We start from the raw sequence: 141,609 nt of genomic DNA on the forward strand, positions 1-141,609 counted from the left end.
TGACACTTAGCTCTGTGGAATGTTTAATGCAACAGGACTTTGTATTTATTATTGTATTTTATATTTATCTATTATTGTAATGACCCCCTGTTTGTTCTATGAATTTATTGTTCTGCTGTACAGGCACTGCATAAATAAGTAGAGCTATATAAATAAAAATATACATACATATGGTACATTTTGCAACATTCCAGTATAAAGTAAATATTCAATGGTCTTATTGTTGTTAATGTAATTGCTATTGTAGAGGAACTATAGCAAAAACTAGTTAATTAACCTGCGAAGATGCATGAATGGCATTGTAGGAACTGGAATCTTGGCTGTGGGTGGGATTTCTGCTACAATGCTTTAGGGCAGTTTAAAGATTTAAAGATTGTCAATTTTGTGAATCAGGTGGTTTTCTTGGAGTTTGTCTTTCTAGCACACCACTATAATGAATTTAATAAACTCTTGCAGCTGCTCCAAAATGAACAGGGGTGGGGTGGTCTGGGGTCTCCAGGGTCCACCAGGTTTTTTCCTGGTGCCCCGCCTGCTCAGTCTCTTTGCTGGTGTCAATAACATCAAATTCAAAACGACAGAGAAAAATTTGTTTAACCTAACTTTTTGACAAAAAAATATTTTGGCATAGTGCAGCATACAAAAATGTCACTCAGATAATTGTTAATTTGTAATTTGATGATTTTCTGGTATGAAAACATTTTGCTTTCATTTATTGCCATAATGGCCTTAACAGAACTTTTGTGAATTCCCTCCTGGGACTATAGTTTAAACACCCTTCAATATCCTGAATGAGCTATTGTGTTGTCCAAGAATGCAGGGAGTTGGTGTTCATCAACAGAGGCAGAGGTGGATTACAATAGTACCTGAACAAAGTTTAATAAATCCTTGGATAGTGCATATCGGAGGGTTTTTTTTTTGCTCACAATGTGGGTTAGTGAACATTTTCCCATGATGTACTGATGAAATCATGTTGTCGCTCCCCTGACACAATGGCACTCTGTGCTGCCAGCTGTGGGAATCTGGGAAAGAAGTGTTCATGCTGCAGAGGCTATGAGAAACTTTTTTTCACCCTGAATCTAATTACCTGTAAGGAAAGCAGTCATTCCATTCCCCATAGGAGACTTCATAAAAGGAGTAGAAAACCAAGCAAACGTGTTTTCCCAGTGCTACAGATATTGTATACTGAGAGGCCTGAGAAGACCTTTTTCTGAAAGAAAGTGAGTAACAAAGCACAGAAATCCTATAGAAAAGAGCAGCATTTAAAGGTGTGATGGACAGAAACAGCTTGGATTACAACTAGAACTCAAACCAAAACTGGATCCCACAAATGCCTATCATCAAGAAAACCTAACATGGCTGAGTACTAGGATCTTCCCATTATACCACAACTCAGCAAAATCTAAATGAAAGCTAGCTAAGCTACTCCTATTACTTCAGCATGCATAATACAGGTGTCAATAATCTGTCGTGACCTGCCCATAACACTGACCTGTATGAAAGGGTGGCACAAATGAAACAATAACTAGGTATATGGAGTTTGCCAATAAAGCAATAAACCAACAAATTTGTCCTTTGGTATAAATTGTGTGACCAAATGAGACCAAAGTAGAGCATTTTGGTTTATGTTTAAAGTGTTATGCTTTTAAAAAACACCATACTTATAGTGAAGTATGGTGACTGTAGCACCTTGATATTGAAACTGTCATTTCCCAATAACATTGATGAAAAGGCTCATGGTACACTGGGTGTTTTCTCCACTACCAAATTTCTTTCAGCTGAGAAATGCCAAAAATTGCCTATGCTTTTTACCAAGGACATAAATGGCAACCGGCTGTCACTGTTCATACAGGCCAATTTGTGCCCTATAACTATCATATTTGCACGTTGAGGGCAATAATCCACCTGCAGGCATGGGAGATAGATGGTTACCAGTAATTATAACGACAAGAAGCACAGGTAGTTTTGGGTGTTTCTCTAAAGATGCTGTGCTATTAACCCAGGGTCAAGTGCACTTTCGTAAATCAGAAAAATCTCCAATCATATATGTGGTTGAAATATATGTGCCATAGCTCTTTATCTTTGTCATATTTTTCACTATGTGAAAACACAGCTATCAATTGCTATGAATCATTTAGAACAGTGCTGTCCAACTTCTGTGGTACCGAGGGCCGGAATTTTTCCAACCTACGTGGTGGAGGGCCGATAATGGAAGCCAGTTTTGACCACTCCCCTTTTTAAAACCGCACCCACTTGAAACCACACCCATGTTATCACATGACCATACCCATTTTAATGGTTGTAGTACAGCAAAAACCTGCCATACTCTGCCTGCCCTACCCTGCCTGTGTGTGTGCCATACTCTGCCTGCCCTACTCTGCCTTTGTGTGTGCCATACTCTGCCTTCCCTACCCTGCCTGTGTGTGCCATACTCTGCCTGCCCTACCCTGCCTGCGTGCCATACTTTCACTGTGTGTGCCATTCTTGGCTGGTTTGTGCCATGCTTGGCCTGTGTGTGCCATACTCTGCCTGCCCTACTCTGCCTGTGTGTGCCATACTCTGCCTTCCCTACCCAGCCTGTGTGTGCCATACTTTCACTGTGTGTGCCATTCTTGGCTGGTTTGTGCCAAACTTGGCCTGTGTGTGCCATACTCTGCCTGCCCTACTCTGCCTGTGTGTGCCATACTCTGCCTTCCCTACCCTGCCTGTGTGTGCCATACTCTGCTTGCCCTATGCTGCCTGTGTGTATGGCACACACAGGCAGCCTACAGTGACACAATGCTGGCACTGCTCCTACAGTCTGCACAATAACTATATATTAAAAAACTTTTTAATTGCAGTACCACCTCAGTATATGTTCTTTTTGTAGTATGCAGGGATTATTTGTGGGTTTCTACTGCTCCTGAGGTGTGAACAGGGGAACAATGGGGGTGATTACAACTTGAGCCTGAGGTGTGAACACTGCAGGGGATGAACAATGCAGAGATTAATAGGTGTGAACAACACAGGGGATTACATATTTTAACAATACAGCCTGATTACAGCCTGAATCTGAGGTGAGAACCATGCAGGGGGGGCAGTTAATCACAGTACTGATACCATTTAAAGCTTACACAAGAGTAAGCCATCAAAGCAGCCAGACAGGTGGGGGGCCACACAGAGGGGGGTCGCGGGCCGCATGCGGCCCGCGGGCCGCCAGTTGGACAGCACTGATTTAGAACATTTGACGGTATAGTGAATGGGAATCCCAGACAAAAGCTGAGATGGCTCGGAACACTTGTCATTCCTGTCAGAAAATGCAGATATGTGTGTGTTTTCCCCACCAGAATTGAGTGTAACTGTGTTTGTGTCAGTGTTTTCCCATAAGTCTCATTTTGTATAATTAGGAACAAATTACCAGTCAGTTTGAGTTGCTTTTACTGTATAATAATTTCTAATTACAATTTCCCTAGCTTCTATGAAGTTGTTATAAACTGAAGTTTCAATTTTAATTCATGGCTGGCCCACCAGGATACCAAGAAAACTCCCAGTGGGCCAAGGTGTGGGGCCCATTCCCTATTTCTGAATGGGAAGAAAGAGGAAAAATAGATGGAAGAATAGATTTTAGCATGTAAATAAAAGAGAGTAGGAGAATAAAGGGGTTGGGTGAGGAACGAAAGAAAATTAGTTTGGAAAGAGGGCCTAGGATCTCTGGAGGGCCCCTGGGTTGCCAGTCCAACACTGATTGATGTTTTTTTTCAGTGGAAGGGAAGACTTTGTGGGAGTAGGGTACATTTTTCAAACTTTTGTATATTATGTAATGATAATATCCTTTTTAAAGGAATATAGTCATGAAAAACATGTTTTTTTCAAAATGCATCAGTTAATAGAGCTTCTCCAGCAGAATCCTGCATTGAAATCCATTTTTCTAAAAACACAGACAGATTTTTTTAGATTTAATTTCACATGGGGCTAGCATTATTCTTCATTTACCAGGGTGCCACAGCCATGTGACCTGTGTTCTGATAAACTTCAGTCAGACTGGCCCACTAGTATACCAGTAAAACTCCTGGTGGGCCCAGGTGTCAGCCTACAATTTGCTCTGTATGCCTATACCATGGCCAGTACTCAATTATATATGGAGGAAAGGATAGATAATAGCATGATAAAGAAGTAATTAAGGCATACCTCCCAACATTTGAAAAGTAGAAGGAGGGACAAAAACATCTGGCGCGCGTAGTGCGGCAACAATTTTCAGGCCACGCCCACTTTATGGCCACGCCCCCCCCCCCAAACAAGCCCATTTTATAAAACCACACCTGAAAAGCATAATACACACAAAGTGCATCAGAAGACAGACACTGTGGGCCCCAATCATTTTATGACATATTGTTGCTCTAAGGATTTCATTAGGCACTGTGGCACCTGTATATCATGACTCATGACAGACATTGGAAGGCAGGTGTTATGTTTTGAATTGGTGCCAGAGCAGGGACCCCCTAAAACATTGCTGGTTCTCCCCCAGTGTCCCCATACTTTGGGCCGCTCCAAACTGCAGCATCCACCAGCTCCCCCCAGCATCCACCCAACATCCTCCAGCTCCCCCCAGCATCCACCCAACATCCTCCAGCTCCCCCCAGCATCCACCCAACATCCTCCAGCATCCACCCAACATCCTCCAGCTCCCCCAGCATCCACCAGCTCCCCCTGCATCCACCCAACATCTTCCAGCTTCCTCCCAGCATCCTCCAGTTCCATCCCAGCATCCTCCAGCTCCCTCCCAGTGTCCTCCCCAACATCCTTCAGCTCCCCCCTAGTATCCTCCAGCTTCCCCCAGCTGCCCCTTAACTTCCTCCAGCCCTCTTCCAGCGTCCTCCCCAACATCCTTCAGCTCCCCTGCAATGTCCTCCTCAGCATCCCCCAGCTGCCCCTTACCTTCCTCCAGCCCCCTTCCAGTGTCCCCCAGCTGCCCCTTACCTTCCTCCAGCCCCCTTCCAGCGTCCTCCCCAACATCCTTCAGCTCCCCTGCAATGTCCTCCTCAGCGTCCCCCAGCTGCCCCTTACCTTCGTCCAGCCCCCTTCCAGCATCCCCCAGCTGGGAAAATCGGGACTGTCCCGACACTGGTCACTGGGCACACTGGTCACCCCCTTTGGGGGTGGCAAATAGAAGTGGCTGCCCGTGACCTTGCTCTTGAAAGGTGCAGTGGGGCGCCCAGGACTGATTACAGAATCAATTTATTCGGCCCTGGTCACACAGTGGTGGTGGCTCTGCTCCTCTCAGCCTGCATTTTAGTAGGCAGGTGGAGCCAACACTGTGTGTGACCAGGGCCTTAGGACTATCCTTTTGTCATGGATCAAGGATTCTGCAAAAGTACTGTTAAAAATGTATTTCATGCAGTCATACAAAACCCTCAGTATAATAACCCTTTATCTCACCTAAGCAGCCGGATGCCAAAACACATTCTCATGTGTTTCCACACATAGCAACACAAGTCAGTTGACTGTAGTCTGCTCCATAGGTGTTTATGCAATAAAAAGAATAGGCCAAGTGTGGAGATTTGCATGTTCTTAGGGCAAATAACATAAATTCACCCCCAAAACAAAAGCTGGAAGGTAAATACTATAGATTTGGGTGGAAATTCACTACTCTGTACTCTGCAGTACTAACCCATAATAGTCAGAAATTTGATTTCTTAAGTCTTTCTGCAGTTGACTTACCAGAGCTAACAGCTAGGGTTCCTTCCTATAGTTTTTTTTTCTCCCCTATTAATAACATCAAGGGTCATTTTTACCAGCCAAGTTAAAACTCTGGGGTAAAATTTCCAATTTTGTTTCCTCCTGCTATTAAGTGTTTGAATGGAGTTGCGGAGCATAAAGCTTTTCTACAGGGGCTCAATTAAGCAAGCTGCTACAGAATACAAATGTAGGGGACTGCAGGTGCCTGCAGGTGTGGGGGGGTTGCTGTTATTGTATGGGACAGACGCAGCCTGCAGGCGCTGGGGGAGCGGGGGAAGCCTGGCTGGGGATGCATGTGCAGTAGAGAGTAGTGAGGTAAAGGAAGTGGGCATCCCTATTAAAGATGCCGGCGCTGTTTACTGAAAAGAGTCTGTAGTAAGTGTATCTCAGTAAATCTTTCACTAGGCAAGCCAGAAATATAGCGTTTTTACATAGCGATAGTAGTACTATTGAATAGTGTGCTTAATTGATTTTGACTTTCCTTGTCCTTTAAGGACTTGCAATATAAATACAGTTATAAAGTGCATTTTGACTCTTTCTAGAGGGTGCCAGGTTAACTTTTAGTATTCCATAGAATGACCTATTCTTAGCAACTTTTCAATTGGTCTTAATTTGTTGTTTTGTATAGTCTTGTTTTAATTATTTGCCTTCTTCTTCTGACTCTTTCAAATGGGGGTCACTGACGGCGGAAGCCAAAAAACTATGGCCCTGCCAGGCTACAATTTTATTGTTATTTTTCCTTTTTATTACTTAGTTTTTATTTAGGCCCTCCTGTAGTCATATTCCTGTCTCTCTTTCAAATCACTGCCTGGTTGCTAGGTTAAATTGGACCCTAGCAAATTCGAAACTGGAGAACTGCTGAATAAAAAGCTAAATAATTAAAAAAAATACAAATAATAATAAATTAAGACCAATTGCAAATTGTATTAGAATAGCATTCTCTATCATACTACGTGGCTGGCATTTTACCAGTCTCATAGGTAAAAATGTATTTGAAGGGCAAAAAAGTTTGGTAACCTCTATACTACACTGTCAGCTTTGGCTATGGAGAAAAAAAAATGTTGGTGTCTGACACACCCATCATAGGTATCTCCCTGTGTTGTGGCTAGATTCCTCTAAGAATAATCAAAACTATTGAACAACTGTCGCTTCCTTTCATCCGCCTCGGTAAAATAACATAAATAACACTGATGTGGCAGTCATACCTATAAAAAGACAAACATCGCTTTGTTGCTGCCTTCCAAGCAGCCAACAATACTAGCAGGACTGATTATATTTTAATAATAATCTATTCTGTTGCAAGAGTAATTTAGTGTTCCAAGAGCATCAGTATATTTACTGAGTACCAATAAAATTGACTTAAATGTTTTTTTTTTTAATTATTAAAAAAAATCCCTTATCCGGAAAGCCCCAGCTACAGAGCATTCTTGATAACAGGTTCCATACCTGTACTGGAAACAGCATGAGTTGTTGACCTTCATATAAGGGATGTGCCCAATTCAGGATTTAGTGCCCAAATTCCAGCACTGTTTGCAGCATTTGCCTGGTACTGCCAAACTTAATCTAAACTTTTGAGGGCTCACTTACAAGTGGTACATTGCATGTGTTGGAATGATAATGAGTACAAAGTTCCACCCGTACCATGGGCAAATCAAGCTATGTACTGCACTTTGCTGTCCTGTAATGGTGCAAAAAATCTATGTCCTTAATGTGTACCACAAGCATCCATTAAATACGAGGTTCCCTAGATCCTTGCCCTTCTTGGAGTTCCCCAGCTTGGGCATTCTAAATGGGGAGTTCATAAAGATGCTAATGTCCATTTTAAAAGGACAATTTATGGGCTTTTGTAACCATTTTACACTTTGTGCCTGGCCCTTATATATTCTGTTTCTGTTCACTGACATTAGAACACATGAGTTAACATAGGCCATTCTTTTCTATTGTGTCTGTATCCACTACACCAGGGGTGCCCAGACCTTTTCGCGCAGCGTACGCGACGCAGCGTACGTACGCATACCCTATAAAAGCGCTGCACTTCCGCATTCGTGCCACACTTCAGCATTTGCAGGCTTAGACGCGGTCCACTAGAAGTCCACGGGGGATCGACTGGTGGACCGCGATCGGCACTTTGGCCACCCCTGCACTACACCTTTCTGAACTGCCGAACATAGATGAGATGTAACACGCCATAGGGTTGATTCACTAAAGTGCGATAACGATTATCACATGCTTTTTTGTGTTAAAATTGACCCGCAAAAAACACACAATTCACCAAAGTATGCGTTAAGTCGAATATTGCATGCGTTAAATAGCGCACAATGGAATGCGTTAATTTTACCGCATTGCGTTAATTAGTGCACAGAAATAATACTAACGCATGATTCACAAACACTTAGACGCACTAAATATAGCATTAGTCTGCGAAAATCAACACCTACTTGGGGCAGGCGGTAATTATAGAAAAGTACAGTTCATGAGCAACACAATATGGACTTTGCAGTGTGATTTATTCAAGTCTGTGTTGGCCCTAGAGTGATGCATCCTCCAGTTTGCAGGGAAATGGTAATTTTCAAAAAAAGTAGTTTTACGAACGTAATGGTGTGTATGGCAAATATGGCGTGCACGCGATAAGTAGCGCACGTGTGTTAATTAGCGCGTGCGACAAGTAGCACGCTGCGTTAATTAGCGCACATCGCGTCTAAATTAACGCAAGTAACCTTTTAGTGAGTCGTGCGTTGACGCAAAAAATTAGATGCAATAACATTTTTTACACATGCTATAAATAGCGCTCGTTTTAACTCACTTTAGTGAATCAGCCCTCATGTCTTATCGCGTGGTTTATCACAGTTGTCGTGGGTACATACACAATACAAAACAATGGACTCATCATTCTCTTGTGGGGGAATGCATAAAAAGCCACCACATTTGCATGTAAGAATAATGCTAGCTGAAAGTTAGAAACTTTATGTGGAAATCACAATCTTCAAATTTAGCTCAAAGTTAATTATGCAGGGTTTCGCCTTAAGGTTAGTATCTGTCGTCTGGATCTTATGTGGAGGATTTGGCATTCAATCAAAAATTATGGATTCATTGCATCCCTACATCATGTCAGTCATACTGAAGCAGCACATCCTGAAAAGAACGAAGGCCATGCTGCATGTAGGGAGAGACCCACAATCTTTCTTTCTACGGGCTAGTGGAAGGCCATGCTGCATGTAGGGAGAGACCCACAACCTTTCTTTCTACAGTACAGTTGAAAGAAAAGAGGTAGTGTTACTGAGAAAAGATTTATATTTAATGTAGATGTTTACAAAACTATTTGTTTACCAGTGAAGGAGGTTATATACATTCTCATCTCCTAAAGCTAGGATGCAGCATACATTGCTTTTTATACTAGCTAATCCAGTTAAACAAGCTACTGTTGTTTGATGCCAATTATACTTGGCTAGACAGGAGCTATTATAAAATCAGCGCATAACAGCAAGTACATTGCTTAGTAATTAACATTAGCACCAAATGTTTTTTGAAGTGCAATATTTATAGAGAAAGAAACATAGAGGTCTAGCAGCCGTAAATGAAACATGTGTATTTGCTGTCAATGAATTAAAACATATAGCAAAACAAAATGCCAGCAAGCATGCAATAAGCAAATTCCAAGTTTTATTATAACAGCTTTTTAAAACATTTTTCTTGGCATTTATATAAGTATTATAGCTAGATAGTCTATCATAATATGAATACGGAATTCCTGCTGCTATCTTAGTTTTTCTGCAGCTAAAAAAGTATCTGGGGAATTCAACCATTGTAGGTAAGTTGTGGGTCTGTGTCTAGCTGCAGAATGTCAACAGGTGACTATGTGAAAGTAAAGATGTCTTTCAGATAATCAGTTAATTTGACTATACAAGTATGGGACCTGTTATCCAGATAAGGGTTATTTCTGTAATTTAGATCACCATACCCTAAAAAACAAATGAAACATTAAATAAACACAATAGTATTGTGCCTTCAATAAAAAAATTAATTAAAGCTTTGCTGTAATCCACTGGAAGGTTTTAATTGTTTAATTTTTACAGAGAAAAGGAAATCATTTTTAAAAATAGAATTATTTGCTTAAAATTAAGTCTATGAGAGATGGTCTTCCTGTAATTCTGAGTTTTCTGGATAACGGGTTTCCGGATAACAGATTCCATACCTGTACTACATTACTGTGTGAATTGCAGGTATAAAATTACAGTACTTGTATGATGTAAGGTGCAGGCCAGTATGTGTACTCAGCATTTCATCTATTCATCTGAATACAAAAGAACAGCTGTAAGTCCACCTGTTCCTTGTCTCATCTTTTTATACACATTTGTTTTCACTATATCTGTGCAACTGTTAAACACATTCCTGCAGCTGTCTGCTGTTTTCTTTAGCACTGCCACAGAATGAACTCTTTTGCAAGAGACAGTTTTTGTATCTGTTGTTAAAATATGTAAAATAATGCCGACAATCACATGTATCAAAGGCATGTGCAGTCAATACGATAAATTTTACACTAACTTACACTTTACTATCTTAGTCAAAAAGATTCACTGATGTAAAGGTGACTATATACAGGCCAATGGTCTGACCAATATATTACTGTTCTCTGTAAAAATCGGGCAGATCGGGCAAGGAGTGCATTGTTCGGATCAAGGTGTGCATATCGGTGAAAGATTTGCTTGTTGGCCAACATCATATCTTTGACCACTGCCATTACCACTATCAATTTGCTGCTCAAGTTTCTAAATCATACTAAGACATCTAATTTTCCTTCTAAACCTATGAGGCATATTTTTCTATCTCTGCCAAGCTTTAAAACTTGACAATATAGACATTATAAACAACTCACAATTGTGATTTTCCCTTTAAAGGGGTAACATAACCTGCCAACGCCAAGTTTGTATTTGCTGCGCCCCTAGGCCAACCCATGCCTAGGCCAACCCATGCCTCCCATGGAAGTGGCAGCCTTGTAATGTGGTGGCACTCTGGGTTGCTTGTTCTCTGGCTCAGGCTGCATATACTGTGCTGTCTTATCCTGCCTGGGAATGCTCCTGTTTTGTCCTGTGAGGTTGACATGAGCACCTCAGGGTATGTAGATAGGATGTTATTCTTAAAGCAACAAATGTATTTTTTTTAGTTGTAATATTGGTGTGTAGGCAGCCATATCAGTGAATTGTGCCTGATCCTGAACTTTCAGAAGAAGCCAGCACTACACAATAGAACTGATTTCAGATAAACTGTTGTTTATCCTACTCAGCTTACTGTCAATACTACCCAAGTCGCATAATAGCTAAACAGGGTTTCTTCTGCTCAGGTTCTATTCTGATGTCTACCACTAGGTAAGGCTAGTGCAATGCAAACCATTTCTGAATTAATTTGATTCAGCCTGCAATCTTCTCCAACCTTCAAGAAACCTGCTTTTTGAAAGGGTAAGGGGATCTGGGGTGTCAGAAATCATTGTCTTTTATTGTATTTTATGTATTTGGGGCTAAAGTTTTTACTGTTTCTCATTGTATTTAATGTATTAGGGGCTAAAGTTCTTACTCCTTCTCTCTGTATTTAATGTATTTTGGGTGCCGCTGCCACTGTCTCTCACTGGAATTAATGTTCTTTTGCCCCTGACTGGAGGATCTGGAGTCATTGTATCATTATTTACAGGTGCATATTGTGTTTATATATCCTTTTCTGTAAAAGCTAATTTAGGGTAATGGCACATAGAACAGTTTTTCCACAGTGTATGTAAGCTGTCAGAGTAATGCCTGAAATCACCCTAAATCAGTGCTGCTGCTGCTGCTTCTGCGGTGCCGAGGGACGCAATTTTTCTAGCATACATGGTGGAGGGCCGCTAATGGAAGCCAGTTTTGGCCACTCCCCCTTTTTAAACCACACCCACTTCAACCCACACCCATTTTATCACAATGGTGGTAGTGCAGCAAAAACCCAAATGCTTGGTCCTCACTACGGGGATATCAACCGTTATTCATATATGAAATAATTATATTATGTCATATTAAGACACACACTTAAATCCATATGCCGCCGCCGCCGCCTCCTCCTCCCCTGTGGGTAGCACAGCAACCCCCAGCACATAATTACACACCTTAGGGACCATTTGATGGCTATTTCCAACTGCTAACAAACTCCCAGAACAAACCCCTGCCAGGTTCACCTCCCACAGGCAGCAAAAGGCAGGCAAAGTATGGCACACACAGGCAGCACTCTGCCTGTCCTATGCTGCCTGTGTGTGCCATACTCTGCCTGTCCTATGCTGCCTGTGTGCGCCATACTCTGCCTGCCCTACCCTGCCTGTGTGTGCCATACTCTGCCTGTCCTACCCTGCCTGGGTGTGCCATGCTCTGCCTGCCCTACCCTACCTGTGTATGCCATACTCTGCCTGTGTGTGCCATACTCTACCTGTGTGTGCCATATTCTACCTGCCCTATGCTGCCTGTGTGTACCATACTCTGCCTGCCCTTAGCTGTCTGTGTGTGCCATGCTCTGCCTGCCCTACCTGTGTGTGCCATACCCTCGCTGCCCTATGCTGCCTATATACCATAATCTGCCTACCCTATGCTCCCTGTGTGTGCCATACACACAGGCAGCATAGTCCAGGCAGTACCTACAATGTCTGAAGTGTGAACAGGGGAGCAATGGGGGTGATTACAGCCCGAGTCTGAGGTGTGAACACTGCAAGGGATGAACAATGCAGGGATTAAAAGGTGTGAACATAACAGGGGGATTACATCCTGAATCTGAGGTGAGAACTATGCAGGGGGCCAGTTAATCTCAGTACTGATACCATTTATCAGGGAGCTACTATCTTGATACCTACCCATTGTTCTGCTGATCGACTGCTGGGGGGGTGGGGAAGAGGGGGTTATATCACTCCAACTTGCAGTGCTTTTGTAAAGAGTGACTGATGTTTATCAGAGCACAGGTCACATTGCTGAGGACATCTGGGAAAGTAAAATAAAGGCTTGCTCCATGTCAAATTTCAAAATGTAATGTAAAAAAAAATCTGTTTGCTTTTTTCAAAAAAATGGATTTTGGTGCAGAATTCTGCTGGAGCAGCAATATTTAACAGATGCGTTTTGAGAAAATCATGTTTTCACAAGACAGTACTCCTTTAACTTCCCATTTTTTTTGTATAATGAAAGAGAATTTATTTCAGTGGTTTTAAAGTTATTTGTAAATGTATTTGCAGTTGAATGCAGTGTATGCCTGTTCATTTCTTAGGGATAAAATACTTCAGATTCTATAAATCCATAGTTGTTGCTTCAGAAGCAACCTGTGAAAGCTGAATTTGTTCTTTTAGCATATAGCATATATATATACATAGTAACAACAAACAAACCGTACTCACAGGACTTGTATGAAGCAACAAAATGGTGTTTGATTAAATCATTTACGTTACTTTTGGAAGAATGTACATTGCTTTCATAGAAACCTATGTAACTTTCATATTAAGCAGTTAGAAGGCAGAGCAGTTTGAAAGAGGCAGGTAGGTGGGCAGGGTTTAAACTTATGGCAAATTTGACTTCCCCCCAAGGAACTGACTGACATCACATTAATGAAACTATTTATATATACTGCTTAATACAGAGTAACATCAGTTGTTTATATTTGGATCTATTTGCTTTATTATGTGAGTGGCTACTACATGGACTTTTCAGCAGTGAAATTACCCAAAATGGTTATTGGGCCCACAGCAACATAATTGGGCCCCTAAACATTTGTAACAAGACATTTTCCATAAACATATATTGCAGCTGCTTATTTGTCAGTGTCCCACTGGACCCCCTATAGTTCCTGAGCCCCCCCAGAAGCAGCAGGTTCTACTCTATAGTTACACCCTACATTTCAGTTAATTGATTTGTAGGTTTGTATCATAGTAGCTGTGGTTGAAAAAACCCACACCCATCAAATTCAACCTGTTTTGCAAGAAAAATCTATCTCACTGTTAGGTGATCATCTGTGTAGTGCGTACAAGGGGTGTGAACAAACATTGTGGTACTATGTGCTTTTGTTCTTAGGCAGCCCCAGAAAAATAACTTGTTTGAGGCCCCAAAGTAGGGACCACTGGCACTTATTCCATGGGGGAATAATCAGAAACAACCAGACTTCTGGTGCTGTTTAGGCAGTCAGTTCTGTATGGGCTGCTTGAGCCCTGAAAACATCTATATGAACAATTAATATGTGCTTCATCTCATGAATACAAGGAACTTTCAAACTATAATCAATTAAAAATTCTGTAATTTTTGTAAAATCAAATTACTTTTTGGTATCTACCTCTTGTAAATCTGTCTCTCTTCATGGAGGAGTTGGAGTTGGTATGTGAAATACATTGGTTTGTGTACTTCCTTTGCCTAAGTAATGTATTATAATGAACTGTCTTTCAAAATAATCAAGACAAAGCTGCATAAAAAGAGACATATTGCTGAAAGGTTGATCAACTGATCTTATAAATGAAAGGAACCTACAAGGAATCTTAGTCTTTTTAAGGCTTAATTTGGCAGTTTACATTAAAATTAACACAATTTAGCACAACTTCATCTGGTAGAATGGGCTGCTTTTCATTCTGCCCGCCCCCTTAACTCTTGAATCTCCCCTGCTACCTCAAGCTCACAGATTTACCTTGATGTTTAATTGTCCTGGGAAGAGCATTTGTGACAGGCAAGGGTCAACTATCGACATTGGCTCACATTCCCCTCCTTGCTCCTGCTCACCGGGTCAGGGGCTGAGGGTGCACTCTGTCTTTTATCAGGCAGAAGAGGCTGCTGTCTTTATTTGTGTGCTGGGCAGTTTCACCTTTCCACCCCTAACATATATCTCTCACTCCTGGGAATCTCTTGCAAAGCACAGCATGCAGGAGAAGAGAAGACAGAGGTATCGCTGATCCGTTCATAAAATATGGCAGACATTTAAAAGGGGCCCTTATAAGTTTGGGGACCTTAGGCTGGCCTTGTTAATATGGCTATAACTTCTAGTGGTCCATTAATATTTTTTTGCTTTCAACTGATTAAGAATGGAAGGAAATAACATAGATTTATGTACCACTGGAATTGGCCCTGTTTATAACATTGGAAAATGCACAGAACTGTTGGCATGTCTGAAGTTGATATGCCCTTTATCAGTTTCATTTAGTAATTTTACTGGCATGTCTGGGGTTAATATGCCCTTTATCAATTTAATATAGTCATACTGACACCTTTGAAGTTAATGTGTCCTTTATTATTTTTATTTAGTGATTATACTGGCACATCTGGGGCATGTAAAGTGGGTGTGGCATGTGGGGGCGTGGTCACAAAGCAGACGTTGCCAAAAATTTTTTGCCACACTACCCGCGTCACATATTTTTGTCCCTCTTTCCCTTAATGAAATGTTGGGAGGTATGCCCTCCTATGCCACACACATGCACATAATGAACGAGTTGTGGCACTTTCTCATTATGCACATGTGAGTGTCACAACATGGCTGCCCACACTGGGACCTCCCTCATTGTGCAGGCAGCCTAGGGCTGGCGGGGGCTATTTTTCAAAAAAAGCTATTGTTTCCCACAACCCACATCTATTAGCCCGCACCTCTGGTGGGAAAGAAAAATGAGGGTGATAGGTGCCCTGTTAAAATCATCTGACTTTAAAACTCTAGGTAATCGAAAGATACAATTCTTTAAAAGATGATGCACCTTTTTAAATTTTGCCATTTTCAAATGTGAAATAGGGTTTGGATTTGGGTCTGTATTTGCCCAAATCTTTTTAAAAGTGTTCAATATCTGGTGCACCCATTTTAAAAATTAAATACCAACTGAAAAGTTGTGCAAGCCATTTATAACAAAATAATATAGGGAACTGCAGACATTTTATTGCAGTATTCCAAACTCAAAGGAACTTTCATAATTACTATTGTTAGAGGTACATAAATAATTAAACCATAAAGCACATATTTTCTTCCGTGCTTACATAAGAAAACCACAAAAAATGCTCACAACAAACGACGACGACGACACCCCATCCCCACAAAAAAAAGAAGAAAACTATAAATCAGACTTTATTCTCGTAAAACAGAGAACTTTAGTTTAAATTCAATTTGCCTCAACCAACATGGTTTTTCTTCGCGTAACACTTGCTTCTATTTTTTGGCCCAATCAAAATAACATTCGAAGGAATCCGCCAATGATCACAGAGCGCGGGTTGGTCTGTCTGTGTGTGGCGGAAGTGCAGTGAATTGGAGAAGCGGTGTGTAGGCACCGGGGAAATCTGCCGGCTGTGATGTCCGCTGTGCCAGGGTTTACACCTAGCGGGCAGAAGAGGAGTCTGGCAGAACTACTGGGTATTTGTTCTTAGTTTAAATACTAAGTACGGTAACCAGACTTTACCTATTGTACGGGAAAAATGTTCAGAGACGATCTGGTTCCCACTTAATGTTGTAGAATAAAGAGTCCCTCCGGATTAGCATGGAAAACCTAGTTATATTTTCAAAGTAATACGTTGGGAGTTGTATTCTTGCAATTGGACAAATGCCATGTTGCTAAAGGAACATCAAATTGTGGTTAAAAAGGATAGTTTTTTCTGCCCATTTGGTTTGTCAAATGTACACTCAAAAACAGCTTTGTTGCAGCATTCTCAATGGTTTTAGATTATTTGCAAATATAATTACTGTTGTATAATATCTGGATCCCTGGTTCTGATTCCTAAAACAATGTAACAGAAATCAACTGATTAACAGACCTGGAGGAGAGCTGACTTATACATTGTTTCAAGAGTGAAACCAGCAGAGAACAGAAAGGGATTAACAAACATTGCTTTTAATTCCAAGAATATTTACAAAGAAAGTTGGCAAAATTGCATGGTAATGGATTTTCATAGGCATAGTATTAGCAGGAGCAACTCCTTAAAGCTGAGCATACATGATCCAGTTGTAGTTGCTAACTCAGACCTTCCAGACCAAGAAGTGCCTTTTTGGACCATATTTGGTGCTAATCCAATAAACTGCCCCACTGTATGGTCAGATATCTGTCGAGCAAGTGTAATAATCTGCATAGGCCCTGATTATGAAATGATTATTAGCCTAGGGGCCAAACTGTTTGTTTGGTCCAGTTTTGACAACAAGGTGGGCAACTATCAGTATATTAAGTTTTATGAGTTTTTGTAGAGAGCCACAATGTATGTCAGCATAGATATTGCCCTGCAATAAGCACAAGTCAGTAGGAATTAGGGGTTAGGAGGATACATTTCTGCAACGCAGCTTGCTGAGGTTAGGGTTTTTGTTATCATTGCTTTGAGACCTAAATGTAAACATCTCAGATGGGGACCCTAAAGGTGGCTATTTACAGTGCAGTTTATCCATAGGGTGATGTCTCACAAGGAGATTAGTTGCCTGGGGTAATTTTGGAATCTATGAGTGACTTAAGGTGGCCATACACGAGCAGATCCGCTCGCTTGGCGATGTCGCCAAGCGAGCGGATCTTCCCCCGATATTCCCACCTACGGGTGGGCGATATCGGGGAGCATTTAGGTAAAAAAAATAATAATCCGATCGTTTGGCCCTGGGGCCAAACGATCGGATTATGTGGGCGGCAATGGGGCAGTCGGATCTGGGACCGCATCAACGAGCCGATGCGGTCCCCGATCCGACCAGATTTTCTAACCTGGCCGATCGAGATCTGGCCAATTTCAGGCCAGATATCGTTCGGCCAGGCCGCTCTGCTCTCCCCATACACGGGCCGATTAGCTGCCGAATCGGTCCAAGGGACCGATATCGGCAGCTATAGTCGGCCCGTGTATGGCCACCTTAATTCCCCCGAAATGTGTTTGCATCGGTGATAATATAAATGGCAAACAAGCACTTGTGCAAAGTTGTCTGCCAAAGGAATTGCACAACTTCAGGAAACAAAGTGACGTGTATGCCTTTCCACTGGTGATCTACTTCACCCACTGTAGCCAAGATAATAAAGTGGTAGCTCTTTTGTTTATTTCACAGATGGCAGAACAAAAAGCCTGAACAAAAAAAGCAACAATTCAGTGCTCCAGGAGGCTGCTCTGTATTTGCTAAGTTGCAATCAAGATGTCAGTCAGTTCCTCTTGGAGGTAAGAATATGCTCAGTTTCAGATTTGAATCAAAAGTCAGAAGCCTTTTGCATTAGTTCTTGCTTTGAGGCATTAGGTGTGTAGCCAGAGCTAAGTGAGTCCTCCCATTTGCTTTCTTGTTATGCTACCATTTGTATGTATGTATTTATGTATGTATTTATATCTTTATTTATAAAGCTCTACTTATATATGCAGCGCTGAACAGTAGAACAGATTAATACAACAGGGTTATTAAAATAATAATAAATAAATACAAAGTATGATAATAAATACAAGGTACAGTTGCAATAAGTTAACAATCAAAGAGCCAAGAGGATAGAGGTCCCTGCCAGTAGACCTTACAATCCTAATGGGAGGGTAACTTACAGATACAAATAGGAGAATATAAGTGCTGTAGGTTACGAATGGTAACACTGCAATATAAGTGCTAGTTCCCAGATCAGGTGCTGTGCCAGTGCTCCAAAAGGTAGTCTTTAAGTTTAGTTTTAAAAAGACTGAGGGAGAATTCTCTCTGGAGGAAATCAGGGAGAACATTCCAAATGTCAGGGGCAGCATTTAAAAGTTTATTCTTGAACCAGCAAATGTATTTTTTATAGTTGTAATATTGGTGTATCTCAGTGCATTGTGCCTGATTCTGCGCTTTCAGTAGGAGCCAGCGCTACACATTAGAACTGCTTTTAGGTAACCTATTGTTTCTCCTACTCCCATGTAACTAGACGAGTCACAAGCGGACTTGGGTTTCTTACTACTGAGTGCTATTCTGATATCTACTGGGAGCTGCTATCTTCCTGCCTTCCTATTGTTCTGCTGGGAGTGGGAGCAGTAAAGTGTGAATGAAATTTATTAGAGCACTGTTCACATGGCTGTGGCACCCTGGGAAATGAAGAATATGGCTAGCTCCATGTTAAATAAAAGTTTAAATTAGTTTTTAATAGACTTAGGGGCATATTTATCAAAATGTGAGTTTAGTGCTTAATACATAAAAACTCACCCTCATTCTATTTATTCCTATGGGATTTTTAGAAGTGTATTTATCAAAGGGTGAAAGTTAGAACTCACCATTTAATAAATACGCTTCTAAAAATTCCATAGGAATGAATAGAATGTGGGTAAGTTTTTATGTATTAAGCTTTAAACTAACATTTTGATAAATCTGCCCCTTAATGTAAAGAGATCCAATTTATGGAAAGACCCCCTATTTGGAAAAGCCGAGGATTCTGGATAACAGGTCCCATACCTATATTAATTTAGATTTATCAGAAAATCCCAGAACACTACTGGCACCTGCCTTTCAGTCACACTTGGAAATAAAATTAAAAAAAAAAGAGGATTGCAGTCTCTTTTTTTTCTAGGGATGCATCGAACCCACTTTTTTGAGTTTGGCCAAACCCACCCTGATGGATTCTGCCGAATCCCGAACCGAATTAGCATATGCATATGGTAAGAATATTGAAAACTCCCCCCTACCATGTAACCCTTCCAAATGCTAATTAGCATATGCTAATTCTGATTTGGTTTGGCCGGGACTGTGGATTCGGCCTAAACAGAAAAAGGCTGGATTCGGCCCAAATTCGGGATTCAGTGCATCCCTCCTTTTTTCAGGCTTATATTCTATTTTCAGAGTAGCTTTTGATCTCAAATTTATAGGTAGAAACACCTCCATATAAGAAGAAATGTAACCGAGAAAACCCTGATACCATCAAGTCTGAAATGCCAGCTGTAGCCTTTGTAGGTAAGTTGTTTAAGTTTGTAAGCCTGCACAATTTTTTTTGCAACATGATATTGTTTCCATTGAGTTACCTTTACCTTTTTGGTTATGTTCAATGTTCTTGATTAACATTCTCTCTTACTACAGGCTCTACATTAAGAGATCAGGCATCACGTTTGAAAATACCGCCTGGTATCCTGACCTCTAAAGCTGCATTGGCTAACATTCAGCAGATCTGTCAGGCATGTAGAGATAGCAAGTGGAGTGCTGTGTTAAATCCAGAACAGAGAGTGAGTATGCTTGGAGATTAAAATAAAGCATGCATTAAATGCAGGATTCAGACTAGTCCCGCTTTCTTTTTGCTTGATGCAAATTTCAGATTTATACAGGTAAATTAAATACAAATCCTCTGTGTCATGTGACTTGAAAATTCTTGACCACTGAAGATGACATATTTCTTTTTAAAGATGAAGCAGTTTTGTTCTATGTGCTCAAATTTGAATATAAAAATAAGATTTCTGGGTCTGGTTCAGTATGTGAATGAATTGAAAACCATTTAGATTTTGTGAATCTGTAATACAGTGTTCTACATTTTTAGGAGAAGTTGTGCAATTTGCTGAAGACTTTGAAGGGCTTGTTGGCTGAGAATTGCTTCTGCCGTTCACTTTTTTGCAAGGAAATCTGGAATTACAGGGTGAGACATGAAGAATTATAAAATGTGCCTTTAGTCAGATCTATTAAATAATTTTTTTCTGTCTCCTTTGCAGCACCCCTTAGTGTTGGAAGCTGTGTGGCACTTACACAATGATGGTATTGTGTGTCTAGAGGAAATTTTGGAGAGGTAAACCTTTAACTGATTTATATGTTAAATAGTATCAATGAAACAAGATATCTAAATATGTTTATCTTTCCAGCTATAGGGACTCAACTTCTGCTGTTGACTGGTTGTTTAGTGAAATATGTTCATTGTGTCTGTATATAGACAGTTCATCCTTCGCTGAAAACCTTCCTAAACAGATGCTATCTGGTAGGTTTTAGTGTAATGAGAATTCACTGTAATGGCATGATAGCAGATAAACAGCATTTTTAGCATGAGCATAACAATGTAAGTGGAATTTTAAAATAATAAGAACCTGACTTGTTACCACAGACTTCCAGGCTTTGTTAGTTGGAAATGGTTTCCATCGTTCTTCAGGGACTGAGAAAAATTTGGAACCGAATAAAAATAAAGAGGTATCAAAGTGTCTCTTGGATGTCTTTTTCTTTGATCACAGGAGGGTTGGTGTCATAACCATGTTTCTTACTCTTGTTTCAGATCTGCCTTTCCATTTTGGATAAATTACTTTCATGTAAGTGTACTGTTTGGTATATTCTACAGTAGAGCCTATGGGCTGCATCTGGCCTGCGGCCTTCCCCCGTGTGACCCCCCACCTGTTTGGTTGCTGTAACTGCTTGCCTTTGTGTAAACTTGTACTGAGATTTGCTGCCCACTTCATTGTTTACACCACAGATACAGGCTGTAAAGCTCTGTATTGTTTACACCTGTTATCCCCTGTACTATTCACACCTTTTAGTCCCTGCATTGTTCACAGCTCAGGCTCAAACTGTAAGCGCCCACATTGTTCACACACTGCCTGTGTGTGCCATATTATGCCTGCCCAACCCTGCCTGTGTGAGCGATACTATGCCTGCCCTACCCTGCCTGTGTGTGCGCCTTACACTGCCTGCTCTATGCTGCCTGCGGGAGGTGATCATGGCAGTGGTTTGTTCTCGGAGTTTGTTAGCATTTGGAAATAGTCATTATATTGTCCCTAAGGTGTGTAATTATGTGCTGGGGGTTGCTGTACTATCTTCAAGGAAGCCATATGGATTAAAAGGAACAGTAACACCAAAAAATGAAAGTGTATAAAAGTAATAACAATATAATGTACTATTGCCCTGCATTGCTACAACTGGTGTGTTTGCTTCAGAAAGACTACTATAGTTTATATAAGTAAGCTGCTGTGTAGCCATGGGGGCAGCCATTCAAAGGAGAAAAGGCACAGGTTACTTAGCAGATAACAGATAAACCCCCCCATTATATGGGGCTTATCTACTAGTTATCTGCTATGTAACCTGTGCCTTTTCTCCTTTTTTCCATCTTGAATGGCTGCCCCCATGGCTACACAGCAGCTTATTTATATAGTAGCTTTTCTGTAGCAAAAACACCAGTTTTTTGCAGAGCAACCGCACATTATATTTTAGTTATTTAAAACACTTTAATTTTTTGATGTTATTGTTCCTTTAAGGGTATGTCTTAATGTGACATAATTAACTTCTTTCACATATGAATGAAGGATGATACCCCTGCAGTGAACGCCAACCATTTGGGTTTTTGCTGCGCTACTAACATTAATGTGGGTAGGTCTCTTTTGATAACATGGGTGTGGTTTGAGGGGGTGCGGTTTAAAAAGGGGAGTTGTCAAAACTGGCTTCCATTATCGGCTCTTCACCGCATAGGCCAGAAAAATTCCGTCCCTCTGTACCACAGAAGTTGGACAGCACTGTTATAGTACTGTATACTTTAAACCCACCTCCAGTGGCATAATATCCCATTTGAGTTCTTATGTTTTGTTCCAGCTACAATACTCATAGTTTATAGTTGCAAATGGAAGTTCCTATTATTAATGTATATTTGTGGTGTGGAACCTCTCCATGGGGTACACATGAAACATTAAAGGACATGTAAACCCCACACACAAATTTTAATCGGTGAACAGCCTCTTTGAAATCTTTCAATACCTGCCACACTGGTTGTCCAGAGGTTCAACAGCATCCCCTTAATCACTTATATTTCCTTCTCCTCCTGTAACCCACTTGGGCCCCCCCCTCGGGAATTGGGCTTGATTCCTGGCTTGCCAGACATGGTCTAAGCTCAGATTACTAAACACGCCCCCCAGTCTAGCAGCCAGTGAAGAGATGGCATTTCTGGTTCCCATAGAAACTCAGCTCTAGCTGTCACTTCAGTTTTTTTCTCCTGAGCTCAGCTTTACTATTACAGTGCTCAAACAAAGCAGAACATTTATAAAAAAAAGTTGTGCCTGTGTGAGCCTGTTTTCTTGATGAAATGTATGCTGAATAAGGGTCTGTGTGTGTGTATGCTGTTTGCAGACTTAAAGGTAACTGATTATGTATCAGAGGAAAAATGGCCACCGGGTGAAAGCTGCTATTTGCTCTAGGAAAATGTGATAGTGCTATGCAAGAGGAGGGGATATATGCAGTACAAATGATGCCATTTGGGTGGGGGAGATGTGCACAACTGATATACATTGTAGGCAAATGTAGGCCTTTACATGTCTTTTAACCTTACATATGTTATACAATACAATAAATATTTCAGATAATTAAACTGAATAATAAACAGTTAATTTGGGTGAACCCCAGTGCACATGTATTACATACATAAACAGACCTTTCTATACACTCACATATATAAACTGTGCATACCGATACTAATACTGAACTAGATCTTGAGATCACTGTAGCCTTGGATATTATGCTTTTTTAAGAATGCATCCTAGCTTAAAGGTTTTTCTTACTGCGAATAACCACTTAGGGCTCTGGCACACGGGGAGATTAGTCGCCCGAGACAAGGGAGTTGCCTCGCAAGGCATTTTCGACGATTTGCCGAAATCGCCTGCGCAGCGTGTGCCATCCCACCGGCGACTTACATTTTCGCCGGTGGGATGGCAATCCGGGGAGATTAGTCGCCTGCAAACAGGGAGATTTGTCACGGGCGACTAATCTCCCCGTGTGCCAGAGCCCTTAAGCTGTTTCGAATAAAAGTTCATTTCCTCAGGTCTAAAAATGCATAAATACTAGTTTCGCTGCTTTTATGTATGTATATTTTGGTAATGTGAGTTATTCCTAAGTAGGGATAGGTTATATTTGGCAAGAGACATTTTAGTTTTTTAAAATGATACAAAGTAAAGAGAAAAGGCTTTCCTAGGCTGAATACTATTGGGCAGAAATTTTCCATCTATGTAGTCAATCTTAGGAGATCATGCACAGTGCTTAATGTTCTGTTCTGGTAAGAAAAACATTGGGGGCCCTAGTTAGCAAATCTTATATGCATATTAACTAAATCCAGCTGCTACTTACACAATTTAAATTCTTATTTGAAAAAGAGTTCTGCTAGTTCGTTAAATATATGGTGCTTATCTAGTGCTTGGTCAGGTTTAAATGCATTTGCTACAGGGACTTTGCTCTTGTAAAAATCTAGATCCAAAGAATTTTCATATTCAAACTCTGCATTTAATTGTATTAAAGCATTTTTGGTGCTAATCACAGTGATTATTTCTTCCTAATGTAGGGTTGCTTGATGCTGTTAGTATAGAAAAATCTGACAAGTTATCCAAGTCATCTGCAGAGCAACACTGGTAAGAAAAAAACATGGCTTTTTTAACATGCTTATGTCTGTTATTAATGTTTGACATGCCATTGCCATTCTTATAATTAAACATGTATGTCTTGAAAGTTGCAGTGATGTAAAGTGCAGTATATTTGTGGGTGCATTGGGTTCCGTGGATATACTTTAAGATTTTGACTGGCATATCAAGCTCCAGTTATTCTAAGCCCTAGACTCTAGGGTCACATTATAAGGACTTTTGAACTATCCAGTTCTGCTACATGATGACCAGTTTATCAGTGATGGGTTGGCAAGAATGCTGTATTATTGACCAGCTGCTGTTTTTTTTACAGCTCTTGGACTAGATTCTGGAGTTGACCATCTGCTACAAAAGCTAAACAGCCATTATTTGCACACACAAAAGATAAAAAAAAAAATTGCCAGCACTCAAATTTAGCCTGCGTGAATCCCTTTAAATAAAGTTTACAAAAGCTGAGGTGTTAGTATCACAATACACATATGAAAATAGCCCTTGGACAGCCTGTAGGCCTAAAATTTCACCAGAACCTTAATTTGGACAGTATTGATAATATTTAAGCTGATATGGTTAAAATGTACTAATGATTATATATATTAATCACTTTATTACTAATTATTTTGATTCAGTATGTATGGAAATTTTAATCTAAACCGCATTCCAGGTGCCAAAAGACAGTAGGCAAGCAAACACTGGACCATTACAATATTAAAAATTCTAGTTGGTGGACCATAAGACATTTTTGACTATGCAGAGCAGAGAGAGGTAGCGGGCAACAGGTGACTGTAAAGGTTAAAGGAATACTGTCATGGGACAACATTTTTTCAAAATATATCAGTTAGTAGAGCTTCTCCAGAGGAATTCTGCATTAGAATCCAAAACTTTTTAATATTTAATTTTGAAATTTCACATGGGGCTAGCCATATTTATTTTCCAAGGTGCCACAGCCATGTGACTTGTGCTCTGATAATCTTCAGTCACTCTTTTCTGTTGCGCTGCAAGTTGGAGTTGTATCTCCACTCTCTCTTTCCCCCCAGCAGCCGATCAGCAGAACAAAAGGAAGGTAACAAGATAGCAGCTTCCTGACACATGTGATAGATATCAGAATAGCACATAATAGTAAAAATTCAAATCCTGCTTGGGACTGCTCCAGTTACATGGATTAGGAGAAACAATAGGTTCTTCTGAAAACTCAGAATCAGGCACAATGCACTGAGATGGCTGCCTACACACCAATATTACTACTAAAAAAAGACATTTGCTGGTTCAAGAATAACATTTAAAATATTAGAGTTAATTATTTGCTATACAAACAGTAATTTAGAAAGTACACCATAAAAATCATGACCAAATCCCTTGACAACAAAAAATGGAAATACTTTTCCAGTAGTATGGAAAATATTGTAATCATAGCAGACATTTAACATGTCTTCTACGATGTGGAAAAATACAAACAACTTACAAATCCAAGTTTTCCACCCCCACTACTAATATTTTACATTACACAGCCCACCTTTCCAAAAATAATTCTTCTGCAGAATATTTTACCATGTGTAGTTACAGTTTGCTTTTGTTTCATATTAGCTATGCTGTTATCTCTGTGACTGTTACAATACACAGCCACCCACCTCCTCCATTCCCCACACAGGTGCATAGATCAGTTTTTACAATGCTTATCATTGCTTTTGGTAAACTAGACCTCAGGATCTTTGCTTGTGATGCAAGCAAAAAAACTCCAAACAGCAAGCTCAAGTCTGTCATGGAATGCTGTGAGTTACTTAGCATTACAACAGCACAATGTAAGATGGGCAATATAGTAGGTATGGTGGCTGTGCGTTGTAACAGTCATAGAGATAACAGCATGGCCATATGAAACAAACTGTAAATACACAGTAAAATGTTTTGAGCAGAACACTTCTTAGAAAGGTGGGCTGTTCAGTGAGTACAGGTTTGACATATATGACCTTTATCATCTGCAGGTTAAGTACCTTTGAGGTTCACAGGTATAGAGCATGTGTGGTTCCAGAATCTATTGAAGAGTTTTTTATCCATTCACTGACTCAGGTTTTCACATTCAAGCCAAAGCTGAAAGGTATGGTATTTGGTAAACGTTTCTTTATGCATGATGATTGATATTTATTTGAATGTATTAGGATCTGTGTAATTTCACGGAACTTAAGTTAACAACACAAAGCTGATATTTTCATACAATTTGGGCATTTCAAGCCAAACAGTATGGTCTTTAGTAATTGTGTGGTCTTTGTGATGCTTACACTTTGGTTTGATTTTTCTTTTCATTAGTTTCTATTTACATTTTTAGAAGCACAAGATGGATATCACAGTACAAAATTATCTTTTATCTTTGATATGATTTTTAGTTGATTAGCCAGAACTGAAAACTTTGTTGGATTATGGCAGTTTTAAGCACATCAATTGAACAGGTTGAATCAATTAGCCCATGTCCATTTGGTCATGTCAGTGTAGTGTGGCAGTCTGTGTATGTGGCCAGATTGTTTCCTGAACTATAAGTGCTTGGGAATTCATTTTCTAAACAGTGTCAGGATAAACGGATGGTGTGTTTCTCTCTGAAAAGTTGTTAATGTACAGGTGATTAAAATGAGTTACCTTTTTTTGCAGTATATAAGTCAGTATTAAAACGGTAAGGCTGAAAATACGCACCATACGCTCCTACCTGTGCCTGCACTGGAATGAATCAAATACATTTGGGTGCAGGCACATGTGGCCGACATAAAAACGCAAGACTTTGCATTCTCTCGCGTTTTTATGCGGATATTGGCTACATGTGCCTGCACCCGAGCGTATTCCATTCATTTGGGTGCAGGCACAGGTAGGAGCATATGGCGCATATTTTCGGCAAGTGTTTTCAGCTTGCCAAAAATATACGCCATACGCCTGGTGTGGCATCAGCCTAAGATCTTGGTGAAAATGTGTGCCAGACTTTAGCAAAGTTTGTTAAGAGCAGTTTTTGACTAAGAATGCAGGTACACTGAATGATATTTCAGTTAGTCAGGTTATTGACAAGGGCCCTTATAACCTGTGTCCATTAAAACACACAGGGCGTACTTTTTTTTTCCAGTTACTCTATGAAGCCCGCCTGTTTTATAAATAGGCCCACACCACCTTGTTCCCTGACAAAGTGGGGCACATTTTATAATGTCAAAAAAGGGAAAGTGCACTAAATTTTATAAATAAGTACGTGACCACAAATTCAGAGACAAGAGGTCCTCTGCACCCACCTATAATCAATATGCTAAGGACATTAAGACATTTTGTGCGTTAAGCTACCAAAAATGCCCTCCCCTTATAGCAGGGATCATTTGTCCTTATATTTCTATGTATTCAAGCTGCACATACGTTAGTCATCCCTGGTCTGGCCAGTCCTACACTTTCATCTGATTCATTAAGAATTGTATTAGTGCATTATATACTGGAATTACCTGACTGTGGTTGGGGTTGATGGGGACTACAACATTGAGCTGGACACTGCTCCTGTATAAGCTATATCAAAATAGGAAAGACTTCTTACTTGTTTATCCAGATGGCATGCAAGATAGGCACTGGAATGCATTTGTGCCTGCCAAACTCTCTTGAAACCAGTGCTGCTGAATGAAGGCAGCAGTTTATTCATGGGGCAGTGCAGGTCATTAAACTCCATTTTGGAACAGAAAGGTGTGTTGTAACTATTATTACTGTGCAGAGCAGGGTTCCAATTTTCTAAAACACAGTAGATTTGTGCTCATTTTCTGCACTTTCACTTTGGAAATAAGGCCATATGTCTCCTCAAACCTCTATGGGCCAGTACCAGATTTTCCAGTGTTCAAAATTTAATAAATCTGCCATTTAATTAATAACCAGGAATCCTAAGGATTTCCAGTAGTTCAAAATTTAGCACATTTATTAACACTTCCCTAAGAGAATCGTGTTCTAACAAACTGTCAGATTTATCAAATATGATCAATATGCCAGTTGTTCAGAATGTGTACTAAAGGCTTAAAACCTTTGTTTATTTATCTTGTAAGCCCTGATATGAATGTAGCTTAACAATATTCATGCCTAAAGACTATCTGAAATGATTTTCTGCAATAGAGAAGAGTTATGAAGTGCTTTAGGAGGAGAAAATAAAGAGCTGAAGAGATATGGAGTAGTCTGCTGTTACATTTTAACAGCAGAAGAGAGTACCTTGAAAAATTATTGGTTTGTCTTTTCATCCATTGAGAGAAACGTTACTAGCCAATACTGACAGTTATGTTACTTCTATAGTCCTCATACTCGGGGCATCAGGATGTACTTTCATGTCCCTTTTTCAGTTTTGCACCTCCTTGATCTGCCTAACACGTGGTATAGTAACTTGGAATGTCTTTTTAAAGCACACAATAAGGCCAAGTGGCTCAACTGAGCCCTCCACAGTAACCCTTCTCCTTTTAATAGATTATTTGACCCCTTTTTGTCTGCATAAACAGAAAAAGTAGAATGTTTTCACCACAGGAAACCACCGCATACATTTTTTGTTGTTTTTTTTAGTGTCGGATGCCATACAGTGCCAGGCAAACTGGAGTTTTGTGAAAGCTAACCCATTGCTGACGGATTTGTACCGTAAGGTGAATGAGAAACCCATGGACATCGGTTATGTCATGTTTGTGTAGAAATAGTTATTAAAACAATGCAGAAATTCTGTTTGATGTTAACTTTCTTAATATTTACCACTTTTTTTTCACTGATTAATGCAGTGAAAATGGTGACTGGAAAAGCTGTTTAGTACCCCAGGAATCCAGTTATTTAGAACCTGTCCATGAAATGTAATTTAGAAACAGTTTTTGAGGCTATGTGTCAGATTTATGAAAATGTGAGAATTGAGCTCACCACAGAAAAATTCACCCTCTTTCTATTCATTCCTATGGCATTTTTAGAAGCGTTTTTATCAATGAGTGAATGTTAGAGTTCAGCATTTGATAAACGGACTTCTAAAAATTCCATAGGAATGAGTTGAAAGCTTGTGGGTTTTTCTGTGGTGAGCTGTAAGTATGTATGGATTTTTCCTTGCAGTTTTCCACTTTAACACTGTCTGATATCACTTGCCATGCAGCTTTTTGTTGCTCTTAGCGCAGAGAAACTGATTGCTCACATACAGCTGGTCTTGGACACCCAGGAGGTAAATTGGCATCATGTATTGACTTGTGTTTCCTGCTTGGTTATATGCCTACCTGAAGCTCAACGACTTATTAAAGGTGAGATGCTAAAGTTCTCTGGTAAATTTACTGAAAGGAACATTGCACCCCTCCTCCCTATCTGCAGCTATGCTACAACAAAATCTAGCTGATAACTTCAATTTTAAGACATTACCTCTTTTCCAACTCAACATCATTTAAAAAAGTACATTAGAAAATGTACAGTTTTTGGACTTAAAGGAGAAGGAAAGTTAATCATTTACCTTTTACCCTGCACCAACCAAGGGTAGCTGTGATCCAGCAATCCTTTTCCTTCTTCTTACTTTGCACCGCTTGCAAATGCACAGTAGAGTGAAAGGACAAACTATAACAAGAAAGCTGGCTTTTTCACTCTACTGCACATGCGCGGGCCCTGGGATCCTGAAGAGAGAAGGAAGAGCATCACTGGCTCACAGCTACCCCGGGCTGGTGTAGTTTTCTTCTTACCAATCATTGAGGAGGCACCCCCAGAGATTTTTACCTTTCCTTCTCCATTAAAATCTACTGATGTTAAGCAATTTGGCCCTATCTAAATATGAATAGAATTTAAGGGCTATGTATTACAAGTGTATTCAAATTCTGATCTTCTCTTGAATGTTGTTTTATAGTAAACTTATATGAGAATTCCTAGTGGGCTCTCTATTTTGTATTGTATTTTTAAATTCTTTTCTAGTAAACTGTCTGTTGTTTTTAATTTTTATATTTGCCTCCCCATGACCTCTTTTTGGGCAACATGTAACTAGTAGCAGGTACTGGATCATGTTGCCTAGATAAGCATTAAATGTGTTAAGAACAGGTATTATCAAACAGTTTGCAATTCATAAACCAGATGAATGAAAACTTTTGGCTTATACATTTGCAGTGACCCAACTGGAACAGTTACTCACCCTCCCATGCCCACTATAGTAGAATGATACCCCTAAAAGTTAATAGATAAACATTGACCCCAAACAGCTACTCAGTATGACTTATTTCAGTATCCATTGTCTGTTGACATTGTAACCTAATTGTTTTTCCAGTTACATATGCCTTTGCTATATGCTGCATATGCTTATGTTGCTCTGTGAGTTAAATTGCTGTACTGTGTTTGCTAATGAAGTAAAAGTCCAACTGACCAACTGGCCTTAGTCCTTTCATGCTGTGTGGTAGTTCTTAAATTGTTTCTCCACATTCCAGCAATTGGTACTCTAAACCCAAGCAGCTCTCTGATCTTTAGGACCACACTACATAACGCAGCAAAGGAATTGGTTGACTTGACAGGCCCCATGAACCATGAATGAATAATGTCTCCTGGTAGCTTGCATGCTAAAGAACGTATATATTGATTATAGCATTGTTGAAAGTGTAGGAGTATATCTGTATACCCCTATACCATGTTTCCAGTTTACAGTTTTACCTCAGTAAGTCATGCATTAGGTTTTACAGATTGGAAACTTGGATGGAAATAAAGTTAATATAGTTCCTCATATCAAATGTAATTTTCCATGATACATTAAGTATGGACAATCTATGCCTTTTGCAAAGCTGGTGGCTTGACTTATGTATTATTCTTGTTCCTGCTAGGAACATTGAAAGCCTTGTTAATGGTGAGAAGAATGTTGAGTTAAAACTACCTCAGCATAGAAACCAATTTTTGTGTGTGTACATCTCTTTTTCATGGCAATATCCTTCTATTTCAGATCTCCTTTGTAGGATTTTGACACATGCTTTTGAGAATTATGAGTTGGAAGGTTTGATCACTGCATTCTTAATTGTAAGACAGGCTGCCTTGGAAGGTCCTGCTGCCTTTATGTCCTATACAGAGTGGTTCAAGGTAAGTGTGACCAAAAGTAACTTAAAGAGATACTGACACCAGAAAATAAACCTTTTTTACATCTATTATAACACTGTCTTTGCATGAGCTTTATAATTTTGCCATAAAAGTATTTGCCAAATGCTTTTACATTCCCTATCTGATCCCCCATGTCCCACTATGAGGGGGCAGCCATATTTGTGCAGCAGTAGCCCATTTGCATTAGGAGCTGTAACTGACAGGCTGAGATGGGACAGTCAGGTTGGCAAAACAGTCATGTTTAAGAACTTCAAGTAGCCATTGTTAATAAAAGCAAACCTATCAACAAAAAATGATCAACATGACCTATTGGTAACTTTTTATGTAGATTCATAATTTAAAAAGTAGTTTTTTTGTGTCAGTATCACTTTAAGGTGGCCATACATAGCAATTCCAATCTTTTGTGCGAGGTAGAAACTATAGAAATTCTACCTCCACCTGATGATTCAGCCCTAAACATAGATTTTGCTTGGGAGCCTTCAACGGCGCCGTTCAAAATCTTTTAACCTGGCCGACCAGACAACCAATATCCACAGCCTTTTGTAATATCGGTCGCCTCTTCGAGCCACCATACACGCATCGAATATCGTACGAAACAAGGTTGCCAGAAAATTGATGTAGTTGAACCTTGTTTTTTTTATAGTGTACCTTTGGAGCTGCTAATTCTTATCACAGCAACAGCAAGAAGTCTCTGGTTTTCTTGTTGAAGTTTCTCTCTGATCTTGTTCCCTTTGAAGCTCCTCAGTACTTAAAGGTGAGAATTCAGAGTTTTAGAAATAAATATGTCATCTGCTGAAAAAACAAAGGTTAACTCCCTCATCGTAATATAATTTTGTGTTATCGATGTGGGGTAAAATCTGCTAAAATCTTTAAAATCTGATTTGTTTTTCACCTTAAAATCAGATTTACGAATTCCTTTTTAGGTACATGTTCTGCACCCACCATTTGTACCCCCTAAGTATCGCCCCCTCTTGATGGAATATATCTCCTTGGCAAAAACCCGCCTAACAGATATGAAAGTGAGTTTACAATATAGTACAGCTATAGAACTTTTGAGATGCATGTGATAGCTTTTAGTTTCTTGACTGAATTTTATTTTACTAACAAAGTGTTTCTGTCTTCAGGTTTCTATTGAGGACATGGGTTTGTATGAGGACTTGTCTGCAAGACCAAATATAGTTCAGGTATTGTTTTTTCTATGTTTAGCCTTAAATGCTTGCCATTTATTTGTTGCCATGCTTATTAGTCATTTGGTTGCATAAGATAAGAGGCCATTCTCAGTGTTTTAAATCTGTACTTCTATTTTATCCGCAATCCAAAAAAGTGATACACTTTGGACTGCCTATACTTTCAAGTTAGAGGATAGAAATTCATGGAATATTGTTCTATTTACATTTTTACAGCTAAAGTCTCAAGCACACCAAGATGTAGAAAAAGCGGTGAATATATTTGAGAACACTGGCAAGATTCCAGCTAGTGTAATGGAAGCCAGGTAATATTAATATACATGCACCTACAAGTGGCACACAAAATATACTTCTGTGGTTCCCTTTGAATTTCAAGTCAATGGAAGTCACAGAACAGAATTGTGTGCTCTTTTTGAATGTATTGTATCATGTGAACCATCAGCCTATAGGGATTAAAGGGCTTCACAAAGGATTTGACAAACTATGAATGTTGTTTTTGTATCTCTTGTATTCGTACTTTGTATTTTCTCTACTAAATTTGACTATGATTAATTCTGTTTACAGCATATTTCGCAGACCATATTTTACATCTCGCTTCCTACCTTCCCTCCTCACCCCTCGTGTGGTTAGTGTGCTTTATTTTTTTTAACTAATTGCTTTATTAGAGTATTTACGTTTACATATAACATTGGTTACATTAAGCTTTGAAAAATACTATGCAAATATACTTCCTGTAGTCGTGATTTAACTGTTGTCGAAATAATCAAGCCTTATATTGTCATTGCTATAAAAGTGGGAGGTGGTGGGAGGGATAATGCAGTTTAGTGCTTAAATCGTTTATCTGTTGTTTGGGAATGTATTTTTCATATAGTTATGCCATGGTTGCCATATTGCTCTGCGAGTCTCTGTGGTGGCTTCCTTTCTTCCATTTTCTCATTGTTGAAGATTAATGTATATAGTTCTTGTCGTCATTTTTTTGTTATTATTATATATGAAGCTTTTAGGATCTTGAACAGGAGTTTTGTGCTGTCTCTGGTTTTAACTGAATGTCCTTTTGAGTCCATTACGAAGGAGTAAAGACACATTTTCCATTTTTTTTTTTGGTCCTTTAGACAACCCCACCACATATGTTGCAAAATTCCTTGTTTCTCACATCCTCTACAGCATTTTTCATTAGATTCTGGGTTAATTGCTTTCATTTTGGTGGGTATAAGATAGCAACAAATGAATAGTTTTCCCTGGATCTCTATGTGATTATTGAAAGGTTAGTATGCACCAAACAATCATATATCTAGCAATTGTTCATCAGCTAGAAAATTGATCAGGCAGGTTTAAAAATTTTCATCGTTAACAATTAAAATTTGGCCCTTGTCCAATCGTTTTCAGGGCCAAGCAGGCAGCTACCCACAGTTGTAACTAGACAGCCACCCACAGTTCAACTTGACTGCATTGCTTGAAACGGTCATTTTCGTTGATGGAAAAACCATGCTTTTAAATGATCGCTTCACGATAAGCTTGGTTTCTGTGTTGTCAAAAAGATGAAGGGTTTCTAAGACAACCTATTTTCTATAGCCTGATTTACTATGAGTTTAGATTACATTTTTATTAATGGGTGCCTTGTGTGAAGTGATTTTTAGTACTCTTAAGAGCTCATTTAAGTTATATCTCTTTCCAAATACATTTTTGTGTTACATCAGCAAAAAAGTAGAATGCTGTTTTGAGATGTGATGCCTTCGCCTATTGACGGGGCCACACCACCAAAATTAAAGAGGTAGTTAAAATTTATGTTGACTTTTAGTATGTTATAGAATGTCTCATTCTTAGCAACTTTATAATTGTCTCCGATTTGTTAAAATATAAAATTTGCAAGTTCTGATAAAAAATGTGTATCTTACTGTATATGCATGGAAGATAAACGTTACTTTAAAATACAGTAGAATTTTGGTTGGCTGGGAGAATCAATATTTTCTTTTACTGGTAAAATTCTCTAATCTGTATTACGGAAGGGAAAAAATAAGGAAGACCAACACAGCTTTGTTTATAAAAGCCTATACTTAACTCAGCATTTTATATTTAGGTTATATTCATACATAATGTATGTAGAGGAACAAGAGAACTGAATAGCCACCACCACTTTAAATTACACACTGTAATAACCACCATTATAGCATTTATAGATGGGGAAAAGACATGCACTTTGCTAGAATATAACCCACATTTCTGTTTTAGCTCCCTGCTGTTCCAGATGCGCTCATGCTGCTTATTGATTCAATGAAAAGGTGAGGAAAATACTACATAGTGCTGGTAAAATTTTTGTTGCTGATTTGAAATGCAAGCCCATCCCTTGCTTGTCTGTGGCTACACACAATCACTAGGCTAAATAGCTGTCCACATTAAACCAAGACATAGAGCTAAGCATTATGCCTTCAGAGGCCTTTTTCTTGTAATGAATCTGACTGTTCTCTCAGGTCTTATTTTTTTCACACTGGTGTTTCCTGCAGAGCAGATAAGATCCCTACAAACATGTTTGACACATATCTAGAAGCTTGTGATCAAGAAAAGCAGAGGAAGCAAGAAGGTAAGGCTCATTTGCTCCAAGCTAAAGTTAAAAGCCAAATACAAAAACAATCACTTCTACCTGAATTTGTAATTGATGAGTAAAACAGAGCAGTGTTATGAGAAAAAAAGAATTACATTTTAAAAAATAAATGGAAACCTAACAAGAAGTCACTCCTGTCATGCTTTATAACTTCAGTAAAATACTCCAAAGTGCCCTCTTCTGCATTAGACTTAGCGATGAGGTCTTATGAGGAAAAGAAAAAGAAAAAAAAATATATAGTGTAATACTGTTATTGCTTCTTAATGTGCACTCTCATGTGCTTTTTAACACCAGTGATGACTTTTACTTATATCACCCTTTTGTGCCCAGTTGTGATATCCCTTTCCGATTGCCAATCTACTTACAAGACCCCCTTGGGTTTATATGGCATCCAATTGGTTCGCTTGTAGCTCACAACTCTTTGCTTTCCCAACTCTTAATTTCAGGCAGTATTAGGAACCACTTCAAATAGGTAAATTTCCAACTTTAGCAACTTTAGGTTAATTCCACGACTTTTCAGTTTCCCTTCCCCTTCTGTGCACTTACTGTGGAATAAATAATAAATGCATACGCCATATGTGTAAAAATACTTTAATACAAATAAAACTTCCCAATACACTCACAAACAGATTATAGGATGCGTGTGTCAGGAGTCACTGGTATGGATCACGAGCGCGAGGAAGCCGGAAGTGGCGAAATGCGTCAGCGGCCGGAACTAGGGGTAGGCAGAAAAGGCAGCTGCCTAGGGCGCAACCATTGAGGGGCGCCAGGTAGGAACCTCTCCTGCCTACTCCTAGTGCTACTTTGTCATTGCCTAATTACAAGCGGCGGAGGCAATGACCGACTAACCGCCCCGCCCCCCTGCACCTCCTCCTGTGCATTGGCGCGCATGCGCCGTTCGGGGGGAGGAGGTGGGCGGAGTTGGCCGACCGGGTTGCCTAGGGCGCCCGGTCGGCTTGGCCCGCCCCTGGTCAGCGGTGAGAGAGGCCGCGGAGAGGAGCACTTTATAGGGCAGGACTGCTGAACCCAGGAACAACACTGTCGTGAACAGGGAAAGAAAAAGGAGCAGCCACCTGATCCATACCAGTGACTCCTGACACACGCATCCTGTACTCTATTTGTGAGTGTATTGGGAAGTTTTATTTGTATTAAAGGACATGTCAACCCCCCAACCAAAAATTTTAGCACTGAAAAGCCTCACAGCACTCTTTAAATACCTGCCACTCCGGTCCCTCAAAAGCAAGCAGTAAAGCTGCAACGATCCCTTGATAGTTACATAGTTACATAGGGTTGAAAAAAGACCAGTGTCCATCAAGTTCAACCCATCCAAGCAAACCCAGCACACCCAACCCACACCTACCAATCTATACACTCACATACATAAACTATATATACAACCACTAGTACTAACTGTAGATATTAGTATCACAATAGCCTTGGATATTCTAATTGATCAAGAACTCATCCAGGCCCCTCTTAAAGGCATTAACAGAATCTGCCATTACCACATCACTAGGAAGGGCATTCCATAACCTCACTGCCCTCACCGTGAAAAACCACCTACGCTGCTTCAAATGGAAGCTCCTTTCCTCTAATCTAAAGGGGTGACCTCTGGTGCGCTGATTGTTTTTATGGGAAAAAAGAACATCCCCCAACTGCCTATAATCCCCTCTAATGTACTTGTACAGAGTAATCATGTCCCCTCGCAAGCGCCTCTTTTCCAGAGAAAACAACCCCAACCTCGACAGTCTCACCTCATAGTTTAAATCTTCCATCCCCTTAACCAGTTTAGTTGCACGTCTCTGCACTCTCTCCAGCTCATTAATATCCTTCTTAAGGACTGGAGCCCAAAACTGCACTGCATACTCAAGGTGAGGCCTTACCAGGGACCTATAAAGGGGCAAAATTATGTTCTCATCCCTTGAGTCAATGCCCTTTTTTATACAAGACAGCACTTTATTTGCTTTAGTAGCCACAGAATGACACTGCCTGGCATTAGACAACTTGTTATCAACAAAAACCCCTAGATCCTTCTCCATTAAGGAAACCCCCAACACACTACCATTCAGTAGATAGTTTGCGTTTATATTATTTCTACCAAAGTGCATAACTTTGCACTTATCAACATTGAACCTCATTTTCCAGTTTGCTGCCCAGTTTTCCAATTTTGTCAAATCGCTCTGCAAAGCAGAGTTTCTCCCTCTGCACAGCTCTGTAACTCCCTATCCCTATCCATTAGTACTAAAACTAAAATTAGTGTTGACATCACCTTTAAAGTATTTAAGTTTTTACATCTATTGCATCTATTTTACCCAGTTTCATTTTTACACTAAACTATTCCTTTAAAGCTATGAAGATGGGGTCTGCTTCTGGGAATAAACCAAAGAACTACTGGCTAGGAAGCTGGCACACTTCCCTAGTGGCCATCCAAACCTGTCACTGCCAACGTAAATGATGATACAGTTCAAGTTTTCGTCTAAATCTCTAACTAAGCATATGCCATTGTAGCTTTTTATTTGATTTATTGTGGAAACCACAACCATTCCTTGAAGGAAAACTATACCCCCAAACAATTTAGGCCTCTAAACCATTTTCATAAAAATATACTTTTTAAGTATTATGTGCTATTGGGTACTCCTAAATAGCTGTGTTAAGAATTATGGGCTGCCTCTTGGGATCATAGGATTCACAGAGCACACAAACAAGCCAAGGCACACACGCATGCTAGGTCACATCAGCCAGTTAATGGAAAGAGTTCTGTCTTTTGCTTCCACACTTCTTCCTGTTACAGTTAGAGCTGCATTGTTTATGTGATCTCTGAAGGAGCACACACTAAGGGGTATATTTATCATGCTGTGTAAAAAGTGGAGTGAAGCATTACCAGTGATATTGCCCAGCAATTGGATCTTAACAGTTAGAAAACTATTGTCCCGCCGGTTTTTTTAGCGCATCCCGCTGTCCCAGATAGTTCAATCAATCTATGGGGGCTATTGGGGGAACTTACTACGGGGGCATTGTCTATGGGGGCAATTGGGGACACTGTGTGTGGGGCCCCTATAGTAGGTGTTTTTTTTAATTATTTTATTTTTACTTCCGTAATATTTGGGGGAGGGGGCACAAAAGTAAATTTCTGCTTAGTGCACCCATTGGCCAGCAGCGGCCCTGCTTGCAAAAGTATTCGGCCTCCTTGAACTTTTCCACATTTTGTCACATTACAGCCACAAACATGAATCAATTTTATTGGAATTCCACGTGAAAGACCAATACAAAGTGGTGTACACGTGAGAAGTGGAACGAAAATCATACATGATTCCATTTTTTACAAATAACTGCAAAGTGGGGTGTGCGTAATTATTCAGCCCCCTGAGTCAATACTTTGTAGAACCACCTTTTGCTGCAATTACAGCTGCCAGTCTTTTAGGGTATGTCTCTACCAGCTTTGCACATCTAGAGACTGAAATCCTTGCCCATTCTTCTTTGCAAAACAGCTCCAGCTCAGTCAGATTAGATGGATAGCGTTTGTGAACAGCAGTTTTCAGATCTTGCCACAGATTCTCGATTGGATTTAGATCTGGACTTTGACTGGGCCATTCTAACACATGGATATGTTTTGTTTTAAACCGTTCCATTGTTGCTGGAAGGTGAACCTCCTCCCCAGTCTCAAGTCTTTTGCAGACTCCAAGAGGTTTTCTTCCAAGATTGCCCTGTATTTGGCTCCATCCATCTTCCCATCAACTCTGACCAGCTTCCCTGTCTCTGCTGAAGAGAAGCACCCCCAGAGCATGATGCTGCCACCACCATATTTGACACTGGGGATGGTGTGTTCAGAGTGATGTGCAGTGTTAGTTTTCCGCCACACATAGCGTTTTGCATTTTGGCCAAAAAGTTCCATTTTGGTCTCATCTGACCAGAGCACCTTCTTCCACATGTTTGCTGTTTCCCCCACATGGCTTGTGGCAAACTCCAAACGGGACTTCTTATGGTTTTCTGTTAACAATGGCTTTCTTCTTGCCACTCTTCCATAAAGGCCAACTTTGTGCAGTGCACGACTAATAGTTGTCCTATGGACAGATTCCCCCACCTGAGCTGTAGATCTCTGCAGCTCCCCCAGAGTCACCATGGGCCTCTTGGCTGCATTTCTGATCAGCGCTCTCCTTGTTCGGCCTGTGAGTTTAGGTGGACGGCCTTGTCTTGGTAGGTTTACAGTTGTGCCATACTCCTTCCATTTCTGAATGATCGCTTGAACAGTGCTCCGTGGGATGTTCAAGGCTTTGGAAATCTTTTTGTAGCCTAAGCCTGCTTTAAATTTCTCAATAACTTTATCCCTGACTGGTGTGTTCTTTGGACTTCATGGTGTTGTTGCTCCCAATATTCTCTTAGACAACCTCTGAGGCCGTCACAGAGCAGCTGTATTTGTACTGACATTAGATTACACACAGGTGCACTCTATTTAGTCATTAGCACTCATCAGGCAATGTCTATGGGCAACTGACTGCACTCAGACCAAAGGGGGCTGAATAATTACGCACACCCCACTTTGCAGTTATTTTATTGTAAAAAATGTTTGGAATCATGTATGATTTTCGTTCCACTTCTCACGTGTACACCACTTTGTATTGGTCTTTCACGTGGAATTCCAATAAAACTGATTCATGTTTGTGGCTGTAATGTGACAAAATGTGGAAAAGTTCAAGGGGGCCGAATACTTTTGCAAGCCACTGTATATAAATACAAAATAATCCAGTTTGGCAAGGTTCTTTCACTGTTCTGTCACTTAACATAATATAATCTGTTGGTTAAGTATTCATTCTGGGGGTATAGATTTCCCTTAAACCTCAACCTAAACAAAAGACAAAAAATTTTATCATTAAGGTTATAATAGCTCAACTGGACTTAAAACTAGAGAAACAACTACTCACTGGACTTTAGCAGAGAAGTACTTTATTATGAACATTATCTGTGAGATAGGACATTATAACATATTGTATTTTTCTCTTACATCCTTGGGGGGAGACCAGAACACAACAAAAAACTTCTCCTCCCTTCTCCTCCTATATATATCCTATGCTGAACCCTTCCCACTCTGACACCAGGGGTTATGCTCAAGTCGGGAGCACACCTAGACAGTTAATCCCCCCCCCCCCCCCCCCCCCCAATGTGGGATTCCTTTGCAGGGGTCAATATCTTGCAAGCTGGACATCAGGACTGAGAGTCAATTTTTCCAAGGGCCAGGAAGAGCCCATTTGTGTTGCTTGCCCAGGGGCTGGCAAGTAATCTACCCCCTCCACACAGGTTCCACCCCCTCAAGAGAATCACTGGAGGATGAAATCCCTTCCAATTAAGGGGGGTGGTGGAGTATATGTCTTCTGGTGCAGATGAAACCTGTTAGGGAGGTTCACCATCACATTGATGGCCTAATTAGAGCAATTAAAAAATCACTAGAATTGGAGGATCCATCGGTTGCGGGAAAGGCTAACAAGGGCCCCTTCAAACACCAGCTAAAGCATTGCAGTTTAAATTTATTAGGAGACAGTACATTTTTGCTGAATTAGCGAGATATATAGGAACAGTTTTTAGTACTGAATGTGTTCTGCTTGCAAGTTTTGGTTTGTTATCACTGATCTAATTATTGTAACTTTGTAAGGGAGGGAGCAGAGAGATCAATCTCTTCCCGAAGAGCCCCTAGGAAGACTGCAGTTAGCTCTCTCTGACCTTCGGCCTCTCGTCACAGATACAAACAGATATAAAGGTAGATAAAATTAGCTCCATCTACTGTCCTGTCTATTGCTATCATTATAGGGATCTTGTTTCTTTGATTTTTTTCAGTATTGCCCAAATACATATGTACAAATGTTGCTTTGAAATGCGCTGAAGTGGTAATATTCCTTACAGCATCTGGTTCTTTTTTTTTCAAGTTCTTTTATTCTTGAACTCCCATTAGATGTATCAGCGCAAGTGGCTGTAATTTCAGACAGACTTCTTGCGGTCATGGGGAAGCAGAAGGTGAATGATGACCAGGTAGCTGCAGAGCTTTTTAAAGCTGAAACTGAAGCACAGTTAGATATCCAGGAGCAGACAGTGAGTTTTCTTGTAAATTTTACTCGTAAATTCTGTTGAGCAGGGTCCTCTGTCATTGTTGAGTATTTGTATGTAATCTGTATATTTGATGTACAGGTATAGGATCCCTTATCCAGAAACCCATTATCCAGAAAGTTCAGAAATACGGAAAGACTATCTCCCATACACTCCATTATAAGCAAATATTTTTTAAAAATGATTTCCTTTTTCTCTAATAAAACAGTACCTTGTACTTGATCTCAACTAAGATATAATTACAAAACAATCCTATTGGGTTTATTCAATATTTAAATAATTTTTAGCAGACTTATGGTATGGAGATCCAAATTACCGAAAGATCCCTTATCCGGAAAACCCCAGGTCCCGAGCATTCTGGATAACAGGTCCCATACCTGTATATACCCTTCTTTTTTGCAACGTTGTTGAATATGTTGCCACTTTATTGCAGCAATCCAGGAAAAAATTGGTTCCGGCCTTGGGAAAAGGAATAAATATGTACTAGCCCCACATACCCTGCAGGAATCTTACCAGCATAAGAATGAATTAGGTCTAAGGCAGATGGGTTGTTTTATCTGCTGGTGTATATATTCCACCATGAAAAAGCTGATCCACTTCCCTCTGCACCTCCTACATGTCTTTTCTGACAGGCAATGGGATTGTCCTGTTTGTGAACAAAGAGTGGATATTGTTGCGACCTGTATTTACATGCTTTAGAATTTCTAAAATAATATCTGCTATCTGTGTTGGTTAGTGATTACACGTAGGGGTTTGGAAGGCAGCGGCTTTTCTTCACTGGTGAAAATATGGAGGAATCCGCCTATCTGCCATTAGTCTTATAGAAAGTGAAGTTGGGGGTAAGCTGGATGGACAGAAAAAAAATGACAGGCAGTGTGCCCTGCCAAAACCATTGTGTGTTAAAAATAATAATAATGCTTGACCAGATGTTCAGTAAGGATCCAAACATACTTGCTGATTAATTTGATTTATTAAGTTGCTGTATTTTTATCTTGTTTCGGCAGGTGGCTGATCTACTCTTAACCTGCTTCTGCCAGTGTCTTATGGCTGCATCTGGTACCAATCCACCAGACAGGTATTGTATTAATCAATTAGGGTGAGTACTAATCACTGGTGCTGAGGAAACCCTGGAGCTACTGCCTGGTCCAGAAGTGGCAGTAGCTCCAGGGTCCCTCTGCTCCACTAGGTGCTTGATTTAGAACAGGAGGCAGGAAGGACTGAATTTTGAAGAGCGCAATTATACTGAAGTGCAAGTAACATAGTAAGTTGGGTTGAAAAAAGACATACGTCCATCACATTCAACCATAATGCCTATATATAACCTGCCTAACTACTAGTTGATCCAGAGGAAGGCAAAAAACCCCATCTGAAGCCTCTCTAATTTGCCGCAGAGGGGAAAAAATTCCTTCCTGACTCCAAGATGGCAATCGGACCAGTCCCTGGGGCAACTTGTACTAAGAGCTATCTCCCATAACCCTGTATTCCCTCACTTGCTAAGAATCCATCCAGCCCCTTCTTAAAGCTATATAATGTATCAGCCAGTACGACTGATTCGGGGAGGGAATTCCACAACCTCACAGCTCTCACAGTAAAAAATCCTTTCCGAATATTTAAACGGAACCTCCCTTCTTCTAAATGGAGTGGGTGCCCTCTTGTCCGTTGGAAGGACCTACTGGTAAATAAAACATTAGAAATGTTATTATATGATCCCCTTATATATTTATACATAGTTATCATGTCACCTCTTGAGCGCCTCTTCTCCAGTGTAAACAGACCCAACTTGGCCAGTCTTTCTTCATAACTGAGACTTTCCATACACTTTACCAACTTAGTTGCCCTTCTCTGGACCCTCTCTAACTCAATCATGTCCTGTTTGAGCAGTGGAGACCAGAACTGGACAGCATATTCTAGATGGTGCCTTACCAGTGCATTTTACCAGTTTTACATGCAAATGACTGTGGGGAAATTTGCACGGCTGCAACTGTGCTTGCAGTTGTAAATGACCCCTTTTGTGTGTTTGTGCAGTGCATTTTAGCTGTTATTCTCCCAAAGACAGGGACAGTGGCCAACCGTATATGTGAAGATGCTGTGTGGACATCAGTGGGCTTTCTCTGCGGTACTAAGCAGAATGTTACAGCTTTTGTGTTTCCAGGTGAATTGCTTAAAGTTGGTTTATATGGAAATATAATTATCATTGAACTTTTGTAAAGCATAGTTAAAACTTTATTAGGAAATCAGTGTAGATTAGAATCATATAATGCTTACTTAATTTTACTAGATTAAATGTAGTTTTAGATTAAATGTAGTTTTCACTTACATAGGTTGTTTGAAATTGTTTGCCTTCCAAAGTAAGAGAATTAATAATTTCTGAAATAGGCAGAATCTTAGTCACAAAGCCTGACAGGAAGTCTGGAGCTTTATAATCATTTATACTATTTATTCTGCAGTACGGGTGTATAAATTGAACAGTTAAACATAAAGATTACTTTATTGACTAGTAGGTAAAGCCAAATGAATAATGTTTTAGTGATTTACATTTTCTTCAGTACAAAGCTAATTTTGAAGTGTTGTCACCTACCCTGGAAATGATTCAGCACAGGCAATAAAATGTGTCATGTGCCATTACGCTACCAAGAAAACAAGATGGAATTTACAAAATAAAAAAGATGAAATTCAGACTCATCTATAATAACATATAATTGTTGTCTATATCAGTGAGAAGCTTGATAGTTCTGTGGAATGAGAACACCACCCAGCTATTACAGTACACACGGCAGTCTCATAATTTAGATTGTAAATTTATAGCATGAAAATGTCAGCTGAGTTAGTGAAATGGGTTTTCCTTAAATACCAATGGCCTTAAGCATTAGTATCTTATAGCTGCTGAAAGCTATGGCCCACTGAGTGAAGCTCAACAAGTCAGACATCCGTTAACCAGGGCCACCTTTACCTTTTTGTCTGCTTGCCCAATATAATAATACCTAAGCTAATAACAAGTGTCCTGAAATGTTTTTACTATCTTGGAATAAAATCATCAAAAAGGGCAATTTGGGTAAACATTTGTTTTAATTACTAGTTTTGGGTACAGGCCAAAGTGCATAAAATGGTAGCAAAACTCCAGACTTCAATTTGGATCATTCAGGTTATTTCAACTATTACAGTACATCTCTATACTATAAATTGTTAAAATGCATCTCATTGCATCCCTCTTTTTTTGTACCCTGTGCTTACTAGGCTTCTTTCTTGAAAGACTCGCACATTGTTGGTCTTGCTGCGTTCTCCATCCATTTAAATGAGTGCCAAACTGCACTCCAGTTCCCTAGAACAGGGGTTCAAACTCTGGAACATTACTGGGAAAATCTGCTTAATCACCTCTGCTCAGACTCAGTTGGAGAGTGCCTAAAGTGAGACTGCTTTCTTGTTTTTTTTAAATGTAACGGGATAGTATACCCCTTTTCTGCATTCGATTTTTAAATAGAGCTAATAAGTTTTAGTTAGGAAATATGATTTGTTGTTGTTAATTCTTGCATTAAACAGCACAAAATTTTAAATTAAAAGTAATGTCACATTCTTCTCTAGGTTCATGCAAGCACAATCAAACCAATGAACTCCTCTTTAATTAGCCTAAAAGTTGCAGCTGGGGGAAGGGAGGGGATTCTCATTGGACAGCTCATATGTTTTGACTGTACTTGTAAGAACCTTAAATAGAAATGCGACTTTACTTTCAATTGCAGATTCTGACCAGCTTAGTGCAACAAATAGAAAACAATCAATTTTCCTAATTAAAACAACAGGCAAAAAGATAAGTTCAGCACAAGCCACGGCTTTTTTAATGTCAGGTAACAGCTTATATCTTTTAACCCGTCTTGTGACCAAATTGCTTCTCTTTTTACTCAAGGTTCTGCACTGCAGCCATTTCCTATGCATTCTGCAGGTTTTCTCTGCTTCGTGAAGATAATTTTTCTGGCTGTGTTCCTCCGTTATTTCTTCGCAAGGTAACTACTAGATATCCAAGAGGTTTTCTTTGGCTTTTTACAGAGCTGGCTCAAGCAAAATGTACTTCTGGCTCAAAGCATGTTCATGCTCTAAATTATTAATGCTTTCTGGTTAGCACAATATATTAATGGATCACGGATATGCTATTTTTACTTACTGCTTTAGGGTACCTTTAGGCTTTTGTTACAGTTTTATGCTGGAACAAAAGGTCTCCTGACAATCAAAAAAACTCTTTTTGTCTTTGTCTATTCACTGAGGTTTGCTTTGATGGTTTGCCCAAATTTACAAATAGCTGAGAAAGCCCAGTGCAGTGCAAAAGCTATAAACTATGCATGTTCAGTAAGCAGATTTATGGATTTGGCTCTCTCATAATGAACAGAATTTAATTAAAGAAGGAAGTACAGTAACTACTTCATGTCTTTCTTATCTTTGGGCATATTTTTTCTTTTTATTCCTGTTCCTTGTGTGCATTTTTTTGTTTGCAGCTTCAATACCTGGTCCCAAGGTTGGTTTGGGAAACTCGCGGAGAGGTTTTTAGAGATGAGGAGGTGGATTCACTTGTTACTTGGAGCTTCTATTTCTCTGCTGACTGGAAGAAAGCAGCTCTTTTGCTGTGGAACCAGAGTTGTCTACAGGATCTGCTAAGGGAGAAGTCCAACCAGGTCAGGCCTGCGATGAGATACACAGCCAAAAAGTGCTGAAATAGAAGTTTTTAGGAAAGCACCTAATCATGGGATTGTGTACCTGAAGCTACTTATGCCCTGTCACACCCAGTCCAGACCAAGGGAGAGAGATTCTGTAAAATTTACCTGTGGTGTGATATTCTAATAACCATAGATGCTGTAGTGTTTATATGAAGTAAAGACCTCGAAGAAAGATATTAAGTACAGACTAGGAAATTATTCACTGACTAATTAAATTTTCATAGACATGGCAAGGTGCGCAACAAATGTTTTGATCTGCACATTTTACATTTTAGTTTTCTAAATGTTGCTAGCTTTCCCTTGACTTAATCCACCCTCCTTCCTCATTCTCACTGTGCTGGTACATCTAAACACTTCATTGTTTCTATTCTCCTGTCAAACTTTTGCTGCTTGTTGTTGTTTCAAATTACACCTGCTCACATGCTTACTGCTTTACTCTGCTCATTCCTTTTCTCCTAATGAGCACTTTGCAGTCTAAAAGGTATTAGTACCAGTGCTGTCATGTTTCCTACCTTTTAGTTTCTGCATTGTTCTCCCCCTGCAGTGTTCACACCTCAGGCTGTAATCACCCACATTGTTCACCTGTTCACACCTCAGACATTGTATGTACTGCCTGGCCTATGCTACCTGTGTGCTGCCAGGCAGCATAGGGTAGGCAGAGTGTTGCACATAGGCAGCAGAGGGCAGGGAGTGTATGGCACACACAGGCATGGTAGGGAAGGTAGAGTATGGCACACATAGGCAGTATAGGGCAGGAAGGGTATGGCACACACAGGCAGCTAAGGGCAGGCAGAGTATGGCACACACAGGCAGCATAGGGCAGGTAGAAAATGGCGCACACAGGCAGCATAGGGCAGGTAGAGCATGGCACACACAGGCAGCATAGGGCAGGCAGAGTGCTGCCTGCGTGTGCCATACTCTGCCTGCCCTTTGGTGAACCTGGCATGGGTTTGTTCTGGGAGTTTGTTAGCAGTTGGAAATGGCCATTAAATAGCCCCTAAGGTGTGTAATTATGTGCTGGGGGTTGCTGTGCTACCCAGAGGGGAGGAGGAGGCGGCGGCATATGGATTTAAGTGTGTGTCTTAATATGACATAATATAATTATTTCATATATGAATAACGGTTGATATCCCCGTAGTGAGGACCAAGCATTTGGGTTTTTGCTGCACTACCACCATTGTGATAAAATGGGTGTGGTTTAATTTGGGGAAGTGGTCAAAACTGGCTTCCATTGGCATACCATTTTGGTTCACCTGAGCATAAGTTTAAAGGGATTGTTCACCTTTGAATTAACATTTTTATGTTAATTCAAAGGTGAACAATCCCCCCCCCCCCCCAGACTGAATTGCTTTCCACAGAGCAGCATTAATCAATGGCAGCTCTCCCCCTCTTTTTCCATTCATTGCAGTGGTGACACTGACATGCACAATAAACCCTTGTAACAAACAGGCACATGTGCAGAGGCTGTCAGAAAGCACAGGCAAATGTTGGGTAAAAGATGGACAGGAAGGTCAGGCAACTAGAATGGCGTTCTTGAAAAGCTGCAGTCTGTGAGACAAACAAAGCTGTGTAATTTGCTATCTGTTTATGTATATATAAAACTAATTCAGTGATTTACTTAGGGCCTAGGCAGGCGTGGTATTTGTTATTGTATTGTATCCATGCCAGATTACTGAAAAGTACAAGAGAGATTTAAAAAACTGTGCTAGATTTAAAAGAATCTGTTTGTTCTCTCCTGCATACTAGTACAGCTGTGCAATGCATCTTCCCACCACCCTCCAACAATATCCCTGTACCAAAAGCCCTGTTTTGCAGCATGTAACTGTGTTAGTTTCCAATATTTTCTTTAATTTAGATTCAGTCTTGCAGAATAAACATAGCTAAAACTATTTTATATAGTTTTTATATTTAGTTGTGAATAAATTATCATAATAATATATTATTATATTAACTTTTAATAGATTTTCAGTAGTTGAACATAGAAAAGTACATTGCAAAACATTTGGAAGAAAATATTTCTTGAGTTAATGTATCCCTTTGTCTGTAATAGTAATGAACTAATGCCTGCAATATAAAAATATGAAATATAAACGTAGTAGTAATGTAAAAAAAACTCGTAAAAAGGTGTATTGATGTATAAATAATGGGGTAGCTACAAGATGATAGTATGGTGCTTTACAGGTTGCAGAAACTAGAATTTAAAGCCCACTCTACTGTTACACAGGTAACATTCATGGAATGGCTTCTTTGGGAAATGGAACTGAAACCCAGTAATGATGTACTGTGTGACACAGATAGGTAAGTGAATCTTTTCTTAGTGCTGTGCCACAGTGGTATTTTCAGGGAGAACTGTAGGTCAAATTGCAATCAATTGCATATTTTGTTGCAGTCCACCAGTATATGGATGTTATGACCTCCATGGTGCGCACAAGAGAATCAATATATCACAAGAGCGATCATACTTAGGGGCAGATTTATCAAAATGTGAGATTAGAGTTTACCACAGAAAAACTCACCCATGTCCTATTCATTCCTGTGAGATTTTTAGAAGCATATTTATGAAAAAGTGAACTCACCCATTGATAAATACACTTTTAAATGTCAGGGGTGCATCTACATGGATCTGGGGCCCCCAGTAAAAATGCACTGGGTCCATTTTCCCAGTGCATATGCTCACATCACACTTACTACCTCCTTTGCCTCTGTCTACTGTGGTACAGATTCAGTTCTCATGATAGTTTTCCACGGCTTGTTCAAGATTGTTTTCTGCATAAAAGTCTGCTGTATGCTTTATGTATTTCTTTTCTAGGCATGAGTACCAGCGCTGGGCTGTGAATCACTACTTGTCTGAATCCTCTGTTGTTGGTGGCTGTAATGGAGATTTAGAGAGAGCCTGCGTAATGATAGCTGATTCAGTCCTGGAATTCAGCAGCAGGTGTGAACTGTTTGAAACAAAATAGTCCAACCAGTATTGTTCATATTAGGCTATTCACTTTTTAAGTAAGGAGACATTCGCCACTGTCTTACTTTGTTTTGCTCTTTGCATAAATATACCCTTAAAAAAAATCAGTGACTCACAGAATTAAGATATATCTAATCTAAGGACCAGTTAGCTCCTTCTTATGCCATTATCTCACTTAAAATTCAGTCCAAGTTGGTTAGGTTTGACTACAAATCCTCACATACACAAGTGCAGAAAAGACAGCAAGAACAAAAAATAACAGATAATATCAATATTGCTCTAAGTGCTTAGCTGATAGTGTGGTCTTTTCTCATGGGTGTGTGTAGAAAGGCCAAAAACTAAATATTCTATGTCAGACATTCTTTAACAAAAAGGCAGCAATAGAATTTGGAAAAGTTGACTTTGAAGAATAAATCTAAACTGTGATTTTGTATTATAACTATAATATTGTGCAGCAGTACTAATGGAAAGCTTAAGAAGTCATACATTATGTTGACATAATCCATTTTTTTGCAGGCACACAAAGCATTCAGAAAGGGAACTCAGGAATATTTCCATGTTAAAAGGTTATACAGGCATGGGCGACATCTTGTGCAGATTACAGGTGAATCCCATCAAAGCCTAACAGCAAATCTATATTTATTTGTGTGACTTTCTTAGTGACCTTAATATTTAACTTTACTATACGAGCTGTGGGTTTATAGTGGTTTCAATTGACCACTTACTGTGCAAACTAATTACACACTGTAAATGTGAAGACAAGTTAATGGAAAGAGAAAACATGGTATATTTATTAACTATTAATCTACTGCCATTAGAATAATGTCCAATCTTTCTTGGAATATGGAATTAAAACAAATCAACTGAAATTCTATGCTCAGTGATGTTTACAGTATGACTGAGGAGGCAAAGGCTGGTGGTTAACTGGTATTTAGGGAAAAAATCTTTAGTTTCAGCACAGATCTGATAAAAGCCTTGGTTCCTGCAGCATGCTAACATTAATAAACATACAGGCACTAACTCTAAAAATTAATATGACAAGAAATGCCATATTTTCAACATCTCTATCGTAGTAATGATCTAGGCCTTCAAAGTTGTGCATAGGAGCTCCCTGAATTTGTTAGTTAAGTGTCAGTTGATCCCAATTAAGATTTAACTTTACCCCAACTGAGATATAACTACAATAACCCTATTGGGTTTAGTTAATGTTTAAATGATCTTTTAGTAGACTTAATTTGTGGAGATTCAAATAACGGAAAGAACCCTTATCTGGAAAACCCCAGATCCCAAGCATTCTCGATAACAGGTCTTATTTGTATTGATTTTCTAATGTTCTGAAAAGAGACCTGTTTTCTATTAGCAGGTCTAGAGTGCATGTCTATGTCTCTACAACTTTGCAAAGAGGATACTTGCCAGATTACAGCAAGGCTGAATTTGTGTGGTTTGAAATATGTTGTAAGAATAGATGTGCAATAGATGATGGTATTGCTTTTTTTTTGGAGTTGGGTTTTTTGGTTATATAGTTGCCAAGTGCACACAAACTGAAAAAGTTTTAAAGAACAAGACAGGATTTAAGGGTTTAGATGTAGACTCAAAAATATTCTAATTTGAAGTAGGACTGCAGTGAGTATAGCAACGACAGGTGTGCGGCTTTAACAAGTGGGACTGCAGTATAGGACATGAAGGTAGAAGGTAGCCAGTATTTATTTCAGATACGGTTTGGCTTTAGATTTCTATGCTGACAGGAGTCTTATTACTTTTGCCTAGGAGCTGATTTGTGATATAGTGACATCAAATCATTGGAAAGGACGCAGGCATTTCTTTTTTGACGTATTTTATCAGCGGCTGGAATTACACCAGGGCAAAAAGGAATTAAGTGTCCACCTAACAAGGCAAGGAGTACTGGAGATGTGCTGCAGGTATGGTCTAATGGCTTGAAAAAAAAAAAGTGCACCAATCATAATTGATATGTTCTTTTTGAAAGACATTAGGTTACTTTATGGACACTCAGACAGTGGCAACTTGCGCTTCCAAATGCACTCTGCACAATTATGTTTAGTAGCACTCACTGCCGATCAGTCCTTCCTTCTTTCCATTACGAATTGAGCACTGCTGTGCACTGTGTTAACCCTGGAACTACTGTCACCTCCTGACCAGGCAGTAGCTCCAGGTTCCCCTCAGTGCCCTGTGTCAGCAGATGCAGCGTACCTGCAGTTGAATAATTTAGTGTAGATGTCATTAGCACACCGTGTACTGGAACTGATGCCAGGCAGACAGCAAAAGTATTCATCACAATTGCTTCTGATTTACCAACAAGCACTTGCACTTTTGTAGCCATTTTAAAGAATCGGACGCAGCATGCATCACAATCACAATTGCACCACTGATTTAACACCCACATGATTGCTACAAAAACCCGATACATTGTGTAAAAAAAAAAAAAACATGGCAATTGTGTCCGAAATTGCCTCTGTGTCAATGCACGCTATTATCTTTAGTGTATATCTTAAGGTCTTTTGCTTTATACAGTAAGACATATTCTGAGACCCTTGTTTTTGATAGTATGTTGCAATAAAAGTAAGAACACCTTGCTTTAACAACTTGCCTAAAAGATAGGTTGGTCTCTGTTTGGGGGCAAACATAAGCAAAATGTTTCATGATTTGGAATGCTCACTTTCACTCTATGATGGATGTCAAAAAACTTATAGAACTTCAAGTCACATGGTGTTTTTTCAGTCCTTTTTTCCAGTCAGCAGAGTTAGAATAGCTTTGTGACAGGTGCCAAAACATGATCATTGGTAATAGTCAATCCAGTACCTTATTTTGAGGAGATAAGTAAATTGTATTAATCATCCCACTGTTACACTTGATGGCACTGAACTTTTTTATTTGGAAGCCAAGTTCAAAGTTGTTAAACTGTATTTATCTATACTTTCCTATTCACTACTAAAGTTTAAAGTGAAATGTTAATCTGATAAAGAGAATGCAGTAACTAGAGAGGTACTTGGTGATGCCCAGAGGATCCTTGGATAGGAATGAGGGGTGTTGTAAATGTAATGCACCCTTATGATGGAGAGATCATTTGATCTTACCAGGTGGATCATAGTCTTTGGTGGTCAGTGGTCTTTTCAAAGGTTGAAGGAACCAGTGTTGAAATCCTGCTTAGTTAAAAAATGTTGGCGGTCTCAGCCTAGCCATGCACCCCAGTGATATCATGCCATGTGCCCTGGCTGTTTAAGAGTATAGTAGCAGGGTTGTGGATGTAAAAAGGAAGGCTTAACCAGCTGGAGACAATGGTTATGTAAGTGAAACTAAAACCTAGGTAGGGTGGGTGCGGATCCTGCAAAGGCAACATTGTGCGGCTTAGGGTCAGGTGTGGGTTTTATTTTTCCTGACCCGCACATCATTAATGGACAGTTTATATTCTAATTGACTGTTCACAATGATATTATTGAAGAGTGATCCTAAATGGCCAGTCAAAAAGTTCATGGGGTGCAGCCCCCAGATTAAAGGGCAAATCAAACTTCATTAACAAAAAAGTATCCCAAATTCAATGCAAATTTTCACTATAAAAATTGCATCTTTGTTCAAATATCCATATTAAAAACATACAGACCCCACAGAATGCCACCTAATTCTAATTGACTGCGTCAAGCTTGTAAGATTGCTTAGATATTGCAGTGCCATCTTGCTTGAAAAACCAGGCTGTCTGGATCCAAACCAGACAGGTGGCAACCCTAGTGTGTTTCATACCCCTGAAACTGACCGGCTTACTGACCTGTGCATGGCAAGCACAGCTGTGAGTATAATGTGAGGTGGGACATTGGATACATTCCACAACTGATTTGATATAAATGCCACAGTTTGGGCTTTCACATATCTTAGGACTCTGGCTGTCATGAGGCCCTTCACTATACATAGATCATTGTACATGATATACATTATTGTGGCCGTGCTTATGTCTGCTTTGTGTTTTGGGATCAGAAGACCACGACATGTGGATAGGGAACCATAGCAGGCCATGGAAGTTTCTATACCAAATGTAAAACCAAACTCTTCTACACTCTTACTTTATTATCCCACAGGAGAAATGGAGAACTGTTATCCAATGCCTGGATAAAATGGCTGAGGGTTCAGCTTGCACCTGGGGCTACAACTAGCCGGTTTGTCCATTGTGTAGCACACCTTAATCAATTTGTTATCCAATGCCTGTCATGCTTAATAACTGCCCATAATTCAAGAAATACTGATGGCTTCTGACTTACTTCTACAATGCAGTTTAGAACAAAGTGAAAGCAGTTAGGCCTCTCAGGGTTTTCACGTGAATGTGGGTAACCCTAATTATGATTGTATGGCCACTGAAAATATGTGCGGAAATGTGTTGTCTTTTTAGTGTTGCTCTTATTGTGCACATTAAATTACTTTCTTAAAGCATATTTTGAGACATAATACACACAGTAAGCCATGCTCCAATTTATATGGTTTTAAAATATTACCAGTTAAATACCAAAGAAAATGTATAGTATAATTCTACTTGTAATTAGTGATGAACGGGACAGATTCGCTCATCACTACTTGTAATAGCATACTGAAATCAGTTATTCTCATCTTCATAATGTCTACTTTGGTATTCATCTATCATTGGGTTTAAAAGGTCTAATTCAGTAATGTGAGTCTCCATAATTTTCCCCAATCTTGTTCAGGAAGGAGTCACATAGGGTTCCATGTTGTGTTTTCCTTATAATTGCTTAGAGAAGAACCTGAAACTCCATGAAGGTACAGTTAAAGGGGTGCACTCTAAATCATAAGTTAAGCTATCTATATCAGCTTTTGATGCACTGTGGTCACATGTTACCATCCTTCTGAGTACTTAAAAACATCTTTAACGTTCTTAAAAAGTGGAAAAAGAAAATGGTAGAAGGTAAGAAGCTTTCATGGCTTTACACCATATACACCTATATTGAGGAATGGTCTGTTCACCTAATAAGTTAAACTGTCTTCTATTCCTGTTTAAAGCAAAATGAATACAAGATACATTCTGACAAATCCCTAGCCTCCTGCAAACAAGGTCAATTGCAGGTTTCCTGGTCCCAGACATAATGGCTCTGGGTCATTTTTACAGGATTCTTCTTGGACTTCCACCTATCTTTCTGATCAACACGACATCTGAAAATGGCCTGCATACTCTTGACTCAGAGGATTTCTGCCAATTCGTAAATAAGGAATTGGTAAGTGAGAAACATCAGCTTGTGGTTGTTCACAACTGATAATAATGTGCTTGATAACCTGGCGTTTTCATTTGTGTTTCAGAAAAACATTGGGCCTCGAGGATATGCCTTACCATACAATATCACAGCCCACTTTTTTAGGGTAAGGAAGTTGAATAGTTTTTGTGCAAACCTACCTTAAAAATACAGATATGGCATGTGTTATCCAAAAACCTGTTATGCAGTGAATTACGGAAAGGCCATCTTCCATAGACGCCATTTTCATCAAATTTAAAATTTTTTTAAATTATTTCCTTTTCCCCTGCAATGAGACTGTAGCTTGTATTTAGTGGTAACAAAGCTGCATACATCCATATTGGTGGCAAAACTATTCTGTTTGGTTTATTGTTTAAAGTTTTTTTAGAAGCTTTAATGTATGGAGATCCAAATTACTGAAAGATCCTTTATCTGGAAAACCCCAGGTCCATAGCATTTTGGATAACAGGTCCCATAGTAATTAAATGGATTTATAGCAGCAGTCTGTTGTATATGTAGAATTTGTACAAACATTTTGCAGTCATTGCATAATATCAGTTGTAATTTGTTTTACTGTCATTGATCACTGTCCTATAGGGACACACCAATGCTGATTTAACAGAAAAATCTTATTAAAAACCTATCATCTGCTTCTTTGCCATATAGCTTTGGTCATAATTTTAAGTTTCTCATCACTGAGAAAATAAGTACTGAGGAGCTTTTAACTTCTAGGAGAGAATTGAGACTGGAAGACACGGTGGGAATGGTTCAATTTACCCTATCAGTTATAGACAGAATTCAACATTTTCATTTAGTATTCTACCTACAAAGAGAATTGGAAAAATCACATTTTATTTTTATCTGCTATTAACATCAGAGGGAAGGCTTTTCATTTTAACAGTACTTTTTCACTTATGCAGGGTGTTATAAGTGCCAGTGTACAGTGTGAAGATTCTTCCGAAGCAGTGAATTCCATCTTTTCTGCAACCTATTCCATGTGCCCAGTCCTCCTCATCTCAGCTGCAGTATGTTACTCTGTACATAGATCAAATAGGCCATCTGTTTTATAGAAGACAACATCATTAATTAGATGATATGTTTATCTCCTCCAACACAGTTGTGGTGGCCTCAGCTGGAACCAGTTTTGAAAAGCCAGTGGCGCTCTCTTTTTAAGGTAGATTTACCTAAGGAGCTTAGAACACTCATGGAACAACAGTCAGCTGTAGATAGGTAAGATATTACTGCATAGAAGGTTTTATTATCAAAGCACAAACCTAAACTATTGTTAAGTGACAAAGAATTCGACAGAATAGTGTGTGTATATATAAAAGAGAGAGAGAAATGCCAAAACCTGCTATCCAGAAAGCTCAAAATTATGTCCCATAGACTCCATTTGTAAATTATTAACTTTTTTTTTTAATACTGATTTCCTTTTTCGCTGCAATAATAAAACAGTAGCATGGGTTGCAAAACAATCCTATTGAGTTTATTTAATATTTAAATTACGGAAAGGTTCTAAGCATTCTGGATAACAGGTGTATTGTATTTTTTCTTAACAATAGACATTTTTATTAGATACATTGCAAATGTTGGCCCAAAAACACACAACTGCACACCATGTGTAACATTAGCTTTAATTGTGGGAGAAATAAATTGGATTCGTAAAGGCGGCACCCAGAGGCCCCCTCCCACCCCAAGGATCGCACATGTGCAATCATTTACCGCACATACAACGCACTGGGGACAGGACGCACTAAAGTTTCCTGCACGTCCTGTGCTCCGTATGTAAGCAAAGTTTACTGGAGTCTGCAAAACACATTAGTTACAATAGTATGAGTCAAGGGGAGTTTTATAAAGATATAATGACACCAGAAATTAATCCTTTGTCTTTGTATGTGCTTTATAATTTTGCCGTAAAAGTTTTTGCTCAATGCTTTTGCATTACTTATCCGATCCCCCGTGTTTCTGTATTATGGGGTTTGCCATATTTGTTCTGTTAGAAACTAACAGGTTGAGAAGGTTGGCAAAATAGTCAGGTTTAGAAACTTAGTGGTGAATTTATTTTTTACAAATATCACCAGTGATGTTGCCCATATCAGCCAATAAGCAATTAGAACCTATAAATTAGAAAACAAGAGCAAAGATCTTATTGGTTGCTATGGGCAACATCATTGGTAATGTTTGTCTCCAATGCTAATAAATACACCCCTTAATGTAACAATTACTTACAGAAGCAGACCTATTGGCAAAAATCAACCGACATAACCTATAGGTAACTTGTAACATAGATTCATAATTTGAAGTCTAGTTTTTTAGTGGCATTATCACTGTATGTCCTATTCCATACTGTACATTGCCATAGTTAAATCTATAGGACTGAAATTGTAATAATTCCATGCATACACAACACATTAGTGCTTAATGCTTGAGAAAAGGCCAGGTTTGGATTGTAACGTCGCTATATCCAAAAGCCAAGTTTATCTAATAAAGGCTTTTTAATGGAGATATCAAGGTGCTGTGTGCCGTTTCTTTATACGGTAATTGGAGTGGATTGTGGCCATGGAACATAGGTGGCACCTTCTTTTATTGAAAGAGAGACATAGGAGCTGAATATATGAACAGTGTTTTTTTTGTCAAGGCACGCTGTGCATTTTGTGTTCTTATGACCAACTTCGATCTTAAATAGCTAAAGCAGAAACAGAATTTCGTTCTCACAGCCTATAAAACATGGCAGGGCAAAGGCATTCAGTCATTGAGTTGGAGGCAACTAAAAAAGGTAGCTAAAATACTTCATTTGGGCATAGTTCTGAGTGGTTTATGTTTTTGCTTGGCAATTTGCTGTTATGGTCTCCTAAAAAAATGTTTCATTGCTGCTAGTGTCACTATTGGTTATTTCACATGACATGGTTTCTTTAGAACTCTCAAATCAATTTATTCCACAAATCAACAGAGATAAAACTATACTTTGTATCAACAGCTGCCTTTCCCAGGGAGCCACCAGTCAGCAACCATTGACCCTCTCTGGTACCCCCTGGCTCTCTGCTGCATTTTTATATTCTACAGTCCAGAGGAAAAATCTGCCATGTAGTCGAATGCTTGAAATTCTCGATGGTTTGGGCTCAAACATTAGTACGGTGAGCTTTATTCTTTAATTATTTTTATGCATTTTATTTCAGTGACTTCAGCAAAATGCAGTTCTAGTAGTTTTACCAGGTCTGTGCTGCTGAACAAAGATCAGTAATATTTCGGTCAATTGGATGTAGGAAATGGAATGAAAACAGTTTCACTAGAATGAAACATTTCTGTAAAAAATGGCATAGTAGTCCAAAGTTGAAAACGGTATAAATGCAAACATTTTTACTAATGCATTGTAAATAGGGTCCCTAATATGCTGCTGTTCATTTCAAATTCTTCCTGTATTTCCTTCATTAAGCTTAGCAGCCTCTATCTAAAAACATTTTTTAGACAGTGCTCAGAGGAGTTCTCTAAATTATTTTACATTACATTAATTCGATTTGGGTTTATATCCCCTGCAAAATACCAGATCAGCATTTTTGCACATTTTCCTATTGTCCTACCTAAGATTGCAGCAACATACATTTTCTTTGGTATTATATTTTCAGTAGAGGCAGAGTACGAATACAAATGTACAGAATTAGAAGTTAATCTTGATAGGAGGCAGAATCCATCTGAATCTTGTATTAAATGAGGCACTTTTTTTTTTAATCTTACAGGTGCTGATATCCCTTCTTTTCTTTTCAGTAATGGATATAATATATATGTTGCTTAAGGTATATATCTAGTTATGTTTAGGCTCAGTTTATTAATTATGATTTAAATCCCCTTATGAAAATATTCCATATGGCTTTATGCTCTTTTATTTACAGGATGGAAAGAAACACAAGGATTTGCTGGACATCTGTGTGCGCATTATTCATTGTTTAGAGGAGAAGGGAGAAACATGGGTGTGGCTCTTCCAGATGGGAGAAGAGAGGAGTATGTAGGGGAGCCAGGGAGTTGGATTTACACTGAGGATTGATTCCCAAACTCTGGGCTTGGATTTTTAGGGGAACGCACAATAAAAGATAGAAGCAGCGGAGTTTGCAAGCACCATCTTCTGCTTGTTCATATCCTCTTCTGTATGTTGGCAGAGCCCACACAGTTCAAGCTGGGATCAGCTGCAACTGTTCATGCTCCTGCGGGCTTGTCGCTAGCGTAAAAGAACATCTGAAGATGGCGCCTGAGAATCTTATAGCAGGGACACTTTTTAGTGTAATAGACTCTGTGAAGAGTGAAAAGGGGGATGATGGAGACCAGTTGATGGGGGGGGGGAGATGGGGTTTGGAGGGAGTTGAGTTTAAATCTATGACCAAAATTTTAGATGTTACTATTTTTTTTCACTACAGAGCCAGAATTCAGTCTTCATCTTCACAGAACAGCCTCAGATGTATTTCTTAATCTTCTGCCATTTGCTTTCTTTTGGTGAGCTTAAGCCTTTACTGGTTATTAAGGCCAGTTTAACAAATAATTGCGTAACAGCCTTTCTATAGCACATGTTGTAGTAATGGGTTACCCAGCTCATAACTAAAGGCTAAATGGTCTAATGATGGGATTTCATTGGACGTGTACTGTTTTGTTTGTGTTTTACTACAAATCCTCTTTTGCAGGATTGTCCCTTTACTTCAACTGGAACAGGTAGTCCAGCAGCAAGATTTCCTTTTTGTTGCGCTGAACATGTACTATAAGCTCCTTCAGCTCTTTGTAGATGGAAGTCCTCTTTCCAGCTTGCCACCAGAATCCCAGCACGTAAGACATTATTATTTATTTTAATTGTGCTCTATTAAGGTTCTCAAGGCCTGGAGATTTGCAGCCTAAACAGGCTTAGGGAATTGTTCTGTATATACTTACCTGCAGGGTAGATATCTGTCTTTTGGATGAACTAAGGTTTCAGGATATGCCAACTGCTGAGAGACAGACTAAATGCAATTCAAATAATCTTTGATTTTCAGGCTGTCATAGAAGTGCCATTTTACAACTGAATTCTAGTAATTTTAAATAAAGACAAAGGTTAAGTCTGCTGCAGGTCTAGTAACCCATAGCAACCAACTTGCAAGTGGTATTTATTGATCCTGTAGTTGCTGAATAGTAAAGACCAAGTACCATTTTTTCACCTTTTATTATATTACCTCAAACAAATTCAGCTGTGCTCTGTCTAGTTAAATACTGTCTTAGATCAGTCTCCTGTGACCTCATCTCTGCATTGGATAGCATTAGTATAAGTAAGATTATTATTATTTTTTTTTTTTAAATTTATGACTTCTGTTTTTAATTTCCTCTGCAGCATGATTCTTATGATGTCTTAACCTGTGGCCGCCAATTCTTACTGTCCTGTGTTCCTAAGTGCCAAAAGCCCAGCTCTTCATTCATGAACCAGGTTTATTATTTAATTCTTGTTTTTACCATACTTCTGTTTAAATACACATTTTTTGCACTTTGTAAATTACCCACTAATCAGCTGTCCAAATCTTGTGAAACTGTGTGACTGGCACTGATATTGCTGGCGTAACAGCTGCTTTTTTTTTTTTTTTTTTTTACCACCATTTTGATATTTACTTTTGAGTACTGACTGATCAGTCATAGCTCATCAGCGATGTGTCCTCAGGACACAGCCACAACAAAGTTAGCAGGCTGGGACTGCTGGGAGAAAGTTTAAAAAATAAATGTGAGCATGGCTCAAGGTGAAGCTGCTAGCTGAATTTGATATGCTGGGAACGATACAGATCCCCACTAAAAAAAAATATATAACTTTCATTGTATATATCTAGCCTTATTTTTCAGTGACTTATTGAGACGGATAATGCAATTGTACCATTTAAAACCCCAACTGTCATGCAAAATAGTATACTTTTGCTTTGGTTTACCTAATATGTAGTGTGTCCGAGATAGTAACTTTCTTTTCCTTAATAAACCATTCCAAATCCAAAAACAACCTCTGAATATAACTTTTGCTTATTTTCTATGTAAGATGTTAGAATCATGGGAGGAGTGTGACCCTGAGCTGGCTGCAGTTCTGAGGAGTTCTTTCAAGGCCCCAGATGACTATGATGATTTGTTTTCAGAGCCTGTCTTTTAATGAACCATTTGCTTTCTAAACCTCTATCTGCTTAACAGTAAAATTTGTCTTTTCCACATAAAAAAGGAGGGATTAAGTTATGTTGTGTTTAATTTATTTTAACAATATCCATCCTACCTATGTCATGAATGGCTGAAATCATACTCAAATTTCTATAGAAATACTGTTTGTTACATAGTTCCTTTTCTTTTGGGATTGACTCTATTGTGCATTATGTGGTCAACAAAGCAGTAAGGATTACGCATAAAAATAAAACCTCAAGTCTCTTTGCCATCAAATCCTGTCTGTTTTATACTTTGTCACTATAAAAACATGGTAAAAACAAGATGTCTAACAGAGGACAATGCCTTATTATACAAACAATAAAACTTTACAAAAATTTTTAAATTTTAAAAAATGCTGTGTGTGTGTGTTTCGATTTTTTTAGGGTGGGAGCTGCTGTGTCAGTTCTGGTTTCAATACTTGCTCTTCTGTTGTCCCTGAGTGGGCATCGGGCTCTGTTTCTGGCTGCTTGGCTGGGCTCTGTGTAAGTGGATGTACCATAGACATGTGCACATTGAGATTATGAGCCTTCTCAAAGCGTTTGGCACATTGGTCACAGGCAAACTCCAAATCTGCCTCAGCTTTGTGCTTGGTCATGTGGTACTTCAACGATGCTCTCTGTCTGCACTGAAAGCCACATACTTCACATCTGTAGAGACACCATGTGTTAGCTAGATGACACCAGATGCTTCCAGAAAAAAAACTTCTATTAGTTTACATACAAATATAATCTAAAAATATCTATGAAGATAAGATTTCACTCCAGTATTACACACAAAAATTGAGGGGTCAGTATACATTGACTGGGCTCCATTATAAGTACCAAATGGACCACTAATTTATTCTGTTAGCTATTCTCACCTTAACTAGTAAATAGTAATTTGCGTGGGGGGTCCTGTACCAAATTTTTTTTTTTTTGCATAGTGGAAGAATATAAAATTCTAAGCAACTTTTCAATTTTTAATAATTAAACATCAATTATTTTACCTTAATTTGTAATTGCTATAGAAAACCGTGCCATTAAGTAATCCTAATAGAAAATTGCCAATTTAAAGGGGCCGCCCCCTGATCATACGCTTCAGGGCGCACACATACATGTTAGGTAAGATCAACCAATTACTGGACACAGTTCTGTCTTTTGCTTCCACACTTCTTCTTCCTGTTACAGTTAGAGCTACATTTGTTCTAATCATGTGATTTCTTAGGCAGCATGCAGAACATCACAAAATGGTGGCTCTGGTAAAAGGGCAATATTTACTGATATATTCCAGCTTGGGGATATTCTTTAGTAGTATATATCATTTAGATGCCTATCTGTTGGTTAGGTATTCATTCTGGGGGTATAGTTTTCCTTTAAAGGGGTACAGTGGTACAACCTAAAGTAAGTTTTCCCCCTGAATTCTTACAGAATTAGTCTGCTACAAATTTGCATGGAGCTGAATATACTTTTTCTAATATGTGCACTTGCAGAGGGCAAAATGAAACATGGGAGCCATGGGGTTAGCAAGATGTATCTTCTACCCTTTTTTATTCTCTCACTGAAGGAAAAAAGCCTTTTGTTACAGAAAACTGCTTGCTATCAGCTCTAAGGTGTTGATCTGATTCCGTCCAATGAAACTTTAGGCTAAGCACATTAATCTAATGACAAGGGGTACTGGTGGCCAAATCCACCTGTCAGTGACACAGAAAACAAAGCACTTAATGGAAGAGTTATGTAAAATAACATTTTCAATTCATTATGAACCTGGATTTAGGCGTGGTTGTTCATTTGATAAGTAGTGGGTTAATAAGGGCTGTACATACTGTAAAGGTTTGGCACCAGAGTGTCTCATCTGATGCACAGAGAGGTGCTTCCGTTGCTTGAAAGCTTGTCCACACTGGTCACAGATGTGGTTTCTCTCCTCTGCAAATAAACAGTGAAGGAAGTTTTTTCTCATGTTCTGGTTTGGTTGCTTCAGCATTTCTGCAGCACTGGACAAATCAAAGATGGCCTGAATTCAACCAGACTTGCTATGTATGCTTACCTGTGTGAATGAGCTTAACGTGCCTCTGAAGGTACCGATCTATCATAAATACTTTGTTGCAGCCAGGGTGTGGACATGGTCGCTCCCGCACTTCCTCGTGATGTTCTTTAATGTGTTTCTGTGGGGGGAGGGGAAGCAAGCCCAGTTATTACATGGTCCAAAACAATTCATTTGGTGCTTAAGCTGGAAGATATTTGAAGGAATGTTTGTTTTGTTTCTATAAAAAGGTGGTTTATAATTACAGCTCTGTCACACTGACTAATGGACTAAACATTTTCCATTGGTATCACAAATGTTTTCCCCTTTTTACCTTCATACCGTCAGCACCTCTGTATACAGCTGTGCAGCCTTGGTAAGGACACTTATAAATTGTAGGCAGTTCCTCCCTGCAATGGTATAAGAGAAAAACATAGTCAACATATCAAGACAAACATACAGATGTCCCTCTCTGGAATAGAGAATCCAAAGAAAGTTTCACTCTTATCAAATAAAACTATGCAGTACTCACCGTTCCCGCTTAATTTTCTTCCAGCCTGGTTTGGGACCTGGCTTCTTTTTCTCTCTGAATTCTGTCAGCTTTTGGGACTTTCTGGGTTCTCTTTTCTTTTGAGGGTTCCTGAATGGTGAAGAACGCAAACCAAATACAGTAGTTATAAAAGAGAATGTCATATTCTTTGACCAGTATGAATACAAAGCCTGAAACCAAGTCTTTCCTCCTTATAATAAACAGGAGGACTATTCAGCATCTGAAAGTGAGGATTACAGGATGCCCATGGTCAGTGACTCATGCCAACCAGTCTAATTGTTACATTCTTTGTTCAACCTGCACCTGGCCAGTTGCTAACGGTTGATAATTGAGCGCCATTGACTCTAGGTAAATACTGATGACATGCTCATAAAGACCACTAGGATTGAATCCCCCCCTTAATTACACATTACTGTATACATTCTATCAGAATAAAGAAACTAGAAGTCCTAGTGTTATTGTGGGTGTGGGCAGACACTTCCATATTTGTTCTCATTTTTTTTATCAGGTGTTTTCCAGCATTAAGCACAATTCTGCAAGGAAATATGAGATCACTCTCTTCCTTTAATTATATCTTTTAACTTATTCTACTGCTGAGCCCTCTAGGAATGAGATGTCTAAGTAAATAGAGGAAAAGGGAAAAGTAATAAAATTAGAACAGTAACAAAATGTGTAGAGCTGCCTTTATATCAATAAAACAAATATTTAATTGAAAATAATCCCCCAATACACAAAATTTCTCTCTCGGGTTTGATAAACATTAGTAAAGGAATTCTAGCTCCACATCAATATTTTGTTTGCAAATTTTATATACAAATAAGGTCAGATACTGAGCTATTTTATTATCTTGTGTGTATGGCCGTACATGCAGGCATTCTACCATAAATATAAACAAATGCCTCTTTATTTAAAATTATGACAGAATACAAGGAAGTGGAAACCACTAGAATTACCTCTTTGCTATGCATGGTTCAAAGGAGTCATCTGAGGACGGCTGCTGTCCAGGTTCTCCTTCCTCCTGGCTCTGGAAATCTCTGTACGAAAGAAAGCAACACTTGGCAAACTCCTCAGCGACAAAATGTCTGCTTTTACTATGACCCCACATGCAGCTCAGTGGGTCGCTTGAGTGTATTCTGACAAGAACATAGTCGGACGTGTGGGCATGCCCTCACCCATCTGAGAGGTCGCTGCAATCTTCTTTGGAGTGGTCATTGGAGGCGAGAGTAGAGTTCCTGCAGTCTTGACCTAATAAATAAATATACATTCAGTTATTAGTAGATAAATGAATGAATTAAGTCTTAATTATTACTTTCCCTTTCATGGAGGAAGGAAATGTAATGGCAAAAAGAAACACACACACAAACCTGAAAAAAGGCTACCCAAAAGACATGAGACGTGGTGCCACAAACAACAGTTTAGGGCAAACACAATGCAATGACTGCTGTGAACACTGGTTGCAGCTTATTATAGTTTGTGAGAATTGTGCTAAGCAGCAATCCAGAATATGTACTCGGTGATACTTACCCTGTGGAAGCAGACAGTACACTTCTCTTACAGGTAGTGGACTTTTTTTGGTTCAAGCTTTAAAATAAACTTACATATTTATGAAACCATTGCAGTATCAGTGGTATTTGGTTATATATTTAGGGCAGCCTATTAGTATTCTCTTTAAATATTAATCTAATTTATCTTTAATCTAGGCTTCTAGGGCTATTAAGGGCAAATAGGGATTTTCCCTAAATTTTACCCTAATAGAACTGCAGTTTGGACCCCCAGCCTAGGCTCAAGGTCCTCCTAGGAAGTCAGTCTTACAGTTTTGGAACCTCTAATATAATGGAAAGCACCTCGCAAGAAATCAGAGCATTACAGTCATCAATTTGTTCTAGTAAAATTATTTCTGTGAGCAAATTATGCTCAGTCAGTGAATCTATCCTGGGACTAAGTGGTTACCTGCTTTTCTATAACACTGTTGTTGACAATTGCTGTCTCTGTTATACATTTCAGAAAAAAAAATTATTTTGGCAAGGTCAGAAGGCCAAAAAATATGACCAGTGATGAATTTTACAAAACAGAAAAGCCTCATGTTCACTTAAGGGACAATAACCAGGGATTTCACACTGGCAGCCTACAGCCAAGTAAAAGGCAGTGCAGTGCTATTTTGTGTGTTAAAAGAGATGCTCAGCTCTTAGTTCTGGTTAAGGAGGAAAAATAAAATTGATAGGACTGAATGCAAAAAAAGCTTTGACCCTGTGCAGGATCATGAGCAGAGAAATGCTTACACCCATCTGGCAGGTGTAATAAAGGAAGAGAAAGTGTGGAAAAGTGACTTAAGGAGGACCTGTCACCCAGACATAAAAACTGTATAATAAAAGTCCTTTTCAAATTAAACATAAAACCCAAATTCATTTTTATATTAACACATCCAAACCCATTATAAAGGCATTTAAAAATCCCAGCTGTCAATCATATATTGCTTGCCTCGTCTCTATGCCTTAGGCATAGAGGCGGGGCAGACAATAACTTCAGCTTTCCATTCAGCACTACCTAGATGACACTGCACATCTCACTTCCCCCCCCTCCTCATCATCTAATTGTGTAGCCAGTGCATGGGCATGAGGTTTCCCATTCTGGCACATAAACAAGATTTTGGCATGATACAAAGCTTGTCTTCATAACAGTGTCCACAAAATGGTGCCTGCCTACTTGCTTTGATTGAGTAATTCCAAGACGGAGGGAAACAAGATTTATATTATATTATTGCTCAACTAACAATATAGAAAATAATTTGGAGTTATTTCTTAAGGTGACAGATCCCCTTTAAATATTGATTTCTACAAGAAATGTAGGACTATGTATATAAAAATAATATATTTTAAAATACTGCAGAGACCATTTTATCTAATTCTGATTCCAACTCTACAAAATTCAAATGCCAGCTGCTAATATGGTCACTGCCAACTAAATTTGCAGTCCAATGTCTTGTGTACAGGACCCCTGGCTGGGGATTATTCAGAGAAAAATTCCATAAATCAAGAGCCCCTGGTCAATGTACCCATAATAAACCACTCAGATTTTTCTGGCCCCCAGGTGATCCAATCATTTACCTGATGGCCCAAGGTTTGGATCAGCTGTTTTAGCCACCATCTTTAAACATATGGCCAGGTTATCTTACCTTGTGATGAGTCTGGAGCAGCCAAGGGTGGAGAAGGTGTTCTGTTTTGCGTGATATGATTTACTACAACACAGGTATCAAGAAGCACAGATGCGGTGTTTATTCGATCAGGGGGGTTGTACTCTGAATCAGGTATAGTCCTTGTGTTAATACGGTGTATTCCATTGCCACTTAAGCCCTGCTCGGGGCTCATTTCCTCCTCTGGTTGAGCAGGTGAGGAGATGCAATCTGAATCTGGTTGCATGATATAGTCATGTCCCCCTCCACACTCCCACACTGCTTGTATAATACCACAGTACTGTGTGGCCATCACCCTCTGCAGTATAGGTAGGAAGGAGCAGCCTCCTGCATGTTTGTGTGTCCAGTTCACCAGGCTATGTAGACATTCAGGAGTTGAAGTGATTAAATCTATAAATTCAAGAAAAAGCATTCACAAATCTGTGTGGAATTGTGAGTGATCACACTACACAAATTAAAACTTATATAAAGTAACCATGTGATTACAGACAAGCCATTATGAAAGCTTTAATAATAATTATATATATAATTATTTATACACTTCTACTGTACGTAAACAGGGAGGCATAAGTAAACTACATAATACTTGTATGCAGTATACAAGAATACAAGTATACAAGTATACAGAATGTTTAAAATAAATACTATCTGCCTTTTCAAAAAATTGTGTTTTTATTTATGGCATACACAATTTGGTATGTAAGGGAAGAAGGCCAATAAGCTAATGTTTTACCTGCACAGGGACCTGTGGTAGAACCGATGACATCATGTATTTTGCTGTTGGGACAACAAAAAGAAAAGATACAGTTGCTAGAGGACACATATAGCCCCAAAGCATTATTCCCGCTTCCTTACAATATTTTGGCTAACATAGATCCCAAAAATAAATGTAGTCCTTACATAGGATGTCTAGTATAAAATCAATTGTGCGTAGCAAACAGTAGATTTGAGCTGATTTTCCATGTCTGCATTATTTGGTCACACACAAGATTTTTGAGACATGCAACCACACAGAATGTATAATTTGGCTACATACTCGGGGGCTTAAATGCAGGAATGGCGACTGCCCAGTGTTTGCTGAATGAAAAAAATGCAGCAATGAGCATTATCTATCTTAAAATTACTGAAAAGCATGAACAAATCCGTATAAGATTCATAGCTCAACCCCCGGCATGTTTTAGTGGTTCACTCTGGCACCTAGTAAGTAAAGATACTCAGCATACAATTAAAAAGCCACAATACACATATACTTGCCTGATGTTGTACCTACGGAAAAAACAATATAGAGTGTACCAATACTAAGGGGCACATTTACTAATCCACGAACGTCCGAAAAGCATCCAAATGCGTTTTTTTCGCAATGATCGGTATTTTGCGATTTTTTCATAAATTGTCGTGACTTTTTTGTAGCGTTACGACTTGCGCAAATTGTCGCGACTTTTTCGTAGCCGTCGCGCCGAGTACGAAAGTTTCGGATTCATTCAAGCTTCAGTATCGTGACTTTCCTTGGGCCAGGTTGGAGCTGCAGAGTGCCATTGAGTCCTATGGGAGGCTTCCAAAATCATGCAAAGTCTGAAAGTTTTGCCCACCGTTTACAATCGCTCAATATGAAAAAGTCGCGACAATATACAAGCAAATCGTAACGGCTACGAAAAAGTCGTAACGGCGACTAAAAAAATCTCAGAAAATACGAAAAAGTCGCAAAATGTTCGTTTCCAATCCGAATTTTTCCCATTCTGATTCGTGGATTAGTAAATCAGCCCCTAAGTAAAGGTGGGCATGCGTGGAAAAAAACACTTGTTTGATAAGGTCTCTACTTCCCACAGACAATCTAGGGCAAATCAGAATGATCTGAACCATTTTGCTCCACAACAACTATCAGGTCATACTGCAAGCCAGCTTATCACAAAGGGGACACTTTGGCATGCAGTTCATTCATTTTTGTGTCCTCCAGGGTGTCTAAGCTGGCTGCCTTCTTTTATGTAAGTTTACATGCAGCCATACTGATTATAGTTTGTTTTTGTAAGCAAAGGTTGTAGCACTTTCATTAGTTGGCGTTATAGTTCTCACCCATATTAACAAACAGATAATGGAGGCTTTACCTATTATAATAACCAATGCATAAATTATAATGAACTGAAAGTAACAAATATTTATAAAGCGAGCACATTTTATCATATTATCCTGCAACAACTCCATTAAACAACACAGAATACTAAGTCACTCTCAGTACAGCTGCTTTTCACTTCAGGCCCCAACACTTCTCACAGTATTTTGTGCCATTTCAATGCAAAGAGCTACTTTCCCAGTGACTTGAGGAGATGCTATAAAAAAGCAGAATAACACTCACTCAGATTTGTTGCCATGAGGGTTGGTAGGCGAAGTGTTTACTTTCTGAATGAAAGTTCTCAGCACACTGCGACATTTGTAAAACTGAGCATGGCAGTGCTTGCACACAAACTGCGGCAGCTCGGGATCCTGACGCACAGATACACCCACCAGTTGATGGAAGTCGGCAAAGAACACATGGTCCAGGCGCTTCTGCTTCTCTGAGCTCAGACCTGTCACTGGCACTTTCCCAAAAGCATGGCGCAGGCTACGAGAGGAGAACTTGCCATGACAGAGACGGCAGTACCCAGTGCCCACAGTCTTGCCAATGCCTGAAAGCCAATAGGAATCAAAGAAAGAGTATTTATAATGGCAAAGAACACAAATAAGAGTTTGTACATCCTTTCTGGTGGCAAACTGCAGCCTTATTCATGCCAAATAAGCCACAAATGAGATGCCCATATGACCAAATAGCTCTAATAATACCCTGTCATAGTACCATGGTACCCAAAAGGGAACTAAACAGCAGGAGGGTGAAGCAGAATCATTGCAATTAGCACTTTATTAAATATTTGGGGTTTCCTATATTTGCTTTCACATCACTTGATAAAGGGACGGGGCAACGCAAACATGGTGTGTAATAAAGTGTCAAAGTTTCCTCAATTACAACCAAAAACCACAGACAAATAAGGGAAGCCTTTGAAGTTAATGCAAACTCATATAGTGACAAACACTAAAACCCACTACATGCTGCTATATTGTTTTTTCTAGTTTATATTTACTAATACATAAATATGCTCCTAGACAATAACCCATAGTAACATATCACAGCTATGTTCACACATAAATAGGAAGGATACAAGCAAATATTTGATTGGTTAATTTATAAGGGAATAGTTGTCCAAAATGAATAAATATGCCACTTTATGTATTGCAGTCTACAGACCAACACGTTTCTGCGCCTCTACATCCATGTAACTCTGAAAGCTGTATCCCTCCATACATTCTTCCTCCCTACACTCTCACCCTGGATCCGCTCATCTCGGCCCAGCTGCACGGCACAGCCCACAGATCTGATCCCTTCCGGTACCGCCACCTGAGCTCTTCTTTTCCGCTCCGAAGCCGCATTCCCCCTACGTCTCTCCCGCTTCATCCCTCGGCTTCAGCCCCAGCGCTTGAGCACCAAAGCCGCCATTAAACCGGAAAGCGCCCTACCAACAGGACGGGGACTGCTGGAAAGAGAGGCCGTGGTGACATATTGCCACCTTGCGTCAGGAAAGAGCTACGTCGAAGAATACGAGGTTAGTTGCGTATTTATATTTAATATATGGTTGTACATATTCCAAACCTTATTAAATATTGGACAAACAATGTTGGTTGTGCAGTACGCCTTGTGCCAGCAAAGCAAAAATATTCAAAAAAGGTGGCATGTATTTGGTATAAGGAAAAACATAAACGAGAGACGAGGAAAGAAAAATTGGGAAAAGAAAAAACAGTTTGGAGGGAAAAAAATGTTCTAAAAAGAAAAGCATGTATAAAAGGGAAAAGGCAGAAGAGTGTTGGGAAGTTGAGAAGGCAGTGGAAGGCATGAAAACGACAGTAGGATGTACATTAGAAGGGAGTAGAGAGGTGTTCCCTACAGGTGTGGGTACAGGCTTTTACTGAGGTGCATTTGGTACCTAGCAATGTCCCCACTGTAACCCACTGTTTCCCTACTTTCTACAGTGATTGATGGGTGTAGTTTCTCTATTTGCCTATCAGTGTTTTGTTCCTGTCACCCTGTGTTGTGTTAAACTGGAACTGCAACCAATGCCTTGCAATATATAGTAGGTGTCTTCTCCCAGAGAAGCCACTTCTCCAAGTGGCTTGGCATTTGAAAGTGCAAAGGGTTGGTATATCTGCCATTGGTGCCTATGTATGATTGTGTTTGCAGACTGGTGTCTCTGTAATTCTAAGCAAGTTCTACTACTGTATATGATGTACCTGCCTATAAGTGAAAGGAGTTAGATGCTCTGCTCCTGGCCCTTCATGCGGTACCTTCAGGTTAAGAAAGGCTTAAAAGGAATGTCCACAAGTAAATATTTAGAATCAAATATTTGATTTGCAACAGGTTTTTTTCTTATGTCCCCTATTACACATGCCATAGGCCTTATATTTTGCAGTTAGCACTTTATAACATATTTGCGGTTTCACCTATTTACTCATAACACAATTGATAAAAAACCCAAACGTGTTGTGTGTGACATGGTGTGTTTGTAATAAAGTGCTAAAGCATCTTCAGTTACAGCGATAAACTACAGGCAAATAAGGAAAGCCTTCTGAGTTGTGCCTTCAGTTGCATAGGGTTCCAGCTCGTGGGAAAAACTGAAGAGACTCTGAGTGTGAATAAAGGTTTTTGCCTTCAGCTGCCTCTAGTAAAATCACATGTATTTGGGTTGGGTCATGGTTTAAAAGCTTCTTTTTGTTGTACTACTGGAAAACACAGTGTGTATATATTGTATTACTATCAGTATAATTTCCATTAAAAGTGGAAGTGAGTACAGTACTTCAGCCTAAGTATTGCTTATTGAGCACAGAATTTCTAGACTTTTTCATCTATATATTCAAGTGGGAGATGCACTACCTGAGATATTTACGGAGGCTTGAATGTATGTTTTCATCCTAAGAGCACGGAAGAAAATCTAACTCTGCTAAGGGTAAGCCATGACATCTTTACGGATGTCAACCTGACATATCCTTCCTAACCTACCTCCTCTCAGCTATGAGTGACTGTAACATAGAATCAGAGATACTTCCCTCTGTATTGCTGGATATAAATGTGGTGCTGTGTGTTTGTGTGTTTCCCTGTTATTCAGAACTACATGGTATATGGGCAACGTCTAACTCCATCATTCCTAATACATACACACATCAGACTCTTCATGTGTTACATTTTTACATATTTATTTTGCTCTTATATTATAATTCATAAAATTAAATGATGAGTGTCATGAAAATGACCTAACAGAAATATGGAAGAACACTGGAGAGTAACCACAAAACACTTTAACTTTATTTTGTAAAGTAACACAGCAGCAACAAATCATCCTATGGATAACAGAAAGGTAGTTCCAGCATCCCACAAAAATCTATACACGGTCTAAACAATAATGGGTGAAGGGTAGCTGAAGCAGTAGATTTAAAATGCAGTCTTTTCTTCTCTCTGGGAGATGCCCAGACGCACTGGGAATCAAAACCGCTTGGGAAAAATGTACAGGTCTGGCTGGATTCTGGTTAAATCTGTAGTTCCATGTTGCAGGGGCCAGTTAATGCATATTTATATGTTTCCTGTGTCTCTGCCTTACAGAGAATTCAGCTCTGATACACCTTCCACAGAAAGTCTTCCCATTAAGCCATGGGGTCCTGAAGAATAAATCTTTTAACCTCTTCTTAGTCAGTCCGCTGAGGGTAATTCCCTGTAGATGTCACTGGCCTTGCCAGTTTTCTTGCCTGCCAGGTTTTTTGGCCACTCTTCCCAGGGAACATTGTAATCCTCACAAATTATTTCAAAGCTTTTCAGGTAGGAATCAATGCCCTCCTGTCTGTCATCAAATGTGAGAAAGGTAGCATGTGTTAATTTCACTACTGGTTTGTAGACCTCAGACCTCAGGATGGATCCAGAAGAATACAATGCAAGAGATTGTTGGTTCTGCCTTGTACCCAGGACCTCCTGAGAAGCCAGCTCAAGGACCCACAGGTGATCTGCAGCAGAAAGGCACTAAAACAGCAATCCACTTATTATTTCGATCGATCACAGAATCTGTGACTCGCTCATCACCTGCTTGGAAGGCAGAATCAAACGGAGAAGCTGCTGTTTCCTCCTCATTAGATAACAAATGATGTTCCATAATAATAGGGTTGGTCTGTTGTAGTCCAACTCTCTGGGCATTAAATGCAGCACTCTCATCATCATTCTGCCCCTTTGAACGTAATTCCTAGTAGAAGCTTGAACTCTGCAGGATAGGTAAGTGCAGGTTATGGGGCTCTCCCGCCAGTGGATGTGTGTTGATGGGGCTCCCCTCAGTAGGGTGAGGCCCTGATTCACTGGGAATCAGAGCTACTTAGGAAAAATTTACAGATCTGGTGGGACTCTTTCCAGAAACTTATCTGCCAGTCTAGCAGCTTCCTCTAGGGTGAGTGGTAATAGATCCCAAACCCACACTCTCACTGCAGGGGCACATTGTTCAATGAACTGCACCACTAAGCAAAGCTGGTGAAGTCCCTCAATTGTTGCTTGTCCCTCAGCAGATGGACCCGCAAATAGAAGAACCCTGATAGTGATGTCCTGCTTAGCCCTGCGCAGTGTTACTCACCAAACATTGCTCCAACAATCACATACAATCTCCAGTATGGGGTTCCATGCCTTTCTTTTCTTCAGCATCCGCCCAGTAATATTCCTTCCCAGATACAGATCTTATATTACGCTCTTGCTTCAGAACTTGCTGAGGTGGAGCATCTCATATTCACTTCATCCCACCGGGACTTTTTCTATGTATAGGACTATGGACTGGCCCACCACCTGCCCTTTCCAGTCACATATTTGCCCCTTGTATGAATCTCACTCAGCCAAATAATCATTTGCTGATATTTCTATAGCCGGTGTTAATACCCAGGCTTGGAATTCGGTTTGCTCTAGGTCCTGTCTAAGGCCTTTAAACACATGGCACAAATGGAGGCTGTACTTTTTTTATTCAGAAATTCGCTCTAGTTAATATCCTGAAAAGTAGGTGATATTGAATAGTGAATATCTAACTTGAGTGATTAAATTTTTTTACCCTTTGTGCTTCTAAATCGGTCCTCATGAATTCATTGGCATATTCCTAACTTGATGCACAATAATTAGGGATGAGAAAATCTCTCCTGTTTCACTGAAAAATTCACAAAAAGCCGCAAGATATTCTGAAGTCTCAAGCGACAATTTTTTTTACTGCGCAACATTTTTTTTTTTTACACAGTGCATTTAACTAACCCATAGGGGCTGATTTACTTACCCACGAACGGGTCGAATGGAGTCCGATTGCGTTTTTTTCGTAATGATCGGTATTTTGCGATTTTTTTCGTATGTTTTGCGATTTTTTCGGATTCTTTACGAATTTTTCGTTACCAATACGATTTTTGCGTAAAAACGCGAGTTTTTGTATCCATTACGATAGGTTGCGTAAAAAGTTGCGCATTTTTCGTAGCGTTAAAACTTACGCGAAAAGTTGCGCATTTTTCGTAGCGTTAAGTTTTAAGTCGGAACTTTTCCAATTCGGGTCGGATTCGTGGGTTAGTAAATCAGCCCCATAGTATTGCCATATACCGTATATACTCGAGTATAAGCCGAGTTTTTGAGCACTAAAAATGTGCTCAAAAAGTAAGCCTCGGCTTATACTCGCGCATATACTAGAATATATACGGTAAATCGATGACATGCGCGCTTGAATATGCCACTTGAATATACCGCGGCAGAGGGACTGCTACGCTACGCTAGGAACATGCAGGCACCCCAGAATCAGTTGGTACTTTTCCTCCACTTTAATCTACCGCTGCACTACAGCGAGAGGCAGAGGGACCTAGACGCTACCGGAAAGGAACATGCACCCTAGCTGCCGCCTTCCACTCCATAGTATGTAGCTCGCTGACAGCAAGGGGCCCGGTAATCCAAGTAAGTGAAGCACAGCCGGGCCCTCCATAACGCCCAAAACTCACTGGGCCCGGGAAGGCTATTGCCCCCTTACCAAATGGCGGCCCTGCCCAGTATTTGCTACAGGCAACGGGGGTGTGAATGTTCGTTTAAGCAGAGTAGGGGGAGGGGGTTTGATGCGCTATGGTAACCCTGGTTCTCTGTCAGTCCCCGCAATCTAGCGTTACCATGCACCCCCAGGGAAGCTCCCCTTTATTTTCCCCAGGCCACCAGCGTTCCTGTTACTGTAACCCCCAGTCACAGGCGAGGTGAGTTAATGGCATTCCCAGTGTCTTCCTCTCTGTATTTTTGTGCCAGGAACCCCTCTGCCCTAACAATCATGCCGGGGGCATTGTGTAGCTCTGTACAGTGGGAGCAGCAAGTCTGAGCATTCAGTCCCCTGTATGGAAAGGCAATAATACACAAACTGAAGGGGGGGGGGTAGGCTTTATACATAAATGCTAGTGACTCCAAGCACCCTTGGACTGCTGTTAGTGTGGGGATGTGGGAGTAGTAGTTCATTCTCTCACATATAGGTGTGTAGGCACCATCTCAGTGCCTTGTGCCTGAGTCTGAGCTTTCAGCCAGCGCTACACATTAGAACTGCTTTCAGCTAACCTATTGTTTCTCCTACTCCCATGTAACTGGAGGAGTCCCAAGCCGGACTTGGATTTCTTACTATTGAGTGCTATTCTGATACCTACTGGGAGCTGCTATCTTGCTCCATTCCCATTGTTCTGCTGATCGGCTGCTGGGGGTGAGGGGGGGATATCACTCCAACTTGAAGCGCAGCAGTAAAGTGTGACTGAGTCTGAGCTTTCAGCCAGCGCTACACATTAGAACTGCTTTCAGCTAACCTATTGTTTCTCCTACTCCCATGTAACTGGGGGAGTCGGCTTATACTCGAGTCAATAAGTTTTTCCAGTTTTCTTAGGTAAAATTAGGTACCTCGGCTTATATTCGGATCGGCTTATACTCGAGTATATACGGTATATCATCTCAGCAGTGTTTTTTATCTCATACCATAGTATGTACGCCCGTCTCAACAGTATTGTCACAAAAGTTTTAATTGGGGGATAAAGGGAAATTAAATGTTGCAGCCCTAAGTGGAAAGTAATACAGATATTATAAGCTTAATCAACCCTGACCCATCCCTTTTACGCTTTCTAATGAAATAAAAGAAACCGTTACTATCTTTGCTGCAGCTGTAATCAACAATTTTCAGATATCCAGATTTTCTGGTTTTAGATCTCTGAATTTCAACAGAATAGAAAATTCTTCAGTTGTAGAAATAATATTGTGAGTTATGTAAAAAAAAAAAAAAAATAGATTTTTGCCAAAGCCAATCTTTTTGGCAGCTCTATAACAGTCATTAATGCTTACCTATGAAAAATATTTTTCTAATGTAATATTTTACAACACAGGCAGCAGTTTTGTGTAAGCCCACAAAAATCCCATCATATTTACATTGTTCTATACTGGTAACCCTCTGGAGTATTCTCTTTTCCTTGAAGACACTGGGTGGGGAGAAACAAGAAATTGTCACAACCTAAAACCAGAATAGAGGATGGATCTGGATAGGGGATGGTCCTCTGCCTTTATACTTTCCCTCTTAAACTGATCTGTTGATATTATTTGTCGTAATGATCCTCTGCTATTTCAGGGCTTCTATGGCGCACAGTTGCTTTGTCACCCTGTTCTCAGCCAGGAACACCTGCAATAAGATAAAATGGCATACTTTGCATGTTTTACTCGGTTACTAATACTCATTTTGGATTAAGAATTTCACCTTTCCAAAAGTGCCTTCGCCCATTACTTTTCCGAGGTTAAAACACTCAAGATTCATTGGAGATCTGGGATCAACTCTAAATAATTTAAATGAGTAATTAGGTAAAAGTCACAAATACAACAACAGGACAAATATTTCATATTCCTTTCAGAGATTAAGGTGTGAAAAAAACATAATTGGTGCAGATTTAATAAGATAAAAGGCTGATAATCTATAATGATCTACCAATAGTAACAGGCAAATTATGGCTCAGCAGCAGAAAAGCAGAGCAGTAAGAATGAGAATACAGGGTATGTCCCAACCCCAATATCTGTCTCAGCATTTGTCTCTGTGACATTCTCAGCTTTCTGAGGCTGAGTAATTATGTGCCGAATTAATATCAATGACAAAATCATGATATATGCATCATTTGGAAAGAATGCATGGGATTTACCAAAGGAGTATTTGGTCAGGGCAGAGGGTAAAAAGTCAGTCAGGTAGGATACAAAGTGTTAGGGCAATGGAGAGAAAGAGTATTTGGTTGGGGCAGAGGGTAAAGAGTTGCTCAGGTGGGATACAAAGTGTGTGGGTGATGGGGAGAGTATTTGGTCGGGGCAGAGTATATAAAGAGATATAGAGTATTTGCACAAGAGAGTGGCAAGTGCAACCAACTGCTTGTGTCTGTCAGTTTGTATTATTACTGATGTAATTGTGCATATTACACTTGTTTAACCCATGAAACCATGTATCAGCAGAAATCTGTCCTTCAGGTCTTTTAATGAGCTTGCTTCTGCTACATTGTTTCAGTTAGTCAGAACCAGCAGTGTGGAAATTATAAACAGCCAGACCGCTTTCAAGGAAATACACTTACAGATATGTTAAAGCTACTGAAAATATTTCACATATATTGTATTATATTATTTTTTATGGAAAAAAGTAGTTTTTGGGTAGAGATTCCCTATTGAGAATGCAGGATGAATATATGTTATTTGTGGTAACATGAAAAGCCAGATTTCTAACTCTGAGTTTATTTATTCGAACTGCTTGTTAGCTTCTTGAGTTCAGTTTCGATCTGGGGACTGTCGGCATAGAGAGAGTGTGTATGTTGTGTCTATTCGTTAGAGGTTGGCAAAATGTGCATAAATAATGTAAGGTTGTAATTATAAAACTTTAAATTGTTTGTGTATGAAAATGTTTGTTTGTAATGTGGGACATTGGTCACTAGGCGGCAGTAAGGGCAATTGTGTTATATAATAAGTATAGAAATGTAATGTAGGACTCTGGCCACCAGGGGGAAGCATAGTTCAGAAGGTATGAATGACTGTTGCGTAGGAGTCCAGACCCAAGAGGCGTGGCAGTAGCATCATCAACTGAAGGGGGGTGAGTTGGATCCATTCAGCAATACAGCCATGTTTAGTAAGGAACAGACAGGACAGGTTAGCGGCTTTTATAGCATACACTAGATGTATGAGGCAGTCAGGAAGTAGATGTATGAGGCAGTCAGGAATAGGGAGTATGGGCAGTGGTCGCTCCATCTAGGAGAAAGTGGGATTAGTTGCCTATGGATATCCATCAGTCAGGGCTAGACCAGGACCAGTTAGGGTTCTGTGGACTTTGGGCGAATTCCACCAGTATGGAAAAGTCCTGTTCAGGAAAGCAAAGAGGCATTGGGGTAACCCTGACCAGAGGCTTGAGTAAGAGAAGCTCTAGAAGAGAAAAATGCCAGATTTCTAGAGAGAACAGGTTGGGATATTGGTGTCCCAGTATAGTGGTGGAAGTGACCACCCCAAACGGAGAGGAACTGTGTTATTCACAGAAAACTCCTATAGAGAATTGGGGGCGAAGTGTATGTGATGTGTCTGGAATTTGTAATAATATTGGTGGGCCAAAAGTTAATAAACCTGTTGGAAACTGAAGTAATTCAGTAACTTCGTGCACCCCCTTGTCCGACCTTGGCTGCAGGGCCGGAACTAGGGGTAGGCAGAAGAGGCAGCTGCCTAGGGCGAAATGATTGGGGGTGCCAGGCAGGAGCCTCTCCTGCCTACCCCTAGTGCTACTTCTTTGCCATTGCCCCTGCCACTTGTCATTAGCGGTGGGGGCAATGACCCATCGGATCGCACCCCCCCCGGACTGTGCATGCACGCCAAAGGGGGGGGCGTGGTGGCTGACCGGGTTGCCTATGGCACCCGGGTGGCTTGGCCCGCCCCTGCTTGGCTGTGACATGTGGTGTTGCTTCAGTAAAGTTTAATGCATTTAACTGGTTGCAAGATATGCACAGCACCTTATTTATCTGAATGCTTTTAATAAATGTCCTAGAAAAGTACATACTCTCTACTCTTACTTTTCCTTTATAGGATCATCCTCACTTAAAGGGAGTTATCACCAAATAGTGTTTCCCTCAGTGTAGGTGCAAGCTAACAGATCTCAGAGGAAGAATATGCCTCCATTGTGTGCTGTGGCAGCCAGCCAGGCCCGGATTAGGGCCATAGGGCATTTAACCCTATGGGTCCTTACAATTTTATGTTTTTATGTTCAGTGAAACAAATGTTATTTATGATTTTACTGTGAAATTGTTTTCAATAAAGCTCTTTGAAACTTTCTATCCTGATTCTGAACATCCTATGATTCCATGATCCCTGCGTTCCCTGCCTGTGCCCTGCCTGGTTCCTTGCGTCCGTTCTCCTGTCCCTACCTGGTACCCTGTCTTCTGTGGATCCCCCTGGTTTGACCTTGGGCCTGTTTACTTGACCTTGTTTGCCTGCTGTCTGCCACTGACCTCAGCCTGCGTTTTGGACCTTGCCAGTATTCTGCCAACCCTGACCTACTTGCCTGTTTATGGACTCTGTTTTTCTGTCTCATCACAGGTGCTCCGTATGTGAAGCATGCCACCCCTAAATTTAATGCCGCCCTAGGCACGTGCCTTTGTGGTCTCGCCACAAATCCAGGACTATTTTTACTATTTTGGATTCATGCAAATGTATGTTTTTTAAATATATATGGTCTTCTGGGATAAACATATTTTTTTGTGATTCTACCCTGCATAAAATGCACTAAATGTTGATTTAGCAGTAGCTGAAGTGTCCTGTGGGAATTTGTATGCACTGTTGTGATATTGAGGTCTCTATAGGCCAAGATACTTTAGTAATCCTATGTATACTGGGCATCAAACTGTTCAGTGGCCCCCTGGCACTGCCATTCATATTTAGGGTGTTTTATCCTGGTACCTAATTATATATGGGAGAAAGATGTTGTCAAATGTAAGCTGTAAGGTGATTTTTAGGTGTTGCATCAAAATGCTGATTTTAGGAAAGTTTTGCAACTTAGTAGTTTGGAGTAGTTTTGCTCCAAGAGGGGCGAAACCAGTCTGTAGTTTGGAAGTTGATCAGCTATTATCCTGGCTTTTTTCAAAAACCCAGTGGGTGAGCTTTAGCCTTAAGGAAGCCTTAGGGGCCTTAAAGGAGAATGCAAGTCAAAATTTAAAAAGCCCAATAGTCCTCCTGTCCTTTAGTAAAAACGCTAAAAAATATATGGCTTTCTTGGGTAAACTTGGGTATAATTTTGTAACTTTACTCCACATAACATGCAGTAAATGTATTGATTTTGCAGTAGCTGAAGTGACCTATGAGATAAATTTTATCCAAGTTTTTTTTAATTATAGAGTCGCTATAGGCAAGATACTTTGGTAATTCTATGGACACTGGGCATCAAACTGTTCGGTGGCCCCCTGGCATTGGTTTTTAGGATGTTTTACCTTGGCACCTAATGACGAGGGAGATAGGATGCTGAAACATGCAAGCTTTGAGGTGATTTTCAGGTATTAGGTCAAAGCTGTTAATTTAAGGGAAGCCTTGCAACTCAATGTAGTAAAAAAAACATTTACCCATTTAGGATTCACCCTTAGATAGAGCTGGGCGGTATGACCAAAAATTTATATCACTGTATTTTTCAAAATTATATCGGTGTCACGGTATTTGACGGTATTTTTTTTTCCATGCATGATTAGGTGTTAACCCCATTTCCTAATAAATTAGAGAATAATTACTGCAGTATTGAAAATCAGAGTCAGGCAAGCAAAGGAGCGGCAACAGAAAGTCGTAAGGTAAATCAGGCAGGCTTAGTTTACCAGGCAAGGCCACAGACAACATAGCACAGGAGGAGGGCGTTTGATAGCTTTAAATACCCCCACGCATGCGCAGAACCGGCGCCGTCAGCGCATCGCAGACGTGCACGCTTTGACATGTACGTGCGCTTTGACGCACGCGCACCTGGACGCACGTGCGCAACGTCCTGCGGACAACGGGACGCACGCGAGACCGGGCCGCACGGTGAGTACCCTGACACCCCGGTATTGCGGTATCTGAAAAATGAATATAGTTTTTAAAAAAAACACCGGTATTCGGTATTAAATGGTATATCGCCCAGCCCTACCCTTAGATTCATACTTCTCAAAAATATGTTTTTTGGGTGAACTTTTTTTTGTGGCTTTACCCAGCATAATATGCTCAAAATGTGTTGATTTTGCTGTTGTGACAATGACATGACAATTTGTATGCACTATTGTGATTTTTGGGGTCTCTACAGGCCGGAACTTTATATAATGCTATACATACTTGGGCATCAAACTGCCCAGCAGAGCCCTGGCATTCATATTTAGATCAGTGCTTTCCAACTTCTGTGGTGCCGAGGGCTGGAATTTCTCTAGCATACATAGTGAAGGACCGTTAATGGAAGCCAGTTTTGACCACTCCCCTTTTTTAAACCGCACCCACTTCAAACCATACCCACACGAGCTACACCATGCCCACATTCATGGTGGTAGCGCAGCAAAAAACCCAAATGCTTGGTGCTCACTGCAGGGATATCAACCATCATTCATATGTGAAAGAATTATATTATGTCATATTAAGACACACCCTTAAATCTATATGCCTCCTCCTCCCCTGTAGATGGCACAGCAACCCCCAGCACATAATTACACACCTTAGGGACCATTTAATGGCTATTTCCAACTGCTAAGAAACTCTCAAAACAAACTCCAGCCAGGTTCACCTCCCACAGGCAGCATAGGACAGGCAGAGTATGGCACACATAGGCAGTACTCTACCTTCCCTACCCTGCCTGTGTGTGCCATACTCTGCCTGCCCTACCCTATCTGTGTGTGTCATATTCTACCTGCCCTATGCTGCCTGTGTGTGTCATACTCTGCCTGCCCTATGCTGCCTGTGTGTGTCATACTCTGCCTGCCTTATGCTGCCTATGTGTGTCATACTCTGCCTGCCCTATGCTGCCTGTGTGTGTCATACTCTGCCTGCCCTATGCTGCCTGTGTGTGTCAAACTCTGCCTGCTCTATGCTGCCTGTGTGTGCTATACTCTGCCCGCCCTATGCTGCCTGTGTGTGCTATACTCTGCCCGCCCTATGCTGCCTGTGTGTGCCAAACTCTGCTGCCCTATGCTGCCTGTGTGTGCCATACTCTGCCTGCCCTATGCTGCCTGTGTGTGCTATACTCTGCCCGCCCTATGCTGCCTGTGTGTGCCATACTCTGCCTGCCCTATGCTGCCTGTGTGTGCTATACTCTGCCCGCCCTATGCTGCCTGTGTGTGCCATGCTCTGTCTGCCCTATGATGCCTGTGTGTGCCATGCTCTGTCTGCCCTATGATGCTGGTGTGTGCCATACACACAGGCAGCATAGGGCAGGCAGAACATACAGTGACACAATGCTGGCAGTGTTTTTACAGTCTGAGGTGTGAAGAGGTGAACAATGTGGGTGCTTACAGTCTGAGCCTGAGGTGTGAACACTGCAGGGGGTGAATAATGCAGATATTAAAAGGTGTGAACAGTACAGGGGATTACATGTTTAAACAATACAGGGGGGTTACTGCCTGAATCTGAGGTGTGAACCACGCAGGGGACTAGTTAATCTCAGAACTGATACTATTTAAAGTTTACGCAAAGGTAAGCCATCAAAGCAGCCAGACAGGTGAGGGGCCACACAGAGGGAGGTCGCGGGCCACCAGTTGGACAGCACTGTACTAGACTATGCAAAAGGAAATGGGATCCTTTCCTCATAATGAATAAGGCTGCAATATTTTATAATATGGACAATATCCCTATGCACTGAAATACAGTCACAAGTTTAGGTTGCCCCACACACATGGCTTGATGGTCAATCTGTGTAAGTCACAGTTTTATTAAATATAAAAATAATAAATTGTGCTTTCTATTGATCCTGAGGAAGGCAAAAAACCTGAAGAGAAGCTTGGGCCAATCTGCTTCACTAGAGGGAAAAATTCCTTCCTGACTCCTTAACGGCAATCGGATTTGCTCCCAGGATCAATACCCATAATCAAGGGAAGCAGGGTGAGGGAAGCAAGGGAATATGGTACCATACACGTGAGCATCTTTAAGCTGCAAGATGAATGCTGCATTCCGTTCTATTCCATTGGACCCCAGGCAGCCTGCAGACCCCGGCTTCTGCAGTCTGAGGGATGGAGTGAAAAGGAATGCAGTGTCTACTAAGCAGCTTTAAGATGCTCTTGTGCATAATACCATATTTTAGATGAGAGGGAGGCACCTCTGGTGGAACTATGGTGGCTGTAAAAGAAGGCACCACTGGTGGAAATACGCTAGCTGGAATGAAAAAAATATGGTACCATACACATGAGCCCATTTTAAGCTGCTAAGTGAAAGCTGCATTCCGTTCCATTCCATTGGACCCCAGGCAGCCTGCAGACCCCGGCTTCTGCAGTCTGAAGGATGGAGTGAAAAGGAATGCAGTGTCTACTAAGCAGCTTTAAGATGCTCTTGTGCACAATACCATATTTTAGATGAGAGGGTGGCACCTCTGGTGGAAGTATGGTGGCTGTAAAAGAAGGCACCACTGGTGGAAATACGCTAGCTGGAAAGAAAAAAATATGGTACCATACACATGAACCCCTTTTAAGCTGCTAAGTGAAAGCTGCATTCCGTTCCATTCCATTGGACCCCAGGCAGCCTGCAGACCCCGGCTTCTGCAGTCTGAGGGATAGAGTGAAAAGGAATGCAGTGTCTACTAAGCAGCTTTAAGATGCTCTTGTGCATAATACCATATTTTAGATGAGAGGGAGGCACCTCTGGTGGAACTATGGTGGCTGTAAAAGAAGGCACCACTGGTGGAAATACGCTAGCTGGAAAGAAAAAAATATGGTACCATACACATGAGCCCCTTTTAAGCTGCTAAGTGAAAGCTGCATTCCGTTCCATTCCATTGGACCCCAGGCAGCCTGCAGACCCCGGCTTCTGCAGTCTGAGGGATGGAGTGAAAAGGAATGCAGTGTCTACTAAGCAGCTTTAAGATGCTCTTGTGCATAATACCATATTTTAGATGAGAGGGAGGCACCTCTGGTGGAACTATGGTGGCTATAAAAGAAGGCACCACTGGTGGAAATATGCTAGCTGGAAAGAAAAAAATATGGTACCATACACATGAGCCCCTTTTAAGCTGCTAAGTAAATGCTGCATTCCGTTCCATTCCATTGGACCCCAGGCAGCCTGCAGACCCCGGCTTCTGCAGTCTGAGGATGGAGTGAAAAGGAATGCAGTGTCTACTAAGCAGCTTTAAGATGCTCTTGTGCATAATACCATATTTTAGATGAGAGGGAGGCACCTCTGGTGGAACTATGGTGGCTGTAAAAGAAGGCACCACTGGTGGAAATATGCTAGCTGGAAAGAAAAAAATATGGTACCATACACATGAGCCCCTTTTAAGCTGCTGAGTAAATGCTGCATTCCGTTCCATTCCATTGGACCCCAGGCAGCCTGCAGACCCCGGCTTCTGCAGTCTGAGGGATGGAGTGAAAAGGAATGCAGTGTCTACTAAGCAGCTTTAAGATGCTCTTGTGCATAATACCATATTTTAGATGAGGGGAAGGCACCTCTGCTGGAACTGGCATAGGCTCACATACTCACTGCTGTTTCCTGTAGATCAAGTACCCACACAGAGATGCACCATTACTTAGTAAGGAAACTACCGGTGGTGCTGGTAGTTGGTGTCGTTTATGATTTGTTCTAAGGGCAGTCTGCAAAACCAAACAAAATAACGTCAAACTCAATGACCAAAACCAAATGTTTTTTCTTAGCAAGAAAACCATATACCACTTAGGAGCATATTAATCACAAACTGGGCTGTTTAGCAAAATAAAAATATAGACTAGAAGTGTGGTTGCTCCTTTTACTTCAACTTTCTGTCATTGTGGAAAAACATACAAATTGCAGGTTTTCTATTTGGCAAAATGATAAAGATTCACTTCCCATTGGTTTCTATGGCAACACCTGCCCCTTACTCTTTCCCTGACAAAATAGTAAGAATTGAAGAAATTCTTAGTGAGAGGAGGGTGGTTTATATACTGCACCTGATTATCTGTCAATGTTCTTCAGGAGTATCGCCCTGTTGACCTCCTCTAGTTGTTTATAGAGGTACTTTAGATAGACTTTGGCGTCTTCCCGGTTCTTCCGAAACTCAGCCTTCCATGTCAACCACCACCATTTGGTGATTGTCAGGCAGTCTCTGGCCATCCAATAGTCATACAGGGCCCTCTTGATCTCAGCCGTGATGTACTCCCTAATGCAGTCCAAGTAAGGGCTCACTCGGGGATCCTCAAAATCGGTGATTTCGAAGATCCCATCCTCCTCCCTGTAGATCCACCGTGATCTCTAGAGAAATGCAGGAAACAAGACAACATTAAGGTCTCCAGCAGTTTGTATTTAATCCCCAGGAATATTAATGAGAGTGACAATTTCAACTAAAAGGCACAAATAGCAACGCAATGTGTATTTATTACAAATAGGGGAGCTGTTTAATTGATCCCTATAGATAGAGCAAATAACATTGCAACTTGTAACTAGTAAGTTTTAATCCTTAATATGGGAAATGTAATTCTCAGGGCACATACTAAGCTGAACCCTGTTATATTTCTATTTAATTCTAATTAATTACACACATACAATGTTTATATTTGGGTTAGTATTCCCTTTAACCCCCTTGGGTATGTTTGTCAGCAGCCACTTTAGAGAGGGAGAAACTTTAACAAGCTGTGATCAGCCTTACCTGGCTATAACCTTTCATGAAGTCATATTTCTTGCTGGGACACAAGCCCATCTTTGATGCCCCTGTAATATGAAATAGAGATTTGGGAAGGTTAGAGTTTATATGAAGATGTAAAACAAGAATCTAAAGACCCTAAATACACAAAATAAAGAACAGAATTAGGGGTATTGGAATAAGAGCAGCACATTTATACCAGATTTAATAATGTCCATACCAGAAATTGTGGTTTTAAAACAAATTCTGAAATGCTTGTCCCCCCGACCTGCCCAGGTTCTGCTCCATTACACTTAAACAAGCCCACGGGCATGAAATTAGCTCTTAGTACAAAGGTGCCCCCCGGACTGGTCTGATTGCCCTCTTGGAGCCAGGAAGGAATTTTATTCCCCTCTGGGGCAAATTGGAGAAGCTTTAGATGGGGTTTCCCACCTCCCTGTGGATCATCTAGCAGTTAGGCAGGGATCATTTGAACAAAAGGTTGTGTCTTTTATCGGCCTCAGCTGCTATGTAAAACATATTACGGACAGCAATGCAGGATCCTTACCTTCCTCCAGATGATCCAAATGGGTGGGCAAGTTGTTCTTCCTCTTCACTAGATGTTACACGCTTCTCTCAGTAAGGAATCTTCAGTCTTCTGTGTTGTCTTCTTCTCTCTTCTCTGTCTTCCTCTGTATCTCAGCAAATTGCTTGTAATCTCTTGAATCACTTGAAACCGCGAGAGAAGAGATTGTGAGCTCTAATGAGTCAGAGCCTCTTTTCCATTTATAGCAGTATATATTGCGGTTCCCTTTCTGTATCCCTCCCAATACTACTGCGATACGGAATATGTTTGCTGCTCTATAAATAACCAGAAACACCAATCAGTAGCAGCTTTAATAGAATGAAGAAGCTTATTGTGAGAGATGCAAAGGGTTGGTGCAATCAAGGACACCTGGCACCCCTGCCAACCAGGTGTGGGTCCTGGTGACACAATGCACCTTGGAGGCTGTACAGACTAATGGGAAAAACCATCATGAAGTCGTAAGGGGCCCCATACTATTATTTCTTACTTCTATTAAGTTAGCAGGGGCTCCATTTATAAACCCATTAGTTAGCTGGGCCCGTGGGAAGAGGGTCTTGGCAACAAATAGAATGGGGTCCAAATTAATCCACCCTGTACTTTTTATAATGATTAGGGCTGGCTTGTGACAAGACTATAAATCTTATCATGCGCTGTGATTCCTCAGTCCTATTAATACAGGGATCATCTCAATATTCCCATAGATTCCCCTTCACCCCTGTATAATTTGTCAGCTCCCCATAACTAGCTCTGCTCTGATGAGTGCTCCTGCACCCATAATGCAAGGAGTCCTAAAACTAGACATTTATCTGATTTGTGCTACTTTCTACTCAGTCCCTCTCTTTTTCACCCACCATTCACTCTAGTGCTGAGGCCACTGACCGTTGCTAGGCTGTATGGGGCCCTAACTAGCAAATGACAGTTGACATTTCCAACAGAGTAAATGGTATAACAGTTCAAAAGCAGCAACAAGTAAACAAGGAACGCCAAACACACATTGCCTTAGAACTACAACTCAGCCACAGGGGATTCTGGGAATTGTAGTTGCAAAGCTCAGGGTCGTTGGGTTTTAGTAGATTTGGGGGGGGGCAGGGCTCCCATTAGCAATCTATTTTTTTAGTTGTGTCCCATACAAGTGTAATATCTAGACCCCTTGTGCCTTATGGAACAGGAAATTATGTTGGTTTTGAAGGCACAAACAGTGATTGGGCCCTTTGCAGTTGTACCCCCTGGGGGTGATGCCAAGTTACCTACAATGGCCCCCTTCCCTGCTTGTCAGGGAAAGACAAACTGCCATTTGTAATGGACAGCTTCATGACAAGCACCTCCCCAAGCAATTACAGTTTCAGGAAATGGAGGCAATTTTGGGAGTTTTGGCACCAGGGGGAAATTTGGGGAGCTTTGAGCCCACTCCCCAAGCTATTATAAATCACGGGTGCAGAAGCAGACAAAATTGCCCCTTGTATTATTGTCCTTAATATGCCCTCTGCCCCAGTGTCTGTATCTGCTGCACTTACCTCTGAATCCAGAAATGAAATAACTGTCATCTGTACTTAAGCCGTTAAGTCACCTCCCTGGAAGCTTTCAGACAATCAGAGCTGCTCTGGGTGTGATGTCACAAAGGGTAAACCATGGTATCAGTAACTGGCAGCCATTCAATCACATCACACAGGTAGCAGTGATAGTGTTTGGCTGCAGGTGAGACATGTGACCAATCAAGCTTGCACTTACTGATACACAGCAAATAAACACCAAACATAAGCAGCCTTAGAACCAGGTCCACCATCAGAACTGACTGAAATCCCCACAGATAATGGCCCTGCTTAGATCTCCTGTCGGGTTGCCACCAGCTTTAACTGAACTACAACTCAGCTACTGGTTATCATAGAGACACACAGTTATAAGATCACTGAGGCAGAGAGAAGTATTCATTATGTTGGGTTGAAAACTCCAACATACTGTTCTTCGACTTATTCGGCTTATTCTTCCGCTTCTTCTTATTCTTAGCACCCCCATTTTCTAAACGCTACTCCTCCTACAGTTTTAGGGGTACAACACCCAAACTCCCCACACTTCTTCGCCCTATAGCGGAGCAGGTTGCTTGTGCTTTTCTAAGCGATCCTGCCCCGTCTTTTTGTGGCGCCACTCCGAACACCCCAATTTTCCCATTGACTTTGACAGGGAAGATTCTCAAACTGCTGCCACACTTACAGCTTTGAAGCTGCACCCCCCAAACTTGAATAACATAATCATGGGGTCACCCTGAATGAAACAGCGACATTTGCTGGATGACCCCAATGTGGGAGGGGCCAACAACAGCCAATCAAATTTCACCCATTGACTTGGGAAATTTAAACTGCTGCCACACTTACAGCTTTGAGGCTACACTCCCCAAACTTGAATCACACAATCATGGGGTCAGCCTGAATGAAAATATGATGATTGTTGGATGCCCAAAAGTGGGCGGAGCTGTGAACAGCCAATCAAATTTTACCTATTGACTTGGTGAAAATCCAACCTGCTGCCAGTCTCACAGTAATAACCCCAGGGTCCCCAAACTTTGCAGGGTTAGGCACCAGGTAACTGCGGTTCAAGGTAAGAAAAAGTGGGTGGAGCCACTAACAGCCAATCAGAGTTTACCTATTGACTTTCAATGGGGAAATTCAACCTGCTGCCATTCTGACAGTATTAACACCAGGGTCCCCTAACTTTTCACAGCTGGTCACTAGGGGACTGCAGCTTTAGTTTTGAAAAGTGGGTGGAGCCACCAACAACCAATCAGATTTCACCTATTGATTTTTATTGCTTTGTTGCCAGGGTTCCCAAACTTTGCATAGTCAGACACTGGGTGACTACGCATTTAAGGTTTTTTGTATTTTTGTAAGTGGGTGGAGCTACCAACAGCCAATCAGATTTTACCTATTGACTTTAAATGGAGAAATTCAGCCTGCTGCCATTCTCACAGTACTAACACCAGGGTCCCCAAACTTTTCACAGTTGGTCACTAGGGGACTGCAGTTTTAGTTTTGAAAAAGTGGGTGGGGCCACCAACAGCCAATCAGATTTCACCTATTGAATTTTATTGGTTTGATGCTAGGGTTCGCAAAAAAAGTCATTGCGTGACTTTGTACTCAAGGTTAGAAAAAGTGGGCGGGGAAGCCAAAAGCCAATCACATTTCTTTCATTGTTTTCAGTGGGGAAATTTTAACTGCTGCCATTCTCACATGTTTAATGTCAGGGTCCCCAAACTTTTTTTCACTGGGTGACTATGTTTCAAGTTTAGAAAAGTGGACGGGGCCAACAACAACCAATCAGATTTAACCTATAGACTTCATATGTTTAAATTTAAACTGCTGCCATTCTTTAAATATTAATACTAAGGTCTCCAAACTTTGCAGAGATAGTCACCAGGTAACTGCGGTTCAGAGTTAGAAAAAGTGGGTGGAGCCAACAGCCAATCAGATTTTAACTATTGATTTTCAATGGGGAAATTCAACCAGCTGCCATTTTCACAGTATTAACACCAGGGTCACTAGGGGACTGCATTTTTAGGTTTTAAAAAGTGGGTGGAGCCACCAACAGCCAATCAGACTTCACCTATTGATTTTTTTTTGTTTAAATTTAAAATGCTGCTTTTCTCACACTATTTATGTCAAGGTTCCCAAACTTTGCACAGTCAGTCACTGGCTGACTACATATTCAAGGTTAGAACAAGTGGGAGGAGCCACCAACAGCAAATCCATTTCCACCTATTAGATTTCATTGGTTTATATTTAAACTGTTGCCATTATTTAAATATTAATTCCGGGGTTGTTAAAGTTTCCAGAGTTAGTCACTGGGTATTTGCCGTTCAAAGGTTTTTTTAAAAAGTGGGCGGAGCCACCAACAGCCAATCACATTTCACCTATTTACTTTCAATGGTGAAGTGTAAAATGCTGTCAGTCTCACAATTTTTATGCCTGAGTCCCCAAAATTTGCAAAGTTGGTCACTGGGGGACTGAAGTTAAAAAATAGGAAAAGTGGGTTGGGCCACTAACAGCCAATCAGATTTCATCAGTTGAATTTTATTGGTTTAAATTTAAAATGATGCCATTCTCACACTATTTATGCCAGGGTGCCCACTGTTTGTCACTGGGTGACTTCGACTCAAGGTTAGAAAAAGGGGGCACACCCACCAATCACAATTCACCTATTGACTTTTATTGGTTTAAATTTTAACTGCTGCAGTTCTTTAACTATAAATCCTAAGGTCCCTAAACTTTGCAGAATTAGTCACTGGGTAACTGCAGTTACAGGTTAGAAAAAGGGGGTGGAGCCACCAACCACCAATCAGATATCACTCGTTGACTTTCAGTGGGGAAATTTAAGTTGCTGCCATTCAGACACTATTAAAACCAGAGTCCCCAAACTTTGGTTTTTACTGTATAACTGTGCTCCAAGGTTAGAGAAAGTGGGCAGAGCCCATTCAGTGACTTCATGTTTTTTAACCCAACATGAAGTTTGTTCTCAAACTTCCCTTTCTAGTTTCTATTGCAATCACCTGAATCCACAAAATTGCTGTTCTTGCCACAGTCACTTGGCCCACAGGTCTGGGCATTCGAAATAAAAATGAATGGGGTGATTCCAAGTGTTTTTCCCATTAGGCTCAATGTTACTGCGCCTAAAGGCACAGCGTAGGCCTGGGGACAGACACAGAGTGGATTTCAGCACGAAAAGTAATTTTGTTAACTTTCCTGTGCTGAAATCTGCTTCAGGACAGAGTGGAGAGGAGTGTGCAGGCTACTTTTTTTTGGTCTTCGTACGATATATCTTCAGAAACAGCCAACAGCCACAGCATGTGTGCATTGTGTCACCAGGACCCACACTTGGTTGGCAGGGGTGCCTTGTGCCCTTGATTGCACCAACCCTTTGTATTACTCTCAGTCAACTTCTTCTCTATTAAAGCTGCTACGGATTGGTGTTACTGGTTATTTATAGAGCGACAAACGTATTCAGTAGCACAGTACAACTGGGAGGGCTACAGAGAGGGAAGCCCAGGATATACTGCTATAAATAGCAGATAGGGAGAGGGTCCAGCTAATGAGAGCTTACAATCTCTTTAGTAGAGTGAAAATCCGACTTTTTTCTTTTTATTGTTTACCCCCCGCTGGTGCGGTTTTCAGGGGCACCAGCCCGGGGTACAAAGTAAGCGATTAAAGTCATTTGGGGGTGCCTAACATTTTGGCACCTCCAAGTGACTTAGACTTTCCTTCGCCTTTAACATCTAGCAAAGAGGAGGAGGATCTTGCCCACCTCATTACTGATCATTTTCTCTCTGTAATATTATTACATAGTAGGTGAGGCTGATAAAAGACACATGTCTAGGTCTGAAACTAGGGGGTGGTGGATGTGGAGGATAGGGATAATCTCTTACCAGAGAAGCCCAATGTCCCCATTTCCCACCACCTTCTAAAGATACACAAGGCCCAAGGGTTTCCAGAAGGTGTGCAACAGTAGCTAGCTTTGGGTCCCTTAGTGAAGGGTTTTTTGATTGGGTTGACACATTCCTACAGCTCTTAGTGGTCAAATTAGACTTTTCTTTAAGGAATACTGGACATCTATTAAATATCCTTAAACATCTTAGCTGGTCAGATACATTTAGATGGGTTACAATGGAACATAAATCTTCCATTCTGCATAATAACAGGATTGAAGTAGTTACTAAGTTTCCTGAGGATACTATCAATGTGGAACAACTGTTCCACATTAGAACTCTATTATCACTTCTGATATTTTGAGAATTAACGATCGATTCACAAAAGGACCACTTGTCTGAAGAAGCGATTTTATTATCATTATTTATCTTACGATGACATATTTTTAAGCAATATTTCAAAGCATGCATTAGCGCACGCTATTACCCAGGTAACCGTTACTTTCTGAAAACTACCATTCTGAAAAAGACAGGTTCCCTGAAATCTCGAGGCTGTATCACTCTAGGGTGATCACATACTTGATTCTCTTCTTCACATTCTAACAAAAATCCAACTGCAAACTCCATCTTGTCTTCACAAACGCTCACGAACTGCAATGTTTTCTTAGTAACGCCCACTCCTAGGAGGTGTTATGTTTCACAGTAATTATCTCAACATTTTACACTTTTAACGCTTAAAATATGTCTGTGAATTATGCGTTAGTATTATTTCAATTAGATAATAATTGCAATGCGATGGATTTTTACACATGCGATATGACTAGTAACGCATGCGAAATGACTTTGATGAATCGTTGCTTAATTAAAGAACACTTTTTAATGCATAAAACTATGCGTTAACGACCTTTTTTGAATCAGCCCCTTGGAATCTATTGGTTCCTCTGAGATCCTTATAAGAGAGCCAGAGAAAAGGAACCCAGTATATGATAATTCATACAGGAATATGTCTAAACTCGAAAATTCTAAAACTTATGGTGTTAAAAGGAGGAACAGTATATACAGTGGCTTGCAAAAGTATTCGGCCCCCTTGAACTTTTCCACATTTTGTCACATTACAGCCACAAACATGAATCAATTTTATTGGAATTCCACGTGAAAGACCAATACAAAGTGGTGTACACGTGAGAAGTGGAACGAAAATCATACATGATTCCAAACATTTTTTACAAATAAATAACTGCAAAGTGGGGTGTGCGTAATTATTCAGCCCCCTTTGGTCTGAGTGCAGTCAGTTGCCCATAGACATTGCCTGATGAGTGCTAATGACTAAATAGAGTGCACCTGTGTGTAATCTAATGTCAGTACAAATACAGCTGCTCTGTGACGGCCTCAGAGGTTGTCTAAGAGAATATTGGGAGCAACAACACCATGAAGTCCAAAGAACACACCAGACAGGTCAGGGATAAAGTTATTGAGAAATTTAAAGCAGACTTGGGCTACAAAAAAGATTTCCAAAGCCTTGAACATCCCACAGAGCACTGTTTAAGTGATCATTCAGAAATGGAAGGAGTATGGCACAACTGTAAACCTACCAAGACAAGGCCGTCCACCTAAACTCACAGGCCGAACAAGGAGAGCGCTGATCAGAAATACAGCCAAGAGGCCCATGGTGACTCTGGACGAGCTGCAGAGATCTACAGCTCAGGTGGGGGAATCTGTCCATAGGGCAACTATTAGTCGTGCACTGCACAAAGTTGGCCTTTATGGAAGAGTGGCAAGAAGAAAGCCATTGTTAACAGAAAACCATAAGAAGTCCCGTTTGCAGTTTGCCACAAGCCATGTGGGGGACACAGCAAACATGTGGAAGAAGGTGCTCTGGTCAGATGAGACCAAAATGGAACTTTTTGGCCAAAATGCAAAACGCTATGTGTGGCGGAAAACTTACACTGCACATCACTCTGAACACACCATCCCCACTGTCAAATATGGTGGTGGTAGCATCATGCTCTGGGGGTGCTTCTCTTCAGCAGGGACAGGGAAGCTGGTCAGAGTTGATGGGAAGATGGATGGAGCCAAATACAGGGCAATCTTGGAAGAAAACCTCTTGGAGTCTGCAAAAGACTTGAGACTGGGGCGGAGGTTCACCTTCCAGCAGGACAACAACCCTAAACATAAAGCCAGGGCAACAATGGAATGGTTTAAAACAAAACATATCCATGTGTTAGAATGGCCTAGTCAAAGTCCAGATCTAAATCCAATCGAGAATCTGTGGCAAGATCTGAAAACTGCTGTTCACAAACGCTATCCATCTAATCTGACTGAGCTGGAGCTGTTTTGCAAAGAAGAATGGGCAAGGATTTCAGTCTGTAGATGTGCAAAGCTGGTAGAGACATACCCTAAAAGACTGGCAGCTGTAATTGCATCAAAAGGTGGTTCTACAAAGTATTGACTCAGGGGGCTGAATAATTACGCTCACCCCACTTTGCAGTTATTTATTTGTAAAAAAATGTTTGGAATCATGTATGATTTTCGTTCCACTTCTCACGTGTACACCACTTTGTATTGGTCTTTCACGTGGAATTCCAATAAAATTGATTCATGTTTGTGGCTGTAATGTGACAAAATGTGGAAAAGTTCAAGGGGGCCGAATACTTTTGCAAGCCACTGTATATATTTTTTTAATGGAATTTAGCTGCGAATACCAGCAAATTTCTAAATGAATTAAAGGGGTGGTTTATTTTAAGTTTGAGGCTACAGTTTCATTGTTATATTTTTATTAATTACCTTTCTATTCAGTCCCTCTCCTATTCAAAATCACATCTCTTCTTCAAACCATTTCATTGTTGCTAGGGTAAACTTGAGAGCTGCTAAAGAAAAAGCTGAAAAAGACAAAAAACTGCAAGACAATACAAAAAAAATGAAGAGCAGTTGCGAATGATCTTAGAAAATCAAAATCTACATGCTACTAAAAGTTAATTTACAGAAAAACAACCCCTTTAACGCTTTTACTGCCAAGCATGTATGTGTGATATGTGGTTTACTGCTTCGCAGTAAAGGGATCTCTCTCTGCACTGGCTTTTGCCAATGGCGCAAATAGTGAGAAGTGCCGCACCCCCTAGGCAAACAGCCAGGGAGCTGCCGAGTTGTTGCAGGACCCGACTTCTAACAGCAGACAAGATTGCACACATCTGCTGTTTGTTCTTCCTTCCCAAGCTCCCCTGTGTCCCCCCACGCATCTCCTGCCTGCTAGACTCTGTGATCCTGGGACCCTCTGCACCGGATGGGACTCTCCTGCACACAAAAACTGTAAGTGGCACTTCTTTACGCATAATCACACATATACACACATTTACACACACATTCACAATACACATTTTAAAAAAGGTTAGCTTTTTATTTGCTTTTGTGTTTTTTGGTTTTTTTTTGCACACTTTGGCACATATTTGCATACTCACGTACACACATTCACACACTTTTTAGAGGTGTACACACAAGCATACACAAACAGAGACACATACTTTCTTTGCCTTTTTATTTTTTTTAGTTCTTCATTTTTGTCTTTTGTTTTTCCTTAAAAACTTTTTATTTGACAGCGGTCAGGTGTTCTGACCACTAACCACTCTGTCAAATCATTTATTTTATTTCCTTATTGTATTTCATTTGTGTGACTTTATTGCATTTTTATGCTTGCATTGTTGTTTGTTGTGTTTTTGTGGCGAACTATGTTTTTACCCATGTTGGATTCTGGTGTCTTTTTTTGTGGGGTCTTACAACACAAAATACACAGGCAGGGGGTTTTGTTTGAAGTATTTTTTATTTTGAGTCGTATATAAAATATACGTTAGTAAATCTATGTATATTGGACGTCAAGCTGTTAAGATGCTGCAAAGAAAATGCTTTTAAATTATTTTTGATCAAAATCGCCAACCGTAGGAAAGCTTTGTGGTTTGGTACTTTGGGTAGAAAGACAAGTGTACCCATTATAGATTCAGGGGACGAGTACTTTCCAAAATATATGGCTTTCTGGGATGAAATTGCTTTTTTTGTAACTTTACCCAACGTAAAAAGATGTAAATGTGTTTATATTGCAGGAGCTGAAGTAACAGAAATGATAGATTATATGGGGTATCTTCACCTTGTGGCTCTTAAATGCAACATACTTAGGTAAACCTATACATATTGGGCATCAAACTGTCCAGTGGACCCCAAGGGTACAAAATTAGGATGTTTTATCTTGGTAACTAATGGTATGTTGGAGATAAGTAGCAGCAAAGTCAAAACCCCAAATTTTAGGAAAAACGTTTGTATTCTGCTGTCAGTATCGATTTCCCTTTCTCTTGAGAGTCCCCTAGAATCAACATTTTATATAGGATCCTCAAGCTTAATTAGATAAGTAGGCCTTAGGCAGAGAGCCCAGAATGCTCAACACCTGCACTGAGATACAATTGTAACTAATAAGAGGAACAGGTCTTTTGGGGGAACTGAGACTTGCAGCTTAAAGGGCAATTTCACCTTTTTTAGCAAAACTGTAATAACACATAAAACAAGACCCCCAAAAATGTGTTCAAACTTTAAATAACCTGCCAAATATTGTAAAATGGAGTGCTATGCGCAGCATTTCTTTTTGTCCCCCTTCACATTTTACAAATGTTGGGAGGTATGGTATCATGTTAACACATGAAACACATGAAAAATGTCTCTCCTTTTTATGCACTGTAGTGAATGTAGCTAGAGTCCCCCCCCCAAGAGGCAAGAGGTGCATATTAATGATGACTGCATTTTTTTATTTTGACTTGAACACAGTTTTGGGTGTCTTTTTCAATGAAATATCAAATAGCATTACAAATTCTAGCATTGAACTGTACCACACAAAAAGAGTTTGCTCGTCCCTAGTGGTGTCAGATGGAGTGAGGGTAGACCAGGTAGATCAGTAACCACGGATGCCAGTACATTTTTATTGTGTATTTTTATTAAAGCTGGAATAAAAAGAGAATATTACCCATCACGAAATTCAAGAGCACATAAAAGAAACGGAAAATAAAAAAGGTTAATGTCCTTTAAAATGAGCCTGAGGATACTATTGGCAAGTTCAGAAAATAATCTGATGGCATAATCAGTAAATATAAATTATACAAACCTGCACAACAACCTTTAAACGCAAATTTTAAGCTTGTGTGCACAGGTCAGAATCTACACATCATTCTTTGTGCACACCACAATTTGACTGGGCAGGAGTTTCAGCCTTAATGCTCTCTAACCTTGTCTACAGAAAGGAAAAAATTAGTGTTGTGTAGGGTAAATTGTCTAAATAGGAGAGCAGGATAGGAAAGAAGAAGGAAATAAAAAGAAGATAGCATATGAGATGATAAGAGAATCATGAATAAAGATGAAGAGACAGAATATATATATATATATATATATATGAACTGAAGAAATACCCCCCATGTTGAGCTTACAGAGAATTTCTACTGGTGGTGAGAGAAACTGGTACACTGCTAGTCTGTCCATGAAGGCAAAATTCATCAGGGAAACGTGGAATTTTCAGATGTTGGGAGTAGTTTAACATTATCCAGTGGTCTGGGGGAGTTAACAAAATGAATACAAATAACAACCCAGTGGCATCTTCAGCTGACCACTAACAGGGCTGCTAAAGGCTGGACTGTATGTGTGGCACAGCAACAATCACATATTGGTTGAAGCACAAGCACATTCTTTGGCTATTCCTGACACATCTTCCCACTGGCTCTCTAACTGCTCAGTAAAATATAATATAATTTTCTCATCAATTAATCAGACCCTGTGTGGCCAGAAAAAGGGGAGAGGTGGAAACACAGGATTTCATAACTGTAAATACTCTTCAGCGCACTCCTATTTCTTGTTTTCCAAAAGAGCTTTACCTCCAAAGGGTCACACTGAAAAAGACCTTACATGCATCAAAATGGTCAAAGAGAAGGGAGCCACTCACACTGAAGAGCTGTGCTGCTATTATTTATTGCACAACATGTTTCGGATCACACTGACCCTTGAGAAAGGGTCCACACAGGATTGGCAGAGACAAACTGACAAACCAGTTAAAGGCACCTATCATTCATTACAATACAGTACGCTGGAGAGTAAACAATAATGTGGAGGGCAAAGCTTTTATGGACTAAGGGCGTGGTCACACAGAGAATTTGCTGCGCTGCCCTCCGCCTGCAGTCCTTAGACAGACAGAAGCAGATCTGCTCTAATCAGCATGTCCCTGTAGTTGTACTGACAATTACAGCTTCAGCCTGTGTGCAGCTATATGGAGCAGAAGCAGAGATTGGGCTAAAAAAACATAAAAGCATTTGCTGGCCGCTGGCCACTCCATGTAGCTGCATCCAGGTAGGCGACTGCATACTGGGCTGGTTGTCTACCTTGTCGCCATGGCAACCCTAGGATGCGGGACATGATGGGCAATCTGAGAGAGACACTTGCTAGAACAGGATTGGTTGTGATCTCATAGGAGTTCAGGTTTCATATTCTCCAGCTGTGGGAGGAGTGCTGTGTTTTATATGTGATTGGAGGACTGCTTCAGAAAGGGCACTGAGGCGGTACGCATACATAGTACCCTATGTATGTGTGTGTATATGTATATATGTATGTGTGTGTAAATATTACACAAGAGCTGTGATAATCCTGTAAATTATATCCTTATAAATGGTGCTTAGTGATGCATTTCACATGACTCATTGTAACTTGTGTACTATAATAAATAATGTACACCCTGCTGTTTATATTGAAATGGAACTCCTGGGTGACTTATACTATCCTTATATTTTATTTTACAATAGGGGGATACATTATTTGCTACATAAGGAGAAATGTTACTGTACCCCCTACTGTAATTGATAAGTCTATTAAATGTCACCACGGAGTTTTGGTACCACATAAAAGCATGCAACCACAGGCCCAGTGGTTTTATAAGCTTTACAGTTAAGTCATTCCATGTCTGTGTTTGTTTATTCTGGTTTTGGGGGGAAGTGTAAGAATTGGTGAGCTCTTTTGTTGTTCACCAGACTCTACAAAAGGGAGTGACATTTGTGGGTTTTCATTCACAGATTTTTGTAGTTGTGAGGGAGAAGGGGGTGTGAATAAAGGGCATATAGTTGGTTTTATAGTTAAGGCACTACAGCAACTGGACTAGCATACGTATTTCAAACAGCAGCTCTATTAATTTTCTGCCCATGTTTTGTTTTGCTGGTATCCATCTTGAGCTTTACTATGGGCAGTGCATCTATAGAAAAGCTTTGTTGTTGTTGCAGCTTCATTCAAAATATCAAGGTGTCCATGTTGGTGCCCCCAGCTTTACTGTGGAACTGTGGACACTGCTGTGACATCTGAATCCATAGTAAGGAAATGTGTTTGCAACATCCTCATAGCAGAAATAATGTCAACCATAATAGAACCCTTTGACTTGGACATGGGCGCTACTGTGTCAGCAGCAGTTTGTCACTTTGAGTCATACATGCACATTCTGACATCAAATCTCTTGCTTGTTTTCTTCAGATCAGGCTGAGGGGAGGAGCTTTTTGTTATGCACTGTGACATGTGGAGGACCAAAAGGCAAAGAATCGGTGAGAGAAGAAAGAGTCCCTGTTGCTTGGAGATCATTTGAATCTCAGTGTGAAAACAGCCCCAGAGGAACCCAGGAGATCAAAAACTATAACTGGAACAGACTTCTCCATTGTATTTTTCTGCTTGGACCAGAACTAGGGGTATGCAGAAAATGCACATACTGTACCTAGGGCGCAACAGAAAGGACACTGGGGTAGTACTTCAGCTACAAGACTACACCTTGTTCCAGCTGGCTGAGAGAGTGTTGACATGATGCTCTTCTTATGATAATAGATGAAGAACTTTGCAGTATAGTTTTCTTTCAGGGTGCACAATGTGTAATTTACAGATGCAGTAGTGGTTTGGAAGATAAACACATATTTACTAAAAAATAACCTTTATTAATTATTATTGTTAAAATCAAATGGAGTTAAAATTAAAGCAAAAGAAAAGAAGGAAAGTTAAAATATATACAAGCGTTATGAGAGATTCTACTAAATTGTATAGCTTATAAATCACAAACAATGTTTCGGTTTGGTCACCAGCTGTCTACTATATTGTTAACAGTGTCTCAAGAAAATCCTGATACAGAGAGATCAGAGAGATATATCACTCTTATCCACATAGAAAAATAAAGCATCCTTTTATTACCAATGTATTGGGTTTTTATTTCACTGTACTGCCTACATTATTGGATTCACTTCACAGTACAGACAGAACAGAGCAGGATTAGGTAAGTATTGTATACACTCTAATTCTAATTGACTGTTGATCCCTATAGATACGTCTATGCCTATCTCTCAGGCATATTAGTTAAATTGCATACATCTGAGGAAAATGAATTGGTGATTAGTAAGTATTGGTAAGTATTTTCTGTTAGAGCTTTTAATTTTTGAGTGAACAGGGATTAGCCTTTGTGGTAATGTATAGGTTTGGGATCATAAAGTATAGTGAACATCGTTGCTCGTCAAACCCTCCCTGCTTCACCCCTGGTGTGCACCCCCCTCTTTCATCAACTCCTCTTCCTCGTGGTGTCCCCACGCCCTGAGTAAGGAGCATGCACATTGCTGCACACCTATAAAAAAGGAACGAAGAAGGTAAATGCTTGAAAGTTCATAGGCGTCACAGATATTCTTCTTAATCATAGTTAATCAAACATAGGTGTTAAGAGGACAATAATTCATTTTCACCTATTCCTTGCTATATGCTGCTGTTGAATTATGAACAACACTACACAAACAAGTATCCAGCAACCTGTCTGTCCACCCATCTCATTCCCAAACCAAAGGGTATTAATATGAAGGTGCTTTTGCTTCTGCAACAGGAAACTCTGGAGAAATTAATTGAAAAATATGACCGAAAGAAAAATGAAACCCCCTTAAATGTTGTAATTATATTGCAACAAAATTTGCTCTCTAATTCATAGTGGCTGAATAATTAGGTACATTCATATTACATATCTTTTATTGGATTTCAATAAGGGTGGGACATAGATAACCAGTAATATTTTGGGCACACAGTAGAAACCAAGAAAAAAACAAGTAATTATGTGTAGTAGCTGCATAAATGTCGTCATTCCTCAGCACTTACAACAAGCATCTTTTGTCTATCAGCCCTCCAGAAACCAAGAATTTGCACCTCCCTGGTAGAAAACAGCCAACTAGGAGAGATTAGCTAACTGCTACCGTGCTGTTCTGAAAGTACAAAGCCTTGGTAAGGAACAAAAATATTTTGACGTAGTGCAAAATATTATATGAAATAAATCACCTCCTGTTGTAAAATATGAATATTAGAAGTCATCGAAGAGTTCCATGACCTCTCTGACTTATCCTTAAATTTTACAATTTTACATTATTCACTATATAAACAATGCTTAGTGATGTCATCAGTTATAATCAGCACTTAAGGTGCCCATACACGCACCAATATAAATGTACGAAACAAGGTTTTGTATGATATTTCGTGCGTATATGGTGAATTGACGAGGGGTGGGACAGAAAATTTTGAGCAAAGGCAAGCATTTAGGACTGAATCATCAGATAGGGGTAGCATTCCTATTGTTTCTACCTACATATATGGTGATTCAGCTCTGAACACTAGTGGAGGGTACAAGCAATCTTTCCTACATTTTAAAGCTAATAATATTTTTTAAATATCCTTTACGTAAATGTCAATCAATTTATTAATTGGATATAAAGAGCAAAGGAGAGGGCAGATTCAAACAACTTCAAGGAACCAGGCCTGAAGAGAGGGGGTGAAAGTAGAATCATTAACAATGCCAGAGATTTCTGGGATGTTATGGGTGTTGCAGGTGAGAAATAAAGAGCACTTTTTTGTGTTTAAGGTAGTGTAGCTGTCACGGTCGGCACCCGAATGCCAGAACAAATGCTAAGCACCCTGGTCTAGGCTCGTGCTTCGCCAGTAGTGTGACCGCCTTTGGCTTCGGGAGGAGCCCTCAGCTACTCAGATGCCACCTGGACTTAAACGAGAGATGCAGGGCAGGAGTTCTGGCCAGCAATGGGGCACGACAGTATAATAAGTCTTAAGGCCAACGGTCACGGTATAAACAGGAGTTAGAAGATACGAAGTCAGACAGACCGGGTCGAGGCAGGCGGAAATCGAGGAACGTCGGGCAAGCAAGGGTCACACCGGATAATCAGTCAGAAGAATTAAGCAGAATCAGTAATCAAAAACAGGCACGGGTCAGGATACAGGTATTCAGAATAGTCAAAGCCAGGCAGGGTCAAAACAGGAATCAGGAACAAGTAGACGCTTAAAGCACAGATATAGGCACCAGAAATAAACCTATCACGGGCAAAGAAGCATTCCAGAAAACCCCTTTAAATACCCCTTTAATTTTTCAAATTTGGCGCCATTGCGCGCTGACGTCACGCGCCAGCGCCTTTAAATAGCCGACGTGCGCGGCGCGCGCGCATTAGGAAGGAGCCGGCTAGAGGAGCGGCTCGGCAGGCGTCCCTGCCGATGGTGCGGCGGGCGTCCCCGCCGCACCAAAGGTAATTTTATTACATTACCCCCCTTTCTAGGGGGGCCACCGGACCCCCAGGTTTCCCAGGAAACTTTAAATGGAACCGCCTTCTGAGGCGGTCAGCCTTAATGTCCTTAACTGAGACCCAGGAGTTCTCCTCAGGGCCAAAGCCCCTCCACCTGGTTAAATACTGCAGCTTACCCCGCACAATGCGGGAGTCGAGGAACTCCTGGATCTCATATTCTGGCTGCCCCTCTACCAGTACCGGGAGAGGAACAGACAAATGTCGAACATCAACAGCAGGCTTTAACAGGGAAACATGAAAAGAGTTGGAAATTTTGAAATTAGCAGGTAACCTTAAACGAACTGATGAAGAATTAATTATGGAAATGATGGGATACGGACCAATGAACCTGGGACCAAGTTTGGGAGAGGGAACTTTCAGCTTGATATTCTTGGTAGACAACCACACTAAGTCCCCCACCTTGTACTGAGGTGCCTCTCTACGGGATCTATCAGCAGCCTTTTTCTGAGCAGAGGAAGCTGCTGATAGAGAGTCGTGAACCCGGGACCAAATATCAGAAAACTGTTTCACAGAAGAATTAGCAGAGGGTACTGAAGAAGCAGAACCTGAAAAGGAAAAGGCTTTGGGATGCAATCCATAAACTATGAAAAAAGGAGATTCCCCAGAGGAAGAATGAGTAGCATTATTGTATGCGAACTCTGCCCAAGGCAAGAGTTCGGACCACGAGGACTGGTTATCTGAGACATAACACCTCAGAAATTGCTCAAGGGATTGGTTCACCCTCTCGGTTTGACCATTAGTCTGGGGATGGTAGGCAGAAGAAAAGGACAATTCAGTACCAACTAAGGAACAGAAAGCACGCCAGAATTTAGAAACAAATTGAACCCCCCTATCAGAAACAATATTTACTGGAAAACCATGTAACTTAAAAATGTGCGAAATGAACAGATCAGCCAAGGTTTTAGCGGAAGGGAGGTGTGGGAGGGAAATGAAATGGCCCATCTTACTAAACCTGTCTACCACCACCCAAATCACAGTTTTCCCTTGAGATGGGGGCAAATCAACAATAAAATCCATGGAAATATGGGTCCACGGTTCTACAGGAATGGGTAATGGATTTAGCAGACCCTGGGATAAACTATGAGAGGATTTAGACCTTTGACAAATCGGACAAGAATTAACAAAGTTTTTAGCATCTAATTTGAATGAAGGCCACCAAACATGACGAGACAGCAGAGCAATGGTCTTAGCAATACCTGGATGACCTGCCATTTTGGAATCGTGTACCTCCCTTAATACTTGCTCCCTAAACACTTCAGGTACAAACCATCTATTAGAAGGAGTATCCACAGGAGCTGCAGATTGTAAAGGGGTCAGTAAGGAAGAGAGATCAGACTCTAAAGTTGCCACAATTAGGTCTTTAGGAATAATGGGAGAACACTCTCTGGAGTCCGAAGGGATAGATTCAAAACTCCTAGAAAGAGCATCCGCTTTAATATTTTTGGATCCTGGTCTAAATGTAAGGGAAAAATTAAATCTAGAAAAGAATAGAGCCCATCGGGCTTGCCTAGGATTAAGGCGTTTTAGCGGACTCTATGTATAGCAAATTTTTATGGTCTGTAAAGACCATCACGGGATACTTTGCACCTTCAAGAAGGTGCCGCCATTCCTCAAAGGCCCATTTGACGGCCAACAACTCCCTGTTCCCAATGTCATAATTCACCTCTGCGGGTGAAAATTTCTTGGAAAAGAAGGCACAGGGGTGCATCTTGTTGGTCGTCGGATGCCTTTGAGAAAGGACTGCCCCTGCTCCCACCTCCGAGGCATCTACTTCAACAATGAAAGGTAAGGAAGTATCAGGATGGCGAAGGATAGGGGCAGATACGAATTCCTTTTTAAGAAATTCGAATGCATGAACTGCCTTGGAGGACCATAAACTTGGATCTGCACCCTTCTTGGTTAAATCAGTGAGGGGGGCCACAATTAAAGAGAAGTTCTTAATAAATTGACGATAATAATTTGCAAACCCCAAAAACCTCTGCAGTGCACGCAAGGACAAAGGCTGAGCCCATTCAAGAATGGCCTTAACCTTCACAGAATCCATTGCCAACCCCTCATCGGATATGACAAAACCTAGGAATTGGACAGAAGGAACCTCAAAAATACATTTTTCAAGTTTAGCATAGAGATTATTCCTTCTTAGCCTCAACAAAACTTCCCGGACATGATTACGATGATCAGACTGGTTAGAAGAAAAAATTAGAATGTCATCTAGGTAAACCACTACAAATAATCCTAATAGGTCCCGGAAAATATCATTTACAAACTCCTGAAAAACTGCAGGTGCGTTACAAAGGCCAAAAGGCATAACAAGGTACTCATAGTGGCCGTCCCTGGTGTTAAAGGCAGTCTTCCATTCATCCCCCACTCTGATACGGATGAGATTATAAGCTCCTCTAAGATCAAGTTTGGTAAAAAATTTTGCATTCCTAACCTGGTCAAATAATTCAGAGATCAGAGGAAGGGGGTAACGATTCTTTACGGTGATCTTGTTCAGACCTCTATAATCAATACAAGGGCGTAGACTACCGTCTTTCTTACCTACAAAAAAAAACCCTGCCCCGGCAGGAGAACTAGAGGGTCTAATAAACCCTCTTTGTAAATTTTCATTAATGTATTCTTTCATTGCCTGGGCCTCCGGCAAGGAGAGAGGATAAGTTCGACCACGAGGAGGGGTAGAGCCAGGGATAAGGTCAATTGGGCAGTCATACTGCCTATGTGGGGGTAATGTTTCTGCAGCTTTTTTGGAAAACACATCGGAATATTCAGAATAAGCTGCAGGTAAACCCTCTAGTGAGGTAGTTGCTACTACCGAAGGAGTACAGACCCCCCCACAATTAGAACCCCACTGAACAATCTCCCCAGATACCCAATCAATAAGGGGATTATGGGCCCGGAGCCATGGCAACCCCAAAATGAGAGGCGAAGAAGCGCCTTCAATGAGGAAAAAAGCTATCTCCTCACAATGATGATTGTTAACACACATAGATAACAACATAGACTTCTTGGAGACTATACCTGACCCTAGGGGTCTCTTATCCACTGCTAAAACTCTCAGGGGGGTACTTAGAGGTATTAGAGGAATATGAAGTTTAGCTGCAAAGGCAGCATCCAGGAAATTACCCTCCGCCCCTGAATCCACGAAAGCAGATAATTTAATAGAGCCCTTAGGCCAGGTCAGTTCGACCGGAATCAAGATCCTAGAGGCAGATAGGGGAGAGGAAACACCTGCACCCAAATGGAGCTCCCCTTCTCCATTTAGGCTTGGGAGTTTCCCGGCCTCTTAGGACATTGATCTAAGAAATGACCTTTCTCCCCACAGTATAAACACAACCCTTGGGAACGCCTGCGAACCTTTTCCTCAGAAGATAAGCGGGAAACGCCCAATTGCATGGGTTCCTCCTGAGGTAAAGGTACGGAGGGACCAGGACATTCAAAGTTAGACACAGCTTTAGAAGAGCTGGAAAAATTAGAACGAAAAGAGGTATTCCTCTCACCCCTTCTTTCCCTCTGTCTCCTATCTACCTGGATGGCTAAAGACATGAGGTCATCCAGGTTGGAAGATAGGGGATAGTTGACTAGACTATCCTTGATAGAATCAGACAAGCCTATACGAAACTGACTGCGCAAGGCCATGTCATTCCAGCCAGTCTCCACTGCCCACCGACGGAATTCGGTGCAATACACCTCTACATCCCGTTTCCCCTGACGAAGCCTACGAATCGCGGCGTCGGCAGTGGATGCACGATCCGGGTCATCGTAGAGAATCGCCATGGAGTCAAAGAATTTGTCTAAGGAAGAACGGGCAGGGTCAGCGGTGGGCAATCTGAGGGCCCAAATTTGAGGGTCACCTTGAAGGAGGGTCATTACAAACCTTACTCTTTCCTCATCAGTAGAGAAAGAATGAGGGAAGAAACTAAGGTATAGCTTACAAGCCTCTTAAAATATAAAAAATTTAGACCGGTCCCCACTGAATTTATCGGGAAAGGCAATCTTAGGTTCTTGGGGCCTAAAGGTGTTACCCCACATGGAAGTAGAACCTACCGGAGGAGAAGATACAGGACTGGACTGCAGAGGAGACTCCAGTTTACGGGTCAGATTGTGGAAACCCTGCAGAAGATAGTTTTGTTTCTGCTCTTGTTCCTCTAGGCGTTGAAGTAAGGTGGTCAGCAACACTTCAGTGGTAGATGGAGCAGCAGCAGCTTCGTGACCATTGTCTTCCATCTTTTTGGCCCGTGATAATGTCACGGTCGGCACCCGAATGCCAGAACAAATGCTAAGCACCCTGGTCTAGGCTCGTGCTTCGCCAGTAGTGTGACCGCCTTTGGCTTCGGGAGGAGCCCTCAGCTACTCAGATGCCACCTGGACTTAAACGAGAGATGCAGGGCAGGAGTTCTGGCCAGCAATGGGGCACGACAGTATAATAAGTCTTAAGGCCAACGGTCACGGTACAAACAGGAGTTAGAAGATACGAAGTCAGACAGACCGGGTCGAGGCAGGCGGAAATCGAGGAACGTCGGGCAAGCAAGGGTCACACCGGATAATCAGTCAGAAGGATTAAGCAGAATCAGTAATCAAAAACAGGCACGGGTCAGGATACAGGTATTCAGAATAGTCAAAGCCAGGCAGGGTCAAAACAGGAATCAGGAACAAGTAGACGCTTAAAGCACAGATATAGGCACCAGAAATAAACCTATCACGGGCAAAGAAGCATTCCAGAAAACCCCTTTAAATACCCCTTTAATTTTTCAAATTTGGCGCCATTGCGCGCTGACGTCACGCGCCAGCGTGCCTGCGCCTTTAAATAGCCGACGTGCGCGGCGCGCGCGCATTAGGAAGGAGCCGGCTAGAGGAGCGGCTCGGCAGGCGTCCCTGCCGATGGTGCGGCGGGCGTCCCCGCCGCACCAAAGGTAATTTTATTACAGTAGCAAAGCAGAAATGATTGACAAACAAGAAAAGATCTGGGTTGAGAATGGGAGAGGAGTGATTTGATTCTCATCAGCATAGAAGAAGCATAAGAAGCCCTATGAATTGATCGGTTAGCCCAGGAAAGAAGAATACAAAAAGACTAATAAGGGGCCTAGCACAGAGCACTGAAGAACCCTAACAGAGAGAGGCAAAGGAGATGATGGTACTCTACTGTAGGAAAACCAGGACAGGGCTGCATCAAGAAAAGCAGTTGGAGGAGAAGACGGTAATCAGTAGTGCCATCAGATGCTGAGAGAGATCTAGGAGTAATTAGCAATGAAACATGGTTTTTGGCTTAGCAAATAACAGGTCATTCACGATTCAGCTTCTGTGGAATGTTGTTGCTGAAAACCAGATTGCAGGAGGTTAAGCAAGGCATGATCAGAGAGAAAGGATTCTGTGATGGGGTATATATACAATACCAAAGTCCTCAGCGCTCTAAAAATTATGTAATTTCCAATCTTGTGTGAACCATATATCAAATCGTGTGTATGTGACATATCCTTCCTGCAGCTCCGCTTCAGATCAACCCCTTTGACTGGGTCCCAAAAAACGAATTCAGCAATGCATACAGCCGGAGCGCATGTGTAGAGAAAAAATATATACAATAGTGCAACAAAGTATATGTAGAGAAAATCCTTCTCCCCAAAAAGTAACAAAACAATGTAACATATAAGAGAGAAAGTTTGTGCTCGTTTAATTTACACTCTAATAACACTCTCACCCAAGTGCAGTACTACGAACTGCTTACCAGATGGCAGTGTAGATATAGCAGACAAATATAATGTATCCAATAGTGGCATCTGACTAGATAGATGAAAGCGGCATTCTTGATGAAACTCGCAACTGTATCCTCGTGTGAAGTCAGTCAAATGAATCTAATTGCAGCCACGCTCTGCAATTAGATTCATTTGACTGACTTCACACGAGGATACAGTTGCGAGTTTCATCAAGAATGCCGCTTTCATCTATCTAGTCAGATGCCACTATTGGATACATTATATTTGTTGCACTATTGTATATATGATCAGAGAGAAAGCAGGTCTGTAGGTAAACTACAAGTTCCTCCCAAGAAATTATTCTATAGTGAGAGATCACAAAATGTTTAAAAATAACTGGCAGCGGAGCAAATGAAATGTTAAGGAAAAGGCTTCCTGATCATTCTGAAGTCACAGAATGCACTAAAACTCAAGGCAATGACAAAAAATCAATAGTCTTGCATAATGCATACCAATAGAAAATTGTAATTCATTAATTAGCATGTATATCACTACATCAAATACATACAAATAAGTTTGATTTTAAAGGTGAACTAAAGCTGGACAAAAAAAATAGGCTATACATTCTACATCTTTGGTGGCATGCCGCCCCTAAATTGTTGCCACCCAAATTATGGTTTTGGTGCATCCCTAATCATCAGCGCTGTAGTATCAGACAGGAATAACACAAATGAACTTTTAATGGTTTTATCAAAGGCCCCTAAGATTAGTTTTTTGACCACAGCCTAGAGCACACTGAGCATGTGCAGTGTCATGGCACACTCAAAAGATGGCCTCAGTTGATCAGAAGATGGAAAACTGCTGTGGAAAAACTTTGAAGGCACCAAGTTAAGGTGGCCATACACGGGCCAATTGTAGCTGCCGATAACGGTAGCTTAGACCGATTTGGCAGCTTATCAGACCGTGTAGGGATAGCAAAGACAGGCCTGCCCTTTCAGGCCAGATATCGATCGGGCAGGTTAAAAGATTTAGTTGGATCAGGGACTGCATCGGCTCGTTGATGCAGTCCCCAAACGGACTGCGCCCATTGCCGTTGTTATAATTCGATCGTTTGGCCCCAGGGCCAAACGATCAAATTAGCCTAAATTTGCCTGATATCACCCACCCCTAGGTGGGGATATCGGGAGAAAATCCGCTCACTTGGTGACCTCGCCAAGCGAGCGGATCTTAACGTGTATGGCCACCTTTACTCTTTAGGCTAAGCTTACCATTCGTCCCCGTTTCAAGACTCATTGCCCCGTAAAGTGTCCCCGTTATTTGCAATAAACTTTAAAAATCCCTGTGTAATGCTAGCAACATCCCTGTGTAGAAATAAACCTCACTGGACCCATAAATGCCATTCACGTTTGTTCCTTACTTCCCATTGGCTAAATTGTGGTGCCAAGGATAATGGGGCAGGGTGCACATAAGGTCTTAGTTGGGATCAAGTACAGGTACTGTTTTATTATTACAGAGAAAAGGGAATCATTTAACCATTAAATAAACCCAATAGGATTGTTCTGCCCCCAATAAGGGGTAATTATATATAGGTCTGGTAGAACATAGTATGACATGGAGTCAAATTACAGTGCGGGTGTTGGGAACGAACTGTAGTTTGCTGGTCTTTCTGTTCCACCATTCAATTGTAAATTTGCTTATCACTCCTGTTTCACTACTGACTACACTGGCAAGCTGATTCAGCAGGGACTAAAAGTCCCAGCGTTCTCAGCTACCCCTTTGTCATTTGCCAGAATCCACACATTGCCAGTCCGGGCCTTCTAAGGGCCTTCTAAGGCCTTCTAACACACATACTGAATACACAAAGAAAGTGAAATGAGAAATAATGTTCAGAAATCCTCACTGGGCATTACTGATTATCAAGTTTCTGAGAGTTGTAGTCCAGAGCAAGACTGTCAAACAAGTTTAAGAAACTGATACATATACAGGGTTTAGCCACAAATATTGTTCCTGACAATAGCATTTATTAAGGTGCAAGGAATTGTAGTGTCAGTTTACTCCTGCACAGCAAATAATATATATACAGATCTAGCAGCACAGTAATAATCAATAATGTGATCTAAGAAATAAAACAATTATAAGGGTTTGAACTTGCAACCTCTCTACGTATTATAACATAACTTATTATATCTACCGTATATACTCGAGTATAAGCCGAGTTTTCCAGCACTCAAAATGTGCTAAAAAAGGAATCCTCTGCTTATACTCGAGGCAAGTAGAAAAGGCAGGGCCATATTACCTCTCCAGCCATTGGGCGCGCACCGGACTGTTGTGGACATATACATAAAGGACCCTCGAATCCATCTCTGTCTGCCATCCGATCCTTGCTATTATACTAATGCGCGCTGCCTGACCTCTAAACTGCCGGTGTGCCCGACGCTACCTACAACCCTACTGACAGCGAGATGCAACCGGCACGCGTCACGTTGCGCGCACAGGGGTGATGCGCTTGCGTGTGCGACGTGTGCCGGTTGCATCTCGCTGTCAGTAGGGTTGTAGGTAGCAGACAGTTCTGGCAGACAGTGATGGATTCGAGGGTCCTGTATGTATATGCCCACAACAGTCTCCAGTGCAACTATAACTCACGCACGTCAATTCTGGAACACACTTAAGCAGGAACTGAGTGTGTTTTCCTACTAGTAGCATCATTCAGTCGCAATTGCAGGGTATTATTGGTGGATAATAAAGACCCACATGTTGAACCCAAGTAAGTGTTCATGTGTAGCATAAGTGTACTGAACCAGCTATAGTGATAGGAAATAATGGCATCATAGGCACCCACTCCTATCAGACCCTTGTATTAGCACATTCTCGCCCATACGTACATGCTCACAACTTTCATGTGCAGGTGTGTTAAAATAAATGGATGCCTAGGCTTATACACAAGTCAATAAGTTTTTCCAGTTTTCTTAGGTAAAATTAGGTACCTCGGCTTTTATTCGGATCAGCTTATACTCGAGTATATACGGTATACCCCTGTTTGTGTTCACACCTTGTAAAGCACTGCATACAATTTTGGTACTATATAAACAAACAAATACATTCATACACCCCATTGTACCTCTTCACTTACTCACTGAGCTACAAAAGCAAATTGGTATGGGTTTTATTTTAATATATAACGCTGCATACTGATATTTATATATGCACAATATGAGGAATTAGAGAACACATATTGGTGTTTCTCCTATAGCTTTTAAATAGATAATGATCATTTTCACCAGTAATTCAAAGGCTGCATCTATATGAATAGATCATTACACTTCTGCACATTTAAATAATCTGTGACTGTCTGTACATTGTTCTAGTTTCCAGAGCTAGCACTTCATTAGCATAGAAACCAAATGTAACAAGATCAAAGGCATTCCAGCAAGCACGTTCATAAAGGTGCCTGTCTTGGGTTTTACAATGTGTACTGAGTTACTAAGCTCCCTAGGAGCATCTAGTGGTGACCTTTTCATTGCAGTTTTGGTTAACTAAAATAGTATATCACAACTGGATGTATCCAGACACCTTATGGGATACCCAGCGCTTCATCTGTATACTGCTCAGAAAATATCTCCATTACTCTCCTATCAGCTCCCCAGTGTAGATTCTTCTGTTCTATGATTATTTCCATGTATCCTTATCAGATTTCCAGAAATGACCCTAAAATGCACTTGCTGATTTTGGCTTGGAATCCCCCCATTGGCCCTGTGCTGTAGCTCAGCTCACCTATCAATTGGCTTCTTATTGCCAGTGATAAGAAAGGGATTTTTCATGTGACAGTTGCTTCCAGCTGCCATAGACACTGTGACAGGGACAATTTAATAGCCGGCATCATAAATCATGAGCTGCCCTTGAAAATACAAAAGGGGGAGGAGGAGAGGACGCCAGTGGCGCGGGTTGGGCCTTACATCAATGGTCCTTCAATTCAATTTCCCTTCCTGGTGCCTCTACTTCTATCAATGGGGCTCATTGCTGATTACCATTTCTTATACATAGCCTATACCTAAGGCATCAGCTTTGAGACCCATGGAAGCAGGGCTGCCAGGGCGGGAATCGAACTCCAGACCAAGCGATGTAAGGCGGGCACCCTACCGCTTGGCTATCCTTCCTCCTCCCACTTGTAGTATGTTTTCTCGTAATCTTGTCTTCTGCATATTGGCGGTTGGTGTATCCTAACCGACTGACTGAAACACTCAGGGTTAGAGCCTGCTGCTTGCCCCAAGCCCTATATAACTAGGGGGGCTGTTATAGTAGGGGGGAATGAATCCTCCATTTAGCAACATTCTCTGGGGGGGAGTCACAGAGGGGAGAGAGGCCTTTTTTGCAGTAAATGTAGTGGGAAAACACTTTCTTACAGAAATCCGCCTATAAACTCTCACTAGGTATTGCTTTTAGCTGCTCTGTAGCCTTTAAAATATGGAATCACTTTCAGGTGTGTGCTAATGAGCCGGGGCTTTAAAGCTCCCTGCCCTCTCACTAGAGCCTTTGTGTTAAAGGTAGGTGCAATGGGGTCTTACCACCCAGCTGAAGAATTAATATAATTATGAACTTAGTGCTAACAAACCTGCATACATGTTTTTGTCTCTGTCCTTCTTAAATAATCTTAGCCATCCTGTTATTGTACAAACTGTTCTTTGTTTTTCTTTCTGCCATTAACGCTAAGGCTATAATGCTTAGCCTACACAATTTTGTTTTGCGCCATGAAGGTCTGTGTATGTGCTACTTCAGTTGTTATGATTATCTCAACTATTCTGTCTCTGTTCGAGTAAATATTTAAGGCTAAGAAATCATAATAAGTTTCAGTAACTACTTTAATGAATTTCTGTTATTTGCTAATAACTGCAAAGCATATGTGCCCACCCATGCTACGTAAGCATAATGGGATGTGTTTACCTATCTACTATAAAAGTAATAAAACAAAATAAAGCTGAACTTGTTTGCAATACACATACTGGTTGTATCGTTTGTTCAAGTTCCCTGATCAGCTCGCATGCAGTGACATATCAGATATCTTGCCATCACACAGATTAAAAATCGAACCGGTTCGTGACTGCTTATAGGGACAGTGCTACAGGTGCACAGAGTTACAGAGATTTACCCTAACAGTTCGTGCTGCAGGTGTTACGAACAGAGATTACAGGATTTAACCCTTTCAGTTCTGGTGTCAGGAAGTGGGATTGGCGACGGAAAAATCCAGTGGTAAGTAAGAATTTATGTCTAAATTTGACAGTTTTCGTCTTACCCCTGGCTCTTCTCTACAAGCCAATCTAAAAAGGGTACAGTTAGCAGTCTACAGTCTCATACGTGTTGAGACAGAGATAATGAGATAATAAGAGAATTAAGGATTCTCAGGACTTGTGTGGGAGATATTATTTACTGACTGATTTGTCTCTGCATGCGTATCTCTGTGTTGTTTTGTTTTTGTTATATGTATTTGTGGCCGTATTTTATGTATCTGCTCATATAAGCATGCCTGGTATTAAGAGTGATCGCAAGTTGTTGGGACCTTGATCTCAGTTCAGCCCCGACGATTTTGCTTTGCCAAGCATGTTTATATTTTTGATTTTTGGAAACTAACGACATTAAGAGTTAATCGCGGGGAGTAGCCAAAGGTAATAAGGAGTTTTTTTGTAAACTCAAAGGTAAGCCTCTAAAGGAGGAGCATTAGGTAGGTACGGGTCTCTTGTTGCGATACTGTTTGATGAATTACTGTTTGTCTGTGTTGTATCTTTGTTATTGTCTTTAGAAGTAAATGTTATATTTTTAAACCGGTCATCTAAAATTTATTGCAACATTAAGGAATACCTCTGACTGAGCTAATAAGGTTTTGTAGGGACCTTGATCCCAGTACAGCCTGTTTGCTTTTTTAGAATTGTTGCAATTAATTTTCATTATACGGAGTTGAAAATAAAGAAAATAAAAATGCTAAGAAATTACCATTACCCATTCATGATAAAACTTGCAAGGAATACTGAACCTGGTGTCAGTATGATTCTTTCGGTGCGCACCCACACGCTTTGTTGAACTAATTCGGATAGGAGTAAATACCGGGAGGACTGATTATGTCTTTAACAATTTGAGCCCAATGTGAGACTGCAGGTCCTGTCTGTCTTTAAGCCAAATATAAGGATTCCGGACAGTTGACATGGGACGGGATGGAGACTGATCACCTCCGGGACACGATAGGAACCTAGGTTTTAGTTTCTTTACTGTGTCATCCCCATATCCTATTGTGAATTAGTCCGTAGTCCCCAGTGGCTTCCTGGCAGCCAGCAAAGACAGGTTCCTCTTGCCTGCAGCCCATTTACTGAACCTGTACATGGTATTTATTGCCTGATTTATGTTTGTCTGTTTCTATGTTTTCTTTTGCCTCCCTATAATTGGTCTCTGTTAACAGTCTAAGGTTGTGTCCATGAAGTTCAGTAGCAGGAGGATTCTTATGTGCAGGGATAAGAGGGGTTAATGGTTACATTCCAGCTGAGCGGTGTGCATGTTGGAAAGGGGATAATCACATGCGAATGGTGATTGTGTGTGTGTGGGGTCATAGCTTTGGTGGGTTAACCTAGTACGATGCTATGTCATGACATAATTGTGTATTTGAACTTTTCTTTGGTATTACAGAAGGGATGTTAGAGTGTGAGTAAGATGAGCAAAACCGAGTTAGAAATTTAGGAGCCTGGATATCTCTTTCTGCTGGGTTCCAGGGATCAAACCAATAGTAAGGTGGAGGAAGGGATCTCAGTATGTGAGCTGGTGGCAGCCAGAAAGAGGAAGAAATATCAGATAAAAAAGAAAGAAAGAAAAAGCATTCCAAGATGCAATTACCTGACTGATTGCCTGTAGCTCTGTTCAGTGTTAGATACCGACCAAGGGGAGTTTGTAAACTGTTTTTCTTTAAAATTTTGTTTGGGTCGGTTCCCAGATTAAGGTGTTACTATTATTATTATTAACATTTATTTATAAAGCGCCAACATATTCCACAGCGCTGAATGTTTGTTTCCCCAACAGCTACAATGCTTTCACCAATTTTGTATTTCAATTGACTTGTGAACTAACTAAAGTGCATGGCCAGGGATTTTCTTTTTGTAATAGATCCCACCTTCACTGAGGGAACTGCAGCCCGAGGACTAAGTGATGCTAAAGGAATCTGTTTGGAACTACACCTCCCACTGCAAAAAGACCCCAGCCCTGGAAGAAACACTTACATCAATGATAACTTATATCCTTTTATATTATTATTATTCTTGTTAACATTTATTTATAAAGCAATCAATAAATGATACAAGAGGTGAAGCGGGCTCTGCCTAAAAGAGCTTTTTTGTGTGTTTACAAACACCTTACTAGCCCAAGAGGTAGCAATTAGATAGAAAAATGGGGTTACATAGTTCTGGTACAAATCCTTTAATACACAGCCTAACAAAGCTATGCCCTTTCTCACTTTAGGAGATTAATTAATTATGAAACCCCTAACTCCTTCAGATTTTAGGAACATTTTAATAAATGCTCCAGATCCTAGAAAAATCCTGGTGCCTGCCTTATCTATCTTAAATGTATGTGTCAGAGTCAATGCATGTAGAAATGGAAAGATTATGGACTGATAGTCTATGGTAGTTGCCTTAGCCTGTAAACAAAAGGTTTCAGAGAATATTAGAGGACATATGACACAATTAAAGTTATACACTTGTTTTAGTTAATTTCTGAATAGCCTAGCCTCACTGCTATTTTTATAAGAAAGATAAGAAAGTGTTAGAGAAAGAAGCAGCATGTTGTTTGAGAGTACAAAGAAAGAGAAACGGGACACTGACAATGCCTATTGGTAACAGTCCAATGTCCCATTCCAAAATAGAGGAAAGGGGGAATAGAGGTTGAGGTTATTATGTTAATAATCCACAAAGCTGCATTCAATATTTTTGTTCCCAAAACCAATACTATCTTCCCTTTAATAGGAATTCCCATTTCAGTGTCGGTAGATTCCAAACGTAACTTGTTGACTGTACATCATACAAAGCTTCTATATGCCCGCATTCTCAGCCTGTTTTCTCAAACAGTATCCTATCAGTAAAGAGAAACAGAATGGTATTTGTCCCCTTATTAAATCCTTCCTACAGCAAGGCATTATAGGTGCCCAAGAGTTTTTCCTCTTACAACATACCAGTTAATCCAGTGTATAATAAAAAGAGGTCTGAATATTGTTTAATCCAATACCTAAGGGCCATTAACGCTTTAATTACACTTATTGTGTTCATTATTCCTGATGTGACAGTTCTACTAACATTTATACCCTGTGATGTGTTTGTATTCGCAGTTTTGATTTAAAGTAATGTTTTTTTTTTCCTCGGTCCCAGTTGACCTTGAGACACAGTTACTATTGGCTTTTATTTTTGATGGGACCTAATATACCTAGACCCATCATCCCTAAGGTTATTGGATTTCATCAGTGGCCATTCCTTGATGCTCCAATACTCCTTGAAGTCATGGACTCCTAGCCATGGTTCTGTCCTGCTTCAGTACGTCAATGACCTACTGTTGTGTAGTCCTAATCAGGCTGCTAATGTTGTTCATATGGTTAGTCTTTTACAACACCTTGCACTTGAAGGTCACAAAATTGCTAAACACAAAACTCAGATGGGGGCTGAGTTTGTTTAAATATCAATACAATATTCTTGGGCAGTGCACAAAGAAAGATCAACCTGTGCTAATTATATGGTCACCAGCTATGCAAAATGTGTTTTATCAGCTTAATAAATCTCTGGTTCAAGCCCCTGTTTTAGGACTACCAAATTATTGTAAACCTTTTCTTTTGTATGTTAAGGACACCTGTAAAACCATGACTGCAGTCTGTGCTCAGGAGTCTGGAGGCAATTTGCAAAGCTTTAGCAGCTAGTGCTATTGCTGTAGAAATGTCATAGTCAGTCATGATTGGTCACAATACTATCTTGCATACTTCACACCAAATCACACATTTGCTAGAAAACATTACCACCCAACATAAGACTTCCCAATGCCTTAGTGGAGACATCTTACTTGGCACGCAAAATTTTAACTATTAAATATGCTTCTACAACACAAAGTTCCGCAGCGGTTTTCAATGCATTATTACATTTTTCTAATCCTGATAGCAATCCATTGTTACAAGCTCTGTGTGTTACTGAAATTCATGGTAGTACTACACCAAAAGGGGATTTGCGGGATACAACTTGGAGAATACTATTGGCATTTTTGTTGAGGGTTCTTGTTCCAGGACCTCAGATCACGAGTACCAGGCAGACTACGTGGTTGTGCAACTCCCTGATATAGTCATTTAGTCAGGTCCATTAACTATTAACTCCTTGAGTTAGAGGACTACTTATTATACCCGGTGATTTAGAACTAATCAAATAAGAATATGTACATAACCTTATCATTACTTTGAATGGCAACTATGGTGATGTCTCTTTGTCTTTTCCTTTACCCACACAGGAACCTACACATATTTCCGTCCTGGAGACTCTGTTGTTGTTTGACAGCTGCTTCGTTATTGAAAAGGGGGATTTCTGTTTGGACCCAAAACCACAGTGATTGTCATCACACAGACCTCCATTCTTATGGATTCCAGTGACCAGTGGATTCACGCTTCGAGAGTGAAACTTGCTCCAGTTGCTACCACCACCAGTACCTTCTAACAATTATAACACTACCAAAGATGACCTCTTCTTGCCTGATAACACCGCCCCAAGACATCAGGACAGACAGATTGCCCAGGATGACCAAGAGGATGATCAGAGAAAAACTCAAGAACTGATAACTACCTGTAATGAACAGGAAGTCGACAAAATATGCACTTTGGTGCAGCCTCTTATTTTCCTTTTGATGTTTATCCCATTATGGATATTACTTAACTGCATCTACTTTCCTTCATTGGCAAAAACTTTCCAGTCTCTGTTATTAGCCTCTCATTAATGACATTTTTTTCTATTTTTATGACTAATTTATCTATGGTATCTAGAGTTAAACGTGAAGCTTATCATCCCACCTTATTTGGTACTCTGTTTCAAGCTTTTAATGGGGTTGGTTCAATGCTACTACTGTTCACACCAAAGATAATATTACTTGCTCTGCTAACCGTATCACTGTACTATATGGAATATGTCCACAACTTTATCTATAAGGCTTCAGATTTGTTAAAAAGTTATTTTATGTTTTCTAACACCACCTGTGACTGTTCCATATCTAATGTCACTGCATTCCAATCTATTATTCTTTACTTTTCTGTTGTTTATGATTTAACCATTTTTGAATAATGTTGTGTCCACTACTTATACCTGGACTTATGTCACTAATTTTTCTCTTCCTGTAGACCTTGCATTAGTTTTTGTTAATAATACTCCTATCAGTAACCGCACATAGTTTATTTTTAACATCAAGTGTGTCCATCTTGATACACCTTAACACATAGTTATTCTATTATACCAACACTCGGTACCTGTGTCAATGTCACTACTATACTAAGATCTCACTTTAAATATTTCTATTCCAGTAGTTCCCATTTGCTATCTTTCTTTCTTCACGTACTAAACGTGAGTGGTATGATACACTACTTGGTAGTACAGGTACTATGCTAGAGGTTCTTAATAGTGTTGATATGAAAGTTTTACGTAACAAGTTATTTACAGCTGCTTTCCACCTTAAAACTGCATTCAATGTTATTGCTCAATGGGCCCCTACTGTTGTTGAATCACAAGTTACTTAATTAACATTAGACAAGCAAATGCTCCAATACCTAGGTAATCTAACATATACTGTTAAAAATTTTATATTAGGAAGTTCTGATTGGTCCATGTGTGTTTCTCATTATACCTGGATGTCTAGAACTTGAAAATATGCTTAAAATTCCTAATATGTTTGATATTGTATGTAGTAGTAAGGTTGATATATATTGTAGCAAATACAGTATCAGGGGATGATAGATGACTACCAATAAGAATAGGTTTATCTATTGGGCCCTTGAATAAGAAATATACATTCTTCTTCTAGTCAGTGGTTCAATGTGCTTCAATTATGCGTTCCATATTTTATCCATTTGTTATTGTTACCGTTATATTGATTTTGTTTGTTGTTTTTGATCTTTACATGTCTTGCACATTTCACAGATGTATTCGTCGTATATTTCAATCTTCTAAGCAATCACATCTAAAGAAACTAGTTAATCATATGTATAGGTGATCATTTCATGATCAAAGAGGGGATTGAAGAGTTAATATGATTATGAACTTAGTGCTAACAAACCTGCATACATGTTTTTGTCTCTGTCCTTCTTAAATAATCTTAGCCATCCTGTTATTGTACAAACTGTTCTTTGTTTTTCTTTCTGCCATTAACGCTAAGGCTATAATGCTTAGCCTACACAATTTTGTTTTGCGCCATGAAGGTCTGTGTATGTGCTACTTCAGTTGTTATGATTATCTCAACTATTCTGTCTCTGTTCGAGTAAATATTCAAGGCTAAGAAATTATAATAAGTTTCAGTAACTACTTTAATGAATTTCTGTTATTTGCTAATAACTGCAAAGCATATGTGCCCACCCATGCTACGTAAGCATAATGGGATGTGTTTACCTATCTACTATAAAAGTAATAAAACAAAATAAAGCTGAACTTGTTTGCAATACACATACTGGTTGTATCGTTTGTTCAAGTTCCCTGATCAGCTCGCATGCAGTGACATATCAGATATCTTGCCATCACACAGATTAAAAATCGAACCGGTTCGTGACTGCTTATAGGGACAGTGCTACAGGTGCACAGACAGAGTTACAGAGATTTACCCTAACAGTTCGTGCTACAGGTGTTACGAACAGAGATTACAGGATTTAACCCTTTCACCAGTCACATTGTCCACTGGGGGATTTGAATTTAATTGCACTACAGATTTATATTGTTAATAGGCAATGTAGGACTCACGTAAAATGAGGGGCCTTGACGTGGCACGTGAGCTTACATATTTTGGCCAAAGTGTGGCACTAACACCTCATCTTTTGTAAAAATTATTTTTAAAAGCAACCTAAGCGCTGGCAATTTTTCTCCTATTTCTCTTTTTCTCTTTATGAGCAGGTGGTGGCTCTAGTCATTTATAGCAACTTTATTAAACGGGGACAAATATAATATTGCAATTATTCTGGCAACAAAACATTTGATTGGCAGTTATCACACTCGCCAGAACATACGCTATGTACTAATTAACGCAAGTTTTACTATTCAGCAAAATGGGCTAAAGACTAAATTGTTGGCAGAATATTTGCAAACATTGAACCCATATAGCATATTGATACTGTTACTGATAAATGTAAGAGTGTAGGGGAAACTACATGAAAGTATAGAATACCATATCCAGGAAGGAAAAATAATGAGACATTACCCAGTTCAAAAGTAGAAAACGAAAAACTTTTATTTTAACAATAAAAACTTTTAAAATAGAAACAAATAGGAAAAATAAAACTTAGGGCTTGCTGCCCTTGAGTTCCCGCATGTCCCCCCGGAGCTGGGCCAACTGGGCCTTGATAGTGTCCAGGCCCTCCTGCATTGACCGGCGTGTGGGGTCAGTCCACCCAGGTGTTGTTTGGGTCCCCACATCTCTGGTCCGGCGTGATGGTCCCTCGTCTGCAGGAGAACCTGGTGCCCAGCGCTTGGCCTGGGGGGAGTCCGGGGCCCGGGGGGAGAACTCAAGGGCCTGGGGGGAAACTGGGGGAGAAATGAAGGGGGGAGTGTCAGGGGTGTTTCCGGGGCCTCTGGGGCCTCTTGTTGCGCTGGGGCCTCACCGGGTGCTGGGGCCTCTGGGGCTGCTGGTGCCTGTTGGGCCTGGTGTTGGGCCTCTGAAACCTGTTGGGCCTGGTGTTACATAGTTACATAGTTACATAGGGTTGAAAAAAGACCAGTGTCCATCAAGTTCAACCCATCCAAGTAAACCCAGCACACACAACCCACACCTACCAATCTATACACTCACATACATAAACTATAAATACAACCACTAGTACTAACTGTAGATATTAGTATCACAATAGCCTTGGATATTCTGATTGATCAAGAACTCATCCAGGCCCCTCTTAAAGGCATTAACAGACTCTGCCATTACCACATCACTAGGAAGGGCATTCCATAACCTCACTGCCCTCACCGTGAAAAACCACCTACGCTGCTTCAAATGGAAGCTCCTTTCCTCTAATCTAAAGGGGTGACCTCTGGTGCGTTGATTGTTTTTATGGGAAAAAAGAACATCCCCCAACTGCCTATAATCCCCTCTAATGTACTTGTACAGAGTAATCAAGTCCCCTCGCAAGCGCCTCTTTTCCAGAGAAAACAACCCCAACCTCGACAGTCTCACCTCATAGCTTAAATCTTCCATCCCCCTTTACCAGTATAGTTGCACGTCTCTGCACTCTCTCCAGCTCATTAATATCCCTCTTAAGGACTGGAGCCCAAAACTGCACTGCATACTCAAGGTGAGGCCTTACCAGGGACCTATAAAGGGGCAAAATTATGTTCTCATCCCTTGAGTCAATGCCCTTTTTTATACAAGACAGCACTTTATTTGCTTTAGTAACCACAGAATGACACTGCCTGGCATTAGACAACTTGTTATCAACAAAAACCCCTAGATCCTTCTCCATTAAGGATACCCCCAACACACTACCATTCATTAGATAGTTTGCGTTTATATTATTTCTACCAAAGTGCATAACTTTGAACCTCATTTTCCAGTTTGCTGCCCAGTTATCTAATTTTGTCAAATCGCTCTGCAAAGTGGCAGCATCCTGCATGGAACTTATAGTTTTGCACAATTTAGTGTCATCAGCAAAAATAGAAACAGTACTGTCTATGCCCACCTCCAGGTCATTAATAAACAAGTTAAAAAGCAAGGGCCCAAGGACTGACCCCTGCGGTACTCCACTAACCACACTGGTCCAATTAGAAAATGTTCCATTTACAACCACTCTTTGTACTCTATCCTTCAGCCAGTTCTCTATCCAATTACAAATATTATGTTCTAGGCCAATATTCCTTAATTTGATCATTAACCTTCTGTGAGGTACTGTATCAAACGCTTTAGCAAAGTCCAAGTAGATGACATCAACTGCCATTCCAGCATCAAGGTTCCTGCTCACCTCCTCATAAAAGGCGACTAAATTAGTCTGGCAAGATCTGTTACGCATAAAACCATGCTGGCACAAACTAATAGTATTGTGAACTGCAATGTATTCAAGTACCCTATCCCTTATTACCCCTTCCAAAAGTTTTCCTACTACTGATGTCAGACTAACAGGCCTATAGTTTTCAGGCTGAGAATGGGATCCCTTTTTAAATAACGGCACCACATTAGCAATCCGCCAGTCTCTTGGCACCATGCCAGACCTCAATGAATCCTGAAAAATTATGTGAAGAGGTTTGGCAATCACAGCGCTCAGCTCATATAATATCCTGGGATGAATCCCATCCGGCCCTGGACCTTTGTTTACCTTTACATGTTCAAGTCTCTTTTGAATTTCCTCCCGAGTGACCCATGCGCCAGTAGCTAAATTACTAGAACTGGGCATATTACAAGGGAAGCCTTCATTATCTGGCTCCTCAGATGTATAGACAGATGAAAAATAAGAGTTCAAAATTTCAGCTTTTTCCCCGTTCTCATCAACCAACTTACCCCCCCGTGATAATAAAGTTCCCACCCCTTCTTGCTTCATTTTTTTTTTTTTGGGCCTCTGGAGCCTGTTGGGCCTGGTGTTGGGCCTCTGGAGCCTGTTGGGCCTGGTGTTGGGCCTCTGGAGCCTGTTGGGCCTGGTGTTGGGCCTCTGAAACCTGTTGGGCCTTGTGTTGGGCCTCTGGAGCCTTTTGGGCCTGGTGTTGGGCCTCTGGAGCCTGTTGGGCCTGGTGTTGGGCCTCTGGTGCCTGTTGGGCCTGGTGTTGGGCCTCTGGAGCCTGTTGGGCCTGGTGTTGGGCCTCTGGAGCCTGTTAGGCCTGGTGTTGGGCCTCTGGAGCCTGTTGGGCCTGGTGTTGGGCCTCTGGAGCCTGTTGGGCCTGGTGTTGGGCCTCTGGTGCCTGTTGGGCCTGGTGTTGGGCCTCTGGAGCCTGTTGGGCCTGGTGTTGGGCCTCTGGAGCCTGTTGGGCCTGGTGTTGGGCCTCTGGAGGGAGAAGAGGCGCTATATCGAGCTGGAGTTCTGTGAGATAGTATTGCAAGATGTTATTTAAATTTATTATACATATATATATATATACATTCATACACCATCATAAATAACGGGGCCCCTCACAACAACATTTTTTGGGCCCCCCTCCTCCCACGCCCCCAATGGCCCCTCCCCCTGTGAACCCTCACATCAATACAAAGGACACACAGACATTGTTAGCCAGGGCCCCCTAAAACATTCGTGGCCCTTCCCCAAATGACTCACACTATGGGCCGCTCCCTGCTGCTTCCCCCCTGCTTTAAACTTATTTATGCATATGTATTTGAAAATAGATGTGTATATATATATATATATATATATATATATACAATAGGAAGTGCTGGGAAGCTGCACACCATAAGGAACAATAACACCTGGGTGCCTGTGGTAAAACAAAATCTAGACATGGGGGGGCATGGGGTGACAGCACACACAGGATTTTGACAAGGAGTCACAAAGATGTGAAATAATATTCAGAGGTTTATTGTGAGCAACGTTTCAGTTCCTCACTGGCATTATGGTTGGACGTGATGGACGTATGTCTTTTTTCAACCCAACTTACTATGTTACTATGTTACTTTCATCATCCCTGACATTTCTTACATTTGTACCTTTAGTTCAAATTACTTGCTAAATCTTTTACTGAACGTATTCTGTAAAAGCATAATAAAGTACAATAATTACCTTCCGCAATTTCAGCAATCAGATCTGAACTCCTGCGCTTCAGGTCCAACCATATGCGCTGGAGCTGGCGGAGGTCCACATCAAGGGCAAACCTGTCGCGCAACCCATCTTGGAGGTCGCGCAGGATTGCCCTCTTCCTCTCGTGGACCCCTAAGGGCCCCAGCAGCGGGTCTTCATATCCTGAGCGCAGGAAAAAGCTGACAATGTAGCACCTCTCCCCTGGTAGCAGATCAGAAACCCCAGGCATGGTCCTCTCTGTAGTGTGTGCTGCAGGCTCAATGACACAAAATGGCCGCAAGTCGCACATGTCACAAGATTACAAAATAGCTACAAAATGTCCGCAAGTCGCGAGATTACAAATTTGCGACAAATAAATCACCAAAATATACCTAGTAATGTATTTTGTGTGACAAAATATTCACCGCTACAGTACTGTATATTATGGAGACTAAATATTCACCGCTACAGTACAGTATATTATGGGGACTAAATATTTACCGTTATAGTACTGTATATTAGTAGCGAAATTCCATACATGCCAAGACTTTAGTAAAATTTCATACAAAGACACATACTTGAATAAATAACACTGTAAGTCCATATTTTATTGGCAAAAACTAATTTACTGTACTTTTCTATAATTTTTCGCCTGCCTGTAGTAGGTGTTAATTTTCGCATAGACCAATGTGATATTTAGCGCGCAAAAGTTATAGTGAATCATGCGATCGTATTCTTTTCAGCGCGGAAATTAACGCATGCAACATGGCGACTTAACACACGTGATAATACTATAGTGAATCGCGCGCTAATTTTCGTGTCTTATTATAACGCAAAAAAAGTGCAATAAAATTTATCGCACATTAGTGAATCAGCCCTACTGTGTCTGTCTGTCCCTTTCCCTTCTCTGCACTGCTGGTTCTGACTCCTGATACAACTTCCCAATATCCATTCATTCCTCATTCTCACTGGGTTTATAGTTATGTGTAACTGTCACTGTGTCTGTCTGTCCCATTCCCTTCTCTGCACTGCCGGTTCTGACTCCTGATACAACTGCCCAATATCCATTTATTCCTCATTCTCACTGGGTTTATAGTTATGTGTAACTCTAACTGTGTCTGTCTGTCCCTTTCAATTCTCTGCACTGCTGGTTCTGACTCCTGATACAACTGCCCAAAATCCATTCATTCCTCATTCTCACTGGGTTTATAGTTATGTGTAACTCTCACTGTGTCTGTCTGTCCCTTTCCATTCTCTGCACTGCTGGTTCTGACTCCTGATAGAACTTCCCAATATCCATTCATTCCTCATTCTCACAGGGTTTATAGTTCTGTGTAACTGTCACTGTGTCTGTCTGTCACTTTCCATTCTCTGCACTGCTGGTTCTGACTCCTGATACAACTTACTAATCTCCATTCATTCCTCATTCTCACAGGTTTATAGTTATGTGTAACTGTCACTGTGTCTGTCTGTCCCTTTCTTTTCTCTTTACTGCTGGTTCCGACTCCTGATACAACTCCACAATATCGATTCAGTGCTCATTCTCACTGGGTTTATAATTATGTGTAACTGTCACTGTGTTTGTCTGTCCCTTTCTCTTCTCTGCACTGCTTGTTCCGACTCCTGATACAACTCCCCAATATCCATTCATTCCTCATTCTCACTGGGTTTATAGTTATGTGTAACTCTCACTGTGTCTGTCTGTCCCTTTCCCTTTCCGGAACTGCAGGTTCTGACTCCTGATACAACTCCCCAATATCGATTCAGTCCTCATTCTCACTGGGTTTATAGTTATGTGTAACTGTCACTGTGTCTGTCTGTCCATTTCTTTTCTCTTTACTGCTGGTTCCGACTCCTGATACAACTCCACAATATCGATTCAGTGCTCATTCTCACTGGGTTTATAGTTATGTGTAACTGTCACTGTGTCTGTCTGTCCCTTTCTTTTCTCTTTACTGCTGGTTCCGACTCCTGATACAACTCCACAATATCGATTCAGTGCTCATTCTCACTGGGTTTATAGTTATGTGTAACTGTCACTGTTTTTTTCTGTCCCTTTCTCTTCTCTGCACTGCTGTTTCCGACTCCTGATACAACTCCCGAATATGCATTCATCCCTCATTTTCACTGGGTTTATTGTTATGTGTAACTGTCACTGTGTCTGTCTGTCCCATTCCCTTCTCTGCACTGCCGGTTCTGACTCCTGATACAACTGCCCAATATCCATTTATTCCTCATTCTCACTGGGTTTATAGTTATATGTAACTCTTACTGTGTCTGTCTGTCCCTTTCAATTCTCTGCACTGCTGGTTCTGACTCCTGATACAATTTACTAAATTCCATTCATTCCTCATTCTCACTGGGTTTATAGTTATGTGTAACTGTCACTGTTTTTTTCTGTCCCTTTCTCTTCTCTGCACTGCTGTTTCCGACTCCTGATACAACTCCCGAATATGCATTCATCCCTCATTTTCACTGGGTTTATTGTTATGTGTAACTGTCACTGTGTCTGTCTGTCCCATTCCCTTCTCTGCACTGCCGGTTCTGACTCCTGATACAACTGCCCAATATCCATTTATTCCTCATTCTCACTGGGTTTATAGTTATATGTAACTCTTACTGTGTCTGTCTGTCCCTTTCAATTCTCTGCACTGCTGGTTCTGACTCCTGATACAACTTACTAATCTCCATTCATTCCTCATTCTCACTGGGTTTATAGTTATGTGTAACTGTCACTGTTTTTTTCTGTCCCTTTCTCTTCTCTGCACTGCTGTTTCCGACTCCTGATACAACTCCCGAATATGCATTCATCCCTCATTTTCACTGGGTTTATTGTTATGTGTAACTCTCACTGTTTCTGTCCCTTTCACTTCTCTGCACTGCTGGTTCTGACTCCTGACAAAATTTTCCAATACCCATTCATTCCTCATTCTCACTGGGTTTATAGTTATGTGTAACTGTCACTGTGTCTTTCCCTTTCCCTTCTCTGCACTGCTGGTTCTGACTCCTGATACAACTTCCCAATATCCATTCATTCCTCATTCTCTCTGGGTTTATAGTTATGTGTAACTGTCACTGTGTCTGTCTGTCCCATTCCCTTCTCTGCACTGCCGGTTCTGACTCCTGATACAACTGCCCAATATCCATTTATTCCTCATTCTCACTGGGTTTATAGTTATATGTAACTCTTACTGTGTCTGTCTGTCCCTTTCAATTCTCTGCACTGCTGGTTCTGACTCCTGATACAACTTACTAATCTCCATTCATTCCTCATTCTCACTGGGTTTATAGTTATGTGTAACTGTCATTGTTTTTATCTGTCCCTTTCTCTTCTCTGCACTGCTTGTTCCGACTCCTGATACAACTCCCCAATATCGATTGAGTCCTCATTCTCACTGGGTTTATAATTATGTGTAACTGTCACTGTGTTTGTCTGTCCCTTTCTCTTCTCTGCACTGCTTGTTCCGACTCCTGATACAACTCCCCAATATCAATTCAGTCCTAATTCTTACTGGGTTTATAATTATGTGTAACTGTCACTATGTTTGTCTGTCCCTTTCTCTTCTCTGCACTGATGGTTCTGACTCCTGATACAACTTCCCAATACCCATTCATTCCTTATTCTCACTGGGTTTATAGTTATGTGTAACTGTCACTGTGTTTGTCTGTCCCTTTCTCTTTTCTGAACTGCTTGTTCCGACTCCTGATACAACTCCACAATATCGATTCAGTCCTCATTCTCACTGGGTTTATAGTTATGTGTAACTGTCACTGTGTTTGTCTGTCCCTTTCTCTTCTCTGCACTGCTGGTTCCGACTCCTGATACAACATCCGAATATCCATTCATTCCTCATTTTCACTGGGTTTATAGTTATGTGTAACTCTCACTGTTTCTGTCCCTTTCACTTCTCTGCACAGCTGGTTCTGACTCCTGACAAAATTTCCCAATACCCATTAATTCCTTATTCTCACTGGGTTTATGGTTATGTGTAACTGTCACTGTGTCTGTCTGTCCCTTTCCCTTCTATGCACTGCTGGTTCTGACTCCTGATACAACTCCCCAATATCCATTCATTCCTCATTTTCACTGGGTTTATAGTTATGTGTAACTGTCACTGTGTCTGTCCCTTTCCCTTGTCTGCACTGCCGGTTCTGACTCCTGATACAACTTTCCAATATCCATTCATTCCTTATTCTCACTGGGTTTATAGTTATGTGTAACTGTCACTGTGTCTGTCTTTCCTTTCCATTCTCTGCACTGCTGCTTCTGACTCCTGATAGAACTTACTAATCTCCATTCATTCCTCATTCTCACTGGGTTTATAGTTATGTGTAACTGTCATTGTTTTTGTCTGTCCCTTTCTCTTCTCTGCACTGCTTGTTCCGACTCCTGATACAACTCCCCAATATCGATTCAGTCCTAATTCTCACTGGGTTTATAGTTATGTGTAACTGTCACTGTGTTTGTCTGTCCCTTTCTCTTCTCTGCACTGCTGGTTATGACTCCTGATACAACTCCCGAATTCTCACCTCAATCTCACCTGTCCCGTTCTGTTCTCTACACTGCTGGTTCTGACTCCTGATAAAACTCCCGAATATCTATTCATGCCTCATTCTCACTGAGTTTATAGTTATGTGTAACTCTCACTGTGTTTGTCTGTCCCTTTCTCTTCTCTGTACTGCTGGTTCCGACTCCTGATACAACTCCACAATATCGATTCAGTCCTCATTCTCACTGGGTTTATAATTATGTGTAACTGTCACTGTTTTTGTCTGTCCCTTTCTCTTCTCTGCACTGCTGGTTCTGACTCCTGAAACAACCCCCCGATATCCCTTCAGTCCTTCTTTCTCACTAGGTTTATAGTTATGTGTAACTCTCACTGTTTTTGTCTGTCCCTTTCTCTTCTCTGCACTGCTGGTTCTGACTCCTGATACAACTCCCCAATATCCATTTATTCCTCATTCTCACTGGGTTTATAATTATGTGTAACTGTCACTGTTTTTGTCTGTCCCTTTCTCGTCTCTGCACTGCTGGTTCTGACTCCTGATACAACTCCCGAATTCTCACCTCATTCTCCCTTGTCCCGTTCTGTTTTCTGCACTGCTGGTTCTGACTCCTGATAAAACTCCCGAATATCTATTCATTCCTCATTCTCACTGGGTTTATAGTTATGTGTAACTCTTACTGTGTTTGTCTGTCCCTTTCTCTTCTCTGCACTGCTTGTTCCGACTCCTGATACAACTTCCCAATATCCATTTATTGCTCATTCACACTGGGTTTAAAGTTATGTGTAACTCTCACTGTGTTTGTCTGTCCCTTTCTCTTCTCTGCACTGCTTGTTCCGACTCCTGATAAAACTCCACAATATCGATTCAGTCCTCATTCTCACTGGGTGTATAGTTATGTGTAACTTTCACTGTGTCTGTCTGTCTGTCCCTTTCCCTTCTCTGCACTGCTGGTTTTGACTCCTGATAAAACTCCCCAATTTCAATTCATTCCTCTTTTTCACTGGGTTTATAGTTATGTGTAACTCTCACTCTTTCTGTCCCTTTAACTTCTCTGCACTGCTGGTTGTGACACGTGACAAAATTTCCCAATACCCATTCACTCCTCATTCTCACTGGGTTTATAGTTATGTGTAACTTTCAATGTGTATGTCTGTCCCTTTCCCTTTCCGGAACTGCAGGTTCTGACTCCTGATACAACTCCTCAATATCCATTCATTCCTCATTCTCACTGGGTTTTTAGTTATGTGTAACTGTCACTGTGTATGTCCGTCCCTTTCCCTTCTCTGCACTGCTGGTTCTGACTCCTGACACAACTCCCCAAAACCCATTCATTCCTCATTTTCACTAGGTTTATAGTTATGTGTAACTGTCACTGTGTCTGTCTCTTTCCCTTCTCTGCACTGCTGGTTCTGACTCCTGATACAACTCCCCAATATCCATTCATTCCTCATTATCACTGGGTTTATAGTTATGTGTAACTGTCACTGTGTCTGTCCCTTTCCCTTCTCTGCATTGCTGGTTCTGACTCCTGATACAACTCCCCAATATCAATTTATTCCTCATTCTCACTGGGTTTATAGTTATGTGTAAGTTTCACTGTGTTTGTCTGTCATTTTCTCTTCTCTGCACTGCTTGTTCCGACTCCTGATAAAACTCCTCAATATCTATTCAGTCCTCATTCTCACTGGGTTTATAGTTATGTGTAACTCTTACTGTGTTTGTCTGTCCCTTTCTCTTCTCTGCACTGCTTGTTCCGACTCCTGATACAACTCATCAATATCGATTCAGTCCTCATTCTCACTGGGTTTATAGTTATGTGTAACTGTCACTATGTTTGTCTGTCCCTTTCTCTTCTCTGCACTGCAGGTTCTGACTCCTGATACAACTCCCCAATATCCATTTAATCCTCATTCTCACTGGGTTTATAATTATGTGTAACTGTCATTGTTTTTGTCTGTCCCTTTCTCATCTCTGCACTGCTGGTTCTGACTCCTGCTACAACTCCCGAATTCTCACCTCACTCTCACTTGTCCCATTCTGTTTTCTGCACTGCTGGTTCTGACTCCTGATAAAACTCCCGAATATCTATTCATTCCTCATTCTCACTGGGTTTATAGTTATGTGTAACTCTTATTGTGTTTGTCTGTCCCTTTCTCTTCTCTGCACTGCTTGTTCCGACTCCTGATACAACTTCCCAATATCCATTTATTGCTCATTCACACTGGGTTTAAAGTTATGTGTAACTCTCACTGTGTTTGTCTGTCCCTTTCTCTTTTCTGCACTGCTAGTTCCGACTCCTGATAAAACTCCACAATATCGATTCAGTCCTCATTCTCACTGGGTTTATAGTTATGTGTAACTCTAACTGTGTTTGTCTGTCCCTTTCCCTTTTCTGCACTGCTTGTTCCGACTCCTGATACAACTCCACAATATCGATTCAGTCCTCTTTCTCACTGGGTTTATAGTAATGTGTAACTGTCCCTATGTTTGTCTGTCCCTTTCTCTTCTCTGCACTGCAGGTTCTGACTCCTGATACAACTCCCCAATATCCATTTATTCCTCATTCTCACTGGGTTTATAGTTATGTGTAACTGTCACTGTGTCTGTCCATTTCCCTTCTCTGCACTGCTGGTTCTGACTCCTGATACAACGCCCCGATATCCATTCAGTCCTTATTCTCACTAGGTTTATAGTTATGTGTAACTCTCACTGTTTTTGTCTGTCCCTTTCTCTTCTCTGCACTGCAGGTTCTTACTCCTGATACAACTACCCAATATCAATTTATTCCTCATTCTCACTGGGTTTATAGTTATGTGTAACTTTCACTGTGTTTGTCTGTCATTTTCTCTTCTCTGCACTGCTTGTTCCGACTCCTGATAAAACTCCTCAATATCGATTCAGTCCTCATTCTCACTGGGTTTAAAGTTATGTGTAACTCTCACTGTGTTTGTCTGTCCCTTTCTATTCTCTGCACTGCTTGTTACGACTCCTGATACAACTTCCCAATATTCATTTATTGCTCATTCTCACTGGGTTTAAAGTTATGTGTAACTCTCACTGTGTTTGTCTGTCCCTTTCTCTTCTCTGCACTGCTTGTTTCGACTCCTGATACAACTCCACAATATCGATTCAGTCCTCATTCTCACTGGGTTTATAGTTATGTGTAACTGTCACTATGTTTGTCTGTCCTTTTCCGTTCTCTGCACTGCTTGTTCCGACTCCTGATACAACTCCCCAATATCATTCTCACCTGTCCTGTTCTGTTCTCTGCACTGCTGGTTCTGACCTCATGATCCAACTCCCGAATTCTCACCTCATTTTCACCTGTCCCGTTCTGTTCTCTGCACTGCTGGTTCTTACTCCTGATACAACTCCCCAATATCGATTCAGTCCTAATACTCACTGGGTTTATAGTTATGTGTAACTCTCACTGTGTCTGTCTGTCCCTATTATGTTCTCTGCACTGCTGCTTCTGACTCCTGATACAACTTCCCAATATCCATTCATTCCTCATTCTCACTGGGTGTATAGTTATGTGTAACTCTCACTGTGACTGTCTGTCCCTTTCCCTTCTCAGTACTGCTTGTTCTGACTTCTGATACAACTCCCGAATTCTCACCTCATTCTCACCTGTCCTGTTCTGTTCTCTGCAGTTCTGGTTCTGAATCCTGGTAAAACTCCTGAATATCTATTCATTCCTCATTCTCACTGGTTTTATAGTTATGTGTAACTGTCACTGTGTCTGTCTGTCCCTTTACGTTCTCTGAACTGCTGATTCTGACTCCTGATACAACTTCCCAATATCCATTCATTCTTATTTCTCACTGGGTTTCGAGTTATGTGTAACTGTCACTGTGTCTGTCTGTCCCTTCCTCTTCACTGCACTGCTGGTTCTGATTCCTGATACAACTCCCCAATATCATTCTCACCTGTCCTGTTCTGTTCTCTGCACTGCTGGTTCTGACTCCTTATACAACTCGTGAATATCTATTTATTCCTCATTCTCACTGGGTTTATAGTTATGTGTAACTGTCACTGTGTCTGTCTGTCCCTTTCTCTTCTCTGTACTGCTGGTTCCGACTCCTGATACAACTCCCCAATATCCATTCATTTCTTATTCTCACCGGGTTGATAGTTATGTGTAATTGTCACTATGTCTGTCTGTCTTTCCTTTTCTGTTCTCTGCACTGCAGGTTCTGACTCCTGATACAACTCTCCAATATCCATTCATTCCTCATTCTCACCTGTCCCGTACTGTTCTCTGCACTGCTGGTTCTGACTCCTGGTAAAACTCCCGAATATCTATTCATTCCTCATTCTCACTGGGTTTATAGTTATGTGTAACTTTCGCTGAGTTTGTCTGTCCCTTTCTCTTCTCTGCACTGCTGGTTCCGACTCCTGATATAACTCCCCAATATCGATTCAGTCCTCATTCTCACTGGGTTTATAGTTATGTGTAACTGTCACTGTGTTTGTCTGTCCCTTTCCCTTCTCTGCACTGCTTGTTCCGACTCCTGATATAACTCCCCAATATCCATTCATTCCTCATTCTCACCTGTCCCGTACTGTTCTCTGCACTGCTGGTTATGACTCCGGATACAACTCCCGAATTCTCACCTCAATCTCACCTGTCCCGTTCTGTTCTCTACACTGCTGGTTCTGACTCCTGATAAAACTCCCGAATATCTATTCATGCGTCATTCTCACTGAGTTTAAAGTTATGTGTAACTCTCACTGTGTTTGTCTGTCCCTTTCTCTTCTCTGTACTGCTGGTTCCGACTCCTGATACAACTCCACAATATCGATTCAGTCCTCATTCTCACTGGGTTTATAATTATGTGTAACTGTCACTTTTTTTGTCTGTCCCTTTCTCGTCTCTGCACTGCTGGTTCTGACTCCTGATACAACTCCCGAATTCTCACCTCATTCTCCCTTGTCCCGTTCTGTTTTCTGCACTGCTGGTTCTGACTCCTGATAAAACTCCCGAATATCTATTCATTCCTCATTCTCACTGGGTTTATAGTTATGTGTAACTCTTACAGTGTTTGTCTGTCCCTTTCTCTTCTCTGCACTGCTTGTTCCGACTCCTGATACAACTTCCCAATATCCATTTATTGCTCATTCACACTGGGTTTAAAGTTATGTGTAACTCTCACTGTGTTTGTCTGTCCCTTTCTCTTCTCTGCACTGCTTGTTCCGACTCCTGATAAAACTCCACAATATCGATTCAGTCCTCATTCTCACTGGGTGTATAGTTATGTGTAACTTTCACTGTGTCTGTCTGTCTGTCCCTTTCCCTTCTCTGCACTGCTGGTTTTGACTCCTGATAAAACTCCCCAATTTCAATTCATTCCTCTTTTTCACTGGGTTTATAGTTATGTGTAACTCTCACTCTTTCTGTCCCTTTAACTTCTCTGCACTGCTGGTTGTGACACGTGACAAAATTTCCCAATACCCATTCACTCCTCATTCTCACTGGGTTTATAGTTATGTGTAACTTTCAATGTGTATGTCTGTCCCTTTCCCTTTCCGGAACTGCAGGTTCTGACTCCTGATACAACTCCTCAATATCCATTCATTCCTCATTCTCACTGGGTTTTTAGTTATGTGTAACTGTCACTGTGTATGTCTGTCCCTTTCCCTTCTCTGCACTGCTGGTTCTGACTCCTGACACAACTCCCCAAAACCCATTCATTCCTCATTCTCACTAGGTTTATAGTTATGTGTAACTGTCACTGTGTCTGTCTCTTTCCCTTCTCTGCACTGCTGGTTCTGACTCCTGATACAACTCCCCAATATCCATTCATTCCTCATTATCACTGGGTTTATAGTTATGTGTAACTGTCACTGTGTCTGTCCCTTTCCCTTCTCTGCATTGCTGGTTCTGACTCCTGATACAACTCCCCAATATCAATTTATTCCTCATTCTCACTGGGTTTATAGTTATGTGTAAGTTTCACTGTGTTTGTCTGTCATTTTCTCTTCTCTGCACTGCTTGTTCCGACTCCTGATAAAACTCCTCAATATCTATTCAGTCCTCATTCTCACTGGGTTTATAGTTATGTGTAACTCTTACTGTGTTTGTCTGTCCCTTTCTCTTCTCTGCACTGCTTGTTCCGACTCCTGATACAACTCCACAATATCGATTCAGTCCTCATTCTCACTGGGTTTATAGTTATGTGTAACTGTCACTATGTTTGTCTGTCCCTTTCTCTTCTCTGCACTGCAGGTTCTGACTCCTGATACAACTCCCCAATATCCATTTAATCCTCATTCTCACTGGGTTTATAATTATGTGTAACTGTCATTGTTTTTGTCTGTCCCTTTCTCATCTCTGCACTGCTGGTTCTGACTCCTGCTACAACTCCCGAATTCTCACCTCACTCTCACTTGTCCCATTCTGTTTTCTGCACTGCTGGTTCTGACTCCTGATAAAACTCCCGAATATCTATTCATTCCTCATTCTCACTGGGTTTATAGTTATGTGTAACTCTTACTGTGTTTGTCTGTCCCTTTCTCTTCTCTGCACTGCTTGTTCCGACTCCTGATACAACTTCCCAATATCCATTTATTGCTCATTCACACTGGGTTTAAAGTTATGTGTAACTCTCACTGTGTTTGTCTGTCCCTTTCTCTTTTCTGCACTGCTAGTTCCGACTCCTGATAAAACTCCACAATATCGATTCAGTCCTCATTCTCACTGGGTTTATAGTTATGTGTAACTCTCACTGTGTTTGTCTGTCCCTTTCCCTTTTCTGCACTGCAGGTTCTGACTCCTGATACAACTCCCCAATATCCATTTATTCCTCAATCTCACTGGGTTTATAGTTCTGTGTAACTGTCACTGTTTTTGTCTGTCCCTTTCTCGTCTCTTCACTGCTGGTTCTGACTCCTGATACAACTCCCGAATTCTCACCTCATTCTCCCATGTCCCGTTCTGTTTTCTGCACTGCTGGTTCTGACTCCTGATAAAACTCCCGAATATCTATTCATTCCTCATTCTCACTGGGTTTATAGTTATGTGTAACTGTCACTGTGTCTGTCCATTTCCCTTCTCTGCACTGTTGGTTCTGACTCCTGATACAACGCCCCGATATCCATTCAGTCCTTATTCTCACTAGGTTTATAGTTATATGTAACTCTCACTGTTTTTGTCTGTCCCTTTCTCTTCTCTGCACTGCAGGTTCTTACTCCTGATACAACTACCCAATATCAATTTATTCCTCATTCTCACTGGGTTTATAGTTATGTGTAACTTTCACTGTGTTTGTCTGTCATTTTCTCTTCTCTGCACTGCTTGTTCCGACTCCTGATAAAACTCCTCAATATCGATTCAGTCCTCATTCTCACTGGGTTTATAGTTATGTGTAACTCTTACTGTGTTTGTCTGTCCCTTTCTATTCTCTGCACTGCTTGTACCGACTCCTGATACAACTTCCCAATATTCTTTTATTGCTCATTCTCACTGGGTTTAAAGTTATGTGTAACTTTCACTGTGTTTGTCTGTCATTTTCTCTTCTCTGCACTGCTTGTTCCGACTCCTGATAAAACTCCACAATATCGATTCAGTCCTCATTCTCACTGGGTTTATAGTTATGTGTAACTGTCACTATGTTTGTCTGTCCCTTTCCGTTCTCTGCACTGCTTGTTCCGACTCCTGATACAACTCCCCAATATCATTCTCACCTGTCCTGTTCTGTTCTCTGCACTGCTGGTTCTGACTCTTGATCAAACTCCCGAATTCTCACCTCATTTTCACCTGTCCCGTTCTGTTCTCTGCACTGCTGGTTCTGACTCCTGATACAACTCCCCAATATCGATTCAGTCCTAATACTCACTGGGTTTATAGTTATGTGTAACTCTCACTGTGTCTGTCTGTCCCTATTATGTCCCTTTCCCTTCTCTGTACTGCTGGTTCTGACTTCTGATACAACTCCCGAATTCTCACCTCATTCTCACCTGTCCCGTTCTGTTCTCTGCAGTTCTGGTTCTGAATCCTGGTAAAACTCCTGAATATCTATTCATTCCTCATTCTCACTGGGTTTATAGTTATGTGTAACTGTCACTGTGTCTGTCCATTTCCCTTCTCTGCACTGCTGGTTCTGACTCCTGATACAACGCCCCAATATCCATTCAGTCCTTATTCTCACTGGGTTTATAGTTATGTGTAACTGTCCCTGTGTCTGTCTGTCCCTTTCCGTTCTCTGAACTGCTGGTTCTGACTCCTGATACAACTTCCCAATATCCATTCATTCTTATTTCTCACTGGGTTTCTAGTTATGTGTAACTGTCACTGTGTCTGTCTGTCCCTTCCTCTTCACTGCACTGCTGGTTCTGACTCCTGATACAACTCCCCAATATCATTCTCACCTGTCCTGTTCTGTTCTCTGCACTGCTGGTTCTGACTCTTTATACAACTCGTGAATATCTATTTATTCCTCATTCTCACTGGGTTTATAGTTATGTGTAACTGTCACTGTGTCTGTCCCTTTCCCATCTCTGCACTGCTGGTTCTGACTCCTGATACAACTCCCAAATATCGATTCAGTCCTCATTCTCACTGGGTTTATAGTTATGTGTAACTGTCACTGTTCCTGTCTGTCCCTTTCCCTTCTATGCACTGCTGGTTCTGACTCCTGATACAACTCCCCAATATCGATTCAGTCCTCATTCTCACTGGGTTTATAGTTTTGTGTAACTGTCCCTGTGTCTGTCTGTCCCTTTCCGTTCTCTGAACTGCTGGTTCTGACTCCTGATACAACTTCCCAATATCCATTCATTCCTATTTCTCACTGGGTTTCTAGTTATGTGTAACTGTCACTGTGTCTGTCTGTCCCTTCCTCTTCACTGCACTCCTGGTTCTGACTCCTGATACAACTCCCCAATATCATTCTCACCTGTCCTGTTCTGTTCTCTGCACTGCTGGTTCTGACTCCTGATAAAACTCCCGAATATCTATTCATTCCTCATTCTCACTGGGTTTATAGTTATGTGTAACTGTCACTGTGTCTGTCCATTTCCCTTCTCTGCACTGCTGGTTCTGACTCCTGATACAACGCCCCAATATCCATTCAGTCCTTATTCTCACTGGGTTTATAGTTATGTGTAACTGTCCCTATGTCTGTCTGTCCCTTTCCGTTCTCTGCACTGCTGGTTCTGACTCCTGATACAACTTCCCAATATCCATTCATTCCTCTTTCTTACTGGGTTTCTAGTTATGTGTAACTGTGACTGTGTCTGTCTGTCCCTTCCTCTTCACTGCACTGCTGGTTCTGACTCCTGATACAACTCCCCAATATCATTCTCACCTGTCCTGTTCTTTTCTCTGCACTGCTGGTTCTGACTCCTGATACAACTCGTGAATATCTATTTATTCCTCATTCTCACTGGGTTTATAGTTATGTGTAACTGTCACTGTTTTTGTGTGTCCCTTTCTCTTCTCTGCACTGCTGGTTCCGACTCCTGATACAACTTCCGAATATCCATTCATTCCTTATTCTCACTGGGTTTATAGTTATGTGTAACTGTCACTGTGTCTGTCTGTCCCTTTCCCTTCTATGCACTGCTGGTTCTGACTCCTGATACAACTTCCCAATATCCATTCATTCCTCATTCTCACTGGGTTTATAGTTATGTGTAACTGTCACTGTGTCTGTCTGTCACTTTCCCTTCTCTGCACTGCTATTTGTGACTCCTGATACAACTTCCCAATTTCCATTCATTCCTCATTCTCACTGGGTTTATAGTTATGTGTAACTCTCACTATGTCTGTCTGTCCCTTCCCCTACTCTGCACTGCTGGTTCTGGCTCCTGATACAACTCCCCAATATCCATTCATTCCTCATTATGTATGGGAGCTTTACAAGGATATATAGTTGTAGCTGATCCCAGGACATTGTGCTATCTTCTGTAACCAGCAGATGGGGCCCAAACCTACCCCTAAATTAAAGTGATACATTGACACCCTGATGGTGAAATCAAAAATACCTCTGTCCTTACCTGCTGGGCTGGTTTCCAGATCCCTCTGTGTAATCTTGCCAGGATCAACCAGGAATTCAGAAGATTTAGAGCCAACACCAAAGAACTTCTGGGCTTATGTGTCAGGGTAACAAGAGGATGAAGGCAGGCTGCATGGATATCCTGAAGAAGAAGATAAACCCTACTTTAATCTGAGATGTACCCATCATTTACTCTGTACTAGATTATTCCCTTCTTACATACTCTAAAATGGATGTTTGCCCTTAATACCCTCACAGTTAGATTACTGCGCCTTAATATGCAGAGGGATTATTCCCCTTACCAACCGTTATTACGCTCTAGCATATTACATGTCTGTCTGACCACTCTCCTAAGAGACAAGAGGGACCACTATCCCTGGATTTGGGTATGGGCACAAGGTTGTTATTAGCATAGACTTGGTCTCCCTCTGGGAATAGGGTTTAGATCTTCCTCATTGGAAAAAAGCGCTGGAAACTAATGGGGTACAACTCCGCCAGAATCCCCTTATTGTCAAGGAACTTACTGGTTTCCACAGCGCTGTGCCATTCACGTGTGTTTATGCGTGCGCGCAACATCCTGATGCCTCTGGTTTCTTCCTTTCTGTGCACCAAATGCTCCCTCTTGGGTTAAGTTGCCTTCAGTCTTGCTGGGAAACTAAGCCGCTTTCCCGAGTCCTGTTGCTGACCCTTGCCTGCCTGAACTACTGGTCTTCCTCTGCTTACCTGGTTTTGACCCCTCTGCCTGAATTTTGAATACAATGCTTTCTGCCTGCCCACGCCATCTGCCTTCCTGCCTTTTCTCTACAGGTCTTATCTGTACATTTCATTTAAAAAAATAATGCCAATGTAATGATCTTTAACAGGTAAGTGTTCCTTTGCCAGGGCACTTTATAAGAACTATCAGTTTAAAAAGATAGTGACAAATGCACATTCCCTTTATTGATTTTGTCTCTGGTCCCTGTATTTTCATTAATAAATCTATTTAATATAGTTTTATTGTGCTATGCTTCAATATACCAGTATGTAATCTGTAATCTGTCTCCCTGGTAATTACTTCTCCTACCATGGAAAGTCCCATTACATTTCTCAAAGTGGAAGTGCTATACCGATACAGGTATAGGACCCGTGATCCAGAATGCTCGGGACAAGGGGTATTCCGGATAAGGGGGTCTTTCCGTAATTTGGATCTCCATACCTTAAGTCTACTAAAAAATCAATTAAGCATTATTTAAACCCGATGAGATTGTTTTGCATCCAATAAGGATTATTTATATCTTAGCTGGGATCAAGTACAGGTACTGTTTTATGAACTGTTTTTATTAACTTTATACTAAGCCGGGAAATGCGGAAGTACGGCACTTTTATTGGGTATGCGTATATATATATATATAATTATCGAATTATAAAGACTGGAATAGGCACAGTTGGTTCGGGGACCGCATCAACGAGCCGATGCCCCGATCCAACTGAATTTTTTAACCTGCCCAATCAATATCTGGCTGATTTCAAGCCAGATATCGGTCGGGCAGGCCCATCGGTATTGCCCATACACGGGCCGATAAGCTGCCAAGTAGGTCCAAGGGACCGATATTGGCAGCTACAATCGGGCTGTGTACGGCCACCTTTATAGTGTTTTAGATAGTTGTCCACTACATGGAAAACGTTGGTAATAGTAGGGCAATCTTCCAGACACCTGCAAAGAACGATTTCATCGAAAGAATTCATCTCAAAATGTCAGAAAACTTTATTTTTAATCTGATTTGCCATGGACGTATGTGGGATAATAAATATACTTTATGTATATATACAGTTACAACAAATGTTTACATTCCATGTACAAACAGAAAAAGAAATACATATATTTCTCTTTTACAAGCCAAAATAAGAAAAATAAAATAGTTGCCGTAACTTTTGCTTTTTTTTTTTATTTTTCATGCGAAAGATTATACATTTCTATTACAGTTTTATTTTCTGTCTTTACACTGCCGTTATATAAAATAACTGCATAAAGAAAGCCGTTTGCATGGTTCTTCGTTGAGCTGGAGTATATGGAAGCACTTGGCAATACCAACATAGAGCGATTACAGATAATCCTGACCAAAAATGTCTCTCCTTGCACTCGGTAATGGGGATTTCTTCCTGAATTTGGTCTTTGGACACTTCTCTTGGAAATTTCAGATGCCATTGCCTTTAAGGGATGGGGGAGCAGCCCTGCCAGCCCAGCCAGGAGTCACAGCCAATACACTATTGCAAATATTTACATACTCACACAAAATAAAATACGTATCCTTGGTTCTTAAATAGCTTGATCCGGGTACTTTTATCATTAAGCATATTTGACCAATATCCTACTAAATGATAGTCACTGAAGTGAGGATGGAGCTTTTTAGAAACAAGGGGCACGTTTATCAAAGGCGGAGGTAGTGCAATTTGAGTTTTCAGATCATGAAATCCTGATTTTCTAGAGCAGTGGTTCCCAACCTTCCTAATGCCGCGAGCCTTTAATACAGTTCCTCATGTTGTGGTGACCCCCAACCATAAAATTATTCCTAAGCCCATCGGAAAAATGTGTTTTCCAACGGTCTTAGGCGACCCCTGTGAAAGAGTTTGTTCCACCCACAAAGGGGCCCCACAAACTCAGATGGATGATACGTTTTATCTCTCCATCTCAGATTTAAGCAGATACCGGTACTATTGAAATCAAGCAAAATTGCATTTTTTAATTTTAGAAAATTGGATATTTGATATTAATGTCAGCTGGAGACTTGCTTGGAATTCTGGGATTCAAGAAAATGAAAGCAAATGTTACAAAATGATCAAATGTAATTGAGATAAACAGAATAAGGTTTGGCACTAGGAAGATCATTCAAAATTATGCAAGAAATTTCAATGCAAGAACATGTTTCATAAGTTCTTTAGGGGGATGTGCAGGCAATCATTCTTACACTTAGGGGTTTTGTGCATTAATTAAAGTATGATTTTTCATTAGTTAAACGTATGATTGGAAAAAACAAGGAGTAACACCGATGAATTCTGATGTTCCAAAATTAGTTTCTTGGACGTACGAAAATATCGTGGTTACGATCCGAAAGATACGAAATTTTCGTATCCGAACGATCGTAAACGGCACGAAAAGCTTTTGAAACTTCAATGCATCATTTTGGGAGCCTCCCATACGACTCCTGGCACTCTGCAGCTCCAACCCGGCCCAAGGAAAGTCTCCCATAGGGCTCAATGGCACTCTGCAGCTCCAACCCGGCCCAAGGAAAGTCTCCCATAGGGCTCAATGGCACTCTGCAGCTCCAACCTGGCCCAAGGAAAGTCTCCCATAGGGCTCAATGGCACTCTGCAGCTCTAACCCGGCCCAAGGAAAGTCTCCCATAGGGCTCAATGGCACTCTGCAGCTCCAACCTGGCCCAAGGAAAGTCTCCCATAGGGCTCAATGGCACTCTGCAGCTCCAACCCGGCCCAAGGAAAGTCTCCCATAGGGCTCAATGGCACTCTGCAGCTCCAACCTGTCCCAAGGAAAGTCTCCCATAGGGCTCAATGGCACTCTGCAGCTCCAACCCCGCCCAAGGAAAGCCTCCCATAGGGCTCAATGGCACTCTGCAGCTCCAACCCGGCCCAAGGAAAGTCTCCCATAGGGCTCAATGGCACTCTGCAGCTCCAACCCGGCCCAAGGAAAGTCTTCCATAGGGCTCAACGGCACTCTGCAGCTCCAACCCGGCCCAAGGAAAGTCTCCCATAGGGCTCAATGGCACTCTGCAGCTCCAACCCGGGCCAAGGAAAGGCTCCCATAGGGCTCAATGGCACTCTGCAGCTCCAACCCGGCCCAAGGAAAGCCTCCCATAGGGCTCAATGGCACTCTGCAGCTCCAACCCGGCCCAAGGAAAGCCTCCCATAGGGCTCAATGGCACTCTGCAGCTCCAACCCAGCCCAAGGAAAGTCTCCCATAGGGCTCAATGGAACTCAGCAGCTCCAACCCGGCCCAAGGAAAGTCTCCCATAGGGCTCAATGGCACTCTGCAGCTCCAACCTGGCCCAAGGAAAGCCTCCCATAGGGCTCAATGGCACTCTGCAGCTCCAACCCGGCCCAAGGAAAGTCTCCCATAGGGCTCAATGGCACTCTGCAGCTCCAACCCGGCCCAAGGAAAGTCTCCCATAGGACTCAATGGCACTCTGCAGCTCCAACCCGGCCCAAGGAAAGCCTCCCATAGGGCTCAATGGCACTCTGCAGCTCCAACCCGGCCCAAGGAAAGTCTCCCATAGGGCTCAATGGCACT

The 141,609-nt window shown here is 40.9% G+C and overlaps 2 protein-coding genes and 1 long non-coding RNA gene across 6 annotated transcripts; 2 read left to right on the forward strand and 1 right to left on the reverse strand.

The window, feature by feature from the left end:
- The first annotated feature begins 15,907 nt into the window (after positions 1–15,907).
- Positions 15,908–60,317, forward strand: fanca (FA complementation group A). 4 transcript variants are annotated; one of them, XM_002933685.5, is made up of 43 exons: positions 15,909–16,065; positions 17,716–17,822; positions 19,470–19,554; positions 19,678–19,820; positions 20,129–20,224; positions 20,298–20,371; positions 20,445–20,557; positions 20,681–20,763; positions 20,846–20,879; positions 23,882–23,948; positions 25,934–26,046; positions 28,497–28,573; positions 29,059–29,200; positions 30,859–30,992; positions 31,654–31,764; positions 31,934–32,029; positions 32,135–32,194; positions 32,414–32,502; positions 32,762–32,822; positions 34,427–34,476; positions 34,699–34,775; positions 40,441–40,545; positions 40,738–40,874; positions 41,894–41,964; positions 42,942–43,041; positions 44,124–44,293; positions 44,788–44,884; positions 45,371–45,547; positions 47,814–47,887; positions 48,399–48,524; positions 49,068–49,155; positions 50,319–50,470; positions 53,674–53,779; positions 53,862–53,921; positions 54,715–54,819; positions 54,912–55,024; positions 56,772–56,928; positions 57,529–57,585; positions 57,682–57,790; positions 58,201–58,276; positions 58,462–58,600; positions 59,136–59,228; positions 59,820–60,317. In XM_002933685.5, exons 1-43 carry the CDS (start codon positions 16,005–16,007, stop codon positions 59,925–59,927), a joined length of 4,293 nt encoding a protein of 1,430 aa, XP_002933731.3. In that variant the 5' UTR covers positions 15,909–16,004; the 3' UTR covers positions 59,928–60,317. The 4 variants fall into 4 exon arrangements, 3 of the variants coding, with proteins under 3 accessions (XP_002933731.3, XP_012817791.2, XP_012817792.1); XM_012962337.3 differs by lacking the exon at positions 57,529–57,585; XR_004222362.1 differs by lacking the exons at positions 57,529–57,585; positions 57,682–57,790 and having other exon boundaries at positions 15,908–16,065.
- On the reverse strand, positions 60,005–69,301 carry znf276 (zinc finger protein 276). The gene is made up of 11 exons (XM_002933664.5): positions 69,064–69,301; positions 68,060–68,369; positions 66,443–66,486; positions 65,692–66,099; positions 63,692–63,764; positions 63,473–63,553; positions 62,502–62,609; positions 62,304–62,379; positions 61,994–62,111; positions 61,773–61,872; positions 60,005–60,618 (listed from the first exon to the last, which is right to left on the reverse strand). The coding sequence occupies exons 1-11, from the start codon at positions 69,188–69,190 to the stop codon at positions 60,351–60,353; spliced, it is 1,713 nt and encodes a 570-aa protein (XP_002933710.1). The 5' UTR covers positions 69,191–69,301; the 3' UTR covers positions 60,005–60,350.
- LOC108647446 lies at positions 69,257–98,794 on the forward strand. The gene is made up of 2 exons (XR_004222363.1): positions 69,257–69,338; positions 98,098–98,794. It is a non-coding gene; the product is annotated as an uncharacterized LOC108647446 (long non-coding RNA).
- The last annotated feature ends 42,815 nt before the right edge of the window (positions 98,795–141,609 follow it).

Source organism: Xenopus tropicalis, chromosome 4, assembly GCF_000004195.4.
Source record: "Xenopus tropicalis strain Nigerian chromosome 4, UCB_Xtro_10.0, whole genome shotgun sequence".
Taxonomy (NCBI): domain Eukaryota; kingdom Metazoa; phylum Chordata; class Amphibia; order Anura; family Pipidae; genus Xenopus; species Xenopus tropicalis.

What these genes read in the sequence shown, in the direction of transcription:
- fanca (XM_002933685.5), top strand. Translation starts at nt 16,005, where the DNA reads ATGTCCGCTGTGCCAGGGTTTACACCTAGCGGGCAGAAGAGGAGTCTG. An exon ending in GCTAGTGTAATGGAAGCCAG is followed by an intron (nt 32,503 to 32,761) that starts GTAATATTAATA and finishes TTCTGTTTACAG; the next exon opens with CATATTTCGCAGACCATATT. An exon ending in AATTCGTAAATAAGGAATTG is followed by an intron (nt 53,780 to 53,861) that starts GTAAGTGAGAAA and finishes TTTGTGTTTCAG; the next exon opens with AAAAACATTGGGCCTCGAGG.
- znf276 (XM_002933664.5), bottom strand. Translation starts at nt 69,190, where the DNA reads ATGAAGCGGGAGAGACGTAGGGGGAATGCGGCTTCGGAGCGGAAAAGA. An exon ending in TGCTCCAGACTCATCACAAG is followed by an intron (nt 63,765 to 65,691) that starts GTAAGATAACCT and finishes TTTATTTATTAG; the next exon opens with GTCAAGACTGCAGGAACTCT. An exon ending in CGTTAAGCTCATTCACACAG is followed by an intron (nt 61,873 to 61,993) that starts GTAAGCATACAT and finishes GTTTATTTGCAG; the next exon opens with AGGAGAGAAACCACATCTGT.